Source organism: Micropterus dolomieu, linkage group LG11 (genome assembly GCF_021292245.1).
Source record: "Micropterus dolomieu isolate WLL.071019.BEF.003 ecotype Adirondacks linkage group LG11, ASM2129224v1, whole genome shotgun sequence".
NCBI lineage: Eukaryota > Metazoa > Chordata > Actinopteri > Centrarchiformes > Centrarchidae > Micropterus > Micropterus dolomieu.
In genome coordinates, this window is record NC_060160.1 from 7,557,895 (window position 1) to 7,688,509 (window position 130,615).

Here is a 130,615-nt window from a genome sequence, read left to right on the forward strand (position 1 = left end):
CGGGCCGACGCAGTGTCTCGTTCCCCTTCTCGGGGAACCAGGGTTACATACGTAACCCGAGACGTTCCCCTTCGAGGGAACTCGAACTGCGTCGGTTACGACACTATGGGAACGAGATACCCACTAAACCGTGCCGAAAACCCCGCCTGCCCCAGTGTGCAATAAAGTGGCACGACTAAGAGGAGAGCGCACGAGTGCCAGGTGCCGAAGGAAGGTCAAGACTGTAAAACCAAATGAATGTGTGCGGAGTGGCCCAGCCAGCCGCTACACAAACATCCTGCAAAGAGGCCCCGGAAAGGAGGGCTCGAGAGGCCGCCATGCCTCTGGTAGAATGAATCACAGCCACAGATGAAGGCAAACCGCGCACCTGATAGGCCAGGGAAATAGTCTGAACAATCCAGTTGCTAATAGTATGTTTGGTTTCAGGGAGCCCAGCCCTGGGGGACCCAAAACACACTAGCAGCTGGTCAGCCTTCCTTCAACGGGAGGACATCAGAGTGTAAATACTCAGTGCTCTGACAGGGCAGAGCAGATGAAGTCTCCCGTCCTCCGCCGTCACATGAGGTGGAGGATGAAATGCCTGCAGCACTGTGGACCCTGCCGCACAAGAAGGCACTTTAGGGATGTATCCTGAACGAGGGTGCAGGATAGCCCTAATATTCCCCGGGGCAAACTCCGGGCATGCGGGAAACCGAAAGCGCTTGGAGATCCCCCACCCTCCTCAGAGAGGTGATAGTAAGGTGAAAGGCCATCTTGAGGGTCAAGTGCTTAGCCTCAGCTGACTCCAGGGGTTCAAAGGGGGCCTCAGCCAACGCCCCAAGAACCACCGCCCGATCCCAAGTGGGAACCTTGGACCGAGTCGCAGGTCTCATCCTCTGGGCACCACGGAGGATCCGTGTGGACGGGGCCCTGGAGCTGAGGAGGGTCTCGACTGCTCCGGCTGTTAGACCCACCTCTAGGTACTGTGCCCCCTCAGGGGCCAGACCCACAGCCGGGGCAAGGGTGAAGAACCCGGCCCTGCGCCTGGGACAGCATGTCTCTCCTCAGAGGGACCTGCCACGGCGGGACGTCCAGGAGCGACATGATGTCCGAGAACCACACCCGGGTTGGCCAGAACGGGGCTACGAGCAGTAGGCCGACATTGTCCTAGCGGACCCGCTCCAGAACCCCCGAGCACTCTGACAGAAGCTGCATGTCTGACCCATAAAGGCTCATATCTGAGGCTCTTGACTCTAGGGTCTAGAGTAACAAGCCTGGCGTGCAGGTCAGGGTCAATGTTAATGTGTTTCCCTTTATGTTGAGTTTACATGCATCATGTATGTATGCATGTGTAAAACAGATCTACAGTCATTAAATGGAAATCAAAACAAAATTAGTTTAATTCACTGTAGCAGAAACAAAATGAGTATGGATTTTTGTTATTTATGAGCACTAGAGGGACCTCGGAAAATCTTTATTGACTGGGAAAGCACCTTTCATACCTTTCAGTAGCGGTCCACGTTCACACTTTATACTGTGGTTACATAACCAGTTGATGGCGATGCCCCAAAGCGCTTTGTGTAATCAGCATGCACGGTATTACGGTTGCACAGTCAGATGTGGCGTCAAAGTGTTTTAGAGGAAACACTTTGACCAGTAGTGACAGGTTGTTTTGGCCTTCAGCCCATAGCATTAGATTTACATCTGTGTCTGAGGGCAACAGTTTATGTCCACTGGAGACGTGAACACAACCCTGAAGTCTGACAACTTTTTAAACCTTTCTTGTGAAGTTTAAATTTAATGAACTGTCTTTAGTACTGGGCTTTAGTTAGAAGAGGGTCAGAACACACCTTTGGTTAGCATGAAGCTTTTGCTTTAGCAGTTACAGATGGATCTGGTACACTGTAGATGTGACATGTAAAAGAGATTAAATGTGAAAGTATTTGGTACACTAATTTAAGTTAAAAGCTCTTTCATATAGTAGCATAGACATTGTTAAACAATTTGATGTATTTTCATCAATGTAAAAACCCTTCGCTGCCAAGATCTTTCAACTTGCTCAGTATGTTCAAACTGGCAACCGTCCAGGCATAAAACGTCCTCTGTAACATGCTGCTGCACCAAATATCAATCAGGCAGATGCAGAGACCATTCTGCACTTTCGGTTTGCTTTTTCTAACAATCCATGTCTCTTTAGATAATAACTGATGTTCAAAGAATGAGAGAGCATAACAATATCTCTATTACCCACTTATCCACCATGTCGAACAGCCAGTCCTCTGATCCAAACCACTTCAAGGTGGCCTCGACATTTCTCTGACCCTTTCCAACACGCTTCCTGGCACAATTTCTGCCATAAAGCTCCTACTTCCTGTTTGTATTTGAAACAAAGTGTCAGGAAGAGGAGGAGGAGGAGGAGGAGGAGGCAGCAGAGAGACAGACTATTTCTGTACAGTCCTGACAGTCTCACAGAGAGAAGATGCCTTGATCTCCATGAGGTAATTACAAGGTTTATATATCAGGGGAACAATTACTGAACTTCATCAGCAGCAATCACTGTGTCTCAGAGGCAGCAGCCTTTTAATTGCAGAGCTCTGGTGTTTGTCAACATGTATTTTTAGGGGAAGACTCTGGAATAAAAGAAGGGTACATATGAGTTTATAGTATGTCTAAAATCCATAACTTGTTGTTCCTCCAATGCGTCAGAAGACACTGTTTGTGTCCTCTTGTGTCACTTGTGTCTTTACAGTGATGATGAATCAGAACTGAGGTCAGATAATTTAATTAACCGATGAGGCGCTCATGCATAAAGAGTCTTTCACTGCATGTGGACTAGAGACACTTGACATTGGGTCACTTGACAGCAACACACATTGCTGCTCATGGTTGGTGTGACTTATTTCAGTATATTATGGACTTTCACAGCTGTCGCTGTTATCCCTATATTTCCACATTCTGTCTCACCTATACCAGGCTGTGTGACCCTGTGGTGAGGAAAGGTCTACCTGTGGAGTGAAGACCCGCCTACTTCCTGGTTTCTGTGGAGCTCTGTCAGACTGACTTCAGTTCTACCCATTGGTCCACTCTGTTCCAGCTCGACCAATGGCTCGTCACCACCTCAGCATTACCTCCGGGTCGTAACATATATGGGGGCTCGTCTGGGATCTCTTTCTAGAAGAATCCCAATTGGCATAAATTGGTCTTTGTAACATATTTGTGAGACTAGCTTGACGGTAACCAGTTATGGCTTGCCTGATTCAGGGAATCATGGCCACTGCACGGTTTGAGTTAGAGGCCTTTCTAAAACAGCCCTCAGTAGAGCAATTTAATGTGTGCCGGAAAGACGATTTGCTGCAGTTAGCAGCCCACTTTGGCATCTTGGTTCCCAAAACAATTCTTAAGAAGGTGTTGAAACCTATGCTATTGTTAGCATTAGTTGTGAGAGGGATAATGGTAGTGCCAGAACCGCCAGAGAAAGAGCTCATGTTCCCAGTTGCTGGTTCAGCTGCCAAAGGGTAGGTCAGGCCTACCCCTGACCCTGCTACGGACGTAGCGGACTCAGACAAAGCAGGTGAAAGGCCTGCGACTCCATTCACGCTGCCCAGATTTGATCCTCGGTTAGCAGTGTTCGTTCGATAGGAAAGCGCTGCTAAAGGTACGCCCTGCCCGTCTCCAGTATGAAGCACAAGACAGAGAATGTCAGATGCAACTCCAACTCGAAGTAAGGAGAATGGAGATTGAGGCTGACCAGGTGGTGAGACTGTGAAAGTTAGAGCTAGAAAGCGCCAATGCAGCTATGGCTGGTGGGGCCGCAGGTTCCGGTGGTACAACTTCTCTCCCTTACTCATCCAAACTGGACTCGGTAAGTCCAGGATTTGATGTCGGCAAAAATATTGCCTTAGTACCTTTATTCCAAGAGGCTGAAGTGGACTTTTACTTTCAAGTTTTCGAGCGAATAGCCTAAGCATTAAAATGGCCACCTGAGGTCTGGTCATTATTGTTGCAGTGCAAGCTTCAAGGCAAAGCTCAGGAGGCTATAGCTGCCCTTTCTATAGAGGACAGTGCAAACTACTAGACAGTTAAGTCAGCAATCTTGCGAATTTATGAGCTTGTGCCCGAAGCCAGCAACGCAAAGTTACACAGAATTTGCTAGAGAGAAAGCCATTCATCGATGGCTTGCGTCAACTAGTGTAGCTGAGTTCAGTTCACTTAGGGAACTTTGTCTAGTAGAGGAGCTTAAACGCTCAGCCCTCAGTTAAACTGTGACAACCAAAGTGAGGTTGATGCCTGTTTTTGTCCATTCGTACTCAAAGCACTTATTTCACTTACGGGATTGCCAGCAGACCAGCAATCTGTTAAAGTGTTACAAGACACCGCCTGTTCCCAATCGGTTGTGTTAGCTTCCGTATTACCTTTTTCAGTTGAATCTGCCTGTGGATTCGGGTCCGTCTTAAGGGGCATTGAAATGGGATATGTGCCTCGGCCTGTGCATAAGGTGCACATTCAGTTGGATCTAGTCAGTGTTTTTTTCCCAGTAGCAGTGTGTGATGAGCTTCCCATACAGGGTGTTGTGTTGCTCATGGGAAATTACATAGCTGGGGTTAAAGTTACTCCAACTTTCGAAGTATTGGATGCACCAAGGGACTCTGACTGCAGCACAGAGTCACCCAAAGTATTTCCAGCCTGCATCATCACTCATGCGCGGGCACGCCAGATGACGTGTGACGATGAGTCAGATATTTCGCTAGCTGATACAGTGTTTTGTAAGCCTTTTCAGATAGCTGATTCAACTCCCGTGAAGGAACTAGCGTCAGTGGAGAGCGAGACGGAACCGTCCTCTTCCTCCCCACCACTGCCAGCTACGAGAGAACGCTTGGCTGTGGCTCAGAGAGAGGATCCAACCTTACGGCTTGCTTCGTGAATGTGGTGTGTGACAGCAATGCAGCATGTGGTGAAAAAGTAGTGTATTATCTAGACAATGGTGTGTTAATGCGGAGATGGTCTTCAGGTCTAGCTTCTGATGTGGATTGGCAAAGTGTGTATCAGATTGTAGTGCCTTCAGTCTACAGACAGCATGTCTTATCTATCGCACATGACAGTAAATGGTCAGCCCACTTAGGAGTCACTAAGACTTATCAGTCAGTGTTAAGACATTTCTTCTGGCCTGGGTTGAAGACAGATACAGCTACATTTTGTCCCTCTACATCCCCTACCTATGATTGAAGCACCTTTTGGCTGAGTGATTATCGACTGCGTGGGTCCGTTGTCATGCACTAAGAACAGTAACTGTAGAGGCCTACTAAATATAGACTGTTTCTTTACATGTGGGATCTTAATGGGAAAACTACACCTTCCATGATGCTTTGCTCTTTGTGAATTCCAGTGTCATGATAACTTTGTTTTGATTGATGTAAACTGAGCCAATTGGAGATCACTTGAGGGGAGGATAGAAAAAGATAGTTGGAAGAGAAGAACGAGAGAAGACGAAGCGGCAGTGTGTCAATGTGTGGAGAGAATTAATATTTGTAGACTTAAGTACACATGTATGGGCACAAATATTACCTTGCACTTAATTTATTTGTTGTAGCAGGCTCAGTCGTTTGTTTTTTTTTTCAGTGAAAGTGATAAGTGTAGCTCGGTCAGTCCCCGCTCGTGTTTGCAATTAACAGAGAAAAGTGTAAAAGTGTCGGACTTTTAAACTAGAGGGACATTGGCTTGAACTGTCGTGAGAGACAACCAGCTTAGACAACGAGCGCAGTTTTTTTTTTTACCGGAGAACTAGAGAGAAAGTGGAGCTGTGGGAGGTAGCCTGCTGAGTAGCACCTCTGTGAGGAGGGACCCCGCCCCCGGGAATTGCATCGCCACGTGGACATCTACCTACTGCACCTCGCCATTCTGCTGCATCGTCTACCAGCCGGTGGATTCTTTTGAACTGTCGGAGTGACGGAGCCACGTGAGTAACTTTAAGGGGAGACTTTTCATTCAACATTGAACTGTACTACCAGGGAGTTAAAGGATTACTCTTTCATATGTGCACCACGTATGGGCCCAAACGTTTACAAATCCAAGCGCTTGATAATAATTTGAACATTTTAAAGTTGAACTGTGATGGTACAGACGTGTGTACTTGGGACTTTATTATACTTAAGTGGTACCTTTTGTTATTGATACCTGTACAGGTTACATTTATTTTCATTCAGTTCACACACACACACACACACACACACAGTTTAATATTTTTTCTATTCCATCCTAAGAGAAACAAAACATGGAAGTGTTATTTTGAAGAGTACCAGAGTGGTTTGATAAATCATCTTCTGGCTATTTGTCAGTTTATTAAGGGTTCATTGTAAGGTTTAAACTTTGAACTTAAAACTTTAGTGGTTTGGGTTTGATACAAAACATTTGGTGTTGTAAAGGAAACCCTTGGTTTTGAAAGTACCAGGAAAGTATAAATAAATGTTTTTTCCTTTTTTCATACTATATATTGTTGTTCATATTTGAGTTACTTATAAATACTTACCATTATTCTGGGGAACTTCAGTACAGTTCTTAAGGTGAGCTTAGAAGTTCCACAGTGGAGGAACCGCGCTATTATTGTTCTTACACACATTGTTTATTTGTTGTCTATACTTACTTCTCCTGCCTGAAGTCACTGTGCCGAATATTAGTAAACAGGGAATATTTAGCCAGCTTGCCATCAACAGCTAAGAACCCAGGATCCTGTTTAACACACTTTTAATATAGTAGCCCGGTGTGATAATAAGGTACACCTTAGGTCTTGTTTGATCAGCTCTACCAAGGGTCTAATTTCCAGTCCAGGCTATTTAAACAGATACTAGGGACACTAAATGTATGCCATGTTGTTTTGTCTGCTTACCATCCTGAATCACAGGGTGCGCTAGAACGGTGCCACCAGACGTTAAAGTCTATGCTTAAGAAACATTGCAATGACAGTGGCACTGACTGGGATGAGAGCATCCCACTCTTTTTGTTCGCTGCACGCGACGCTGTACAGGAATCACTAGGATTCAGCCCTGCCCAGCTTGTGTTCGGTCCTCTGCAAACATTGCATGACCAGTTTCTGTCGTTGCAGTCCATTCCTGCACAAAACGTGCTCGAATATGTAAGTCAGTTCCGTGAGCGACTGCACAGAGCTAATGCCCTCACTAAGCACATGTTGACTACCGCACAAACCGTTATGAAACGAAATTACGATCGTTCCGCTGTAGAACATGACTTCAGTGTTGGAGACAAAGTCTTGCCGTTACTTCCGGTACCGCATTGTCAGCCAAATTTTCATATGAGGTTCACAAAAGACTCAGTGACACTGACTATGTGATAAGCACTCCTGATCGGCGTAGGAAAACCATTGTGTGTCACATTAATATGCTCATGTCAGGAAGAAGGGCTCAGACTCCAAGGTTACTGCTAGGGGGTTCAAACCAGACTCAGCTGTCGTGAAACCTCGGCCTGGAGTGGTAACTTTAGTAGCGACTGACCCTACGCCTTTACCAGACGTTGACGATCTGCGGCCGCGTTGTCCCATCTACCCAGGTTCTCGTCTCCCTAACTCGGAGGCGATTGAGGCATTACCTACCTGCTTACCACATCTCTCCCCAGCTCAAAGGCAGGATGTGATTGTTAGTTACTCAGTTTCCGAGTTTGTTCAGTGACGTTCCAGGTAGAACTAAAGTATTAAAACATGATGTTGAACTAACAAACCCGCGACCCAATAAGCAGCACCCATATCGCACAAATGTAAAGTGTGATGTAAAGAAAGGAGAAGTAGAGTACCTCCTTCAGCATGGCCTCGCCAAGCGAGCTCTAGTCCATGGAATTCACCATGTCTTGTGGAAAACAAGCCTTACGGTTCACCGAGATTTATCTCAGACTTTAGAAAAGTTAATGCTGTCACTGTGCGTGATTCGTATCCCTTGCCTCGGAGGGAAGATTGCGTTGATACACTCGGTACAGCCGTGTTTGTGAGCAAAGTAGAACTCTTAAAAGGGTACTGGCAAGTCCCTCTTACTGAGCGTGCATTGAAGATCTCAGCTTTTGTGACTCCAGATGACTTTTTGCAGTACACTGTAATGGCCTTTGGGATGTGTACCACTCCGGCTACCTTCCAGAGATTAATTAACAGTGTTAGAAATTGTAATGTCTACCTAGATGATCTTATTATCTACTCAGATACATGGGAGAGTCACATGCTCACCCTCTCTGAAGTGTTTTCCCGCCTTGCTCAAACCGACCTTACCATAAACCTTGCTAAATGAGAGTTTGGGAAGGCCAATTTGACCTATCTAGGCCGTCAAGTTGGTCAAGGTCAAGTTCGTCCAGTAGAAGCGAAAGTGGAAGCTATTGCTTCAAGTCCAGTTCCAACCACCCGTAAGGCGTTGCGCTCATTTCTCGGTCTGGCTGGTTACTATAGAGCTTTTTGTAGGAACTTCTTGCCTGTGGTCGAACCGTTAACTAAGTTGCTTAGCCCTAAAGTTAACTTTGTGTGGACCCCAGAATGTCAAGTCGCGAAAGTCTCTCCTCTGCCACGCTCCCGTCCTGGCTGCCCCAGACTTTTCCAAGTCATCTAAGCCGGAAGTGGACGCCAGTGCCGTGGGAGCTGGTGTTGTGCATTTGCAGGAAGATGTAGAGGGTATAGACCATCCTGTATGTTACTTCTCTAAGAAGTATAACCGCCATCAGCTTAACTATTCGACCATCGAAAAAGAGACCCCTGCTTTGTTGTTAGCCTTCCAGCATTTTGAGGTCTATGTTGGTTCCAGCTCTTTGCCTGTGGTAGTTTACACAGACCACAACCCACTCGTGTTCTTGGCTTGTATGTATAACCATAACCAGAGACTCATGAGGTGGGCCTTGATTGTACAAGAATACAATCTGGAGATACGGCATAAGAATGGTTCAGAGAACATTATTGCAGATGCCTTATCTAGACTGCACATATAATAGAGCAGAAATGTGGTTGGGTCTAGACTGTTAAATTCCCAGTTTGTTTATGGGGGGGGGGTGTCACGGCTGTCGCTGTTATCCCTGTATTTCCACATTCTGTCTCGCCTATACCAAGTAGGCAGTGAAGACCTGCCTACTTCCTGGTTTCTGTAGAGCTCTGTCAGACTGACTTCAGTCCCACCCATTGGTCCACTCTGTTCCAGCTCGACCAGTGTCTCGTCACCACTTCAGCATTATCTCCTGCTCTTAAAGCCCCCCTCCCGCCAGTTTTAACTGCTGTTTTTGGTGAATGTTCTTTCTCAAACAGAGAATGGGGGTGTGGTTAATAGTTGGACGTAATCAATTACCATGACAACATAAAACTGACTGTCTGGAGTGTTCGCTAATGATATGCTGTGTTAACATCACTACACTGTAATGTTTAGTACACTTTACTGCACTGGCAGGAGTATTACTTACCCACGATAGAAAATAATGTCCGAGTATCAGCTGCTGTTCAATCACACAGTCGACGGTCCTGTCACGCACTGGACATGATAACTCCCACTACGTTGCGCTTACTTTACCACGGGGGGGTGTTTTACTCTTTTGAACTGTGCTATTTTGTCTAAACTTACAATACAACCATATACTTGATCTTCTGCATGTAAAGCTGAGTTGTTATGAACATCCCTACTGTAGTTCTAAGTGAATGACATGATAAATTGGTTAGCTAGCTCACAACTATGTTTATCGGTTTGATGCTCTGACTAAACGAGCCGTGGCGGCGTGACAGTTTTTTAACGAGGCATGACAGTGTGCCTGCGCAAGCTTGGAGAATGACGTATGACTTATGGAATTGCTATAGTGATATGTCACCACCCCGTTTTAACTACTAAGCAACTTTTGCAACTTTCAGCACAAAATGAAGCTATTTGTCAAAAAATATTTGCCAAACTATGTGGGTAATCGACATTGTAAGGAAGTGACTCAGAAAAATGTAAAATATCATAGAAATGTCAAAATACACTGGAGGGGGGCTTTAGGGGTCACTTTAGGGGTCACAGCCAGTTGACTTGTGTGCCTTGTGTGTTGATTGTGTGCCATATTAGTGAAGTAAGTACTTTGTTAGTTAGCCTCTGCAGTTGTGTTTAGTGGTGCGATTCACTTGAGTTTGTCTTAGCCAGTTTGTGGTTATGTTTAGTAGCCAGTGTCACAGTACCTTTTGAGTGTTTGATTTTTATGTGCATTTACCAGTGTGTGTGGCTGGCAAAAGGGTGGAAATAGGGCTAGAGACCACACTGACCACCACACTTAGTATTTTTATGTTAGTTTCATTAGGTGTAGTGGGAATCTGACTTGTTTAAATATAGTCAGGCACAGTCCTCCTTTTGACAGTACCCTCATCCACCCTCCTTTTGGTTGTGTTTGTTACCTGTCTGCTCCTCTGGTTACCAATAAAAGTTACCTTTTAAGACAAACACCAGTTTTTATGCCCATATGTTTATGGCCCCCACACCCCTAGACAACAGGGGTTTGTAACAGTCTTTACAGTGATGATGAAGCAGAACTGAGGTGAGATAATTTAATTAACCGATGAGGCGCTCATGTATAAAGAGTCCTTCACTGCATGTGGACTAGAGACACTTGACATTGGGTCACTTGACAGCAACACACATTGCTGCTTATGGTTGGTGTGACTTATTTCAGTATATTATGGACTTTCACAGCTGTCGCTGTTATCCCTGTATTTCCACATTCTGTTGCCTGACTGGTCCACAAGTCAATCTGAATAATTTATAGCGTAACACACACTACACACAATCACTTATTGTGACTTATTTCAGTATATTATGGACTTCTGTCTTTGCTGCACTTTTCTAGCATATGCATAGGTATATATTTTATAGGATGATGCAGGTGAGCAAACATTTCTCAGGAGTAACAGGAGAAAATAGTGCATTTGTCAGGGACTATCTTCATTTGCGGATTAATACACACGTGCTCTATTGTATTTACAGCAGCAGGATGGTGTATGTAGAATGGATTCAAAAGAAAACATGTCATCATAATGAAGGAAGATATGACCCAGTGCAACAATGTGGCTCACTGATGTGTTTCCAATATGATAATTGGATGTCTGTTGGACATTTACATACACAAACATTTTGGTGACTAATTTAAAAGGTTTCTTAAGACCCACTTTTTCTCTCTCGCCTACCCATGTAATGTTTCATGACATGATTCTTCATGGATAGGCCTATACATGAACACCTGTATGTTTGTGTAAAGTCAATCTCATTCTGGATGCTTGAGCAAAATCCTAATGTTGATGAAGACAAGTTGATGTATCTGGGAAAAGCTGGTGAGCAGAGATGGGGACTCAAGTTTAAGACTCGGACTTGAGTCCGACTTAAGTCCGACTTAAGTCGCACACACAGTGACTTCAGACTCCACTTGAGACTCGTCCTCAAAAGACTTCGGACTTGAGGTGTGGGACGTGAACAATGTTTATTTTTAGGAAACGTCTGATGACCTTGCTCCTCTCCCTCCATTACTTATAACCTGCATACCGAACAGGTAGTATCAGCTGCACGCGCGCGGCCACACATGCCAGAGGACAACAAACAGGGGCAGCTGCTGTGCCATTCATCATAAACTTTGGCTGTAAAACTTCATACAACAAGGCCCAAACAAAGAAGCACTGATTAATAACCTGAGGTTAATAATCATGTTTAGCTCAGCATTGGCCATCTAACATTAGCTTGTTTCTTGCTTTAGCCGCGACCTACAGTAGGTTAAGTCTGTAAGTTATGAAAAGATGAATGAGCGTTTAACGTAATCCTTTACGGCCCCGCTGGCTGCAATCAAGTTAATTATTACCGTTGGCTGCAAACAGGTTACAGATTCATTGTTAATCATGTAACGTTACAGCTTTATTTAGTTAACATTAGGCCTACACTGGTGGTAGTCTGGTAGTGTGTTGACTTACAGTAGTTAATAAGCTGTCATTGATTGCATTGCGCATTACATGGTTGTGCTCTGTAAGTGAAAAACAAGCTACAGGTTCACTGTTGATCATGGAACCTTACAGTTTTATTTAGTTAACATTACACTGGTTTGAGAGTCTGGTTGTGTTTTGACTTTCAGGAGTTTAAGCTGTTATTGATTGCGCTGCAAATTACATGGGTGTGCTCTGTGAAAAACAGGTTACAGTGTATTGTTTTGAGAGTCTGGGACATGTGTTGACTTACAGTAGTTAATAAGCTGTCATTAATTGCATTGCACATTACATGGTTGTGCTCTGTAAGTAAGAAACAGGTTACAGTTACAGAATTCCTTTATAGCTATGCAGTTTTATAAGCAGCCTGGATTGAACACAGTTGGTGATACAACATTCGTTATAACCACGTGAGACTTGAGACTTGGACTCTTGCTCAGAGACTTGTGAGCATCTCTGCTGGTGGGTAATCAGATCATGAGTCAACATTATTTTGTCAAACTACTGCTCCCAAGGTCAAAATGAACACTAAACTAAATTACACACGTAATATAATAATAATAATATCTGATGTATCAGCTGCACAGAAGTCATGGTGAGTCTGGGCAATGAGGTGGTTAGACTACACAGGATGAAATATGATCGCGAGTAGAATAATATTAGAATAAAATGTCGACAAGCTGAGACTGTCTGACTTTGCATGGAGGTTGGAGTCCACAGAAGAAGAAAATGAAAACAGGAATCACTCATCCTGTGCCTGACCATGAGGGAGGACAGATTTTATGACCTGCTAATTAGAATTCAGAGGACAAACACGGGCCTTAACTCACCCCAGTAATGAACTGACTAGAGGCTAAGCTCATGTTTCATGTTGTCTGAACTCCTCCTCTGCTGCAAGCAGTTCGTGGTCAGCTGATGAATATTAAAATGAACTCATTCTGTCTTTTGACATGTTCATTACTTTCCATCCGTCCACCCGAGTATGGATTGAACCCTGTACGGACACAAGAATATATCACACTGACGTCTTTAAATCTTTCAAGTGGTGCTTGTCCCCTGAAGGACGTCGTGTCTCCCAGCTAATAAGTCAGTACATGTATCAAACTAAATGGTGATACACAGCCCAGTGTCTTCTTCTGAAGGATTCAGGTGGCAGTTACCAAGCTCTTCAATGATAATCTGAAAGTTATGACAAGCTGGAAGATACTTAAGCCATGCATTGTGAAGTGTATTACACTGTAAGGTACTGTAAAGAATGTGCTGTCTGAGGAAGGACACGGTGTTCCTACAGTAGAAAAAGACAAAAAAAAGTTTTATAACTAACTAAATTTATAATATATTCTGGATGAAATTAGAGTTTGGTCAAGTCCTTGACCAAAAATATGATGAGGTATAGGTCAATTGTTCAAGCAGCTTCTTAGGACCCACATTAAGATTTATTGTTAAGTGGCCGTAGTAAGTATGATGAGAGAATTTGAAGTTAGGTGACGTCATGTAAAGAGACGTGAAAGTCTTTTTCCTAGGTTGGCAAAGGCATGACTTGCCCTATTCTGCATCTGATTTGCTAGTACTCGTTGCCTTCATTGGTTTGGTTGGTTAGGTTTAGGCAAGAGGAGTATGAATGATTTTTCTATACAGTCTATGGAATGATTAGGATTTGGGCAAGCATATTAGGTTAAGCTTAATTTGGATATAAAGACACATTGGATGTGAAATTAAATAGCTTCTAAATGCACACACTCCCTTGGCTGTTTTCATCTCTCAGTTTCAGTAAAAGCTTTTTGGTGCACATTTTTCACTAAATTTAAACAACAAAGCTGAGGGGAAATGAATGATGACAATTCTCTCTTCTCTTTTTTACTTTATTATTTGTAGCTCCTATGTTTATTGCAGCAGTCAAAGACATAAAGAAATATGACTTTTGGAGACTTTTTACTTTGTACTTTATGTTACCTGATGGTGAAGGTGTTGATGAACAGATTTCACTTTAACACAAGATTCAGAATGTTTGAGTGCTATGAGAAGATTCTGCAGAGACTTTTTCTTTCTCCGTTGTTACTCATAAGCTGCAGCCATGCTGCGTCAAAGGTTTTTTACACACAGATTATGAAATTTGACACCAACACGTTGTCTGGGCTGCAGGCACAGTTGACACTTATTCAACTGTGCAGTTCATCAAAAGGGTCCAGTTCTGTCATCCTGTGAAGTTCACAGACTCTCCTCTTAAAATTCCAGCCACTGTTTCAGTGAAAACCAACCAAAACAGTCTCTGCTAGCAGTCCCCGGTAAGAATGATGTCTGAGGTAATTTATAAGTGCACTTAGTGTTTTGTAAATCCTGTGCCTTTTATTAATACTGTTGTCTTACATCTTCACTCATTTACTTACTGTTTTCTTTTAAAGTTCAATTTCTTCCCTTATTATTTCACAGCAGCTTAAAGATTGTTTAAGTGGTTTTTAGTCATGCTATCCTGGCATGGCTCTAGGGATGGCAATGTCGGTCAGTCCGTTAACCATTTTGCGCCAGACTGAAAAATCTCAACAATTATTTTATGTATTAGGAAATTCATATCCATTTTGAAGTGAAAGAGAAAACTACACAAAGATGGCAGAGGAAACACCCAACAAATGTGAAAAACCTTATTGCAGGTGATCAGTATAAGAGATGGACTCTCACTGGCATGAAAGACAAACGTAGCATCTTCCCATTCTCTAGTCAACGTGCCTGCAGATGCACTTAAGGTGGATTGACCCTGTTTCTCCCTAAAAGACTAAAGGGAATTTCACAGGTGTCCGAATTCCTGAACTCCCAGGGGGGAACTCCAGACTGTCTGGACCATGACATTCCTCCAGCAGCATGTGGAAGATTCATTTCTCCTGACTAAAGGGCTCGCCTCCAGCCCTCTCATAGCACAATCAACTCCGCAGCAGCGGGGAAGGGTCAGTCAGAAGGTGAAAGGGCGAGTCTCAGGCAGCTGAGGTCGAGAGGGCTCACACCACGATGATTGTGGTTCGTCTCCTTGAAGAATTCCCTTCCTGTCTGATGGAAAGAGAACCTCAATATCTTCTACACTTCTGATCATCTGTGTGTGTTTGGACTGGAAAACCAGAATCTGTGTATTTATTAAATATTTCTCATCATCCTGAAATATAAATATTGTCTTATGTGTTGAAGCAGCTACTGAAAGTATGTGAAAGATTTATGCTTCATACAAATTTTGAGGCTGTAAAAGGTTCATTTATATTCATTAATTGTAAAACTAAACATACTGCAGACCTATATTTCCTAAAGTAAGCTAAATATAGAATGAAGATACAGAAAAAACAGCAATAAGATAGCCAATTTAGACATTAAACATGGCAAATGTAAAGAAAAGTCTGACAAAAGACAAAAGAGTCTCCAACTGCAGAAGTCCTGCAAAGTGGAAATGATCTTGTAGACCTAAACTTAAATATGTTTGTAAGTGTTATACTTCTAAGTAGATAAGTATGTTATCCTATATTTTACCTCATTTGAATTATATTTTCAGATATAGATACAGTTTTAATAGCATTTTAAAGTGGCAAAAAATTCAGTACATTTGGTTTGGGGCTTGAAAGCTCTCCAGGATAGGAAGGATACTTCCAAAATTGAAAAGAAAAAACAGGCTGACCGTGTCTTTGACGTTATCCCCATAAACCAGTGATTCCCAACCAGGGGTACTTGTACCCCAGGGGGCACTTCTGCAGTTGTCAGGGGGTACAGGAAAAGATTGCAAATAAGCCCAACCAATAAGAAAAAACTATAATTTAAAAACAAATGGTTATCATGGTTGAAACATCAGCTTCTATGGCAGTAGCCTAGTGTAGGTGACCAAACCAACCTTTATACTGACACTTAAATTAAAAAAATTTAAAAAACAAAAAAAAACAACATCAACTTTTATATAATCAATGGTGTCATACATTTGGTACATAATAGGTGTGATCGACGAAGGGGTACGCAAGTTTACTTGACAGGGCTGTGGGGGTACCTTACACCAAAAAGGTTAGGAACCACTGTATTAAACAATACAAATTTACATTTCAAGACAAAACATTTTCTTTTTATGATCAATGAGAAAATCACAAGTCCTCTGCATACTAGTATAAATCAGTCAGATGCTGGTCTAGCGCAGGCAATATGAGACGAAAAATAAACCATTAATTATATATATGTGTGTATTTAGTTTGCTGAACCTTTTTTGTTTTTTGTGCTCTATCTTGGATGTTAAGGGGTTTCTCCTGACCTAGTTTAATTTGAGATCTAAGATTTTGTGGAATGTATTACAGTATTTTCATTCTTTGAGTGACCCTTACTACATATAACTTTTGTTGAGTTCTACTTCAGATTATGTTTCTTTTGTAATTATGTATTTATTGTAATCTTAATGTGGTAGCCTCCTCTCTACTTAGGTTTCTAATTAAGTGAAAATTTGATCTTTGATGTATAGAAGCATATGTAAAAAATTATACTCGCCTTTCTGCTCGCAGAAAATGTTTGAGTTTTAAGATGTGAAAGCTTCAGCAGAATCTTTGATATGCTTTATGTTTTATTGCATCTTAATTAAAACAAATGTAATCCAAGTGAAAGCATCAAATGAATAAATTAAACTCTCAAAGAACATAATGTCAAGACAACTGTCAAATTGAATCTTTGAGAAACATCTGTTCAAATTCTCACACTGCCGTTTGCTTATTGTTCTCTCGTTACAATATTATTACTTAAAACTTAAATTTGAGCTCTTCACGCAGCAAAAATCTGGACTTTTTTTCATTTTTGAGCATACAGAGCAGATTACGTTGCACAGATTTCACGCTCTATATGGAGACACATTCCTTCGTGTCAGCTTAGATCCAGCCCTGTAAGTGCAGGGCAGGCCTTAACGTGTTCACAGCTCCCCTGACATCCTGTTCCCTCCCTCACAGCAGGGTAACCCAATCACTCACCTATGCTCTTTTTTTACTGGTCACACTAAACTGGCCTTGTTCCACACACAAAAAAACCAAACAATTATGGTGTGCATTCATTCCTCTTTTGAGCTTTAACCTGTTTTCTTTTATTTTGACTAGCTCTTCTGCATACCAGTTTTTTAATGCTTGAAAAGAAGCACCAAAAGTATTTACAGGAGCTTTACTTGGACAAATCCCAAACTCAGTAGCTTACAAAGCAGATAAACAACACAGAAACAAAACATCAGACTACTTTGTAGGTTTGCCAGAGCGCCTGTGCTTGTGGAGGCGTTCACTTCTCCTCTAAAAGTCATCTGCAGGTCCAGACATGTCGAGCCAATATACAGGTTAAACAGAGCTGCATTTGAAAGATGCACTTTGACAATGGTAGAGTATGACAAATATCAGTCATATTGCATGTGTGTCCCTGGCCTTTTCTTCTATTTGAATCTCTCAGGTATTTGTACAGGCATTTACATGTTGCTTCTATTCATACCGCAAGCATGTTCTTCCAGTGTTAATTGGAAAGACCGAAAATGTTGAGAAGCTGTTTTGTTTTAGGAGGAGTGTACATTATGCATCACTAATAGCCATGCTCGTATTTTAATAATTTGGGCATCAATTCAGCAGATAATCTCAAAATAAGTAAAAATTCCAATTCCAGTTTTGTAAAACATCCCTTCAGAATAATGCACATGTACTAAAAATAAAAGAGAAATCTTACTTACTTACATACTGACTGATTTGTTTTGAACAATCTCATATGTGTATGTGCAATTTCCCTACATTCCCACATTAAACGACAAGTGGGAAATTCCCACTTCTGCGTCTCCTCAAAAGAGTACAAAGTTCGTCGTTTGCTTTAACAGCCAGCTATTTTCAGAAAAAGAAGTCTGGTTCTCTCTGTGGGCGACCCAGAAACTATCAAAGCCTCAGCATGCACGACAGATGCATGACATGTTTGTACGCCAAATGACTCGTGTTATTTTTGTTGTTCTGTGGTCCGTGCCAGTGCAGTGGAATGATAATAGAGGGTTATTTGAAGATTTTTACGCCAAACAGTCTGGGCTTTGGCAGAAGGCAGAGCTTTATCAGAGTTTCGATTTGTACAAGGCTAATTATTTGGCATCACATTGCATTTTGGCCATTTAGCTCATGGCTGTTGACAGACATAGTGGCTGTGGTGGGCAAACAAACTTGTGACCCCTCTTGATGTGGGACAATGAACAGTGTCAGCCCTGCCGCAGCTATATGAATTAACTTGAGGGTTGTTACTGGTGGTCTGTGTCTAACGATGAGGGGAGAACATGACGAGGACAAATGGAGGACAGGCAGGAAACCGAGGGAGGCTCGTGTTCCTTAACTGCACTTCCAACTCAGCTTATGGGACTCTCTGTTTGACACAAGATACACCATCAAAAGCTTATTTCCCACAGTAACCATCACCAAACTTTTTCCTTTATACGGTGTCAAACTTCTAACAGATTTCACACTTCTTGGAAACTTTAAAAGCTGCTGAATTGTCATATGTCATCCAGATGTCATCTCTACTTATGGAAATATCTGTACAATATACACAAGTTCAGTGAAGTCAGACTGTTTAATATTCTGTTTTGTGAAAACAAGCCTTGGTAACTTTGCTGAACGGCAGCCAATGTGGCTATAAATGGTACTTATTAGATTACTGCAACTTGAATTTTCCCTTGTTATTCTCAGTCAGTCACTTTACTGATATAATTTTTTAAAAAAAACCTAAATACAAGCACTCCAGTGAAAAAACATAAAAAAACATAGCCATTTGTTATTAAGAGTAGGAGATTTAACCTAAACTGTAATATAGTCGATATGTATTAAAGCAAACAAGGAAACGAAGTAACTTTTTGAGGTACTTGTACTAATACTTGAGAATTTTTATTTAATGCTATACTTAAATATATACTTATACTTTACACTCTACTTTTTACTTCTTCCACTATATTACAGAGGGAAATATTGTACGTTTTTACACCACTACATTTATTTGTCACAAGTTACTTTTTACATAAAAAGCGCATGATATACTTATATGATGACTTTGAGTACATTTTGCTGATAAAACTTCTGTACTTAAGTAACATTTTGAATTCAGGACTTCTGCTTGTCAGTTTTACTTGTAAACTACTTGTAGTATTTTTAGACCATGGTATTTCTACTTTTACTTAAGTAAAGGATCTGAATACTTCTTCCACCACGGCATTCAAATCTGGATGTGGATGTGAGCATGGCATAAATACACAAAACAGAAAACATACACAAACTCATCACAGACTTCAAGAGAGCAGACAGCTTGTGTATGTGATTGCTGCACAGCCACATGTACATCTGTTAGCGTGTATAATAAGTAGCCTATCAGCTTTACTTGTGAGTCACAAGGTTTGACCTCTTCTGATTCTTCATCATCTACTGTACCATGACAAAGCTAAAGTTTTTTTTTACTGTAACACAAATGGAATTCCATACCACAAGCACAAATGAACAGCTTCATTTTGAGTCTAATAGATAGTCTGTGGGTTTGGAGGCTGGGGTTTGACCTGCGGAAAGTGCTGCGCATGTAGTTAACATCAGCATGTGGGAATGCCACTGTCCAACCCACCAGTTGTATAACAGCATGCTCGAAGCTGCGGCTCTAATTCTCCATTTGGGGGAAATGGAAGCGGTTTCCTTCCAAAGAACTAGGGTGGATCCAGTCAAGTCCCTACAAATTGGATGCTCGCTTTATTTCAAAACTTCTTCTTGGGAGCGGAAAAAAAGCCAGATTCCACCCAAGAGGAAAATATCTGCATCATTTCATAAGGCAAGCCTGAGACCATAATGCTTGTCAGATGAATAAATGATGCTGCGGAATGTGAAAATCTGTTGTTTTCAGTGAAAATATACATGAGCCATGGAGACTAATCCCACAAAGTTGTTGCCTCTCCAAACTTCCCCAGCCCAAGTTTTGAGTTACAACAAAAGCATGTTTCCCCTGCCAAGACAGCCATTAAGGTTTTCATCTGAAAATGTATGGACTGTCATTACTGCCTGTTATGAAATATTAAGAGCCTTGTTGTGTCCTTTTGACAAGCAAAACTTCAAACTTCTACCAACCCCAGAAATTACATTTATATACTACTAAATAGTTTTACCAAGTATGTTGTGGAGGAAGCTTTAACTGCCTGGGTTTTTTTCATGAGCAAATCCAGAAAGTGTATTCATCTACCACACATAACTTATAGGGAAGTGGTAATGTAGTTCAGCCATGAGATAGCAAATTTAATGTTTAAGGCAGGTGGTTTAGCTCTGCATTTAGACAGGGAATTTCCTCATTCAGCCTAGCAATCAAGACCATTAAGCGGTAACACTACTATTTAAAAGCAAGCTTTTGTTTTATTAGGGAGATATAAATGCATTTTTTAAGAGACGGGGTGGCTTCTACTGTGCCCATTCTTCAGCTTCTGCTCTCTTGTAAAGGACAGCAAAAGGGCAACCATGGCCTCTCTCTCTTCCAGCCGTGATAGAGGTGTGGCTCTCTGTGGCAATGTCAGTCAGTCAGTCGCCACTTTGGTCTAGACTGAAATATCTCAACAACTATTTCGATGGATTGTCATGAAATTTTGTGCAGACATTCATGGTCCCCAGAGGATGAATTCTTCTGACTTTGGTGATCATCTCACTTTACTCTAGCGCCAACTTGAGGTTAAAATTTGTGGTTTTGAGTGAACTGTCTCAACAACTACTAAATGGTTTGCCATGAAATTGGGTAAAAACATTCATGTCCCCCTGAGGATGATCTTCGATGATCCCTCAATGCTTTCTCTTGCGCCACCTGCAGGTCACATCTTTAATATGTCCAATACTTTGATTTATAATAATAATAATAATAAGCTTTATTTATATAGCACTTTTCAAACAAAGTACAAAGTGCTTCACAACAAATCACACATTTCCTCTGGCTCCAGGAACAGACAGGAGGCCCTTGCCAGAAGATCTTAGGCCACGGGAGGGCTCATATGGAGTTAAAATATCTAAAATATAATCAGGAGCCAAGCCATGAATAGCCATGACCAACAACCTGTAAAACTAATGATCAGCCTCAGATGTAATATACTTTATGTTGGTGAATGTTGTGAATACCTGCTTAACATCAGCATGTTAGCATGTCAGCATGCTGACATTAGCATAACATTAGCATGATCTCATTTAGTTCAATGTACTGCTGTGTCTCAGTTGTGCCTCACAGAGCCACTAACATGACTGTAGACTCTCTTGTTTCTTTTATTTGTGCTTTCACTTTGGACGCAGGTTGTAATCTGAGTTTGTCACCCAGCAAATATCTGCAAAGGTCTGCATCAAAATAATATTGACCCTTCTGACTCATGCTATGTCAAGGCTAAAGCAAGCCTTGTTACGCACCTTTACTTAAGTAACAGATCTCATAGTCACTTGATCACTTTAAAGACACCACTTCAGTCCCTTATTGCATTAATATTTTCTAAATGAAAAGCACACATTGCAGAATAAAGGGCCTCAATATAGGAATAGTTGCTCCTGTGAGGCACAGGAAGAGACCTGTTTTGCTAAGGCCTAAAGCTGGAGTTGGTTTGCCTCAGTGACGCTGGTGATCAGCCCAACCCAGCACACGATCACAGCACTCTCCAGTCCATAGCTGGAGGAACATCTGGTTCTGTTTAGGCACAGTGTTTATTCCACGCGTCGTTCCAGGGGTTTGTAATGCGTTCCTGTGTCTGTAGAGTCGGCGAGGTCCCAAAGAAAGGAGTTCAGCCATGAGATAGCAAAGTTAATACTCCCCCTCATCTTCAGGATTGTCCCTGAGCCTGTGTTGAAATGGATTTAATCTTGTCCTTGATCGGCGGATACAATCTTGTCCCTCTTACCCTCAGTCTGCAGTTTCTTCTTATTGTCTTGTGGCAGTGTTTATCATAAAGGCAGGTGGTTTTGTTCTGCGTTTAGACAGGGAATTTCCTCATTCAGCCAAGCAATGGACCACTAACGGATAACATTACCATTTAAACGCAGGCTTTTGTTTTAGGAGAAGAAAATTGCAACGTTAACGCCCTGAAATAGAAAGCAGAGAGCATAACAAATACTCATTTCCGTTGCGCAAAGGCTATTTTGTGTTGCTCCAAAAAAAACTAATAAAGTTACACAGCCAAACAGAGCCCAAATCTGTACATTTTATTTTTAAGTGTTGTGACTGAAATGTGGTTAGAGAAACCAGCAACATTCCCATTCTTGCTCACATTCCCAATGCTATAACCAGCATCTCCACTGCCATGATCATTTCCAACTCCAACCTCCAGGCTGAACCATAATCCCAGTCCCCTTTGCCTCTTGCTCCACTCAGCACTCCCAGTCTACCAGTTTCCTTTCACAGTTTATCACGACTACCACGCTGATCTCCCTGACAATTAGCAGGATGTGGATGACCTCAACAAGCTTCAGATCAGGCATTGTGACCTGTGGGCTGATTATCAGGAGCAGCAGGGATACAATGAAGCATGTTTTTAGAGGAAAAGCTGTAAACATATCTACAGGCAAGGATTGTTTATAGAACCATGTGGCCTCCAGATTAGGTGCCAGACTAGCTGAAGGAATAAACAGGCAGACTTAGACTAGTGTGTTGACTCATGTAACCAAACAACTCTCTTCACCATATATTGAGTTGTAGTGACTGAATAGATCAATTACAGGCAACAGTAGCTGGGTCACACAGTTTTTAAACATATTGTTGTATGATTCACAGCTGAACTAACTATTCTACTTGCATAGTTTTTATGCACACTGTAACATTAGGAACTGTTTAACAGTAAGGTCTCATTGAAATGTATTTTTCCTCCTTCTTACAACTGTGATGATCTGAAGTAACACATGAAGTAAACCCTAATTATCTCAAACATACCAGTCCCTCTTGTAGCAGTTTGAATGGTTAATGTAGTTTTGGATCAAGTTAGGCACCGTTCACATCGAGGCCAGTGTCATGAGCAAAGGTGGAAAGCACTTAAGTGCCTGTACTGTAAAGGTTTGAAAGTACTGGTATTTTACCTAAGTATTTCTGTGTTGGACTTTGAGAGACTTTGTATCTTCAAAGGGAAATATTGTGCTTTTCTAGTTCGACACATTTGGAATAACACTTATTGGCTTTCTTGTCAATATTAGTATCAGAGAAGAAGACCGATGCCACTGTAATGTCTGTACAGTAAATATGAAGTCGCAGCGTACATGCCGAACTATTTCTTGGCCAGTTTTTTTGCAGACTCTAGTAGTTTTAAGCCTTATGATACACTGACCTTGTGCTTAAACTAAGCTATCCGGCTGCTGATGGCAGCTTCAGATTTACCATAGAGATGATGAAAGTGGTATTGACTTTCTAATTTCAGCAAGAAAGAAAATTGCTTTAAATATCATAACAATTTTATGGGTGTGTAATATTTCATAAATTTTCCAGGTACGTTTCCGGGACAGAACAGTGTAATTTGGTACCCTACTTTTAGGGAAAAGAGATACAGTGTTTAATTGGTAAACTTACAAGTAATCAATTCCAATTAACTGCTAGCATAACCGAAAGAGCCAATCAGCTAAACAAACAAAAAATCTAAATATCTTTCTACAGGCAAGCACTCAAATCAATAATATATCAGTATTAAATGAGTAACAAATTAATATTTAGTTAAATGTTATTTTAAGGAAATTCTTCAAGAAATGGAGTATCAAATCAAAATTATGAATCCATAAAATACGAACAAACATTACCTTTCATTTTGATTTATATCTTTCCTTCCTTCTGACCTTTCTTTTCATCCTCCTCCTTTCTGTTCCTTCTTTAAGTGATCTGAAAGCATGAAAATCTCCCAACTGTAGATACTAAGTTTTCATAGAACCTAAATGTCTCTTAACAATACTTTTATACTACAGTTCTAATTTGACTGACTTCTATTTGTAATGGAATACTTTGGAAAAGGTTAAATAGAACTGAAGAAAAACAGACTTTAGGAAAATATTAGCTGGTGTTCAGCAATGAGGTGTTAGTATACTATAGTAATCTCTCCTAGAAGCTCATCATTTGGGTTGTTTTTTTCAGACATCAAAGGCATTCATTAATACACATCCTGCACACTGTAGGAAAAAAAAGCCTGGCAGCCAGTAAGAATCAGTTTTTCAGTCAGGACAGACAGACTAATGTGGTCGTGGAGGGAGGAGTTGGTCTACAGGTGCTTTGAAGCCAAATGGCTGGCTGTTGATTACTGAAGTATTATATTGATGTGGGGTGGGAGAGGCTGGGCTAAGGGCACAGCACGAGATCACACAGTGAGAGCAGTGAGAGCCGGAGGTTAGGTGGCTCTCAGAGAGGAAACAAGGCACCAGTTAATCATTGCCTAACGTGTTTAAAGAGGAGAAAACTACAACAGGCCCTTGGATTTCTTTTTTAGTGTGTGTGTGTGTGTGTGTGTGTGTGTGTGTGTGTGTGTGTGTGTGTGTGTGTGTGTGTTTGAGGTTTCCATAAATAAGGGACCGGTAATAAGAGTGATGAATCACAAGTCAATATGGTGGCATCCTCCCATCTAATCACAGGGTGCTTTGTAAGTTAATTCAGGTGTTTAGATTCATTGTGTTCCTTCTGGTTAAATTTAACATGGAAAAGTTGAAATAATGTTTTTTTTAAAATGCCATTTTGGACAGGAATAAAGAGTAAAAAAAAAGTAAAATCTATGGGTAAATGGCAAATACAAAGAGAGATTCTGTTAATAAAATTAAACACTGTCACACAAATAACTGCAAAATAAATAATTTCTCCCAGTGAGAGATGACAGTGATGATACAGCTGCTGCTAATTGTCATTAATTAACCCATTTAAACAGAGATGTTTTTACCAACTAACATTACTTACTGGGGTGTTTAAGAGGGAAAGCGGAGTTTAAGACGTTTCAGTCATGACTTGCATCATTTAAAAATCAGGGAGCTGCTGCTGTTTCTTCAGAGACAAAACCTCTGGCTTGAAAATGTCTCTTTATACTGTTGTTATTGTGGACTGTTTAATAGCAGTAGGTTTCTGAAAATTCTCAGTTAAAATGGATTTAATTTCAACCTGTTTGTGAAATGAATAAATTATCCTATGTAAAGAGTGCAAACATCTCATCTCAAACTCATCTCAGAAGCTACTGGTTAGTTAGAGCTACTGGATGACGATACAAGAGTTTACAGTAATGCTCACTGCTCTGTGATGCTGTACTGAGGTGCAGGGCTGTGCTAATGTCCGGGTGGTAACATGCTCACAGAGACTATACCCAACATGTTCACCACCTTACAGTAGTCCTGTTCATCTAGCTCATTATCCCTGAACACTAAGTGCAGCTCAGGCTGATGGGAATGTCATAATTTGCCATAAACCAAACTTTCGACCTTATGATGGAGCTAGATTAGGGGAACATGAATGTCCAAAAGTCATGGCATCTGATATGTGTTGAGACAATTCAGTCAAAACTTCAAATGTCAATTAACATAAATTAAACATAATGGACAGTAGGTACTTCAAAAATAAAAGTTAATATGTCTGCTCATATAGTATGAAACAAGATTGCAGTGACATTCTTGCTGCAGCTGCTGCAAATGAACACTAATGAACCCAATTACACTGAGAGCATGTTTTCCTATTAGTTTGTTATGAAGCAAGATTGGAAACCTGGCCAGGAAGTTTTTGTCCATGTCATTGACATAAAGAAAAAGAAAAAAAAACGTCTTTGAACCAGACATCCTAATATAGTCAACAGGTATGGTTCACAGCACAGGGCACACAAGGTGGGTGGCACTCCCACGATTTACTGTTCTTCTTAAGTAGCCCATTACTAGATGACAGAGAAACAGTCTGACCTGCAGGGGATTAATAGCTCACAAAATTCCCTTTGTTGATGTTTGTGTCCCACCAACAACCATCCTGCCAGATATCGTAAAGCACATTTACAATGGAGGCAAAGTTGTAAAAAAAAAAGAAAGAAAAAAGCCTTTAAAAGAAAATAAGCAGTTACCAGGATTGTAATTACAGCCTGTCACAGGCTTATACTGAGGTCTGTACAGCATATTTCATATAACACCTAAACATAATATGAAATTTAATTGTTTAGCTGGCAAGCACAAACATGCACAAGGCATGTAAACAAGCGAACCATGAACTGCTTAATCATAAACTACTACGCAGGAGTAACTGAGTCAAGTTGAGGAGAAACAAGAACTTGCCGTCTCCTCACGTCTTTTCATGCTGATTTAAATCAGAGGAAGGACACTCAAAGCTGCGTCACCGGAACAAAAAACATGGAGAGCCAATCAAAAGCCAGGAACTCCAGCTTGGCACTGAGCACCTGATGAGCCTGCAGGGCTGACTCAACGCCAGGATGCTGTTTAATCATGCACGGGGAATGTACCTTCAGGTGTGTTTTTCTATTTTGAAACAGGAACCTTCCTCCTGTGTTTTGCTTCATCGTAAGTCAGTCGTGTGTCTGGGTTATCCAAAGTTTTAGACTTGTCATAATAGGAAAGACGGGGATTTATAACTGTATTTAACTCCATTTTTGGGACTCTTTGAAAGATTAGATTCAAACAGTTTCAAGACTGTGTTTCAACCTCTGCACTCCTGCTTTGTGTGGCCAAGCTTTGTTCAGAACACTTTATTTTAAATTCTAGTCAAGTTAGATTTTTCTGTGAAGTGACCAAATATGTCAGACTGAATCACAGGAAAAACTAAATTCTTCTGAAGGCATTTACTATTTGCTCATTTGCCCTACTGCTGCAGCTACAGAAAATCCAAATAGTTTCCTACATATTAGGTTGATATACCTTTAATAAATCACAGTAAGAACATGTAGAGAATATACTTTATATGTAGCATTGTTATAGTGGTACAGTTTGGTTTTGGGTAGACCCAGGATCAGACACACAACACAAGAGGTGTCGTTTAAAGTAAAAGTCTTTAATTAAAAAACAGTCAGTTGGTGAGGTGGCTGGTATAGGGCTGAAGAAGGCAGGGGGCAGGCACTTAGGAGTTGGCGTGGTCCGGGTAGTGTTTGCACAGACAGCTAAAAGGTGAACAAGAAAAGTTAAGTGTGAGCAAATCAGCATAAAACACTTAATAGTGATCACAAGAGGTTTTACTAGAGACTAGTTTGATTAAGAGTTATAGTTTTGGTCCTCTTGGACCTTTCATCTGCTTTTGACACTATTGATCACAATATTATGATAAATAGACTCCATGATCTTGTTGGGATGTCTGGATCAGTATTAAAATGGTTTTCATCCTACCTTTCTGGTAGAAGTTTTAGTGTTTATGTAAATCAGATCAGGTTGTCGTGTGGGGTACCTCAGGGTTCTGTCTTGGGACCCATTCTGTTCCTTTTGTATATATTTCCTTTAGGACAGATAATTAGTCAATTCAGTGACATATCTTACCATCTGTATGCGGATGATATTCAACTGTACTGCTTGTTTAGGAAACTGAGTTCCATGAATTGTTTATCTTAAATTAGCGTAATCTTAAATGAATCTATAATTGCTTGACCAGTATTAACAGTGGTTATGTAACAACGTCTTGCTTCTGTACTTTGAGAAAACAGAAACACTAATTATCGCCCCTGAAAGCAGCATCCCTAAGATAAAGCAGCATATTGGCGACTTAGACTCGTCTGTGCAGCCGAGCCTCAGGAGCTTAGGTGTTGTTTTTGATTCAGCGATGTCCTTAGAGTACCACTCTAAACAACTAGTCCGAAACTGTTCCAACTAAGGAATATTTCCAAATTAAGAACACTGGTGTCAAAGGGAGATGATCATTCATGCTTTTCCCCCTCTCATTTAGAGAACTATAAGTTTTTTTAGTTGTTTGAGCAAGAAGGAGCTTTACCGTGTCCAGGCTGCAGCAGAACTCTGCTGAAAGGCTTTTAACTCACATTAACAAAAGAGCCCACATCACACCTGTTTTAGTAGCACTTCACTGGTTACCAGTCCAGTATAGAATTCAGTTTAACTTTCCTCCCTACATCTCTGAGTTAATACAGCTTCATACTCCGACCTGTAGTTTGAGGTCATCAGGTCAGAGGTTGTTAGCAGTTCCCTACACTCATTTTAAAACCAGAGGGGATCGTTCATTCCAAGCAGTGGCACCTAGGCTGTGGAATGCTTTGCCTTCCTTTCTACGTTGTATGAATTCTGTCGATTCTTTTAAAAAGCAACTGAAGACTCTGCTATTCAAGCAGGCTTTTAGTTAGACGAGACAGTTTTATGGTTTTTGTTCTGTTTTCTATTTGCTTTTATATTTTCTTATGCATTGTATTTTACTTTGTTGCATTGTATTACATGTTATTGTGAATCACTTTGTGATTTTTATCTGTGAAAGGTGCTATACAAATAAACTTTACTTACTTACTTACTGTACCACTAGAGTGACAGACCATAGGTGTCATTTACACCGGGGACACCGGGTCCCCACCCCTTTTTGAAATGGCAGATGTTGTCCACATCACTTTTTGAAAGCATTTGTTAAAAGTGTTCTGAAAAATAGCAACCAGAAATGTTAAATAACAAATGAAAATGCTATGAGAAGCGTTTATTTGCACAATAAGAAAATTTGCAATAGTGTAAATACAGAAGAAACAGATCTGCCTTTTCAAAAAAAAAAAAACAATTACTTTAGCTACAAAAACAAGGTACTGATTACAGCATTATATTCATAAAATGGTGCAGAAAATGTCTCTAGAATGCAGGAAATATAGTTTTAATGTTCAAAATTTAATTCTAGCTACATCTGTTGGTAATCCTCAAAAATCAGCAACAGTTGTAGGCTATATTTCCAAATGTTTTCACATTTCGGGGCAATTTTAAAATTTCCTGAATAACTTTTGGGAAGAGAAGATGACTAAAAACATTGAAAAAGTATTTCTATATCAATTTACATGCAAAACAAGCTTCAAAAGAAGGAAATCTGACTTCAAGTTCCACAGTACTTTTTGTAGTTGGTGGTAGAAAATTTCCCAGTTCCGAGTTGCCTGGAATGTAGCATATCAAACAACTCTGCAGTTCCCCTCTGTCCTTTGAGGTGTCTTTTAACTCATTGTTTTGTTTTTGCTGTCTACACAGATTAGGTTAGTCCCACTGCTCTCATCACATGCAGCAGACAGCGGTTTTCAGTTAAAAAACAAACAAAAAAAACGAAACACTATTCTAACTGCCCAGCATCAGCAGAAAAATGGTTAGAAAAGTTAGAGCTTGTGCTGTAAATAGTACTGCATTTAACTGCATTAAAAGCCAGATATTTCCCATAGGAGTTGTTGGAGAGCAAAACAAAGGCAAAATGAGAGTAAATATTGGAATTATGTTGCCACGTGTCTGCTGGATGTGTCAATAGGCAACTGTTTGCTAGTTCGCTGTATCAACTTAATAGGTATCAAAGTTGTTTTTGCCCAAAAAACAATTCACGTAGGTTTAAAGTTACTGGGAAATTTGACATTTTGACCATGATTTGCATGATTTCAATATCAGGAGGCTGCTGTTTTTTTTTAAAGAGAAAATAACTCTCTGACTCTAGAGTAGGCTTGACTGTGAATTGCAGGAGGTTTCCCAAAATATTTGTAATATGAATATGTAAATTATGCTGTGAAAAGACTGCAAGGCAATTTCCTACTCCATGAAAGTTGGAGCTAATCTGCGGGATGACAATATGTCCTCCTGACAGATTTAGAAACATAAGCAGTTTGTGGTTGACATACACTCTCTTATGGATGTTGTTTAGTCAGAGACAAGCAGCTGTTGTGCGGGGCGAGCCTCCTGCTGGCTCCACTGAGGGAGGTAGAGCACAGCATGAATCACACAACGCTCGTTTCATTCACTTGAAGAATCATAATTCTTCACTTTGCTCATTACGTCTGACTAGCAGCCAGGAAACTTCCACTCATGAGTTTGTTAATGCGCTCTGTTGTAATGAATCTCTCTCTTCTTCTGAAGCCTGTTGCTCATTTGTATGAAGCACAAAATGTCTTAGATCAAGTCGATCAACGCAAAGGTCTTCAGATGTAACGCGACATTGACTTTCTTTCAAACAGGCCGTTTGGGAAATTTGAGTAAGCGTGGTAAAAATGAGGGTAAGATCTCATGCAATGCCATGGAAAATGAAGTCTAGTTGAAGCCGGATTTATTTCTGAGGCACTTTAAACAAACATCAAAAAGTGTTTTACAAAGAACAAAGGCTGCAAATAAAGATCAAAACCAGCGATAAATCCACAAGACAGAACAGACACATCATGAACTTTTAAGTATGAAGACCCAGAGTGTGTGGGTGAGGTCTAAATGAATGAAAAGCCAATCTTTTCCAATCATTAGCTCTATTTATTAATAGACACACCCGGTGATGGAAAATGCAGATTTAACAGGAATTTCTATTTGTGAGGGTAATGACAGGTGAAATTACATCATCCCACGTAGAAACACAATCCGTGTTGCTGTTTCTCTTCCTTTGTCTCCTAAATGTCTTCTCCATTTTGCTTTTCTAATAGGCTAAAGAAGCTTCTGAAAGCTGACTATGATTAATACAAAATAGGATTTCCTGATCCTAGTAATTTCATTGCCTGATGACATTTACTGCATCTGAACAGAATTATCTGTCTACACTGAACCGTATAAAACAAATTGAACGAAAAAAACAATGGTTATTTTTAAAGGCTCCTACTCAAAAATGTCAAGCCGAGGAACAGAGAATCATTGTGGCAGAAAATGAAAAGGTTATGCAGAAGAAGAAGTTCAGCAGCTCTCAAACATTCTCCCTTCTGCTCGAGCAGACAAAGTTGAACCGCTCAAAGCAGAATAACTTAACTCTGCAGTCTTGCAATTAGCAAGTGCAGCGTTTGGCTGCCGTGAACAGTAGATTGTTTCTAATCTGAGCCCCAGTCGGACTCGTTGCATACAAAGTGCCTGTTTATGCTACATTCTGTTCCTACAAAAATCCCCTGTTCACTGGTCTGATAATGTGTGCATTAGCTGTTGTGACAATAGCAGAAAAGCCATTAGCTTCTCTAATTAATATGAAAACTCATTATGCCTAGAGTGGGCAAACACTGGGATACAGCCTCATATCTTACCTCTACATTTCCATCCAAGAATGAATTTTTAGACCACTGGTGAAACAAACCTAAATGTTACAACATGACATGTGTTAGGTTTAGGTGATATGGTTGGTGTTATATTTTACCTGTTAACAAATCCCATAACAAGACCAAAACCAACAATGCAATACTACATCTCTCTCCAAGCCCATTTGTTCCTGCTAAAAACGTAAATCTCTAAATACAGGTCACAAATATGTAGTTTTAGGTAGGTTGTTTTGTAAAACAGCTGGGCACTATAGTTTTTAGAAGAGGTTACTCAAACATTTATAAATAGAGCATTTTCTGGGGACTATTTTCAGGTGTGCATTAATACACATTTGGTGAAATAGTGAGTATTTACCGAAGCACTACAGTGTAGGTGGGATTGACTCAAGATAAACTATAGCTCTGTTAATGGCAATGAAGGAGCATGTCACCTAGTGAGACGGTGTGGCTCCCTGAGGTATTTTTCGCCATGCAAGCGGCATGGTCCCGACTGAAATAGTCTATCTCAGCATCTATTGGATGGATTGCAACAAAATTTTGTACAGACATTCATGGTCTCCACAGGATGAATACTACTGACTTTGGTGATCCCCTGACTTTTAGCACACTAACACGCATTATATCAACATTATATCTGCTAAACATCTGAATGTTAACATTGCCTTATATTACATTTAAGGACCTTTCAAAACTAACAAGCACAAGGAAGTAAAACAGCACCTTTGATAATGATGTTAGTCAGGCTCAGATGACCTGTGCGCTGCCGCTGAGAAACACTATAGGGAATGATTTTAGCTTGTGTAAGTGAAACCTTACCTGAAGGGTATAAACAGGCTTAAGATTATGTGAGCAACACGATCAAAGCTGAGCTACTTTGGCCACACTTGTGTTTTATGGCCTTAGTCAATCTTGTGATTACTGCCTACTCTCAGGGCGGGGCAGGCAGCCACGGAGCAAAAGAAGCTGTTTACTTTGAGTGAACTCTCTTTTTAGTTATGCTGAATTATAACGGAGAGAGAAAGAGACACAGAAGGGCAGAGAGAGAGAGAGATGGCAGCTGAGGGTGAGGTCTTTGCCTTTTCACAATAGCTCTACAGTTCAGCTAACAGCATCTTGGGCTGTCATAGGTGCAGTACGTCGCTGCAGAGGAGACGCTGGGTTGTCTCACCAGTCCCAGTGAGAGATGATGTAATCAGATGGTGATGTAATTGACGGGTAGCAGAGGGGACCCACAGTGTAGACGTAAACCCCACCACCACTCCCTCGTGTCAGATATGACCCTGCACTCTGTCAATGTCAGGTCGCCCCACAATTACTGACTGTAATAAACCATCAAGTCTTTACATCTTTACCTCACTGTTTCTTTAGTGTACTGAGTAAGCGTAAGACTCAGCGTGATGACCTGGTGTCTAAAACAAGCAGTGGTTGGCCATCACAGTCACGGCTCCTTGTGAAATACAATGAACCCTACTTATTTATTCACTCAGTGTCACTTAGTCCAGATAAAATTCCTAGTGAAATGTAGAATCCACTAACTGTTTGATGGAAGAGATTCTTTAATAGACATACAACTTGGACATGTCACATAGCAGGTAAAGCACGTGTGTAATTAATCACATTCAGAGTGTCCCCATTCCATTTAAGTATAAGCAATGGACAATAACAGCAACCTGGAAGTGATAAAACTTAATGGACCACAACTTTTATTTAAATTTTTAAATTTTACTTTTTCTAGACACATCAATAACTTGAGGTAGGTGCTGTTCATTACATTGCTAGTCTACTAGCCTATGAGTTTGAGACCATTATTTAGTCATGGATGATTCTGTTCTTGTCATTGTGTTTTATGTATCACTGATGGCATTTTCTGCTATTTTCTATATTTACTTGTTTTGTGTATGTATTTGTATAAAAGGATAAACCTGTTCCCAGTTCCTGGGAATCAGCATCACAGAGGACCTGATATGGTCATCTCACATCTTCACGCTGGTGAAGAAAGCTCAAAAACGAGGAAGCTTAAAAAGGCCAAATTCCAGATGCCACAGAGGAGCAATCATCACAATCTAGCATGGGATGATCACGGCCCAGGATCGGAGGGCTCTGCACCAGGTGATTAAAACTGCTCAGAAGATCGTTGGTACCCATCTCCCAAGCACCAGTGATATCGGTGAGGTGAGGTGCCTATGCAGAGCCGTAAGGATACTAAAGGACAGTACCCACCCAGCCACAGCCTGTTCACCCTGCTGCCTTCTGGGAAGAGATATAGAAGTTCCAGCTGCCACACCACCAGACTGCAGAGCAGCTTTTCCCCCCAAGCTATCAGGCTCTTAAACTCTAATTCATCCTCAGCATTGCTCTATCAATTGTAGTTTATTCTGTTTACAATACAATATAATTGTTTTCATATTGATGTATATTGTCTGCTATGTAGCAGAAGGGAGTTACAAACTCCCTGTTGTACCTGTTGTATTGTGACAAATAAATCAACCTTCTACCTTGTCCCATGTACTTGGCATTGGTGAATATATCATTCACCAATATCATCCCTTACTAAAACAAATGATAAATTAAAGTACCACACTGTTAGCTTTGCATTAACTTGAAGTCACAATGTACTTTATATCACTGCCAACCATTCAGCTATTCAACACAGAATGAAAATAAACTTGTAGAGACTTTTAATTTCTTTGAGATATATATAGCAAGGATTTTAATAAATTACCTCACTTGATACATTTTCAAATGTAATTTCATGCTAAACTTACATTAATAGAAAAGAATGCCTGTCTGGAAGGATCCTTCCTTCCAGACAGGCATTATTCTATTAATCTATCTGAAAATTTAATTAGTTGTTAATTGAAAGTATGGAAAACCACCAGGATGACAGATGACTTGCTGGTTGGTTGTATCCCCTCCATGGTAAAGCTGTTCTTTTTTGTTTCATGTCCTACATAGTGTTTGTCACATTGTTGCTGTTACATGGGGGGGAAAAAAATCAAACCTTTAAACCTTTAACAGTGAGCGCACAGCAGGACCTCTCTCTTGTGTGCCTCTCTCACACAACCCCAAGGGCCTTGAAACATTTCATCTCGGCTGCTATTTTTAGCTTCTCTCTTGACAGTGTGGGACGCATTTAGAGGGATGCATAAGATGCAAACATTGAGCCTTTGTATGTGCACATGATGCTCTGCACTCCACAGAACAGGACTTCACTCAATATGTCCCTTGTAGACTTAAAGAGCCTGACCTTTCTGCTCCTGTCGCCCCAGCGCTAAATCAATGTCTCGATAGAGAACAAGCACACTATGTTCTTGTTCCATGAGAGAGGTGTACTCATTCTTTGCCTGTCAATATTTAAAACAGAGACCATGCACATTGGTCACTACATAATCATATAAAGTGCATGACCGCTTGTCAAGTACTCCAGATGTATGCAACGATCAGTTCAGATTTCTATTGTCCCACCAGATGAAATTCCCTTTGCAGCAAGGTACATAAACAATAAATAATAAAAAACAAATAAGACAGCTGACCATTGCTAAATCCCTCCATGAACAGCGATTGTCCACTCTTAGCTTAGCAAGGGGGTCGTGTAAGAGCAATACATGGCGTTCAGAGTGTTCGGAGGGAGGTGTCTTTTTTTTTTACCTTTCCAAAACCAAGAACACACGAGTAAAACTCTAGAAATGGATGAAACAGTATGTTTATCTTCTCTTCCCTAAGCCGCAGTTGTTAACATTGTCTAATCCAACTTCACACATCCACCATCCCGTCTCAGTAAACTTAATCCAGCGTCCTCCTCATTCCCCTCCCATCGCTGGCACCAGCGCTATCTCTGCCTGTGGAGACACAACACACAGGGAGTCAAACATGTGGGAGGACAGTGAGTACCTCTATATCGGTGTGTGTAGTATTTCTGACAGGGTGATGTGGGGAAGCTTTCCCAGCCTTGACAACATGTGTCAACAGGATTTATAATCCTCCGTGCAGACACTCAGAGCATCATATCTTTCTTCGTTCTAGCAACAAAAATACCATGCATGTAGAAATCCAAGGTCAAACAACACCTGCGGGGTCAGGCTCCTGAAATGGGATTTATGTTTGCATTCGCTGTTATTGCCTGTTTCGGTTTCGACTGGCATGCAGAGTTTGGGGAAGTGAAATGAACAGCTTTTTAGGGACAGTTTAAGTTTCTGGACTTTGCACAAGGTGCCCGAAACCCAAACACCTCTCCAGTGAGGTTAAATATTTGCTTTTGTCCCTTTCCTTTTCCTTTCTACAACACAGTATTCTCCCTATAGCCCCTTTGTCCTCTTTACCAGAGCTACATGTCCTCTATTTTATCCTGTTTTTTTTTGTAGCGTAGATTGTGTTGTTATACTAAAGGTTTAAGTTTACAGGATACAGCCAAGGTCTCTGATTTAGACTCAGCACAGATAATAAAAGGAAGGTTGCTTAAAAATGCTGTGAGACACTTGGCATCTTCTTGATAGTTGTACCCTCAGCCATGATCTGCACTCCCTCCTTGCTGTAAATGAGTTATGATATGAAGACAACATGCCAGAAATAAGCTTCTCTTTTGATGTTGTACATCATGTCAGCTTTTCTAGATGGTTTACTGTGGATAGTGACAGGCCAGATGGAAGCGAAAGGAAACGGAAAGAGACAGATTCACACCAGAGCTGGAAGGTTCAGATCTAATCTGATGGTTTGGGTGCAATGTGAACTGAAAAAGCACACAGTGTGTTCTTTTCATCTTTGATCCGACCACATTTGCTTCAGATCACTGTCATCTTAACTCCAGGAGATGACCAGGAAAAGTCATGACAAGCTTTGAAACAATCACTAAAGCAAACGTCAGCGATAGCTTCAATATTACAAGTCAAGTTTCCCCCAAGTGATCACTCTATTACTGCTTGACAACTTCATTTTGTCTCATGTTGTGAATTTTCGCAATGAGCAGAATAATAAAAATGCATCAGACTCAGTGTGCAAGATTTCTTTGCTTTGTCATTGTATGAGGGTTTTTAAAGAACGCATACAAGAAATGCAGACTTGGTGCACAAAGTTATTGCCACAGTGCTTGCATTTAGTTTGGGGCTTTGGATAAACCTGTCACCTGTAAAAAGTTTTGTCCTGATCACCCTCCCCACTCTTACTTGGCACTCAACCCCCACTCAGAGAATGTTTTTATTGCGGTAAAGGAGGAGGCAGTCGTAACAGGAGGGTGAGCTTCAATATCCTGCAAAAAACAAAGTGCCACGCTGACCTACCTGTTTTTCGGAACATTAACCTGCATGCATTGACATTTTTACTTTGGGATGATACATTAGTTAGTACAACATTTGTGATGCAGTTACTAAGAGTAGACAATGGGGATCAGCGCAAACTTATATGCACATTCCAGTGGGGGTGGGGAGGAGCTGAAGGAGGTGGGGTGTTTGTTTTGTTGTTGCAGCCTCCGACCTCCGGCTCTGTAACCTCTACTGCCAGGAAGAATCAGTGATTGCAATCAACACTAATCCCTGAGACACACTAACAACAGATTTTCTAATCCCCGTTGTGACAATCCTCCGTAAACCTGATGTGAATTGTTGGACAAGGTTAGCCCCAGTGATTTATGACTCAGGAACAACCAGTGACCTGTGATGGAACAGACAATAACACGCTGACTGACAGCTGCTGTTGAGATTTCACCAAAAGGTAAACATCTTAATTCATGTTAATGGACTTTGGATGTGCTTGGGAAGTAACAATAAACCCTGGTCTTTCAATGTGCAGCTAATCACTCGTAACTTGGGTAATGGTAGCTGATGGACTTTTTTAGGGGGAGGGGGTGTTTCAAGGTGTCCTGTGTTTGTGCACACAACATCAGTCACAGGGAAACTGCTTACTCAGGAGCTTTTCACTGACACACCATAACCTTGACTGCCAGACAACACATAATATTAATATATGGTAGTTATAAATAGCACAAGTCATGACATATACACCAGCCCCAGGTGGTGAGATCTCATAGTTCAATTGTATGCTAGTTTTATTACGCTGTATACATATTTACAAAAACAAGTCATATTGATATAAAAGAAAATTATTGTCAACCCAAGCAGAAGACAAATCTGGTTGTGACCTTAAAGGACAAAGCCTCTGATGAACTTGACTTGAATTTGGCAGACAACCATCTATGCATTCCTTCTTACTAACCTTGCTCAAAGGCACTAAAGCCAGCTGTGACTGACCAAGTTACACTGAACCCTTGATCTCTGGCTCTGGCCTATCACAGCAAAGTTAAAAAAGCATCGACAGGCAGAGAAAATCTATAATTGTTTACGATTGTTATAAAAAGGTCCATTAGCCATCTATCTCAACAGCATGTTCAAAATTCGTCTGAACAGATCTTTTATTGATCAGAGAGGCCACACATGGACACATACATTTTGTATCACGCAATCTCTCCGAATCGCATTCAGTACCTGCAATGAATAATTTAGCACATATATAGCCCATCAGTGATCTTTATGAAAGTGATGCCCAGGGCTAAGGGTAGTTACAATGAATGTTTGAGAGCTTCAAAGTGAGATATCCACCATTTGAGAACATGACACCCTGTCTAACAAAATGAACTGTGGACACAATAAAGGCAAATGCAACAAAATGCTGTCAAATGTACTAAATGTTTAAGTGAGCAACATAAGACCTTTCGTTGACAAAATCCTTCTTCCAACTACAGACTGGATCTGGACTTCAGCAACATCATATAAATAATCTATGAAAACTAGCAATTGTGCTATTGTGTCACCATACACCTTTCTGTTACCAGTTTCAACGATCAACAATTGGTGGTGGTCAAATACTTAGCAATGTGCCTGTGAAGGTAGTGAAGAAAGAAGACTACTAGCTTGACGAGTGTAACATGAATGCTGTGTGTGTGTGTGTGTATATATATATAAAATATTTAAAGAAAGTATTTTTGAATGCTTCATGAGGATAGGATAATGAGGACAAGGACACACACAATGCCAAACGCTGAATGTACCATATACATATTTGTTTACATTCAGCGCTATTCACCAGAACGCATTATATATCCTTGAGGTCTAACAAACATGTTGAATGTATTCCTCATAAAAGACTTGCATAGTATTTATCCTGCGTTGTTAACATCCATGTTTACTAACTTGCAGTCTTGTTCCTCACTGTCTTTGTTGTCGCATTGCTGCATTTCTTGTTGCATTACTGTAACCTGTAGATTATTGGAATGGGGGAAACCACTGGTAGAAATGTGTTATTTGACCTGTGTGCGTTGTCGTGCGCATGCACAAGACAAACTAAACACGGACCCAAAAATAGTCCCTAGTACTACTAGAGATATAAAAAAAAATCCACAGGGTACTTTAATTAATTTATCAAAACCATTTAAATTATTTTACACACACATTTTCCCTTAAACACAAGAAGCGGTAGAGAAAATACAAAATTTACATAGATTCTTAAAAAAGAAAGTTATGTTACTCAATTTGTAATTTGTCTCCGGGGAATGCAGTGCAGAAACACCACAGCAATTAATGCTTGTCAAGAAAGATGTCTTCCAAGTTGATAATTATTTTTCCTAGAGGAAGTACTGGTAGCATATGTGTAAGAGGAATGCAGTGCTTGCTGAGCCCTTGGAGAGCTGCCAGGTGGCCGTGTGAATGCACGGGGACAAGGCCAGGTATGACAGCTGGTGCTTAGCGCTGGCCGTATTGAGCCACAGCTACTAGCATGACCCCATGTTGCTATATTAGCCATGTGGATGCCATATCAAAACAAAACAACGTCCCTCTGCATCCAAAACACTCAGACAGACATAATGTATACTGTATCCAGGCTCATATTTCTGACTCTGATAAAACAAAGACTCATTAAAATCAGGGACCAACATGGAGCTACAATGAAATGGTTCTGTCTAGTATTAGTGTACAGGATGCTAACAAAATAAATTGTTGTTTTTCGCTGATGTATTTAGATTTTATCATCCAGTAAAGTGGTAGATGCCCTTTGAACTCAGAATATGGACAGAAACCCCAGTGTGATGTTTCTGCATTTTAGAAAGGCCAAAAAAAGATACCCACTAAGAGAAAACTCACTGTTTATATACATTTGGTTTTTTACCCCCAACTAAAAGTAATTTTGTGTATCTGCATTTGTGTATCTATATATATAAATAAACAGCAAAGGATGGCTTTCCCGACAATATCCCACATAACATATACATTCTGCATATGACCTGTGTATACTACTGCAGTATAGGCTAACATAAGCACACTGAATGAAGCCAGTGTGATGTTACCATTGTGTATTCTTTTCACTGTACCATCTGGTGACTCACACTCCTCCATCCCCTCTCCATTACTCTATCTTTCTTTCTTTGTTTATATTTCCCTCTGTCACTCTGTGCTGCACCGTCCGTTCTCCAGCGAGAAGCGCAGTGAGACACGAGCCGGTGACCGTGCAGATGTGAGAATGACTTGAATGTTTTAGCGGCAAATGCTTGGCCCTTTTGTGTCAGCAACACAGCATCAATTGTCTTTGCCAAACAATGAAAACATGCTGTTGGTGAATCACATTTTATTAACAAGGAACAGAAATAATGTTCAAATCTAGAGGGAAATGGGGAAAATTACTTGCATTTGCTATGAAAAGATGCACCACAGCAGTTTTGTGTGTACATTAAGTTGACAATATAACTGTCTTGCTGTCTAATCTCTGCTCCATTATTTCTACTTAGAATGCTATTACCGGTGCCACAGAGAAATTAATGGATTCTCAGACAGCATCTGAAGAGGGCTTTGGCACAATAACTTAGATCAATGCCCTCATTTATCTGCCTGCCTGCAGGGATCCCAGCTGGTTTCTACCATACTGTTCTTCAACTAACTTCATAGCGCACCAGGGCTTCAGAATTACAGCTGCACTTTCCTTACAATATTGCAAGATGAGGAAGTTCATTCTCAAAAAGTGGTCTGTTACAATATTGCTCTCCAATAGAATTACTGCACTCTGGAGTGTACCTTGTAGTCTTGCTTTCACCATAACACTTTGTAATTTATATTCTAAGCAGACACCCCTCCCTTATTTCCCTGAGGGGTTAGAATATTGAATCAAGGATCTCATGCAACTGACCAGCCAACTGCCTTATTGCCTGCACATTAAAAAAAAATACATAAAAATAAACTTGACCAGCAATATCATACAGATAGTATTGTTTTATGTAGCACTCAAAACCAGAAAGCTTCCACCTCTCTTGACCCAACATTGTTCAGTTAGATTGGTATGTATCCTTACGTAACAGGCCACCAGATGACCGCAATTAAACCACATCTGCTGCGCTTTGATTGAATGCACGGCTTCTTAGATTTCATGTCTGAGCTCCAATGAGATTCAAAAACACATGCTTGTTGTCAGATTTAAACTGCAGCAATTTACATGCATTCTTTTGAAGGCAAGTTCAATTATCAAGCATGCTTGATTGTTGTAGTGTGCAGATAAAACAAAGTTTCTGTAAATTTGGGAATAAATGTAATAAATAATGATAACTGCAATAAATGTGACCACACTACAATTATGCTTGAACAAATTCTCTCCAACCTGTAACCAAAAGGTGACAGGACAACCCTGTTCACAAACTATCAACGTTTGGGTAGCTTTTTATGTTTTTTTTGTTTTTTTTTATCTTTTAGGCCCCTTAAGTTGCCAGTATACTCCTTGTGCTCCTTGAACTACTTGTCAGACAGTCGATTCAGGAACAACCAGTGACCTCCTCTCCACACCTTTCCAACGTCAGATTAGGAGGAGGCTGCGTTCGACCACTTCTGTAACTTTCCGAAACCGACTATCCAACATTTACAACCACTGAGAAAGGAGCCTGTGTTTCAACTTCTCATATTTTACTTTTCATGTGAAGAACCGAGTGCAACACTATGAATGTCTACCAAGAGTGACTGAAAATGTGTTTTCAGTCACACATTTAAACAATATCCAAACTCCTCCCTCTCTATGATGGCTGTCTTTTTTGTTCAAGGGTGGACCTTCGTAACAACTATAAACATGTTTGAAACTTTGTATAAACTAGTTCTGTTCAAGCATAACCCAACCCTTAGTTCCAATGTAGGCTGTGGCTCAGGAAGTAGAGCGGATCATCCACTAACCAGAAAGTCAGTGGTTTGATCCCTAGCTCCTCCACCAGTTGAAGTGTCCTTGGGCTAGACACAGAGCCCCAAATTGCCCCTGATGGCTGTGCTGTGAGTGTGTGTGAATATATTAATTTCTATTTCTGCTGAGGAGTTGGCACCTTCTGTGGTATCCTCTGCCATCAGTGAATGAATGTGTGTGAACGGGCCAGTGGAAACATTTTGGTGAAGGCCATTTCCTGTTTGAACATGACAATCCCCGCTGTGCCTTTTGGACATCTGAGTTTGGTGTTGAAGAACTTGACTGGCACAGATTCCTGACCTCAATCCCATCCAAAACCTTTAGAATGAACTGAGTGCCAGGCTGCATCGCCCAACATCAGCGTCCGACGTTACTCCTGTGACTGAAATTTTTGACAACAACAATGCATGAGTGTAATGTTTGGGTGTTCACTTACTTTTGGCCATGTAGTTTTTATGTTTTAGTCACCAGGACCGGACCACACACTGAACCCCTATGTGCTTTGTCATCTGTAAGTAGCTTTGAATTATACGTAACATTTCTAAAGTGGTGATCCATAAAATTCTTGCTGTTGTGTATTATAGCATATGTTCTATTTTGCTTTACAGCTTTTGTAAATGGTTACAGTAGATGGCTAAAGGTTTAACCACTTCTGTGCTTCATCAATCTGCAAAACAGAAAAAGGTTTGCAACGATTTGTAGCTTTTACCTTGTTTGGGGGTTGGAGTAGCTGCATGTGTCACATTAGGCCAAGGGAAAGGCTAATGGCAAGGACTCTCCATGATGAATGAAGTCAAGGGGGGTGGGGGTGAGGGGGTGTACTCATCTTCCCTTGGGAAGACAGAAACACACAGAGGGTTACTTCAATTAGTCAGATACTGCCAAGACAAAAAGCCCAACCTGCTCCCCGCTGCATCTTCGCTCCAGCCAGAGTCAGCTAATCAAATGAAGACAGGGAGGATACAGACAAAGACTGGAAGCACTCTGCAGTTTAAGGAGGGAGAAAGATGGGGGGATATAAGCTTTACAAAATTTCAGGTGTTATATTTGCAGTGCATTCGTTACTGTGGTTTTGGTTTGTGTTCAGTAAAGTTTTTTTTTTGTTTGAGCAGACAAAGAGTCTTTATATGAGTAGTCCACAAGGAACTGGTGGGGAGAATAAGAGAGGGCAGAGAAAACTGCTTGGGTATAAACTGTTGCGTAACTCAATTGGCGGTAAAAGGTGCTGCCAGAGTTAAGAGGTGTTATTGGGGAATCACACACCACTCCAAATCATCAATCATCAAACCATCAAATGATATTAAGATATACATTTTCTTAGCTTCAAACATGACAGTAACCTGATCAGTTCTGTGTCTGATCCAGGGATTGAGGATTTGTGGTCTGCAGGTTTTTTTTCAAGATAATGGTGTCTGGGTAGCTTTGTTGTTCACAGGTCCCTTTCTGATCTCACTTCAAAGCCGTGTGCAATGTGGGCGCGGGGGTTTAGCCTGGCTTGACCAGGCACACTTCCGCGCCCCTTTTCATGTTTGGCACTCCATTTCTCTCTCTCTGACAAGTAGTAGCAGTAGAGTGTGGGCCCCCCGAACACTAATTACAGGTCACCATGTCAACTAACAGGGGCTCTCCCCACTTTTAAACCTACGGCTGACGTCTTGGAGGGGAGGATCCTGTATACAAGGAATTTATCTTAATAAACATGGAGATGAAGCATGTGATTTATAATCATGACACAGCCTGTGTACACTCAGAGATTTGCATTTTTCCTACTTATGTTAGGCTGGTGATGCTTTAATATCATAGCATTTTCTTGGCTCCCAACATTCCTTTTTCCCTTCCAACTACTACTACTAATTACTACTCTTTGGCTCCAGTTTTAATGATAAGTTAGAAGCACAAAAACATGACAGTCTGCAAGAGAGGTCTCCTTTATTGCTTGTTTATTTTAGGCCATCAATTATTCAAAAGCCTTGATTTTGTAATAGGCTATGCCAATCAGTAATTGTAAATATGATGCAAATTACTGTGAATGTTCAACTATTTAAAACATGACTTTTGGTTTAAAGTCTGTTTGACTTTGACAACTTGACTCTCCCAACAAAAGTCAACTACTCTGCTATAATAATTAAAATAAGTCATATAGGCTGCATTTTGATGATTGTATGCCCTATGATATCACAAAAATATTTTATAGCTGGCCCTTGGCATCCTTCCTTTATCCTTGTTAAAAGATTTATTACATGGTTACTACTGGTCAGAAAAGGGACATAAAAGATAACCAGCTGCAGATCGTCGTTGATCCGGACATAAAAAAAAGAAAAAAAGAAGATACATCACAAAAGTTTTTCTGGACGCGCTTTTAATACATACGTGCGGCGACGCCGTTACTATTTATCCCCGCGCCGACTTCCAAAATAAAATGAATGCGGCAGAGCTCCAGTCCTGCACAGTGGAGAGGAATGGAATGAGAGGCAGCCGTGGGCGATACCAAATCTGGCTTCCATAAGGGGGTGCACTGCAAGAGTCACGGCAACTCTCGAGATTAAAAGGCGTAAACACACACACTAATGAGGTGAAGTATATTACTGAGTACATATTTTATTCATTAAATTATATGTTTTACCTATGACTATTTGTGTAACGACACACTCTTCATCTTCATCCCGGTCCTCCCCCTCTTTTACGCGAACACCCACCGCACATGTCTTCCTATGTACTTGTGAGAGCTCCAGCGGGGGCAGAATGTGGTTCCAGTCGAGGGCGGCAGAACGAGGACTCTTCTCCGAAACTTATTCAAGTCGTCCCCAAACTGTGGATTTTCTTTTCCTTCTGTTTTTTTTTGTTTGTTTTTTGTAAGAACGCAGATTAAACCGTTCGGATTAATAATTTTATCAAAGGAATACCTTTGTTTTCTCAGCGAAAGGTGAGTTTTGCTGTGCTGGCTGGATGATTTGAATGCCTTTAACGTTAACCGTTTTAATTCGTTCAGAGTGGGAATCTTAACGGTTAACGTTACTGCTTAAGCTTGCAATTAACGTTAACTTCAAAGTCATTTCAGCAACTCGAACCCAGTCTTTTTATTTATTTGAACATGCGTATCAGTTTCTGGGGGTGTTTTTGATGTGTTTGAAGCTGTTACAAGTCGGGGCAGCTGAAGTTGTGTTGGTTGTTGCTTCGCCATCAGTGATGCTGCCAGGGGGACGTTAATGTTATTTTACAGAAAATTTAGCCACGAAATAAAACCGAGTCGAGTTTTTTTTTTACTGTTAGTTGAGGCAATTTACTTAATTTGATGCCGACTCTTTCAACCGGTTAAAGCACGACAGTTGGTTCATAGTGAATTAGAACTAATAAATGTTTGCTCACTTATTTAATCGTGCAAGTTGCCAACTTCATCACGTAACGTTACGTTACTCATCTTGTACAAACTTTGCCTGAAATCCAACCAAAGCGAAGATATGGTGTAAAATTAGTCTATTTCTCCATTGTATGGTAACGTTAAAGTCCCTTTTTTGAAGAGTAGTTAAAATTCCTTCCTTGTCGTGCCATTACCATGCCAGTAATTCCTCACACATCCACCGACGTCACCTCCAACAACACTGCAAAGTTAGTGTGTTGAACGGCACAAAATAATGGTTAATCCATGCTTATCAGTCCTGTTTGGAGCTGCAGACATCCCCTTCATTTCTTCTGACCAAACTGCAAGGTTGTTTTCCTAGTACCTTCTTAGGAATGTCAAAAGTCCCCCCTGTTTAATATTAGACCAGAGGGCAATCAGAAAAAAAGGTAATGGGAATCGTCACGTTGTCCTACAAAGTGTAAGCATTGTTTGTGTGCACCGTTTTTAAATAAATAAATTTAAATTTAATAATAATAGTTTGCCATGCTGTGGATTATCTTAATGGTTTTACTGTCAAGGCAAATTACCCTGTTTGCAGAGATGTCATAATCAGATGTTGAGTTCTCCCTGGAGCTATTGGGGACTCAATGGCCTGCTTATGGGCCCTTCAGCAGAGAGGATGCTTTGCCATCTGAACTTGTGTCCTGTTGGTGGTTGTTTTAACTACCCTGTCACTCATATACCCATTGCAAGTCATAATGAGGTTAGTAATGTAGTGTAATAAACAGTTGTTGCATACAATGTTGCACAATGGTGTTTGTTGCATTTCTGAAACTTTTTTCAGCAATTTTCAAATGATATAAAAACTACTGTCTTGCTCTGCAGACACCAGCATGGTCAGCCAGCGGGATCCCCTGTTGAAACTCATCCAACACACCTGATAGGTTAATCCCCAAGCATACAGTTTGTGACATGCCCAGGTCTCTCCTTTAGCTAAGGGGGAAGACGGAAGAAAAACATCCTGTGTTTTTTGTGACCATGACACTATTGGCTCAATGTTGTAACCGAGCAAAGTGAATGGTAGAGAGACACGGTGCAGGTGCTGTCTGGACAGGAAGAGCTCTGCTTGAGTAGGAAACAAAAAGGAAATGTGTGTACAAAGATGGTTGGTGTGTGTACCAGTGACTCATTCTGATGAATTCTTGTTGGAATGTGTGATGGGATGGCCCATAATTGCACAAGGCAATCCCCCCACCCATGTAACGGATATGTTTTGCTCTCTCATTTTGGAGCTTTTCGTCTTAATTTTACTGTGCTTGTGCTTTCATGAAACCACACGACATTGTTAGTTGTTATACACACGCTTCAGTGAATGCTGGATCTATTGTTTTTGTGACTTTATCAGTGATTTTCTCAGTTTTAAAGTCCGGATCAAAAGCTCAGCTAGATCCTCAGCCTCGGGGCTGGCTTCCTCTGAAGCTAAAACCTGCCTTGAATACAAAAACTGTTAGATACAGCACCTGAACTGAAGAAGAAAGTATCTGTGGTGCTATATATAGGTAACTGGAGATAACCTGTTACACGCTTTTTACATAATTGTCTACGAACAATGCAAATTTTCCCAGGGAAGTCTGTAACACGCTTGGAGGGGATTTTCATATCGTTCCAGAAGCTAGTTTATAAAATGCTCTCTCCTGAATTTATCACTCAATCTGCCTTCGGCCTTGTTGCTGGAAGATAAGACGTAAGAGGAACCACATTTTGAGTGTTGGGACAATGTAACTGAGGACTGAGAGTGCCACAGGTCCATGAGAAAGGATGAGATTACTGTTATTGCCATAAAGAAGGAGAAACCTTATCTGTTACTGTCCGACTGCATGTGTTATCTCCCCTGCTTCTAGAGTATGTGGGTGTGTATGCATTCAAATGTTATTGGTGTTAGTTATACAGGTGCCCTGAGCTCTCCACTCATATCAATTTACACTATCTCGTCCATGTTGCTGATCTTGGGTGCAACCCTTGTATCTCAGGAACATCAACGTTTAAAGAGTTGATAAAAACAGCCAGATTTCCAGAGGAGTGGACATGTGTTTTTAAAGATTAACCTTGTCGTATTTTTTTTTTTTTGACTGGATTTGTGTCCTTGTGTGTCCAGAAAATGCTCAACAGCAGACCGCACAAACCCCAATGTCAGCGTTGAATACCTTTTCTGCAACTGCAAGGATGTTGCATGAGTCCTCACATCCATGTCTCAAGTGCACCAAAGGGGACAGAAGAAAAAAATAGATCAGTTCTTCCTGCATTTGTCTCCATTTCTCCCCTTTTCCATGGATTGTGTTTTTGTTGCTCCTCTGCTTACTTGGCCTTCTTAGTGGAGATAGAGTCTTTTCAAGGAAGCGGACCAGAGAGAGTTAACCTGCCAGCATCCCCTGAGGATATTACCAGCTTATCTCACACGCTTCTCACTACACCATTCACTGTTTCCTGTAGTAAATTTTGTTGATTTGGGTAGGAATAGTAGAAGGTCGTCATGCATATGTTTATAAAAATAGTTTGTTAATAAACTATTTGTTTACCAAGTGACTGTGAAAAGTGAATTCATGCAGCTGCATGTTTTTATAAACTGTCAAGTTTCAAATATTACACACAATATTTTTCCCGAAGAAAAAGACGTGCCACGTTTAAGTCTTGCGATTCTCCTCAGGTGTGACAGTGTAAGTAATTGTAAACAATCCTGTTGCACACAGGATGCCAATGAAACAACCCTTTTCATTCTGTCAAAACGAAAGACGCATGAAACAAAACAACAGGGTTTGGTTTGTTATAATTGCAGCTCATTTTTAACCCTCTCCTTTAAGGCTGCTTGCCCTATTTTGAGTAACGTAATGGTCGGGTTGACATCTCCGCGGTGTGTTGCACTGCGATTGCTAGTTTGGAGGGGTTAGTCATGCACTGTCCAAGCCTGAATGCTGGGCGGGGAGGGAGCGACTGCTGACTCTGTTCTAACATGTCTGGCAGTACCGGCGGTTTGAGATGTGTGTGTGTGTGTGTGTGTGTGTGTGTGTGTGCTCTCACTCCTTGCTTAGAGCCACATGGAAGCCAGATGTTATGAATGTTGAAATAATTTTTTCCATATAGGTAACTTGCGTTGTACTTCACTGAGAACTAACTGAGTTTTGAACTTTTCTGCTTGAGCTCTTCTTTGTCATTGTTGACAAAGAACTGACATGTTAAAGGGTGTAAAAGGGGTTAGGGAAAACGCTGAATCCCATTAAAATTGTAATTCTACGATTCTTTATTAGTTCACAGATTTCAAAAATATTTTTTGTTAATGGTGGTTTGTTGACAGAGTGAAAAGGGCAGAACATCACAAGAGCATACAAAAGTCATTTGGTGGTTCATCTTCAAAAAAGACAATTACTGTCCTAATAATTAGCTTGATTATTTCATGAATGCTTCATATGAACTCCAGCCAACGCACATATCACAGTATATCACAATATAAAACTTTCGGCCAACTCTGATCAGGTGTAGAAAATAAACGGTTCCAAACTCTGTTTCATTTCCAAAGACCTCTAGCTGTACAGTGTTGTGGAGACCCATGGATTTCCCTGTTACTAACTCTGCAGCAGAAACATTAGTAGCAACACAGCAGCCATTACTCCAGAACAACTTGCTCGATCAGTATTCCCATACACACTGGAGACTGTGATTTGCTTCCAAATAATTTAAGCTTTCTTTAGTAAAAAAGCTGCATACTCCCACACTTTTCTCTGCCTTTTTTTGTTTGTCAGATGGTGAACTTATCAAGAGTTGTTAGTCTAACTGCCTGTTATAGTTCATATTGCAATACATCAGTTTAAAAACATGAGTGAGTGATTTTGCAATGGGGTAAGAGCCTGAAAATAGATGTATCAAAAAGTTTCCCATCCCTGATTTGAACCTTTATCTGACCATAAAGACTTTGCTAAGAAGGAGCAGTGATATTTCTTTCCACATCACATCTCATGGCACTGATAGCTGGTGCCACAAGTCTTACACTGTAAACCAACAACTGGGGCACTTGAGAAGCTGGTGTGTTGCCATTTTGAAGGTTGTGACTGAATGCAGCCACTGAGAAAGACATTCGCTGTCACTTTCATAATTATATCTCCATCAAGAAGGAGAATGAGTCACCAGGCAGGGAGGCGCTCCAGCTTCTTAATCTGCAGTATTTCCTGGACAAATGATGCAAGGATGATAGAAAAATCAAAAGCCAAATGAGTCTTTCCCACTGAATTCAGATCATGTATGGTAAATAGTGGAGCTGTATTTTCAGTGTCAGTTGTGGTTTAGGCTGAGGTCACCATCAAATTCCTTGGCTTTTCTTTGTGAATTATATAACAGCTTTACAATACCATGCTGTGTACAGGCCTTGTCCTTCAGTGGTTAATGAGCGTGACATTTGATGACGGAGGACACCCAGGCTTCTCAGATGCTGGATTTGTATGAGCAAACATATAGATATTTTACTTACCATGAAAGAAAATTGTTTTTACTGAGTCTGTCTGTGTTGTGTATAAATTACCATATTTGATCCTACTTTTATTGCTAAAATAAGGTTTAGGTTCTCAGACTTTCAGTTTGACTCTGGGACAGATTGTTTGTCCTCACTGCAAGCTCAGTGAAACTAGACATGCAGATGTCTGCTAGATGACCTTATGGGCAAGGGATCATGGGAATCAAGGTCTTAAATTGTGCAGTGTGTTGTCTCTCTGCCTGTGAGATTAGGCTTAAAGGCTAAAAACACACACAGAGAGCATCCAGGTATTTAGATGGGAGCAGCTAAACATGTCTCCAGGCTCTATTAATATCAGTGTCACAGTTATTTGTTTACACCGCCCATAGTCTGCTGAGAGCAGAGAAAGTCAAATATAAGACAACTTTATCAGAGTCAGAATAGCGTTATTTGCCAACTATAATACACATAAGAGCATGTTTCCGGCACATAAGGACAGGCGCTTCCCGACATCATGACATGCCAGCCAGAATCCAAAATAGATGTTTGGACGATCCAGAATTAGTGGTTTGGGTGGTCATGCGTGTCGCCCACTAGCGTGCTTCTTCCTGTTTATTTTTTTAACACTCAGCTCCTCCTCTTTTAGTGTATCAGTAGGTTAAACAGAGAAGCGGAGCAGGGATGTCACTCAATGAAGGCTAATGCCGTCTTGTGACCAATGTGATTTAGAGCTACTCGTCAGCTCAGCAACGTTTCTCATCAGCTGAATAAACACATCTCTTGGCAGGAAACCGAGGGAAAAAATGACCAGTTCCCACTCAGATCCAGCCGTGGGCAATATTTATAAAAGTCGTGTCCTTGGAAAGCGAGCTCTTTAAATATTTCAGCAAGGGCAGTTTGTGTCAACATCTGCAGCCAATGAAACATGCTTCCTCCCCTATGATTGGTTGCATAAAACTAGGATTTGCTTTTTGTTGCATACACCCAACCTATTGTAAAGTCTTTCTTTTGTTTTGCTCTTATATAAGTTCAAGAAATGTCCACAATATTGGATTCATTGTGGGAATGTAGTGTAATAGTAGCATAACTTGGTCTGACCATGTGGTGTCTGTCAGATGGAAGTTTTAAATGATTACAGGTATTATTTTGTGTGTTCTTTTAATGATCTAAACATAATTTGTTTAGTTTGCAGTTCCATGTTTATATCCCAATTCAGTCTCTTTCAACAATTATTTTCATTATTTTGTAATCTGCTGATTACCGGTATTTTCGTTATTAACAAATTATTATCCATTATCAAAATAGTTGCAGATTTACAGAAATGGTTTCAGCACAGGTGATTCAAAGTGCTTTATAGTGCAGAGAAGAATAGAAAAAAAAATTGGATGACAAATAAATATAAAACTTTTATTCTCATTAAAACTGTCACATGAGACAAAGAAAATCAGCCAGTGTTAACAAAAGAGAACCTTGAAAAATGGCTTAAACATGCTGATTTATCTTCTGTTAATCGACTAATCGATTAAGACTCGATCTTGTTACTCTCAAAGCACAAAACAAAATCCCTTCGTCAAACTGAATAGCATTGTTTAGCTCCATATCAGGGATTACAGTGCATGTGTGCTGTTGCAGGTTTTAGGATGCTGCTTGAGGATGATGTTTGCGGGCACATGGAGACGTTGTCGTTGCTGCCCGCCGCGTACATCAGGAATCAAAGGCCGCCATTGTTGGAATGAGAAGCAGATGTTTGTGAGGAATTCTCCTGACTGCAGCAGTTTTTTCTTTTTTCATGCCTAGGCTTTGAGCACTCCCTCCCTTCTGCTCTCTCTTTCTCTCTCTCTCTCTCTCTCTGCTGTATATATCCACCCTGCATTCTCTCTCTTTCTTTTTTGGCTTTGACACATACTGTTCCTGAAGCTATTCTTAAATCAGCGTGGTGACAGCCTCCTTCAGGTGGCCTGTTCCTTGGTCCCCAAGCAGTGTAAGTTTTTCTTTGGCTCCACCATCCCACAGTTGGACACAGAGACTCTCCACCCCTCTGATGTCAATGGAGGAGAGAAAGAATGAGAAAGAGAAAGGTATAGTTGGGACAGAGGCCCTTTCTCTACATCTCACTGTGGGGTTTGGTGTCATGCCTGACTCTGAGGTTTGCCACGTTGACAGAATCCCTGTTTGAAGCTGAAAGGCAGGAGGAAGCCCAGTTGGCTGCTCTTTGTGCGTGTGCTGCTTTAGCTGGACTTTCGTATTGCATCACACTTTGCCTGCCAGTGAAAGGGGGATGGAAAGCAGCAGTAATTTCATTATCCAGCACTCTCTTCCCTCACACAGTGCTCCCGGTACACAGTGTGTAAGCAAATCCACCCTTTAGTTTCACAGTGGACAATCCCCTTTGTGGTGATGTGTCATGTGTAGACCAGACATGACACAATACACCATTAAACCCATAAATAATGACTATACTCGGTTATGCCCTGTCTCTCCAAGATACCAACATACGCATCCACTTTCACCGTTCAACAGTGTAATAAACGAGTTGAAACTAGGATGTGGTTGTGGAATCAGGAGTCATATTTCTGGATGAAAATGTGATATGATATGACTACGACAGAACCCACTTCATGGGCCATTAACTTTTCTACTTGGAGACTAACTGGATGTGTGAATGTTTCCTCCTTGTACACAGATTTTAAACCCTGGCAAAAAACAAAACCCTAGGACAAATCGTTTTTAAAATGCTTCTTTAAGTTTTTAAAAAGGATTTGGAGTTGTAGTTGAATGGCATTTAACTACTTAAAGTCAGATACAGTAGCACCAGCTGAATGTTTCTAGGAAAGAAAAGCAAGCAACATTTTATGATATTCTAAGATGTCCAAACCAAGCTGCCTACATCAGGAAGATATCACATGGTGAACTGTGATTTCTGTGTGACTATTTTCGGACTGGCAGTAGTCTCCTACTTAAGCCAGATTTATAATTCTGTGTCAGGTCTACACCATAGCCTATGGCTAACGCTAGTTGGCTGTAGCGTTATAGCGTCCACTGTGTTGAGTTTTGCCGGCCGAAGAAGCTAACTTCCTGTTTAGCCCTCGGCTAACTTGAATGGGGGTTAAATGATATATGTGTGGCTCTTATAGACTTTTCAAATGTTAGAAGTAGATGTAAATCAAGCTTTAGTAATGAGACATGTGTCACAAAGTGAGTGAACGAATGTAAATGCACTCTTACTATGGGGAATATATTGTATAATTAAAGCATGATATGACCTAAACACATACAATACAGACGCCTAGTGTTGCAGCGGTGCTATCAACAGGTGAAATCCAATGCTAAGCTATACTGTAAAACAAAACCTTACACCTTATCCTAAGGCAGAGCTGCTGTTAACCCCCTGCATCAAGTACAAATCCAGTTTCAGCTGATATGGTGAAAGTTTTCCACTTTTTCTGTGTCTGACTAGGGGGTGCAGCAGTATACCCGTTTCAAGGTACATTATCTACGGTAAGGAATTTTGCCACATTACTGTTGTAAAAAAAATCAAGTTTATATCAAGTCCCTCAGGACATAATATTTTGATATATTTTATTATAATAAAGTGTTTGTTCAACCAAACAAAAATTCTGTTTTCATTCCTTTAAAGGGTACTTTTTGTATTTTTCAACCTGGACAATGTTTTCCCATGTTTTTGTGTCTATGTGACTAATTAGGACAAGATTTTATGAAATTGGTCCAGTATTGATGGAGCGCTGCATTCAGCAAATGAGGGCAAGTAAGGTTCAGGTTGAAAAATACACTTCTCTTGGCACCACTCTCGATCTCTGGAGGGGAAGCGAGTGGTGGCGGGAAGTGATCCAATTAGATGGATCTCACTTCTAATTAACCCCGCTGCTGTCACACAGCTCAGTTATTCTGTAGTAGCACCTGACATATGGTCGTGGCATGAGAGCAGGAACATACCCATTGTGTGTGTTACATTTGCGTGTGCATCTGATGTACATGTGTCTCTATTTTTGTCTGCATGTACGTACGTGTGTGTGTGTGCGCGCAGTAGTGATGTGTTTAGTCAGTGTCAGCAGCAGCGCAGGGAGCCGCCCCAGCCATAGCTCATCAGCAGACTTTGCTGAGTGGCTGGTTGCTCGCCACACTGCACATCCAATGACCAGCGTTAATGAGAACTGATGCTGTATGTCAACTGTATGTGTATTTATGGACACTCTACCCACAATGCTACTGGTCTCCGCTACAACAAAGCAGTGTTATATGTTGACAGCAGGCGTACTGAATGAGTACTTAGTCCGACAAGCACTTTTTGACTTTGCAGCAGAAGTCCAAGCCTGCAGTTAAAATTGTTGTTTATTGGTATCATTCTACTCATTCATTCTGGTGTTGTTTCTACCGCTGCTTGCTTTGTTGAAGTAAGAATTTACTGGTTTTAAGGCAGGGTTTTCACTTTTATATTCACTGCCCCAGCTTATAAAGGCAGTACTGGCTTAAATCCAGAACTTTTAATGTCTTTGAATAGCTGGAGGAGGCCGACTGCATTGAAACCTGAATTTTAGTATTTGTATGCAGGGATGATAGTTTACAAAAACTGACTCCTTTAATTTTCTATGTGGTGAATAAACCTTAAATTCTCTGATTGCATCTTTTTAAATGCTAATTGTTTTTCACTCTGGAATGTGATCCTACCCAGTATCCGTCCTATCTGTTTTTAATGACAACATGGCTTCAATGCGAATGACTTTCAACAGGATGGAGTGATAATCTGGATTGATTGTTCTTTAACATTCTTTTGTCTGGTCTGAGACTTTTCACACCCTCTGACGGTCTCACGCGTCCTCAGGGACAGTTCATGCTGTGAGCAGCTCACAGGACAACTGTTAATGTTGGAGGTGTGTGGATACACACTCTCTCTCTCTCTCTCTCTCTCTCTCTCTCTCTCTCTCTCTCTCTCTCTCTCTCTCTCTCTCTCTCTCCAGTGTGTGTGTGTGTGTGAGAGAGAGGTGTATAGTTGGAAGAAGACAAGGGAACGTCTTGGTGTTGTACAAAGATTGATAAGATCTAACTTGACTCGGACACAGGTGTAGGATTAAGTCAAAATTCCCAAACACATTGTCAAAACACTAGAACTTAATTCAGCCAGTAGATATTCTTTCACATTCCTGTTACACTTTTCCGTTGCCCTTTCATCCGTTTCCCTATTTAGTATAAAAGTAAGCATTTGGTGCAAAACAATACGGCAGCCAACCTCCAGGGCTGAACATGAAGCCAACGCGGTGGTGGTAGGTGGTTTCAGCAACCAGGTTGTTCATCCTGCCTCAGCTTCACCTCTTCACCCAATTTTTTGATTAGCCTGAGCCAAGCACTGCCAAGATGGCGGCTGCCAGTGTCTCGTGACACCTCCCACATTGACCCTCACAGCGGCTCTTCAGAAACCTATGGGCGACATTACGGAGACTACGTCCATGTTTTATATAGTTTTTGTATTTCCCAAAGACAAAGCTACTCTCTGACTCTTTTATGTGGATTGTAGCAAATAGTGCAAAATTCAACCAAGTCAAACAGCCAAAAGCATGTCAACAGAACTGAATGAGTTGACAAAACTGATGCCAGGAGGAATATGTGGAGCTGTTTGGCTTCCAGAGCCAACAAAGTCAGACACCCTGTCGACATCTAAACCCCATGCATAACTTTCCTAACAGCTGTTCAAGTCAAGCATGGTAATACATTATTGCTTTTTTGTGGCAGTGTTGTGGATCTGGTTTGTTAAAATGCCTTGAAGTTAAAGTTTACAACTGAGTTTGTTGTAATTTAAGTGATAAAGTGAAATCAGTTGGTTTTTGGGCGTGAGTCACACAGTCTTTGTATTTTGTTCATGCCATCATTACATATCATCAGTTCCTCTCCAGACAGATGTTCAAATGTTCCTCAGGAGTCACTGACATTCCCCTGCAATGATGTCACATAATCATGGAAACAAACAGGAACACTGACATCCTTTTTGTCGGCCTGTCTTTTATTTCTCCCGTCCTATTTTAGTGGGGAACATATTCTTCTGTAGATTTGCTATTTTTAAATGCTAATTTAGCTCTTCAAACAAATTAATCGTTTTCTATGTCAACCACGCAGCCATTTACCTCTTTCTCATAGTTCAGCACAGATCTACAATAATTCAGACAGAAAAATTTCATTCATTTCAGTCATTTAGAGTTTGCATCAAATCATTTATCTACTCTGATGTGTCTCCACAGTGGCTGATTGCACCTTGGGTCCCCATGCTCTGCCTTGTGAGTGCTGCCTGGCCTGCTGAGCCCGTAGGTGCTGGTGTGTCTGTACTGGGCTGCAGCTGAAGTAGGAATACTGTGACTGGTGGTGGTGTGCTCGATTCCTGCAGTGGTGGTGGAGGCGGGTCGTCAGAGGGCCCAGAGGCCCGGTAGCAGGCGGAGGGGCCTGTCCTGTCCCAGCCACACGAAGATGAACAAACTGAACTTCCACAACAACAAAACCATGCAGGACCGCCGCTGCGTCTGTGTCTTTTTGCCCAATGATGACACGCTCAATGTCATAGTCAATGTGAGTACAAATTTAAACAGTATTTTTTGTTTCCTTTGGACCGAGCCAGGCTAGCTGTTTTCCCTTTGTTTCCAGACATGGCAAGCTTGTCAAACTAGTCCTATAATAGCATACACTATTGACCTGTAAATAGAATAAGAAATTTCCCTAACATTTTATTGTTGTTTTTTTTTAATTTTTAATGGACACATTTCTGTGAGTTTGATATAATCCAATCTTATTTCCATATTGTATAGACACCTTATTTTGAAAACCTGACATTGTGACATTTGCATCCTCCTCGCGCTACATTCATTAAGTCCGACCCAATCTATGTTGTATGTGGTTCTCGTGTCGCATAACATGAAGACTTCACAGCGTCTCTTCAGGTAGGACTCTAACACTGCAACACTTGTCTTTGTAAAGAGAAACTGACAGGATAAAGTCACCTGCCTGTGAGCTCAGTCCGTTTCAGTGGATTTACCATAAAGGCTGGAATACGTGTGCACTCCGAATTTATGCGCGCCTAGATTAATCGCCTTCTCACAAACGAGTGACAGAAGCAGACCGTTAACATTACAGTAGTGGTTTTCTCAAGTCGGATGCCAAAGTGTATGAACGAGCGAGCTTACAGCAGCGCAGAGCAACGGCACAAAGCACAACATTAGAGGTCTGAAACATTATTATGAGATATGTAAAACTATTTTTGGTTCATTTTGAGACTATGGCAGAGCAAATTAGACTATGGCAGGCCACCATGGTCTCATTAATTATTGGGAAACACTGTGAAGCATGCACTGTGCTGCATACGCCAGATTACATAATCACATAAGCTAACTGCTTGTGCTGGTTCATAACAACATGATATAAACCAGATATTAGCAGTGGAGTAGTGTTCTTTATGTTTGTGTTATTTATATAATGGCTAACACATGATCTTACAAAGCTGAAAGTGAGCATCCTCCTTCTCTTCTCTCCTCCTCAGGTGAAGACCCTGTGCCAGGAACTGTTGGTCCAGGTGTGTGACCTCCTGAGACTGAAGGACTGTCACTTATTTGGACTCAGCGTCATTCAGAGTAAGACTTGTTTCAGGAATTAATTTGGTGGAAGCAACCAAATGCTCCCTGCCTATGTCTGTGAAGTTCCATATGTTGTTTTGTTGTGTGCGATACACGGTTAATCTATCTTTTAATTTTTTTTCCCGTCAGCTGAAGCAAACAGCCTTTGATTTCTGTAACTGTCCACTTTACATCTCCTCACATTTGTAAACCACTGGAGAGTGACTATTCAGTTGTGTGGACAAAACCTTGTTTTTATTGAAAAATATTTGATTTACAAGTTTACATCATGCATGATGAATGAATGCATTCACAAAGAGTACCTGAGCCAGATGAAAACAGTGAAACCAGGAAGTTTCTTTCCTCAGACCAATAACTTGGCTGAGAAACAGGAATCTGCCCTAAACATAGCATCTCTCACCTGTATGTCATGGTGGTCTCCCAGGAACCAGGGCCTCCTCGTCCTGACTGGCTCCCTTTGTGCAGTGAGGCTAAAGTTGTTTTTTACAGTGACGGTACAGCGAGGGTCGTACCTCTGGAATGAGTCACCGTGTCTGGACTGTGGCGAGGGAGACAGCGGGTGACAGTTGTAGGCAGCTGCAAAAGGAGAGTAAATTGCTAAGGCTGTGTTTTCAGACAGCTGGCCTCCAGATGAGCCAATGACGGCCCAGCAGGTCAATTGAGCAGGAGCCAATGGGTCTGATTGTGGGACATTCCTGAAGTTCTTGTCTGAACAGCGTGAAATCCCCACGGCAAACAGAGGCCACCCACTCCCTGTGTGTCACCCTCTGTCCCCCCTGACAAGAACGTCCACAGCGGATCTGCCACACCAGACACGGGTTCAATTATGTCTTTGTTTGCTCGCTGTTTATTTATTTCACATGAAAACAATATGTCCAGCATTGATGAGTGCAAGAATGTTTTTCTGTGACTGTCTGAATATTATGAAATCACAAGGAGCTGCTAATGCCCTGGCTGTTTTAAATGGCTAGTGGAAGCACCATGGATCTGAAAATATTTGTCAATTAGTCAGGCAATAGAAAAGTAATGCAACAATTTTGAAAACAAGTTAATCGTTAAAGTAATTCTTGAAGCAAAAGTGACAACATGTGAATGTTTGCTGTATTTTTAGCCCTCTATGAGAGTAAAATGAATATATTTGGGGTTTGCTCTGTTGGTCACACAAAACAAGCAGACGTCATCTTGGACTCATGGAACTTTTTTATTAACCGATAATGAAAATAATCGTTAGCTGTAGCCCTGTTTCTCCGTCTCTACCCAGCCATTGCTCCACATTTTTACATTCTCCTTTGTTGTACATACATATTAGCAACTACATTGATTATGAATAAGATGGTTTAGAGTAAGCTGTTTTAAATCTTTATTCAAACTGTCAGAAATTATTTTCCTACATCTACGTTAATTGGCAAAATATGCTATTCACAAATCACAAAAGTTAAGTTCAAGGTTCAGTTCCCTCAAATGTTAAAAACATAAATCAAAACTGCCACAAATATTTCTCAATGAAAACTTTCAACAGTGAGATCTGTGGATTAGCCTGAGCAGCAGGGACATTGTTGTTTTTTCAAATGAAATATTTTGATTCTTAAAGCACCACGAACAAAATGTTATTGACCTCAATTGTATCGGGATTGCGGCAGAAGTCAACGATGTGGAGATCTTAAATTGTCCACATATATGACCAAATCTAGCTTCATTGGAAGATACCACCATTTATTTCTTTTTATCAACGCTGTCAAATGTCTTTACATTGATCAGAATATTCAGAACATCATAATGTGTTACTCGTTAGAGTTTAAGCATGAGTCATAATTCAAATTTGATTTTTAAAAATGCATTGAAGTTCTGCCAGAGAGTTTCTGCTCCTGCTCTTTTTTTTATTTGCTTTTAAACGGGTTTTTATAGTATAGAAACTCAGAGTTGTCAGATCAGCAGGACTGCAGCTCATGAAAGGAATCACTTCAGAAGCAGATAAAGATGGGACAGAGTGAGGGGAAGAAATGAGAAGGAACACCAAAGGCTCTGAGTACAAAGGGAAGTGCAGAGGTTGTCTGATGTGATGGCTCGTAGGCAGTCTTTGAACAGGGCCATTCAGGGGGGATTTCTCTATGCATACACAAACATGAAGGCACCTATACATCCTCATGTACACACACCGATGACACAGAGAGTCTCTGAGCTAAACCTGTACCTCTCCTCCTCCCACAGATAATGAACACATCTATATGGAGCTGGATCAGAAGCTATCCAAATACTGCCCCAAAGAATGGAAGAGAGAAGCCAGCAAGGTATAAAATGATGTGCTGGATGATTGATTTTCATTCAAAAGTTTAACAGTGAGCAGAGAACGTTAAGTCTCCATTTTAAGGCTGCAGTAGGCAAGTTTGTAAAAATTCACAATATTTACCAGCCTAAAGGCCTTTGCACACCAAGTCTGTATTTTTCAGATGCACTTTTTAAAATTCATCATCTGATAAAAATCACAGAAACCTTGCACACTGAGTCTGATGCGTTTAATTATTATTATGAGAAAATATACAATACGAGACACAAGCAGTGACTGAGGATGATTTTGTGGATACCTCATCTGTCTGATGCTCCTGCAGCTCCTCACGCTGCTGTCTTTCTGTCTCCTGCTCCTTCACTTTCATCCTGAGGCTGTCACCTCTCTGCCTGGTCTTGTATTTGGCACCGTGGCTACCTAAAGGGGCTGAGCTGTCCTCCCTTTCTGTCTCCACACTGTCTCTGTCCCTTTCTGTCTGTGTGCTGTCCTCATCCTCTATTTCATCCCTCACCTTATCACCATCATCCACCTGAATATCTGACCTTTCAAAAGTATAGGCTATTTGCTGACAATGCTATTGTGATGTGGGAAAAAAAACATATAGATTGCAGGTGTATTTGCATATGTAACTGCGATATATGACTCATTAAAGAAAAGCCTATTCACAAGAGATGCAACAGACTAACCACAGTTAATAGATCTTTCCAGTACTTCTGTAGCACAGGCTTCAGTTGGTGAGCACATGTTTTAGTCTCTACAGTCATGATAGTATCAGAGCTGGGACCTCCAGGAAGTCACAGAGAAACAGTCTATAACCCCCCTTCAAACCACAAATTGTTGATTTTACGTTTTTGTTTATGTGTTAGATAAAGATAGTTTATGTGTTAGACAACTCAGCTTTAGAAGTGTTGGAAGACATATTTTTGAAGTAGCCAGGCTAGCTGTTTCCATCTGTTTCCATTCTTGTTGCTAAGATAGGCTAATTGCCTCAGGACTCCAGCTCCATACTTAATGTACAGACACAGGAGCTGTATCTTTTCAGGAAGCAAACAAGAGTATTTCCCAAAATGTTAAACTATTAGTTTACCATCCCATAATTTTCGATAATTGGCCTGTTTTATTTTGTTTCTAACTAGTTTGGTTACATTATGTAACCAAACTGATGTAAATAAAGCTCATCTAGAATCAGAAAACACAAATTCATATTGATATTGACTCAGCTGTTGTCTTGTATTATTCTGTGTAACGAAAAGTCATAGCCAGTTCCAATTATGTCATTTGTATATACAGTATAGTGAGACAACCTTTTTGTTTACAGATTGTTTACTGATTGTACCTGTAATCAAAATGTACTTTACATGTTGGAACAGCAGATGAAAATCAAGTAAACTGAACTCACCAGCATGAGATTTTTTTGCTCCTTTTAATGTCGGGATCACATAGATATAAATTGATGCCAGATCAGCCTAGTTGGTGAACTCTTGTGTGCTGTGTTTGCTTATATCATGTTATGTAACACCATCATACAGAGTTTCTTAGCTGTACTATTGAGGCTTATAAGTTATAAGCCTAAAGACTTTTGCCCTACTTTTGAGCCTCAATACACCTCACCTAACTTTTATTTGTGTAGGTTTTCAACTTGTTTCTTTTTCAGGGCATCGACCAGTTTGGGCCTCCAATGATCATTCACTTCAGGGCTCAGTATTACGTTGAGAACGGGAGATTGATCAGGCAAGTAAATCCCTTCAACTGACTGTACACAACTTAGAGCTACAGGTAACATTAAATACCTCTACAAACTGCTCTAACATCACTCAGTTTAACAACAGTTAACCTATAATCCGGTTAATTTTGCTGTTTTTGTCTGGCCTGCAGTGACCGGGCAGCCAGGTACTACTACTACTGGCACTTGAGGAAACAGGTGCTGCTCTCACAGTGTATCCAAAGGGAGGAGGCCTACTTCCTCCTGGCAGCCTTCGCCCTACAGGCTGACCTCGGCAACTTCAAACGTAACAAGCACTTTGGGAAGTACTTTGAACCTGAAGCCTACTTCCCTCCATGGGTGAGTACTGTATGTGGGCTCGCATGTAAACGTATCAGGGAAGAAGAGATGATTTAAGTTGACTGACTGCACATTCCTTTACCATCCTGTTCACACCAAATCACATCTGGCTCTCCTGTCCTTCTGCAACTGCACCTGATCACATCTTGTATTAATATCACAAATAACACCTCCTCGCTTTTGTTTTTTTAGTTTAATGTGTAGAACAGTTGTTTTCATCATTGATTAATCAGCCGATTATTTTCCTGATTAGCTGATACAATGAAATTTATGGTATTTTTGTTTACTATATTTTAATTGCCTTCTGGTGCAAGGCTGCGGCATGCACAAGAAGCTTAAACGTTATGTTAAATGTGAGTAATAAAGTAAACACATTACTGTATTAGACTGGTAAATCCCTCTGTGGTAAGTCTGTCTGATATTCTAGTGAGTCACAGTGAATGTGAAACATTAGTGACTGAAATAGGTCTCAGCAGAAAAAGACCAAAAAGAAATTGCTGTATCACTGACTGAGAAGCTGAAGGAAGGTGTGTTTCAGTGTCGTGGCTTGCTGTGTGTACAGTTTGTGGGTCTGTAGCCACCTTTCATTAATCACGCTGACCAAACACTTCTGAGCACGTGGGATAATGAGAACTGGGACACTACGTTTATTTTTGTCCCTGGAAGTAGCACACACACTGTTTTTTTGTTTTGTTTTTATTTATCTTGAGAAATGGTCCGGCTGACATGGCTGTTCTAGCCACACTGGCACCCATCACTACCATCCTCCACCTCACTGGCTATGACAGCCACACCTTGTCTGATTGCCCTTCACTTCCTGTAATTAGCCTCCTGCTTCCTTATCGCCACTCGAAACCAGCAGTGACAGGAAATTGTTTGATGATGAGCGTTAGCAACACAGTAAATCTCCCACAGATTTAGGTGCTTAGAAAGCTTACTTACAAAATCTTCAGAAGCCACATGCAAAGTTTAGCTAGTGTGTTTCCGGTGCCTCTGACATCTGTTTGCCCTGCAGCAGGGAGCTTCATTACCCTCACTGGCAACCTGTGCTGCCAATCTGCTGTAATGAGTCTGTACAACTTCAGGGCGGCCAAGCCTGACATTTCCCTCTTTCTCTCCCCGCTCAGGTGATAACCAAGCGTGGCCGTGAGTACATCCTGAGGCATATCCCGAACATGCACAAAGACCAGTTTGCTCTCACTGCTTCAGAGGCGCACCTCAAATACATTAAGGAGTGTGCCCAGCTTGATGACGTCACTGTCCACTACTACAGACTCTACAAGGTGAGACATGGGACTATTTCCAGGACACAGGATCGTACAGATGCTACAGTAGATGTCTTTTCCAAAACGCATGGTGTTATGCTGATAAATCTCTTTGTGCGGATACCAATACAAATTCTGTTGCTTTGCTGGTTTTGGATTTGACTAAGGAAGCATTTGATGTGAAACCAGATGTGACTTGGACTTCATCATATATATATATTTGATCTTTTTCAACAGGACAAGAAGGAAGTAGAGGCATCTCTTACGTTGGGACTGACTTTACGTGGTATCCAAATATTTCAGGTATTCCACATTTCTGATTGAAGGTTGCGGCTAATGTTTAAGATTTTCACATTGAAATTGATTGCTGATTAGATGTTGCTGTTTTGCTGTTTGTTTCCTGATTGATGTATTCCAAATTTCTGAAAATACTACAATATTTCATCTGTTGTATTTGAGTCTTAAAAGTTTTTTTTTATGTGAAAAAATCTGCCATTGTCAAATTATTTTAACCTCTTTTAAGAATCTTCTAGTCTCTGTTTTATTTTATTGTAATATCTTCATATATCTAAAAATTTACATATTTAAGATGTCAACATAGTCCCTGGATATTTTGACAAATTTAACATTTTACTCTGTAGTGAAAATAATCATTAGTTGCAGCTAGAAAGCATAGTGTTGCACGCTTGGCTCTTGATTCAGGATAATACCTAAAAGAAGTAGATAGTTGACATAAACAAGTAAAAAAAATCTTACCGCATTGGCAGATTGTACACAATCAATCGACTGACTTTAAGAGCTGAATAATAGATCAAAGTTACTTCTAAAGATGGAGATTTTTTTCAGTGTGGTGCAGCAGCTACTGTTTCTTTGTTGAATTTTAATCAGCTGAAAAGTATCCCCGTACCTGTAATTATTGACTTCATGTGTCTGTGCTTCTGTGTTGCAGAATGTCGGGTCCGTGAGGCAACTGTTGTACGACTTCCCCTGGACCAACGTGGGAAAACTTGTATTTGTGGTGAGTCAGATGCACCATCACAGCTTTTTTAGCTGTGATGGTGCATAGCCCAGAGAAATATTTTTCAAAGGTACCGTATTTTGTTATTTGTTTTTTTTCCCATTCATTCCAGCGATGACGAAACCCAAGCATCCCCTGGCTTATTGCAATGTTTTTGAAAGCCCAGCTCCAGCTCGGGGTCGTGGAAATTTTTACGCAAGGCTTCTTTTCTCCACACTGCTGTTTTATCTTAGCCCTGCAAGTCCTGGAACTAATCAGGGATTTAGACTTTTCTTGCAGTGTGCAGTGCACACACATAGACAAAGTATACTGTATACATATTTTCATCAGCAGCAGCAGCATGTTCTCTTATATGATATACATGATTCATTTTATTAATTATCACTAGTGTCCCTGTGCTTCTCATCTGTGCTCTGAGTCAGCCTGTCGTTAAGCTGATCACAGTTGTCGGTTAATTTGCTTCCATAGGGTTTCTGTTATCGCAGGAAGGCCAAGAAGCTTACTATATATCTGTTTGACTGTGACAGCTTCACGTTTCCCGCCAGTCGGCTATTACTCACAATTCAGACTGCTGTTGCACAAAAACGAAAACGACGACTCTAATTCTGGCTACTTCTTTATTTTTATACAATTGAAGGGACTTTATATGCAGGTTTCATGACTGTAAGGCCCCTGAGAAACTTGCTTTGTTGTCCCAAAAAGTTGATGGTTTTGTTCCAAGAGTAGTGAGTTTTTGCTTTGGCCTAATTTTGGTGCAAACATTCGCTGCATATGCAGCGAGACATCCTGTTTTCCTCAGTCCTGTCTGCAACGTCGTGAGAGTGGCGTGGCTGTGGTTTCACTGTGGACGTGAAGTGCCTCTTGTGGCCCTGTCCCACCCTTCTCCAGAATAACAGGCTTTCTCCTCCACCCCACCCACGAGTCACGTCATCCAACACTGCTGCCACCACGGCTGCAGCTAAGGCCAAACGAGCCAGAGTGCGGAGCAGGGCGGAGGGACGTGTGGGTCAATAAACACCAGATGTTGCAATGGTTTCGGGGGTATTTTCTGTTCAGGATATTGGCAAGGATGACTTTAGCTCGTCTTTTTATCAAGGTTTAAAGGAAGGACTAGCGTGTTTCTGTTCAATGTTAAAAAATAGTGTAATTCAATGTTTCTGACGCATTAATGCTTCTCCTGAGCCTATGAGAGTTTGATCTACTCCCCCTCAAAGCTGAAAAGAAGTTTTCACATCGTGTGCTGCAATGTGGGTTCTTAGGCTCTGTTCGACCTCCCAGCACTCTGGTTGATGCTGGTCGGGCCGAGGGATTGGGAGTTTTCGATGTGTGTGGCCTGATTGGGAGGAATTGTTGGAAGGGGGAGAAAGCTGTCCTAAGCAGAGAGTGTAGATGGACTGACCATGTGTACGGCATGAAACAAGAAACTTTTCTAAGTGGAGTCTGAATACCTTTTAAAAACTTGACACCAGGCTGCTGCTGTGTTTAGGTCTGGAATAGAGTTACCACCAGCAGGGAAGCCATTGATTCAATAGGTTTGGATTTTGCATTGTCTATTTTAAGTAATCCCCTCTCACACTCTTGATTGCTTTTCTCAGTATATGTAGCAGTCAGGTTCTTAGATGTAGGTATTGCAATGAACTAATATCATGTTTTACAGGTGTCTAATTGAACTTTTGGATTTGATAAGGTGGGAAAAAAGTTCATTAAAAAATTAAAAAACAACATTATTTCCTTACATTTCAGCTGTGTAAACAACCGCTGGCTTTGTAATCGCTGTACAGGACGGCAGTAGCTCAGTCCGTAAGGATTAGGCTAGTTCGGACCAGAGTTGCGGAGCATGGACTGGTAGCTGGAGAGCTGCCAGTTCACCTCCTGGGCACTGCTGAAGCAAGCCCCTGAATCCCCAGCTGCACCGCACTGAGTGGCAGCCCCCTCACTCTGACATCTCTCCGTGTGTTGCTATGGGTCCTGTTTGTGTCTTACGGGCCTGTGTGTAAAAATACTAACATAATAATGGTGTGAGAGTGAAAAACATTGAGTTTCCCCTTGCAGGATTAAATAAAGTATATCTTCTTCTTCTTCATTCAGTCACACATGTAGAGATGCATACAGCAGCATTTTCAAACACTGACAGAAATCCACAAAGTGCATTGCTTTCTAGAAATTAGTGTTTACCATGATGTCAGAGTTTTGTCAAGACTGAGGGTGAGACAAAATTTGACGGAGGAAGCTGCCTCGTAATTCCCTACCCTGTTCTAGTAACTAATGCAGCATGGTTTTCCAACGACTTTAGACAAAAAAAGAGATTGAGGTAATTGTAACATTCATGTCATGTGGGATGGATGGGAGAGATAGGAAAGGTTTCCATGTTTACGACTTACAAATGTTTACGATGTCTGTACAACTCAAGACGGTTGTATGACTGCAGAGTCAGTTGTGTGAAGGTTACAAATACTGTGCTTTGAATATAGCACTTTATCCATACAATGTGGGTGTAATTAGGGCTGGACAATGAAACAATGAAACAATAAATATAGCAATATAATTTTTTTCAATAACAATATAACAAATGTTCAATAAATGTTTGATTTTATTACATGAATTAGGACATTATGTTATTAAGATGTTTATTTTGTTGATGAAAAAAACAGACAAAAGCATTAAACTTAATTTGGCTTGTGCATATTTGTTGACAAAGATTTTATCATAATTGTTTTGAATGTTTTGCCTCAGATTTGTGAAGTGATCCAGTGTTTGGCATCAATAATAGTTTAAACCACAATTAACCATCAGGTTTCTTCAACTTTCACTCAGGAGCAAAAATCAGCCTTTAAACTCAAAAGAAATAACTATTTGATACTTATTGTGATAATTATCGATATCGAAAGAAGAAACTTTTTATTGTGATAAACTTTTTGGCCATATCGTCCAACCCTAGGTGTAATTAGCTTAAATGATTAACTGTGGTGCCAAAACTCATTTGATCCTATATGGAAATAAGAAACAGAGTATCTTCTCTTTTCATTTTGTAATATCAAAAATATGTTGTTTTAACAGTACTAAGGCTCCTCAACATCGGTCTTATATCCCTGGAACACAGACACTCTACTTTATTCTTTATGAGTAGATATTTGTATATATTAAACATGTATAGTACCACTTATAAAGTCAAATATAGTATGTCTGAACTCCTCCTGAAAGTAACAGCAACATCTACAGCATGCCTGACTAAGACATGTAGTAAATAAGCCTATAAATAAAAGAAACGAAAGCCAAGCAATAACAGCACAGGGTACAAACAGTTAAGATCACCAGGGAGATTTCATGCAACAGTAACCTGCTTTGCCTCACACAGTTTGGCTCATTCACACTTACTCGTTGCCCAGTACGATTTCAGTGTTTTACTGGTGGCCACTGGGAGCTGCAGAAGGGCAGTTTGAGGTTAAAGACAAATATTCAACTTGAAGAATGGAAGAGAATTTCTCCTTCATTTTCCCATCCAGAGTTTTCCTGCAGGTCCAGGGATTTGAACAGAAAGTCTTTCAGCCCTAAGGATACCTCTGCACAGAGAAAATGATCTTTTATAAGAAAGCCACTGTCAGTGAACTGTCATGGTATTTATGAATTCATATCCCTACAGTAATGTACTTCCCACCTTTAAGCATACTTAGATTTAGCTGGTTTCTTTTTTTAAAAAATCTGGAAAAATAAAAGTGAAAGCCTGTGGTCAGAAATGTGCGTCTCTTTTTCCAAGGCTTTAAATCCGCCCGTCGTCTTTGAAACCTAACCCTTGCAGAAATGTTTATAGGTCTGTATTGAAAACAACCCCGCTGACACTAACGACAGCTGTTATTGGGTCAAGCCTTCGCCAGAAGGCGCAGGAGAAAGCACAAACCCACCATTTTAGTTTTTCCGTGCATTCAGCCAACATGTCCCCTTCCTGGAAAATCATCAAAAATGCTCTAAAATGCTTTGTTTCAGTGTCTGAATGAAGAAATGAAGAACAGATACATGAACTGATTGTTGCATTGTGTTTAGCTAAAAAAATAAGAACAAGAACAGACCTCATTCCTCCTCTGCGGTTTGCCTTCAGGGCTTTCTGGCATCATAATTCCAAATCTACATTCCTACTTCATTATTTTATATTATTAACTGCCATAAATCACACTGTCCTGTAATCAATGTTCATGTGCTGTCTTCTTTTGTCCTTCTCCTTCCGCTCTCTCAGGGTAAGAAGTTTGAAATCCTTCCTGACGGTCTACCCTCGGCCCGTAAACTCATCTACTACACAGGTTGTCCCGTGCGCTCTCGCCACCTCCTGCAGCTGCTCAGCAACAGCCACAGGCTCTACATGAACCTGCAACCTGTTCTTAAACAAGTCCGTCGGTTGGAGGAAAATGAAGGTATTTTCCAACAATTGTGTATTGTTCTTTCACTTCTTTTGTGTGCAAAAACGCAATAACATGGAATTTGTAAACCTTAACCCTTTCAGTGATGGTTGAGCTTGAGCAGCTACTTTGTTAGAAATGCAACAGAGGGACCATTAACTTTCTGGCATCTCTGCAGATTTACTTATATAAATTTATATATACTTTACTTATATTTATTTATTTATATAACAAAACAAAAATTCAATAAATGTTCAAAAATAGTTTGATTTAATTCATTTGAATCACGAATGAATTAGCACTTCATTTTTCTATTATTGTTTCTTTTGTTGAGGAAAAGGGACTGAAAAAGATTTTACTTAATTTTACTACTGCATATTTTATCATACTTTTTTTTTTTATGTTCTGCCGCAGATTTGTTAAGTCATCCACTGCTGGCATCAAGTGTTTGTCATGCTCTGACCATAAAGAATAGTTTAATTTACCATCTGGTTTCTTCAGATTTCACCCAGGAGCAAAAATCAGCCTTTAAACTTGAAAGAAATAATGATTTGGAATTTATCTTGATAATTATCATTATAAAATATTTGGCCCTACTTTGGACAGAAACCAGTCTTTTTCCAGTCTTTGTGCTAAGCTAAGCTAACCAGCTCCTGGCTGTAGCGTCATATATTATAGACGGATATGAAAGTGGTATCCATCTTCTCATCCAACTATATGCCAATACTTTTGCTTAGAGGGTTATAAAAGTTATAATTTTATTTTAAGGATTTTAAGGATTTCAAGTTTTTGCACATACAAATAACATAACTAAATCCGTCTATGTTTGGCTGATTCCAGAGAAGAAGCAGTACAGGGAGTCGTACATCAGCGATGCTCTCGAACTGGACATGGAGCAGCTGGACAAACGTTCCCGAGCCAGCGGCAGCAGCGCAGGGAGCATGTCTCATCACAAACGTCTGTCCCGCCACTCCACGACCAGCCACGGCAGCTCACACACCTCTGGGATCGAGACGGACAGCTTCAGGGCCCCCGGTCAGGCCCCACACCGGGCCCTACGAACCTGCAGCTCATCCACAACCAGCCATGGGAGCTCACACACCTCTGGCATCGAGAGCAGCGGCAAGGAGCGCATACTAGATGATGATGGTAAAAGTGGAGAATTTGTTATATCCAAAACAATAGACATACACATTGAGAAGAATAATAGAATAGCAAAAATAAGACATCAGGGTGTTTTAACTGATTTTAAAATAGATATTAAGGACATCAACATTTCTTATGAGTAATAGTATAAATATGATAGTGATACTATGTTGTTCTCAATTCATTGTACTTAGTGTTTAATAACATTTCCCACATCAATGATACAACTTGCATCCATTTCATGATATTATTTCATTTGCATGTCTAAAAAAATCTACATGAAATGATGTATTTGACATTTGTGTCTGCATCTTCAGTAGTTTATTCAAATAAACACAATAAGAAGTGGCTGATTAGCGTCTGTAACAATAACCACAAAAGCTAATCAAAGAAAGTTACAGTAAGAAACTTACACTCACAGCTTGCCAAGTGAGTTCTGGGACTAGATTAAGAGTTAAAAGTTGCTTGTATCTTAGAGATTTTGTTATGAGTTGTAATAAATCTAGGCAACATTTGTTCCTTCAGAGATTGAGATGCTGGTGGACGACCCTAAAGACTATGAGGAGCTTCATGAGATGGCTCTGGACCAGGAGCTGTGTATCCACATCACTGAGGACATGTTGACCATGTCACCTGATCAGACCAACGGATACTCAGGTACAGATGCTGTCTCACTGTTTCTGCTCATTTTACAGAAACATGTAAACCCAGGGTGAATTATTTCTTTATCTGTGAAATCATTTTTACCACCAAACAAGTCCACACATTGAGCCGCAGAGGCTGATGAAGAGTTGTTTCATACTGTAGCTAAATTTTATCATTTGTTCTCTCCAGGACTGATAGTAAAAGACGTCAGCTCCTCCACGTCCAGCTCCTCTGAGACCGTCGTCAAGATGAGAGGACAGAGCATCGAGTCTCTGCCACAGGTAATTCAGATTTAATTCATGGGTTTCACAGCACTATGTGCACTTGCATTAGCACAATACACAATACATGACAACATCCAAAGGCACCAAGTAATGCTTAGAGAAATCCATTTAAGAAAATGCACTGTGGTAAAAAGAAAAAAAAATTGGGATCAGATAATCTAATTTGTAGTGATGTTAAACAGTTGTTTGAGAGATGCTTCTTAGGAAATGTATTGGAGCCATGGCTTACATCTTTTATATATTTTTCTCAACTGGAAGTTAAAAAAAAACCTTCCACACTGTCATTACTGCTTTGCATACATAAAAGAAAGGATTGGGGAGTCACAAAGTAACGCAGGATTTATACTTGACTCCTGCTATATAGTTACAGTGGATGAGGCATGTGTCAGCTGAGCTGTAACATGTTAATGCAGAGCTATAAATCCATCTTAAAGCACAACTACAATAGAGGACAGTATGACTTAAAAGGGACTCCTGGACAATATTAACCATCAGCGACTAATGATAATTAACTTAGTAAAATATTTTCACAGCTGACTTTTCCTTTTAAGTCGTTTGCGTTTTTGTTCGCTCATAGCTTTTTTTCCCATAATATTAGATGTGTTGCTTTCTACCTACAGACATCTGCATGCAGGAAGCCTCAGTCTTCGACTGACCGGCACAGCCAGTCTCTTGACGACATCCGGCTCTACCAGAAGGACTGCCTGCAGTGGGCGGAGCTCTGCCAGGACACCGCCCACAGCTACACATTCGGCTGTGCTCAGGAGCTGAGTGATGGCAGCGGAGGCTATCAGGGCCTCGCCGATCAGCGCACCAGCGTGCTCACCGAGCAGCACCCGTTTCCCATCAAGAGAACCAACAAGTACTTTTCCCTGGATCTGACCAGCGATGAGGTCCCCGAGTTTGTGGTGTGATGGACACGCAAACAAGGCAACCTCAGGGTGACCGTTTCGCTCCACCGTGTCAGATGTGGAGATGTTTCAGCCCTCAGGGAACGAGACAAGAGATGGATTGGAGGTGGATTCTATTCTTGGCAGCGAACAGCAGTGTTGAGTAAACTGGCAGCAAGTTGACTGTCCCTTCACTTACCACTTCAGATGAATTACACATAATAAACGAACAAACACAGGGGAATGTGGCTGAAAAGGGAACATCAAGACAAACACTTTGTTCAAGAGAACCTGTGTCTTTCAAAGATAACCCGAGCTGCTCCCCCTGTGTGAAAGGAAACAAAAGGGATCGTGTCTTCTTTTAAAAAACATTTTTATTCAAATCTGTCCCCTTCAAACTGGTTTCAAGAACCACATGTTGCGTTTGCCTGCTTTATAAAGTCATAAAAAGACTGTGTGTGCATGCACGTAGGCTTACAGCAGACAGAGACTCATGCAGACATGAAGAGCATATCAAAATTTTTCTCTGGAGGACACAGTGGATAAAATCACTCTGAGCTACGAACCAAAGACAAGAAATGGAAATAAACTGAAACGACATGTCCAACTTATTCTCAGTGTGCAGCCCTGACAAAAACATTAAAGTCATGGTGGGAGATTAACCCATAATCCTTTGAGAGAAAGCAGCCTTGTTTTTTCCCTCTGTCTTTTTCTATGCCACTTCATTTTACCTCAACAAGTGCAGTGTGCCAACCCGCCCCCTACCCAGACTGGATTCTTAATCATGTGAACACACACCCAATGTGCCTTCATCACACTATGCAGGAGTCAAACCCTCGCCTTGACAATCACACACTCTCACTTTAGTCATTTAGTCAAGCCCTCATAATTCAAAGCTCTACATTATTTTTAAACATTGTACACCCACTTCTTTATCAGACCAGGCCGGTTTTTCAGCATCTTAAACGTTAAAAAGACTCGATTTCAAACTGTTTTCATTTCCTGTGAAATCCGATCATGTTTCCTGGAAGGAATGAAGTCAAGTAGGTTACTACATGTCCTGACTTGCGTTGAGTTTGTGGCCACAAAAGCTTTCCAGTAATCTAAACCCAAAATGGAGCCCCGTTGGCAGTTGGCCAAAACAAACAGTACATTTTGATGCATACATGTACATCTCCCTTTCTGCTCAGTTTTATTTCATTCTTGTTTTTTCCTGTTTTGTTTCATCTATCGTTTTAAACTGGAATTTGTTAAATTTTTTTATTTTTCATCTTCTCGTTTTGCCTAAAATCACTTGTGTATTTTTGTATGAACTGTCCATATGTGTGTATGTTGAACAATTTATTCTGCGTGTGGTTGATTTAATTCAGTATTACAAGCAAATGTATGCGACAGTATTAAGGACGTGTGATGTTTGTAGCTCGGATCAAGAAAGACTGGTTTTCATCATCATTAGAATCTTGTGGTAAGATTCAAAGGACTGAAGCCTGTGGTAGCTGACATGATGTGTTATATGCTGTTATTTCTCATTAATCACATCTCAAATTTCAGCTGGTGTGAATGAGGACACAAGGTTGTTTTAAGTTATAACCACAAATAAGGTGTTTTTACTTGTAAATCATGCAGCTAAAATTCAAAGGGCCACAGTTACAGCTTTGTCTGAATTAAAATAGTACTGTAATGCTTTTTTAAAGATACGACCATAATATTTTTAGCTTCACTGTGGTGAAAACACTACTCACGTACTCATGTTTGAATTAGGTGGAAAAAACTGCCTCATAAACTTTATCATGACCACAGAATTACATTTTGGTTCAAGAGTAAACTCTTAAGATTATGAAATTTACATTAAACTTTCCAAGTGGTTGAAATGATCCTTTAAGCTATTGAAAAGCACCAATGAAAAAGACAGAAAAGAAAAGAAATATGCCAAATACTATTTGTTGCCAAGAGTTAGATGATGAAGTATGTATTTACACTAAATATGAGGCTACAGCCGAAAAACGATTATCTTAGCTTACCATAAAGAAATGGGAAAACAGCTCGCCTGGCTCAAACCGAAGGTAACAAAATGAGCCTACTAGCACATCTAAAAGTCACTAATTGCCACCTGATACCTTGTTATCTGTTATCTGTATAAAAACCAAGGTGTAGAAAATTATGGACTATTTATTGGCAATGACAAGTATTTCCCATCGTAAAAACACATGTCGTTTCCTCACTTTGGTGTTTGTACAGACAAACAAGACGTAACGTGTTAATAAGTGAAATTTTAAAAGTTGCTGGCAGGTGGATTTTGATTTCATTGGACAGAGCCAGACTAGCTGTTTTCTGCCATGCTAAGCTAACCGGCTGCTGGTGGTCAATCATCAAAAATTAACAACAAATCACGTGATAACAGTCAAAACTCCAGCTACTTTTGTTTATACGTAGCTGAGGCGAGCTGTATGATGTCTAATTGTGTGTCTGTGTGGCTGTAATCATTTCCAAACTCATACAAGACTTAGTTACATTCATTTTAGATCCCCGTTAGATTTTGTTTTTTGTGATCCCATTTCAAACCCACAGTTTTCACATACTGGCAATACAGCATCTGAACAAGGTTTTTATCAAATACATTTATGTAATACATAACAAATACATGAATATGATACTGCTATGTAATTAAAAACAATGTCTGTATTTCTTACAGTTTTTTTTCTTTCACTGTTTTAAGCTCATAAGTATTTCTTCTCATTAATGGAAAATGTCTAAAGTCGTATTTTGATGGACAATGATGTTTCTTATATTAAAACAGTATGTGTTAAGGTACATAGCCATACAGTCATAATCCATGTCCTTAAGCCCTTTAATTAGTTTGTTCTTCCTTTTCTGACTTCAATATATGGTCATACTTACACGTAAGAGTCTGTATGTCTGTGTCTATAGTCCTTTCTGTGAAAGGATCTCCAAAAAGGAAAGATTTCTTTTTTTTTTGTCACCCTGTAATTAAAAAAATTATGTTGTATGTTATGAAGTCTGGTCTGTGCCTTCTTGGTACTAATGCCCTCAATATCCAATAAAAAGGTACATTTATTTGCCAAAGTTTTGCTGTTTTATGGTGATTTCAAAGTGGTGCTAAGTTTCAGTTTATCATCTTTTTAAGTTTGCAAAAAGGCGATATAACAATAGAATATATAGAAAGTACTGTGAGTTATAGAGAAAACAAAAGGTTCAGTTTATTGGCCTCTACTGAGGAAGCTGTTTTCTCACCAACAACAAATATAAATTGATATCAATGAATTCATATTAAAACTACCATAAAAAAATATGGTAATGTGGGTTTCAGATAATATTTATATGTGGGTCCAAGAGTAGGTACTCTACCCAAAATGTTAGTTTGTGCTGCCCTCTGGTGTTAACACACTTTCATGTAATTATCGGTGTGGCCTCCTGCAGGTGGCGGTATTGTCTGACACATGAGACACCAGAAGGCCTGTCCGTTGTTCTCTTTTCTCCTAGACTCTGTGCCCTCTAAAATTCATGTATCAGCTCAGCCACATACACTTTGTCAAAAAGCAGAACATTAGTTATATGAATACACGTGTTTTAACTACTAGGACATTGGAAACAATGTGGTATAATAAATAATCCATTTCATTGTTATTTATAAAGCAGCAATTCATTACAGAAGTTATCTCATTGCAATTTTCATAGAGCAGGTCTCGACCATACTCTTTGTAACCATAAACATAATAACAACAAAGGACACGTCTGCGCTGTGGGAGCATTTTTTTTAACACAGAGTAACTGTTTTAAAATGTTATAACAGTTATAACAGCTTTCAGAAATCAAAAATACTTTATTGATCCCCGAGGTGAAATTCTTGTGTTACAGTTGCACACATTGGACATCAAGGCATAAGGAATATAAATATTAATAGAAAGAAGGTAGATAAAGAAATATATAAATATAAAGGCATAAATATAAAATATAAAGACAAATATAAGTGTGAATATGTACAATAGTTACATTATTAAAAACAGGGCTTAAAGTTCTCCCGCGCTGTGCCGGAATTCCGGCGCGAGGCGTTTTTGTATTCGACAATATATAAATATGTCAGTGGAAAATATATTTGCATATTTTTTAACTGTCGCGTGTTAGGTGTGCGAGTGCGAGCCAGTCTTCCTCTGCTCAATTGGTGGCTCGGGCCCAATCCTAATGTCCCCCCTAAGCCCTAAACCCTGAACCCTCACAGATTTTACTGACATCACTTGGAAAGTGATTGAGTTTAAGAGGCTACAAGGGCTAAAAATGCTGTAAACAGGAATGGGACAGCCCTTTGCCACTTTATCACGTTACCTTGGCTGAAACACGTTGCACACTTTTTATTTTATGTTTTTGCCTTATTTTTAAGTCCGGCAGGCTCTCGCCCTACAGAGTGGAGGAGAGGTAGTCTAAATGTCAATATATATTTGTAATTAATTAACACACTATTGTTGGTCAAATAGCATCATTAAGCAAAAACTAAAATAAATTGTTGAATAAACTAAGTGTGTAATAAGGTGATTGCATTCCTCTGACTTCATGTGTTCTATGCACCATCTTAAGTTAAGAAAACTTTCAACAATATTAACATCAGCGTAGGGGTCGATTCTTGTTTGTTTACTGTTTTATTCTTCTCTTATAATGCGGTTTTGCAGTGATACTTCTCTCTCTTCCAGGCTTCCCCTGGTAACCACAGGTAGAAGCTCGGTGCCTTTCATGCAGCCCTGTGCTCCCATGTGAATGGGGAGTACAAACAGGGCTGGGCAACAATCAAATACCATTTTAAATAGGCACAGTAAAAAAAAAAAAACAATGAAAATCAATATGTAGCGTCAGCATTGATATTGTGGCAGGCCGCCACAAATAAATTAAAGTATGGGAAACACTGGATCCACTGTTTGGCAAAAAGTAGTTTAAAACCACAATTAGGCCTAATCCATCTGGTTTCTTCAACTTTCACTCAGGAGCAAAAATCTGCCCTATAATGATTTGACATTAATCATAAGAATAATCGATATTGAATGATGTGAAATGTTTTATCAACATTTTCAGCCATATTGCCCAGCACCTATATTTTCCACTTCATGCACTGATTATAGGTGGTGGCAGAAAATGTTACCAGAATGCAGGAAATGAACTGTTTAATGCTCAATATTTTTCCACATTGAACGTTTTATCAAACCAGTGTACAATTATCTTTTTGGCTTTTTCTTGTAAACCCAGAATTGTGTTTCTTCATGTTTCCTGAGCCAAGTGTATATCAGAACCCTAATCTGAGTCCCTATGTCCCCTTCAGTTTTCAACACAAAGTTATGCTCTTGCCCCCCACCCTCCATCTTTTGTAAACCCCGAACACATTTCAGGTACAGAAATATTTCTTGCTTTAAGCCTTGTAAAGAATTGTAATGGAGAACAGTAACAGTGAATAAATAGCAGCAGAATAGCAGCAGAGAATATTGCACATACATTTTTAGACAGATAATACCGCACAAAAATAGATAATAATGTCCAGTAACTAGTGCGTTTGTCAGAGACTTAGAGGGAGGAGCTATAGAGCTTGATGGCCACAGGCAATTCTTACAACTTAATACTGGTAAACTGACAGAAGTTATCTGTTTCCTAGCTGGACCTTGCCCTGAGCTGAACTAAAAGCCTTCATCCATCCTCCTCATCATCTGTTAAATCTACTTCATAAATCCAATTTGGCACTTGACTCTTGAACAGCATGTGAAGCTCAGCAGAGGGACAAACTCAGACTCATTGTGTCTCAAACTGAGATGGAGATGATTATTTTGTGCTTTTATTTCATCCTGCCCCTACAGTTTATGACCGGCTATAGCAAGCTCATAGGTCTAATAAGACACTGATCTTTCTTTACAACACAAGAGCAGTTTCTTTCAACAGGCCAACACTATGATAAACAGCTGAATAAGTCATATAGTGTCAAAACAAACCCTGTAACATTAAAACATCCACTTGCAAACATATAATAAATTATTTATATACAGTTTAAAATACACAATGTGCATTAACATGTACCATCATCCCTGTCAAATATAAATCATCCACACCTCTGTATAAACATGTTTACATACTGTATGTAACCTATGACAACAAATATTTCTTTGCAGTATTTGTACTTGTTTAATTACAGAAATACTTGTACAGACAGATACATTTTAGTGTTGTTGGTCATTGTTGCTTTATATATATATGTTTATATGTATACACCTATTTTTCACATACTTGCATGTAGAATTGTTTGTATTTTATGTCCTATACTTGTTTTTGTTTTTTGGCTATGAGTCTATTTCCGAATTCCTTGTATGTATATACTTGGCCAATAAAGCTGGTTCTTCAAAATCAAAATCAAAATAAACTAGGCTTATCATCTAGGATGGATCCCAACTATTTATACCGATCTGTGAACAATTGATCGTAAGAGAAAGACAATAAAACTCCTGTGCCATTTAAATATTAGGGAAACAAATGGTAAAATAAATGTTAAGCTTATGTTAAGATTTACTATTTGGGGTCATTTACCAAAACAAGTAGCCATAGAAGTGTATAAATCAGTGAAAATATTATGGGAAATTTGTAAAAACTACAAAACAGAGACAGAAACCACTGTGTAACCAGGACAGTTAAAGCAAGAGAGCTATATGAAGTTAAAGTTAGCTAGCTGAGGATATAGCCACGGCTAGCTAAAATAATATATACTTATTGGGTTTCCCTTAGCTGTAATCTGTTATTTAACAATGCATTTTATTGCATTTTACTTATTATTCAATATAACTAAATGAAGTAGTAGCAAAGTCCAATCATGATCGTGGGGAAAAAAACACAACGTTAAACTCCTGCTAAAGCTAACTAGCTTAACGCTAGCAGAGTAACTGTGATCTCAGCTTTTAAGTCAAGTGGAATATATATGATCTGGTGGCAAAGCTGCCATTAAATTAATTAATTAAAATAATCTACAATTTAATACATTTAATCAATATAAATGCATTCAATTGTAGATTGATCTTTTATTTATGTCAGTGTTAATATTAATATAGGAGAGTGACAGTCAGCAAAGTACAAATTATAGTCAAATAACATTTATTTTCTCTAACAAACTTGTTTAAATGGAAAAGAAGGCCGAAAGAAAACAGTGTATTGGTAGATTTTGCATTTCCCTTTGCATTCTGTGAAAATTATTCAAAGTCACACTCTACAATAAGGCTAAAATGTACAGTTATAAATATAAAGTTTGCTGGCCAGCCTGCTCGCTGCCTTTGTTTAAATGGTTGGAGATCTGCTGAGGAATGCCAGATGTGGTTGAAAGCTTTGCAAACACCAAGTAAGTAGCCCTTGTGTTGGGATTTAATGGGATTGGGATTTCACTGCCCTCTACACACTCTGATCTTTTTACTATTTCAAAAAAAATCCAACGACACAAGACAAAAAGCCACTCATGCAACATCCAGGCAGAAAAGAAACATAATCACCACAGATAGCCTCATAGTTTAAGAGAAAAAATGGATGCTTTCCTCACTGAGCTCCACCTCCTTCCTCCACCACACAGATAACGCCGTGTCCCCCTCTCTCTCTCCCCTCCAAGCTCCACAGCTGTACAGGAAATCAGTCATCCACCATCCACTGCTGTCGCCATGGCAACACAGAGGGGGAAATCCATTCTCTGTCACCGCCACCGCCTCCCCCTGCACCCTCGCATCTCCTTTCTTTTGTCTTGTTGAATTATTAGGTGTAGGTCTGTTCACACCATGTTCATGCATTGTTTTTTTAAATTAAATACAGGCGAGGTCATCATGTGCTGACCTTGATCATGCTCCTTGTGTTTGATTGATGAGTGGGGGGGGGGGGGGGGGGGGGGGGGGGGATTTGATTGATTCCCCATCTTACAGTGTTCTTTCTAGAGGTTTCTCCCATTTACACACGTCTTATCGCCTCCTCTGTGTGTGTGTGTGTGTGTGCGTGTGTTTCTATGTGTGTGTGTGTGTGTTTGTGTTGACAATCATTTTAGCCGATTGTTTGAGAGTATTAGATGACAGTGTGTCTCAGCAGCAGTGCTGACCTCTCCGTAAATCCCATGGGGCATTGGGACAGAACAGGCTGGGCAGCTCTGCTCGGCTCGGGCCAGCAGCTGCCTGGAGGAGCCAGATGGTCGCAAATCAGAATTGAAATCCAGGCCCCTCCCCCCGCCAGTCGTGATAACCCCACCTCTCGTGCTCGCACTCACACACACACACACACACACACACACTAATATAAACACTGCTCGCACAGGATCATTCATGCATTCTTCGCCGTCCTCCCTCTCACCCAAAATCTTGTTTAATGTGGTAATTTTTTTACCTAAATTACAATCAGCCTTTTAGGTTAAGAAAATTTTACAATACAATTGGGCTCATACAACACATAAATTGCAGTCAATATGAATCCAAGGCAGGTTCTCCTAGTTACTGAAAATCTGACATGTAATTCAGCTTCACCCTTTTACAAAACAGTACTATTTATTGCAGTAGAAATGGCATATTAAGTCTGCAAGTCACCACATCGACATGGGCAGATGTAGTGACTTGCAGACTTAAAATGGATGGATTAACAGAACGTAATAAACCGGCCTATTAACCAAAACAGCTGCACTGACACTACAAGCTTCAGAGATGATCCCCAGAGCCGATAATAAAACATAGTAATCAGATTATAAATAAACAGATCTCTAGTTCTAGCTCTTCTCCTGTGATGGAGAGAGGAAGGGGTCCCACTGTCTCTGTCTCTGCTGAACAAGGCTATAATAAATTGGAGCTTCAATGACTCCCAACCAGGGGTACCTGGGGTGGGTGGGTGGGGGGGCTGAAAACTATTTAACAAGTGAGCAGAGAAGTTGAAATAGCTAAATGTTAAGGATAGCGGTTGAAATTGTTAACGAAGCCTAGGCTAATGGATAAACAGTTGAAATTGCTAAAAGTAGGCTAATGAACAAACTGTTGAAATAGTCAGCTAAAAGTATGCTAATAAAGGAACAGTGTAAATATTTAGCTACAATTCATGAATAAACCTTTGAAATATTAAAATTAATGGGTGAGCAGTTGAAAGAGTTAGTTAAAAGTGGCCTAATACACCAACTGTTGTCATTAACGTTAGTGAGCTAACGTAAGGGATAAATTGTCAAAATATTTAGCTTTAAGGATAAACAGATGACATAATTAACTCAAATTAATAGATAAACAGTAGAAATAGTAACCAAAATAAGGGCTAAATAATTAAAATAGTTATCTAAAAGTAATGATAAACTGTTAAAATGGCTGAAAGTAATGGATGAATGGTTTAAATAGTTAGCTTAAAGTGGGCTAATAGATGAACAGTGTAATTATTTAGCTTAATGTGATGAATAAACTGTTAAAATATTAAAACTAATGGGGACAGTTGAAATTGTTAGCTAAGAGTGGGCTAATGAACCTACTGTTTACATAGTTAGCTAAAAGCAATGGATAAAAGGTTAAATAGTTATCTCAAATTAATGGATAAACTGTTGAAAAAGAAGTCTAGAAGTAAGGGATAACATGTTGAAATAGTTATCTATAAGCAATTTAATAATTTTTTATTTTTTAGTTATCTAAAAGTAGCCTAATGATAAACTGTTTAAATAGCTAAAGCAATGGATAAATGGTTGAAACATCCAGCTTTTGCCACTCCAAGTAGTTTGAATGCAAGCTTGACCATAGCAATCTGAACAAACACTGATGATTCAACTGTATTAAACAATTACTGAAACAATAACCACTTTTATATAATTAACAATAGTGAATAAAATCCTGTTTATAACCCATTCATAAGAACAAATTTGGAACATGACTGATGGTGCCAATGAGTTCATCTGATCTGGGCTATGCGGGGGCGTCAGGCTAAAAAGGTTGGAAAGCACTGGTATAAGAGACCCAGGAAGGGCTTTAACAGATCATTGTGGTATCCTGGTAAAAGAGGCTTCCTGTGTTTGCCTCCACAGGAACCATGACTCAGTAATTCTCCATCTTTCTCCTCCTCCGCTCTCTCCATCTCTGTACTGTAAGTTTCACAGAAAATAACATCTGCATGAATGGAGCTGAAGAAAATGTGATTCACAGAAGACATGACATTCAGTTCAGACAGTAGGGCAAAGATGAGTAACGTTAGCTGAGTTTACCTGCAGGCAAAGCATGCGTGAAAGCAGATAGCTGTACAGTATACTCATACAACAAATGCATAGATGTGTGCATACATTTAATGACATGTACACAGTCATAAAAGCTAGGATGCGCTTCAATGCGCAATGTCCTTAATTTATCCAAAATGTAAAAAAAAAAAAAAAAAATACACATGGAGACCTGAAAGCATGCTGAGTGGCTGATAGCTGACATGTTTTGGAGAAACCAAATCCTATCCAGGACTGCTAGAGTTTTGTAAAGACCTTTAGATTTACCATGTGGCTGTAGCGCCACTTCTGTCATTGAATTTTTTCACAATGTGTTAGGGCAGTTTTTTGGAAATGTGACCATAGACAATAGTAAACTGTATGCCAATTAAAAATAATTTTTTAAGGCTCGTGCACCACATTTGGTGAAGTTCGGGTGAAATTTGGAGGAGTGTTAAAACAAGAGTCTGCAGCAATACCAGCAGTTCTGTGAAGCTGTATTTAGTCATACCAGTGATTAAAGCTAAATGCTAACTTCATCATGCCAATTTGGTCAATAATGCTAATATGCTGATGTTTACCAAGTATAGTGTTGACCTTGTTAACCATTTTAGTGTAGCGTGTTAGCATGCAAACAACTGCTTATTAGAACTTAACAACACAGCTGCGGATGAAATGAAATGTCATTCTATTTACAAATACTTGGTCATTAACCAAAGGATTGGCCTGATGATGGGGCTAGATGAAAAGTTAATGGATTGTTAAGGTTGTTGGAGTCCATCCTGAGGTGGCTGTGAATGTCTGTACCAAATTTCCTAATAATCCATCCAACAGTTTTTGAAATATTACACTAAAAACAACTGACGTTTCAACCTTGTGGTGGCGCTAGAAGTGAGGGGATCGCCAGGGTCTGTAGAGATATGACAATCTTGACCAAAGTGGACTGACTGACCAACATTGCCAGTTCTAGAGGCACACAGCACGCATGGCTTAACACATTCAAAGTGGTAGATAGTCTTTTCAGAGATAAGTTGGTATGGCCTGTTTCAACGGATTCATCTTGAACCAAGGAATCCAGAAAACATAATTTTCATTGGCTTACTAGTTATGAGCAGAAATGTTAAGTGTGTCAAGATGAAACGAGTGACACCAACAATAATAACGTTCCACCAGATATTTACTGAAATTACTTTTTGTTATACACTACTAACAAACAGACACTTAAATATACGTAGAAAAACATTTGTGACCAAAAACAACCTCCTTGGTTAAAGTAATAACACCCCTTCTCATGTACACACCAACTGCATGCATACACACTTAGTCTTGTTGATCTTGCCTTGAGTGTATCCTGTATATGCACAAAATCTAGTTCATAAACACTCAGCACTTTGTTCATACGTGTTGTTCCAACTTTGGTGTATAGTTGCCGGGACAGTCTCTCTTTTTTTTGTTGCTTTGATGGCTTCACTGTAATATACAAGCGGTCTAAAAATTAAAAGCCTCAACTCTGGCAGGGAATATGTCGCGTGTGCAATGCAGGATGTTGCTGTTGTTGTTGTTGTAAAAGGTTGAATGAATTTTTCTCATGCAGTGCCTGGATAGATCAAACACAGTAACATTCACTGGAAAAGCAAATGTATCTTAAATGTCAGTTAATCAGAGGGAAAAAAAGCAGCTGAAACATTTGCAGGGACCAGTATGAATATTTATCAAGACGGAAATCCAGCCAGTCCAGACTGTCAGCTTTCCTGGTATGCATTTGTTTACTGTAGGGGTTTAGAGAGACAGTCAAGGCTTTTCCTGTGGACCTCTGGGAGACAGAGGGAGGGTGTCCAGATAGCAAGAAAGAGAAGACAGAAAGAGGGAGGCAGGGAAGTGGAAGAGGGTAGTTTCTTGCAGCCTGAGCGTTTGGCTGAAGGGTGGAGACTCAGAGCAGCAGTGAGGAGGGAGGATCTCAGCTGGAGCAGAGAGAGAGAGAGAGAGAGAGAGAGGGGGAGAGGCATACAGAGAGAGGAGTGTGTGTGTTTGGATGTACTCGCCTGCCTCGCTAACGAACTGACTGACTGTGTGTGTGTGACAAAAAGACGAGAGAAAGACGCGTGGATACTACTCCACAGGACTGGAAGTGTTTGGCGTCACAAAAGGAGACCACACACACAAAAAGGTTGGCTTTTTTATTTATTTTCTGGGGGGCAGGTATTATTTATTTTATTTTTTGGTGCCATCTGGGATAATTGCATTCAAAACAGGGTGTGTTCTGGGAGGTGGGATGGTTCATATCCACGCTGTTGTTTTGTCAGCGCTGGAGGGGTGAGATTGATGCCGCTGGCTGGTTTACATCATGGAATCCCCTCCTCCCTCTAAAATCTCTAAAAACCTCCTCACTGCCAGGTGAGCTGATGATTTATTTCCCCCCATCTCGTACCTCCTTTCATACATGTGCATATGTATATGAGAGGGCTAAGAGAATAGATTCCCCTCCTCCCTTCTGTTCTTCGTCCCTCCTTCTTCTTCCCTCAGGATTGAGCAGATCTTATAATGTAGAGCCAGAGGAATTAAGGGCATCTGTTTCAGGGGATATTTGCATGAGCAGAGGGGATGAAAAAGGGGAAACAGAGGCAGCGGAGAATCCCAAAAGCCTCCTTTGAGGTTTTTTGCCATTCTGAACTCTTGCCCTCCATGCCGCGAGGAGAAATCAGTCGACCACACACAAGGTCCATGGAGTGGTTGTATCAGGCAGATGGCCGGGAGAGGAGGAGGAGGAGGAAGAAGAGGAGGTGGGGGGTTGGTGTTTTTATGTTGCTTATAGACAGATACAGTCGCTGACAACAGCATGCATTTGCAGGAAAACCGAGAAAACGAACACAGGCATGCTGTTTTCCCCACTCTTGGCTCGTCACACTAAGGCATCGTCATATACAACACACATTGAATCATCCATCCTTCATGTGTGTGTGATTGTGTGCGTTACATATCCAAGCCTGTTACAAACGCACACAACGTGTCAGAATTACGCAAGAGCTCACGTCCACGCGGCTCATACTGTATCTCAAAGACGAGCTGCTCCAAGGCCATGGTTTGTTTCACACATGTCGATGTTGAGACTAGAAGAGAAGATCATAAATGTATCCAACGATAAACAAGAAGCATCAAAAACCTTGACAGTTTTTCAGAGTGTTACAGATAGAAAGCAGAGAGCAGCATAAGGGAGGAATTATGTAAGAACAAGGAAAAGTGAGCAGCCATCCATGCCTTTATTGACCATTTTGACCTGTCCTTTCCCATCACTACCTTTAACCGAAGAAATCCTTCAAAGTCAGGGTTTTAGTTATCCAAACCCAGGGCTAAGCTTCCTAAAAGCATCATTCTTGTTGAAGTCATCTCTATGTGAACCTGCCTTTTCATACTTTAAAACTGACCAACTTCCGATGTACAAGGCTTCACAGGAAAGGTGACTTACACTTATTCATTTAGCTGATGCTTTTATCCAAAGCAACTCACAATTGCTATACATGTCAGAGGTCGCACGCCTCTGGAGCAACAAGGGGTTAAGCGTCTTGCTCAGAGACACAATGGTGGACAGAACCCAGGTCTCTCACACCAAAGGCATGGTCTTATCCATTGTGCCACTGCCACCCCTATTTAAGGTAGAAAGGATGCTGAGTCTTTTTTTTGGGAAAGCTCAAGTCAAGTCTCATATCTTGTCCAACTAAGACTGATGTCCTTGAAAGAAAGTCCAACTGAAGTCAAAAGTCTTCAGTCTGCCAGGTCAAAACATGAGCCTTGAATATACATCTTTAGGCAGTCAAGACTCAAGTAAGTTACATCTCTTGGCAGTCACATCCAAGTCAAGTCTTAAGCTCAAATTTTTGTGACTTGAGTGTCAAGCCTATGAGAGCTGTTTTCAGGTCTTTCAGGGAAAGTACAAGTCAACCCTTAACTCTTGTCCAACCAAGTCTCACCTAAAGTGTCACTGAAGGCCATGTCTTTAGGGAGTCAAGTCTCACAGCTGTTATATGCAAGAGACGTTCCAAGATCTAATTTTGTGTATGACTTACATAAGTCTGACATAAGTCCAAGTCTCCAGAGCTGTTTTTTATGGGACGTTTGAGTCAAGTCTCAAGTCTTGTTCAACCAAGTCTCAAGGTCAGGTTTCAAGTCTCTGGAGGCAAAAAATTTGATTTGAATGGTTTTTCCTACCTTTCAAGTCAAGTTAAGTGTTTTGGGTGTCAAGTCTTCCAAGTCCCAAGTCCCAAATTTTTGTGATTTTATTCTGATTTGAGTTGACGTCTCAAGTCTGCCAGAGGTTTATTGTTTGTCCTGTCCTAATAAGTCTCAAGCCCTTGAGGGTAGAGCGTGAGTTGTTGTTGTTGTTGTTTTTGTGTTTAAGGCTCAAATCAAGTCTTGAGTCCAGTCTCAAGTAAGACAAGTCTCACTTAAGTTGGACTCAAGTTCCAGTCAAGTTCCAGTCAAGTCCTTATTTTTTTTTACACATTTTAATGTATGCAAAAACATCTGCTATGATAAATATTTTATTTAACTTGATTTTAAGTTAAAAAAAAACTATGAAAAGGGCCTGGAAGTACATGTACTCTTTCTCCCTCATTAACAAATTCTGAATCTATGAATGCTCCACCCATCAAGGTGGCATTAGAGGAAACATTGGAGTGATTCAGCCATAGCCTACATGTTTGAGCCTCAGTCACAGGCAGACTCAGATGAGGAGTCTGTTGTGCACCAAAATTGGCGACTAGCAGATGTATCAGAATGGTAAGTGAGGTTAGCGTTTTTTATCTGTTTATGTTGTTTGTTAGCTTGTGACACAGTATTAGTGGTAGGGAAACATACAATATCTGCAATTATGTTACAGTATCACATTGTCACATTACGTCATAGTAGATAGTGGAAGGAAGCTCCAGGGTCCGGTTTTTATCCAAAAACTGCACACTCTGCACACTCACACTCTTGTTTGCTGTCAAAACTTTCAGTGCAAACTCTAGCTCTGTGTACTGACAAGTCTGCTCTGCCCTGGAAGTTTCAGGTTTCTTTGCCGGTGGCATTTGCTAGACAGCGATTGGCTTTCAAATTTGATACATACCAAATCAATCTTGCCCAGGGGTACGTTTGAATCTCAGATTTTAGGAAAGTGTACAGACATCTTTCCCTTCAGTAGAAAAATGTGAAAGTCCTCTGATAAACTTGGGACAGATACAAGTCAGTAAAGTCAATGTCGGACATTTTAGTGGACAAACATATATCTGAGTGGAGGGGATCTGTTACTCAAGTGCAATTCTCAAATCTATAGTCTGAAGTCTTTAGGAAGTCAAGTCTCCCAGTAGTCATGTCCATGTCTGACTCGAGTCTTCACCTATGGAAGCATCAGCTTAGATGATTTATGACAAGCACAATCCTCCCAAAGCTGATACACTTCCATTACTTTTCAGCAAAACATAAAGTTGGAGCAAGTCAGGGTCTGAAACGTTCCGAGCAGCTCACTCACACTCTCAGCAGAATCTAAACAAGTCCGGATGTTTGTAATATTGTTAACAGCCCAGGAGTCTGGTTGTGTTATTCTTGGCATGCTGATTGATTCCAGAGGAAAAGTGTGTTTAGGCCTCCTCACTCAAGGCAAAAGCAAAAAATCCTGCTCATTCCTCACAGTTAAAGCACACGGAAGAGATCTTAATTTAAACAAAAACCGGTAAAACCACAACGGCCACTTCCAAATATGATTTCCAGAGAGGAAAAGAAGCTCCACTCGATGGCTGGTTTCCCATCAAAGTGGCCCGGGGAATTCAAAACAACCCTCTCACTCAAAACCAAAATTTACCAGCATTGTTTGTTTGGTGCCTGGTGTTAATTTTCCGTCACACAAAAACGTGTGGTTTTCTCTTGCATGCTTCTAAAGTATGTGACATCAGTATCATGCATTGTTTCTGCCCCACTAATTTCACTGCTGTTACATAACACGCATATAAAAGGTTTTTGACACAACTCCTTAAACGTTTGAGGCAAAAAAAACACTTGGTCATTGCTTTAATCTAACAAAAAAGAAACGTGCCAGGCCTTCATCGTCTGATTTAATAAACATAATAGACCATATTTGTGATCCCTGTAGCAATAAGCCTCCTCCCTGCTGCCTCTTGACTCCCAAGGGATGCATCATTTCCTGGGCCAGTGCCTTCTCCCCTCCCCCCTCCCCCCTGGGACCTAGATTAACCCCCAACACACACACATATACTTGCATACGCACGTATCACAATCTCTAAGATGGCAGGATGGGCAGGGCATGCTGGTGGTGGCACAGATGTCCGGGCTAATCGAATATTCACGGGTGGTGGTGATCTGACCGAGAGGAAGGAAAGAGAAAGTTAGGATTAATTTACGATTTAAAAAAAGGATAATACATCAAATGTCAAATCTACTTTAGGAATATTACCTGATGGTCATTGCTCTATAATTAGGAAACAAGCATATGAATGAGATCTATATTTGTATTATGTTTAAAATAATGTCCCTGAAAATGTCTTACTATAAGCACTGTGGTCCAAAATTAGAAAGATACTGGGTAATTTCCATGAGACATTTCCGTCTTTTTGTATTTTCTGTCCTCTCATCACTGGCTTGAAGTGGGTGGGGTCTGTTGGAAAAAACAAAACTAGCCTAATAATTGGACTGAACTGCCATTCCGCTTCACTTCATTCAGTCTCACATTGTTTGCCTATTTCTTGTACGGAGACTGTGTTATTTTGGTTTGTTTTGCTCTGACCAGTCAGTAGCAAGTGACAAATCTGTCCCACTGATGTTATGTTCAGTTGACACAGAAATTGTAGTAGCGGTTGCTGGGAGCAGTTAACATTTTTCATGACTATTAAATAAGATAAAACAACTTGTACAGCTGCATCAAGCTCAGCTCATCCACACCTGATGCCTGGCAATTTTGTGGGGTTTTTTTTATCATGAATGTCGCTAGCTAGCTAGCTGTGCATGAAGATAATATACAAAACTGATTGGTTGACTGTTTGTGAAAATCATCAAGGAGCACAGATCGATTTGTAAAGTTGAAGCAGACTAGAAATGTATGCATCGGTTTAGGCTAGACTTTCCAATAATCACAATCTGAGGACAGTTGATGGCATGTTTTCTTAAATTGCCACAGAGACATCCCTATCAATCAAATTTATTGAAACATTGTCACAAATATGCAATATTATAATTTGAGTAAGTTTCATGAGCTTTAAAATGGCCAATAAATTTATTCATATGATATTCTGTAAATAGGCTTAGCATTTACCACAAGCCTAGCAAAGGAAAAAAAGGTAGTAGATGCACCATACTTATATTCACATACCATAAATAATAAATGTAAAGTGATGAAGTGAAAAGATTTTCTTCAGATATTCGTACACACAGGTTTAGTTTATTCCAGGGATAGGATGGTAATATATCTATCTCAAGAAGAAATGCAAATAGCTTTAGTAGAAAGAGTTTCTGACATAGAAGGATATTGAAACAAGACAAATAATTTGTTTTAGTGCACAGCATGAATTAAAATAACAAAAAAAGACAATAGAGTACAGATATCAAAAACCCAACTTAAAAAAATACAACTTTAATAGACAAGGATGCCGTGAGAAACAATGTACTTGCTAATAATATACATAATTTGTCACAATATTTTACAGCATGAAACAATGTCAGTTTTTCAGCTCTAGTTGTTAGTAGAGTATCAGTAAAAGTAGTAGTCACATTCTTGTAGAAATGAATACGCTAAAAAGTATACTTAAAGGTGCAAATAAGACAAAAAAAGTGTTCATATCAATCATTGCCTGACATCTCTGCTATCTGTATCCCATCACTTTCTCTGAGAGTTTGTGTGCACAGGTAGGGCTGTCCTTTCTCCCATTCAAGGGCAGAGATCCGTGCCATATTACATTCACTAGTCAATATCCTCTTGATTGTGTTCATTAATAACTCCGGATGTCAGTTTTATGTTACTTCTCCTTGCTTGCGGTCACTTAAAATGCCACCCTAGAAGAAGATATTACTATCACATCTCAGCCTCTTTTATCTTCCTGATAAACTCCATTCCTATTTCCTTTTATTTATTTATTTTCTCTCCTTGTGTGAAACCTCACCTATCTATTTAAAACTCTGCAAATCTTTGTTTGCTGAGTGTGCCCTTCAATGAAACTTGTTTCACGGTGACATCGCAGCCTGTATCTCATTGTCCTATGACACGCTGAGGATGATACAGTCATGCAGTCACACTGTGAGGGCTTTCTGCATGCGTGAGGGCTTTTGCCTGCTCATGCACCATTGCTGTTTTCTCTTTTAAGAAATAATAAAAAACAGGCTTGCATTTTTGAAAATCCGCAGTGGGGTTTTGGATTAATTTAGTGGGTTTTGTAGTAAAACACAAAAAGGAAATGACTCAGTCAGCGCAGAAAAGGTCTCGTGTCAGCTTTTACAGTAACAAAATTGAAGTCAGGAGGATTTTTTTGTGCGATAAACAAAGTAGGATCCTAGTTTTTCCTTAAGCATGACATGCATCAGCCTTATTTAAAGGGTCAGTTCACCCAAATATCAGCTTACTTACTAGCCTTGCATATATAACCAGCACTTGATTAGAAGAACTGAGATAAAGTCAAAGTTCTTGGTTTGATCTAACTCCTATAACTGATTGTTGAGACGTAATTCAATGTTCGCTAAACTCCTCCCCCCTAGCAGCGAATATCCAATCATTTGGATTTGATTTTTTTGGGGGTGGGGGCAGATTTTAACCTTTCAAAAAGTAAGAACACAGGCCTAAAAATGTGAGGAAAGGTTTAAACAGTGTGTTTATCTGTTCCATCTTGCTTGTATGGCTAATTAGCGAACAACTGAGTAATAATAGTAATAATGCGCCATGGCCAAGAAGTGTATTATTATCGGCATTGTTAGTGGGAGATCAGGTTATGTTAAAAAATCACTGTTCAGCACACCCACTGTGTAGTATTTCCTTGCTCTGTGGAATTCAGTCCTAGATGCTATCAGAGTTTAGGCTAACACTAGCTGCTCTTTAGTAGATTTTTAGCTTGGAACATAAGCTAAATGAGCTAGCGACAGCCTATAATATCCGCCAATTACTTTTGTTAAAATCAACGGTCGCTGGCTAGAGATGAAAACCCTGCTTTTGTCCACCTCCGTCTGAAGATAACTACCACTAATAAGATTTTGGAGAGGAAAATCGTCCACTGCTGTCACTGAAAACTACATATGTGTTGTGTGAGAACATAAAACTTGACATTCATAGCAACAGTAACAAATGGGGGAGTGACTTAGTGGCCCTCAAAACATAGCTTCGGTTAACTCTAAGCAGGGGTCCCATCCTGCCTCCTTGCCTCCCTACAGACTCTCGCAGGTTAATCATGGGCTCTCCAGGGTCCAGATGGCTGGACTAGGGACAGATTTTTAATTACCACGCTCTGATTTCACACCCTGGGCATCACAGAGGACAGAACACTCCCTGCCTGGCCGCCTTAATTTCACTCTTTGGATGGTGTAAAAAAAGAAAAAAAGGCAGCATAATAAGGTGTGCACTTCAGAAAGAGTAAGGGGGAGGGAGAACCGAGCTGAGAGTCAGTGTGTGTGGGAGTGTGTGAGAGATCATCACTCTCGACAGGCCAGGAATTATATTTTCCTCACCAGGATGTTTCCTGTGGCGCTAAATCACCCTTTAAGTCAGCGACACCCAGAGTCAAGCAGCAGCTATAATCACATCTGTGGAGGGCCTCGTCATGAACACAGACCCCCCCGAAAACCAGGAAGATGAGGTTCAAAACAGCTCCAAATGGCAGGGGAAGGATGGCGGAGGGTGTCTGATTGATTCAGTGGTGTTAGCAGCAGGATGGAGCGTGCTGGGGGTGTTTCAATCCCATCACTGAACACCTGTCTGCCACAGAGGGAGGGATGGGAAGCAGAAGGCTAGAACACAGGAGAGAAATGGGTCAGCAGTCACGTCCCATAATACATTTTCTGTTTTTTTTCTCCTTCAGTACAGTTCAGTTCAAGATGCTTTACTGGCATAAAAGTAGAGAACAACATTGCCACAGTATTAAAATAAAAAACTAATAAAACCCTCTGTCTCTCATCCTCTGATATTGCTGCTGCCCTGCAACTTAAATATGATGACACGAACAGTTCACAGGAAAATCTAATTCAGCTTTTTCCTTTTTTAAGAACAGTCTGCTTTCTTGCCTGTTTTGCAGCATACAGTAAACTGATCAAAGAGTGGAGAAAAAATTGAAAGTGAAAGTGTAAGATGTAAGTGCAGTCAGGACGTGAATTCGAAAGTACACTGACACTTTGGCAATGCTTTAGTATACACTTTTTGAAATATCACAATACTATCTTGATCTCAGATCAATCAAAAGAAAAGATCTATCATAATACATTAAATATAAGGACATTCTTACAAATCCTTAAGGGACTGGGTCTGACAAGTAAAGCCAATGCGGATGTGCCTTAAACTTGCATTCTTTCTAATGGCCAGCAAGGGTCAACTCGAAAAGAAGTATGATTGCTTTGAAGTCTATGAGAAAATGACCTTACTTCTCATTTGATTTATTACCTCTGTTAACACTTTCCCCATTTAGAGTAAAATAGACAATAAAGCAGGGTATGCTCAACTAGCTGTGAACCGGTTTCTGAGTGCTGTCTGTGTTTTCATCTAAGAACTTTAATGCTTTCAGTGTGTTTTCATTGCATGAACATTAATTTAGTTGCCTTAAAATGTTTCAATGTTCAGCGAGCTGTTCGGTTTTTTGCTAGCCAAATTAGCATCCACATTGATATTGCAGTTAATGTGAGTTACGGATGCACCTGACTAACCATGCTGACAAGCTCCGCCCTCTTGTCTGAATATTGTCACTTCACGTTCCAAAAAACCAAGATGGCGAAGGCCAAAATGCCAAACTCAATGTTTCAAAACGGTAGTCCACAAACCAGTGGGTGACGTCACGGTGGCTACCTCCAATTCTTATATAGGTGTATGGACTGAACCAAAAGAGTAAAGTAAATCAATGAGCTGAAAGATGCTAAAATACCCCGTCTAGCTGAGGGGAACTGGAGAGTTGGGTGATAATTCTCTGTTGGGTCAAAACTACAAGTGACACTTTTCACATACATGTAGTCATTTAACCCACTGTTAATAGAAAAATATTGATTATAGCAGCTGTAAATACAAATCATGTTTACTAAACATTATTTACTTTTTTTTAGATTATTTGACATATTATTCCTGCTGTTACAGGCAGTTAGCAGATTCTTGAAAGTGAATTACCTCTTAATAATTTTACTGTGACAAAAAGGAATGCCGACTTGATGTCCAAAATGGTGGATAACACGATTCAAACAAGTTTCAAAAGTGTACTTATAGAATTTTATATTGTATAGAAATAATTAGAAACCAGTGATTGGCGGATAGGGTAGACAACATACACTGAAGCTTCTAAAACACAGCAGCATTGTTTGCAAAATTGTAAATATAGGTATAAGTGATTTTCAGTAAATAGCTTAAACATAAAAAACAGGCGTAATAGTTAAAAAAATTGATAAGACAATCAGTTCATTAACAGATAATTCAGCAGAAACCCAAACAATCCAATAGTATAAAACATTTGCCTTTACTTTAATATCTCAAGTACCTCCAAACGAGCAGCACACACAACAACATCCATGATTGTACAGTTTGCCGGGGAGACTGATGTGTAATGTAAATGTAAATGTGAGTTTGTTGAGTGACGAGCCATGCGAACACGTGCTTTGAGCAAATAAAACTCATCATGTCATGGTCACAAGTTACAGGTCAACTGAGCCCACGTTTCAGCAGCAAAGCTAATGTCAATAAAGGTGATTAGTCACAACTGGGTCATACTGTGTTCTACATATTCATTTACTATAAGACTCCTGACATTCTGCTAAAAGCTTAACAAAGTCATGCAGGAATATGTGAGTTGATTACAAAAATGTAAATGATAAAAGTGGAGCCTTTCATTTCTTTTCCATTTGGAAACCTAATATATTATTTTCTAACAACATGATTGATCAAGTCATTGTATTCTTTTATAGTTTCTCTGACAAAAGTGTTTGTCAACCTTTTCATTCTGGTACCAAATGCGGGGTATCTAGCCTCAATGCATTTTTAGTATTGATCAAATTGTGCCCTAAGCACCATTTATTGAAAATTGTCAGGCGCATCAAACATCTGGACAGATTCCAAATCTTCTTTACTTATTTTTTTGATCAGGTAGTTACTGATTTAAATCAAAATATTGTGATTTTATTTAATGCATGCAAAATGCTTCTATGGCTGCTTATTTTTAGACACATAACATTTGAGAACATTTAAAAAAAATAATTAGCATTAGCAATTAACAAGTTTCTCAAAGTAAAATATTATTGTTTAGTGTTAGTACCAAAACTTAATTTAATTTCCCTTTCCAGGATTTGAAGAACTTGTAAAGACCCCCTGCTACACACTGAAGCACCGCAGATAATAGTTTAGGAGTCAATGCACTGATAAAAGTGATTATACTGCTTGCATAACACAGAGTAACAGTGTTGATAAATGGCTCCAGCGAATCAGGAGAGGTGACAATGCAGTACAGTGAAATCTCCTGCTCTTTTTTTGTTTGGTTTTTAAACTCTAAGCAGTTTCAACATTGCTAGAATAGTCTGGCTCAGGGGTTCGGCCGCCGTTGGCGAGGTTTTTGTTAATGGGTGTCGTTACTTTAACATTGCATGCTGCCATGATTTATAATGGGGTGGAATTCCCTTCTTCTGCAGATCTGCTCATGCAGGGTAATTGGCCCATTTATCAGAAGCAGCAGAAAACCGAGCTGCAGAGTCACAGATGCATTAAGAATGAATCAGTTGAACCAGAGAAAGAGAGGATGAGGGCGAGAGGTGAATGGGTCAGCACAAACAGAAGTTCAACTCAAAGCAATAGCTCAACATCCAGTAGTTGGGAAATACACTTGTGTGCTATTTTAAGCATTGACAACTCTCTCATGTCAGTTCAATATGAAGATAAAACCAGCAACCAGTTAGTATAAAGACTGGAAACAGCCTAGCCTGACAAAGATAGTACAATATAATAACACAAGAATAACTGATCTTAACATTTCAAGGATACAACATGTTAAGTATCGAGCTTTAGAGGTGCTGGTAGGTGGACTTCGTAACCTTCAGATAGAGCCAGACCAGATATTTTCCTGTTTCCAGTCTATATGCTAAGCTAAGCTAACCAGCTGCTGACTGTAGCTTCATTTTAAGTGGACAGATATGAGAGTGGTATCAATATTATCATCTCACTCTCTGCAAAGAAAAGAAAATGAGTGCATTTCCCAAAATGTTGGAATTAGTCCTTTAAAATCATAAATTCATTTGTCCCCTCAGTTATGTTTTGCTTACATCTCCTCCCCCTGTAGTTTGTTGTGGTGTTTCTCCTCCAAACCCCCTCAGTGGAGTTTGTAAGAGCGTGCTGTGACATTCTGACACACAGTGATCAGAGGACAGCGGCTGCACACACAAGCCTCAGCATAATTTATCTGGAATGTGCAGAGCTTCTGTCTCTGATCACCCCCTGATTCTCACTCTCTTTATCTGTTTTCCCCGATTTGCAGAGATTGGGACGGACACAAACTGCTGACTGAACTGCAGGCAGACACCGGGGCAGAGTGAGGAGGAGTAAGAAGACAAGGTAAGTCGAGAAAAGAGGAGAAGGTACTGCAGCATGTTCAGGAAAGGGAAGCAGCCAGGTTCATAATATTATAGTACAAGTGGTCAGTAATGTCAAAGCCCTCAGTCCGCTTGGAAACTGGTGTGCAAAGAGTTTTTGTATTACAGCGTCCACAAAGTTGTCGACAGCTGACACAGTTGAGGCCTGTGTCCAGTTGAATGCGTTATTAATCAGCTCCTGATAAGTGTGGTGTCATAGTTATCAGCATGTTGACACCATGGGCGACATCTCAGGATGGTATTTTGGTCAGCTGACAGATAGGAAGGAAGGACAGGAGGTTTCATGATAAACAGATGAGCAAAGTACAGTAGAAGCAGTGATATTATATTGTAAAAGAACACAAGACAATCAGAAAAGCATCTGCTAAAGCTAAAAAAAACAAGACAGGAAACAACTCTGTTTAATGTTCATGAAACCCTTTTAGTTACCTTCAGGGTGCCAGCTATTTCTGGAGTCGACACATAAATGGGCATCCTCTACATGCCACCATCTCCTCACCCCACCCTCTCTGGATATGAAAATGTCAGGGTGGCATTTTTGCACGCTCCACCGACAATAAGCAGGAAAATGACTTTGTATACACAGTGGCTAGCAACTCTGGGGGAGGCAATGTCAGTCGGTTAGCATGCTAACATTATAAACGCAGATGGTGAACAGGGTAAACATCAAACCTGCTAAACATCAACATGTCTCCATCATCGTGTTATGTTAGCATGTTGACATTAGCATTTAGCTCAAAGCAACGCTGTGTCAAAGTACAGCCTCACAAGTCTTTAATTTCCATGGAGCTGGAATTGTCTTGCGTCCCCAAGTATTTGGCAAAAGCTCCAACGGCACAAGAGGTTCTTTCCTTTGTCTTCCTGACACAGTTTTCCATTTGCTTTTGTGGTATTTATTTAAAAATTCATCTCTCCCTGTCAATTCCACTCAAACTAGGCTATTGTGTCACAGCATCTGATTATTTTCTGTAAAGAACAGGGCTATACTTTCCCGTAGACATCCCAGAAACTTAAGGAGTGACATCTCTCACTATCAATAGTCTGCTGATACGCTGGCCTATTTTGACATCTCCCCTGTGTGTTGAAACAATATTATGGCCTCAATACGAAAGAAATCAAAGGCTAATTTTTGCTGTCAATCACACCTTTGTAGTAATTCTCTGGCCTCTTCATATTTTAGCAAGGGACAAAACTGAGGTTGGTGTTTACATAATTCTCACTTAAATTACCTGATGTATAATACAGAACACAGTGGACAACTGTCCTTCCACAGAGGGACACCAGATTTTAGTATTTTAACCCCACAAAAATACCAAAAAGCTGAATTTCTGCAAAAAGAACAGCTAAAGCTAAGCTATGTATATAATAAATATTTTAAAAAACAACCTATGGGGTTTTTGTTTTTGACACTCACCTGAGTTTAAATTAAAACACTATGACCCTAAAAGGTGAAGCACTTGTCGAGAACAGAGAGTGAGAACATCCAGGATCCCTCAGCTGCAGTGACTATAAAACATCATGTTTATGTTACTCTGTTAATACTAGGTAGTCTGCTGCAGGTTGTGCTCATAAATCCTCTTCAGACTGTCACTTGGTTTGCACTGACAGTGGTTCAAGATTTTCCAGCCTGGTTTAGAGGAAATGTGTCAGTCCAAAAACTGTATTGATGATTGATCTTTAAGATTAAATTAAATTAGTCTAAATTAGTCATTTATCAAGTAAAAATTACAAAAATGATTGTGTTCTAGCTTCTAAAATGTGATTAATTTCCTGCTTTTCTCTCTTAAATTAAAATTAAGACCTTTGGTTAGAAAAAAATAAATAATTTGAACGTGTCACCTTGGCCTCTGAAAACTTGATTGGCTTTTAAAAAAAATAATAACACAATTAATTAACTAATGGGAATAACATAAAATTACCGACATAATCATTAATTGTAAATGGAGTCACTTTCAAAATATTAATAACATTTAATCAACTGTAATATGCATCAATGTAGTAGGAAATGAACGGATTGCATCACTGCATCTGAAAGTAAGGATACTAGTAAAGAAAGCAAAGGAAACAAAGATTGAAAACCTGGTATATGATCAAAATGTGTCAGATGTAGCTGGTACATTTGTTTACAACCACTGTGGTAGGGTGTTAAACACTAATAAATCTAATTATCATTTGAAACATAAGAGCTGGAACTGTTGACCCTGTACAGGTTTTAATTAATGGGGTCATTGGGGTTTTGGGTCGGTGTGACAGCGGAGATCTATGCAGCAGTATCCTGGCCTGGTGAGCAGGTGTGCCACCATCAATATTCATGCTCAGCTCCAGCACCTCACTGAGATCAGTCTGAACCCCACACCGAGTTGTACCACAGTGTATACAGACAGATGACGAGGGGGTGGGGGCAGGGAAGACTGATCATACACCAGGGATGATACTGTTTTGAAGCACCTGCAGCTTTATCCGTTTAATCAAAGGGGTTATAAAAGACAGAGGAGCAACTGTGCAACAGTACAGACAACAGGAATCATTTGGCCTTTACATTTAACAGATCATGGTCAAAACGCCAAGTAAGGGAATATCTTTTGGAAAATGGTTGTTCATGCCTCCAGAGATTTGTAGAATCAACACCAAGGGGCACTGAAGCTCTTCTAAATGCTTCATTATTTCGGTATGACATATACACAGTGCTTTTATCTGCATAATATACTGTTTTGGCAGTTAGTGTACAGTTACTTAATGTACATACTATGTCAGACAAAGACATGCAGCCATCATGAATCATACTACCGCAACCTTGTCGGTTTCAAATTTAGGAAGAGAAGCTTAAAGATGCAGTATTTCTTATTTGTTTTCCAAGAGGTTCCTGGAGTTGTCTCAACATCTTCCACAAACATTTAAAATGTGTAACTACAGATTATGATCCACTAACTGCGTAAGCATAGATATTGATTAATTAATGGTTACATTCAAACCTTTAGAATTAAAAAGTTGGCTTATGTTGCTGTTTTTTTAAATAATGAGTAAGCTACTCTCCACAAATGAGTCTGGAACACCAAAGTGAATGCTCACTCAGTATGATGATGAATAAGCTTGGTTTCAGAAATATTAGTAATTGTAAAAGCTATACAGCAGTAGTCTTTTGATGGAAGCTATTGACTATGTGTGGCCACCAGTGATAAAACAGACAGTTTTACAGTGCCAGACATGCAAATAAAGCGTTGCTGGAGCTTTGTAAAATCTGATGTCTGCGAGGCAACCCGTATTACCTGTTTGCATAGACAAAGGACATAAATGTATTGATTTTTTCTCCTTCACACGAAGCAGAGGGTGAATACCGTGCCCCTGTGTGACACTGGGCCTAAGAAGTGTTGATGGCGTGAAGAAAACCGCTATTATCTGTGCAAAATTAGATATTTTCATAAACCAGTTATCTGTTTATCTATTTTAAATATAGTGCTGGACAAACCACTGCCCCCTCTCTCTCCTCCCACCTTCCCCTCCTACCCCTCACTGTCATGGGCTGCCTAGCAACAGACACCATAAATAATATGCCTGTGGATGTGGTATGTGTGTGTGTGTGTGTGTGTTCATAGGCATGTGATAATAAACAGGGTATCTGTTACTAGTGCTCCTCTTTGCATGCCTGCTATATTATAGTGCCTATCTTCATCAGCGGCACACTGTGGGTGAACTGCAATGTTGGGGTGTTTGAATCTCGTTCTCTTCTACGTAGGCAGTGCACACGAGACCTGACTGATCGTGCCAATGGCGAGCAATAATACGGCCAGCATCGCACAAGCCAGGAAGCTGGTGGAACAGCTGAAGATGGAAGCCAACATCGACAGGATAAAGGTGAGCATGTCCACAATGATAATTTACTTTAAGGAAACTTCTGGTGCTTTTGTAGGTTTAGGTTTTAAAACTGATTTGAGTTAAAGGAACAGTTTGACACTTTTGAAATATTTTAGTGGCTTTCTTTCCCAGTGTCAGAAGAGAAAATTAAGTCTCACATGTGTAGCTGGAGCCAGCAGCTGGTTAACGTAGTTAGTACTTCTAAATTTATGGTAAATATAAAAGTGGTGCCACCAGCAATTACAAAAACCTTCAAAAGGATAAAACACAATAAAGCCAAACAGCTTATTTCCATTGTGGTCCTTTTTACGAAGGTAGGGGCAACATGAAAAGGCAGCTAGTAGGTTACTAGCGGCATCCAAGCATACATCATTTCTTTTAGAAATGAAGTTCAGTGACAAAATAATATATAATAATATTAATCCATAAACATTCCTATATACAATTCAACTATTTCAGTCACAACATTACTTTACAATATATAACAAAGTTCACTACATTTTATTAAATTATACAATGCAGGTAAAACTAAAACAACAGCATATTGACCACAGTTCATGCTGCTAATTTATGAGCAGAAGATGGCCACTCAGCCATTTTTTTAGTGAGGACTTAACGCTAACTAAAGAGTTGATTACCTTAATGTTCATCGGTAGCCCTAGCTTTGCACAAAGACTGGAAACAGAGGGAAACAACTATAGCCTGACTCTGTCCGATGATTACAAAAATCGGCCTATCAGTATATCACTAATTAACATGTTATATCTTGTTTTTTTAAGCTGTACAAAAAAAAAGTGCAGAACCAACTATCCACTGACATATGTATTCCTTTAAGTGTAAAGCTACAGCCAGAAGGGGAGTAGCTTAAAAACTGGAAGCGGGGGGAAACTTGGCTGTGTCCAAAATACAGAAATACACCTACACACTAATCAACATGTTGTATCTTTGTTTGTTCAGTAAACAAGCAACACATGCAAATGTTAAAACAGGTTTCTGTATAGGGGAAATTACCTGCTATATCTGTTTCCCCTTGCTTCCAGTCTTTATGCTAAAAGCTAGACTTATCACCCTCCAGCTCTAGCTCCAGGTTGACATATTGCGAAATGTTAATTTACACACTTTCTTTTTTAAGAAAGAGGTAGGTCACAAGATTGAGACCACTCTTGTTTCTGTACGTTAAATATGTCTTTAACTGTATCTCTGTATGATGTATGTCAGCGTATACTGACCTGTGTATATGCATGTGTGTGTTTAATTCCAGGTGTCAAAAGCAGCGGCAGATTTAATGTCATACTGCGAAGCCCATGCCAAAGAGGACCCTCTGTTATCACCAGTGCCAGCATCAGAGAACCCGTTCAGGGAGAAGAAGTTCTTCTGTGCCATCCTGTAAACTTGGCATGGCCCTTCAGCAATCTGCTCAGTGTGGGACTTTGAACGTGGACGTTCAAAATACATAGAAATCTTCTAGTAGGAGGGCACGGTGATTATTGCCCCTTTTCTTGAACGGCACCTAAAGAGTGCAAAAATTAAAACCCACAGAGTTTACGTGTAACCATTAAAAGGGTTGTGATTGCTTTTTTTGTGGGGTGCAGCATGTTGAAGGGTTCTGTGCGATTAGATGACACAAAAGGGATGATGATGATGATGATGATGATGATGATGATGGTGATGATGATGATGATGATGATGATGATGATGATGATGATGATGGGGATGAGGATGAGTATGGGGATAACCCAGAGACGTGACGGACAAACAGTCAACCTACCAAGTCTTCAGGTTGTGATGTGTACAAAACAAAACAAAAAAAAAGATAAAATGTGAATAAAATTTTTTGTGGTTCTTTTGGAACTTCCAAATGTTTTGTTAAATGATTTGTGGGTGGGTCAGGCACCGTAGGACGGCAAACAAATATACTCCTACCACTAGACAACACCTGACTATTGGAATGTTTTTTTTTTTTAAAGTTATTGTTTATTTTACATTTATTTCAACTTTACTTATCACCTAGATATCTTTCTATAACTGTATGTGATTACTGAAACTGCTCTGTTAACTTTTTTTCTTACACCAACAGGTTAGTGAAGGCTTTTTTAATGGGATGTTTGAAACATTCAATTCTGTGAGTCTCCATATAAATAGCTGTCTGAAAATCAGTCTCTGTGTATCAACATCTATCTGGCAAATGTGATGCAGTTTGTCTCCTTCAGATAAAAACCCTCTTTGTACTATTTGTATAAAATGACTAGCAAGTAAACTGTGCTGTGCTGTGAGTTCTGAATGTTTGTGTTTGTATCATTAACTATTGCATGAAATGGACAAACAGTCTTCTCTATTTCCTTTCGTGTGGAGATTGTATGAAGCGGGGGCAGCCTCCATCTGGAAGTGCCAAAACATATTAAAACCAGAATGATTCAATATGGACTCAACAAGGACATCTCTCACATATAAATAAAACCGGTGATAATTTGGAACATTGCATTGCAGGCTGAAAAATAACTTGAAGCAGCATTTTCACAATCTTCAGATACTAATTAGATAATTAACTGCAAAGGCATCAGATTTTTGGGGCTGATTTGGTTCAGATTGGTTTATATATTTCAGATATATTTTTATGCAAACCAAAAAACAACAGTTTATCCTCTAAATAAATATTCCCTTCGGTTTCTTTTCATTTGGGAAAAATAAATTTGTTATTGAAATTGTATGACAGTATCACATACATAGTCTCTAAATGCACGTTCCAACTCTTAATTGGAGCTTTATTATACGTACACCAAGATACAATGTTTTATGGTTGCAACATTGCAACCGTACCTCAAATAGAAATATAACTTCTTTGTTATTCAACCTGACATACAGTCTTTGGCCTTGAAAAGGTTGCACTCTCATTTAGAATTAAAGTAAAAAGTAAAGTTCTCTAGCTTTGATTAGTGCTTGGTTGCACAATACAAGTCTGCAAAAATGGACCCAACAGTGGGTCTGGAGAGCGTAACCATTTTGCTGCAGGAGAGGATACGCCCTCTACAGGTATTACAAGTGAAATTGCATGTATGATACATGTTTATCTGTAAGTGTAAACATATAAGAAGAGATTTTAGACAGATTAAAGTTACAGATTTGCAAAGGGAGGTGTGTGTTTGTCTGTATCATAGCTATATCCTAGGGTAAAATAAGGTTACTGAAAGCAAAATTGGTGCATTAGCTGGTGGACAATTATTGTTGATTGACAGCATAAACATACAATTGCACTATAACAATCATAAGCATAAGTAGAAAATGCATTTCCTGTAGAAAATGCAGTGTGAATGTTGACAACAGAAATGCAGAAATGAATTGCCTTGCACTGCAGAACAGTCTAACAAGGTGTTTTTATATACAGTCTATGGTGTGGACATGTACTATGTACTATGCCACTGAGCAGCAAAGCATTCATTGTTACTGTTGAATTGATATTGTAAGAGATGCACCAGTTAGAAACTGCTGCAGGTGTAATCAATCACAATAGTGAAATAAATAGCTGAATGCACAAATGTGTTGCACTGCTGAACAGTCAGGACTCGAACCGCCGACCTCGCAGTCCAAACAAGGTGTAGGGAATAATGCTTACAAAAACTACTCAGCTGATGAGCAGTATTACAGGCTGCAATTATTAGAAGACAAAAACGAAAAAGCGCCATACCTGTTAAATAGATACACTAATTAGAAAATGCTGCAGGTACAATCAATCAAATCAATGTTAGCTGATAATTTGAAATGCATCCTGCTCTACTAAAGTTAGTCTGCGCCACTGAACACATACTAGCCCATTCTTGTAAAGGCTATCGTAGTAGTGGGGGTATTATTAAAGGCTGTAGTGATTGTTGTAAAAAAAAAAAAAAAACTACTAGCCGCAGTATTCTCAGTATTAGTAGCCGTAGTCCGGACTCGAACCCCCAACCCTGGGGTCGTGTGCGTGTGGGCCACAAGTGATTGTTTAAACACTTTCCCCCGACTCTCATTTTTAAAGTGAGTTTTAGTTATTTGTGCCACCGGAAAACCCAAAGGCTATTAGGCTATTATATATGACTATATGTAGGCCTATATGTCTAGGATATTAAAAGGGCAACAGAGGGCGCTCTGAGTTTATAATTTACATCATGGCCAGCGTCGTTAGCGGCAGGGAAGTTCAGAGGCCAGAGCTGTTTTTTAATGGCAGAAGACTTTATTGCTGACCTCCATGATTTGTACAGGTAAGAACTGCTATTGTGGAAAAACGTAAAAAGCTTTATGGGCATTGGTTTGGGGTCGGGTACAATGAACATTACAGGTGGGGCCGGGATGTGGGTTTGTGCTCAAGTGAAAATCGAATTGCGCTAGCGATTAGCATTAGCAACTCGCCGGCTACTATTAGCATTAGCGATTAGCATAGGCACACCTAGCGGCCATTTTGATTTAGTAAAGTCCTTGAAATGTTTAGATAATTTATTTTTTGTCACAGTACTTTTTAAGTATTGTTAATACCATTTTACTATGTTTTTCGATTAAGCTATCTGTTCAGCGTTTTAAAGTAAGAATATTGCTAGAAAACAGGCAGTTAGCCAGCTAACTTAAGTCCGACCTGCTAGCCCGTAGAAACACAAGCTAGAAATCTAGGTTTGCTGTACAGTTAACTTATGACAGGGTTAACTAGGGCTAGGTTATCCTGTAAATAGAGTTTAGTCTGTAATGTGATGTTTTGAATTTGTTATCTGAGCAAGAGACATTTATGGAACTTAAACTATGTTGCTATAACGTTATATGTTCAGTGTTGTTTCTGTGTTGTGCAGAAGATGTCTAGGTGCAGCTTTAGACATGTAAATGTTGGTAGCATGGTTTAAGCTAACTTAATTAGATGGCTAAAATAAGTGAAGGCCATTGAGTGTATTTGTACACTGAACTTGTAAGGCAGGGCTCTTAGCGCAGGCAGACACGAAAGTTAAGAGGCCAGGACACTAACTTAAATATTTTGCACAGGCGCATAATAACGTTAAACGCTTCATTAAGGACTTATAACATGCGTTTCAATACAGCACACATGCCCTTAAAGCGCTAAACATTTTAACATTTGACTGGTTTACTTACAACAGGATCATAAAGGTAACAGCTTATAAAGGTGTGCGTACGAACGAAGAAAAAAAAAAATTGTTGTCAGAAGTGGGATTCGAACCCACGCCTCCAGAGGAGACTGCGACCTGAACGCAGCGCCTTAGACCGCTCGGCCATCCTGACTTATAAAGCGTATAAGCTAGGCCCTCTTTATAATGTTGAATATACTGATACTTTGTTCTCACAATGAAGTGATTGCTATATGTTCGTGTAATGGTTGTAAAATGTCTAAAATTAGAACAGTCAAAGTGCTGCTGAAACAAGGATTCCTCCTCATGACGCTGCTGTTGTCAGGTCAAAACGATCTCATAATTCTTATAAATCTTTTCAGAGATTTACTTTTCAGAAGTGATTTATAATGACAGCTGCACTGCCCCACCTAGCATTGCAACATCTATCGTTGGTTATATAACGTTTTTGTACTCTTCAGCTACTGTATTAGTTGGCGTGCAGCAGTAAACACGGTTGGTCTCAATCAACGTCGCAAGTAGCTCAACGGTTAGCTAGTTAGCATCAGCTTGACAAGAAGCGGACCGTTCATTCGTCTGAAACGTCTCAAAGGAAAACTGTAAGTACTTGTCCAGGTATTTCGCTGGTGGGAAGGGATATGGATGTGTTCACGGGTAATGAATGGGTTCACTATAGCTAATGTTAGGATGGGCCGCACGATTACACACAGCGAGGTAGGTAGCTGGTGAATATTCTGCTCCAAGTTTCTTGATACAGCTAACATAAGTTAGCTGATCAGCTAGCGTTAAACTAAATGGGACACTCTGTTCTTATTTTATTAATCTGTCTGTAAAGCTAGGTGGAGTCTGGTGAGGCATACACTGGTTGTTTTCACATCAGGTCTTTGGCTTATTATGTTGAAATTTGTACCATTGTGAAACAGTAATCCTCCTCTCAGACACTGCACTATCTAGCCTAGCCAGTTTGCTGACGTTGGCTAGACAAGTAGTCTGGCGCTGTCAAACACCTATTTCTCTCCTGTATTGAGTATTTACTTTTTGCACTTTCACAGTCAATTCTCACAGTCAAGTTGTTGGGAAGGCAATACTCACTGAAATGCCTGCTACATAATGCCACAGGTTAAATAATTAGCAGTCTTCCCTAGCTCCAGCTGTATTATTAGCTTTATGGTATGCTCTTTTGTTTGTTTTTTTTATGCCCCTGTCCCTTGTTTTTATATCCATGTGTCAAAGAGTGATTTTTAGCCATATAGAGAATATTTTTAGTACAGATTTTCATGGTAAAGCGTAGCAAGTAATAAAGTGGTGTATGTAAATAAACTGGCTTGAGTTGACTCTGTCATTGTCTCCTCTTCTCAGTTTCAAAAGCATGGCCTCTACTCCTCCACACAATTTCTCCTGGGTCGAACCAGGCAAAGTGGCTGGACTGGCACTGCCCAGGATGACATCTGAATACCAGTACTTGCTGGACAATGGTGTCAAACACCTGGTTTGCCTGTGTGAGAGAAAACCACCTTATTATGATTCGTGCCCGGAGTTACAGCTGCACCACATCAAGATAGCAGACTTCACTCCTCCTTCACCTAGTCAGATTGATAGATTCCTGTCTATTGTGGAAGAGGCCAACTCCAAGGGGGAGGTAAGAGCTCATATATTTAATAGACTGCGCTTGATGGATAGTTATACTTTTAAAGTACTTTCAGTACTCCATACAGGCTCACAAGCAAAGTACTGTAACCGAATACATTTGGCATCACGTTTACTCCTGGAACAGTGGAAAGGAAAAACTGTCTTGGACAATCTTGCAGCTTCTCCAAAGGGCATGAATCAAAAAGCAAAAGGGGGGAAAAACTTTGAAAGCCTTTGTCAGTGTATTGGATTGCATACTATGCATTTATTTTTATTGTCACAGACTATCAGCACCAAGGTGTTTACTAAAACTTTGTGGGTTGTTGGGAGGATCTGATTTTCTTCTTCCAGTAGTCAGACAGAGTCAGTATTCTCGTTTTCTTCAGCGGCACTTGCAAAGAGGGATGCAAATAATGATCATTTTCAGTATGGATTACTCTGCCAGTAAATTTATCAATTAAATCGTTCTATAAAATGAAAATTGCACTTGTCGTAATTTCATAAAAGTCTGAAAGCCAAAACTTTAATAGGGATGCACTGAAATGTAAATTATTGGCCAAAGTCAAAACCGAATATAATTAAACAATTTGCTGAATGCCGAATTTACATTTTTTCCATTTATTTTCCCAGTTTTGTTTACCATTGCAAAATGTGCTTTTACTTAGTGTTTCCCATAGGATTTGGAGAGACTATGGGGGGGGTCTGAGGCCCGAGAGGGTCCAGTAAATAAATTACATGTGTTCATTTACTTTTAATGGACACATGTAATATAGTTTTATACTTTAATTGGATTATATTCACAGATCTTATTTCCATCCTGTATAGACACCTTATTTTGACAACCAGACATTGTCACATGTGTATCCTCGCGCTAAATTCATCAAGTCTGAACCAATTTGATAATGTTGTACACTGCTCAAAAAAAATGAAGGGAACACTGAAATAACACATCCTAGAGCTGAATGAATGAAATAATCTCATTAAATACTCCTTTCTCTACGTAGTTGAATGTGCTGACAACAAAATCACACAAGAATTATCAATGGAAATCAAATTTATCAACCCATGGAGGTCTGGATTTGGAGTCACACTCAAAATCAAAGTGGAAAACCACACTACAGGCCGATCCAATTTTGATGTAATGTCCTTAAAACAAGTCAAAATGAGGCTCAGTAGTGTGTGTGGCCTCCACGTGCCTGTATGACCTCCCTACAACGCCTGGGCATGCTCCTGATGAGGTGGCGGATGGTCTCCTGAGGGATCTCCTCCCAGACCTGGACTAAAGCATCCGCCAACTCCTGGACTGTCTGTGGTGCAACGTGGCGTTGGTGGATGGAGCGAGACATGATGTCCCAAATGTGCTCAGTTGGATTCAGGTCTGGGGAACGGGCGGGCCGGTCCATAGCATCAATGCCTTCCTCTTGCAGGAACTGCTGACACACTCGAGCCACATGAGGTCTAGCATTGTCTTGCGTTAGGAGGAACCCAGGGCCAACCGCACCAGCATATGGTCTCACAAGGGGTCTGAGGATCTCATCTCGGTACCTAATGGCAGTCAGGCTACCTCTGGCGAGCACATGGAGGGCTGTGCGTTCCCCCAAAGAAATGCCATCCCACACAATTACTGACCAATTTGGCAATCTTGGTGTTCTCTGGCAAATGGCAAACGTCCTGCACGGTGTTGGGCTGAAAGCGCAACCCCCATCTGTGGACGTCAGGCCCTCATGCCACCCTCATGGATTCTGTTTCTGACCGTTTGAGCAGACACATACACATTTGTGGCCTGCTGGAGGTCATTTTGCAGGGCTCTGGCAGTGCTCCTCCTGCTCCTCCTTGCACAAAGGCGGAGGTAGCGGTCCTGGTTGTTGCCCTCCTACGGCCTCCTCCACGTCTCCTCATGTACTGGCCTGTCTCCTGGTAGCACCTCCGTGCTCTGGAAACTACGCTGACAGACACAGCAAACCTTCTTGCCACAGCTCGCATTGATGTGCCATCCTGGATGAGCTGCACTACCTGATCCACTTGTGGGTTGTAGACTCCGTCTCATGCTACCGTTAGAGTGAAAGCACCGCCAGCATTCAGAAGTGACCAAAACATCAGCCAGGAAGCATAGGAACTGAGAAATGGTCTGTGGTCACCACCTGCAGAACCACTCCTTTATTGGGGGTGTCTTGCTAATTGCCTATAATTTCCACCTGTTGTCTATTCCATTTGCACAACAGCATGTGAAATTGATTGTCAATCAGTGTTGCTTCCTAAGTGGACAGTTTGATTTCACAGGAGTGTGATTGACTTGGTGTTATATTGTTTTATTTAAGTGTTCCCTTTATTTTTTTTGAGCAGTGTATGTGGTTCTCATAGCGTACAACATGAAGACTCGATAGCCTCTGTTCAGGTACTGCAACACTTGTCTTTGTAAAGAGAGAAAATGACAGGATAAAGTCGCTAATGCTGCCAGTCAGCTCGCACAGATCCGTTTCAATAGATTTACCATAAAGGCTTGAATACATGTCACTCCTAATGTAGGTGCGGCTAGCTTAATCGCCTTCTCACAAACAAGTGACAGAAACATTCAAAGTCGGTCAGACCGTTTGTTGCCTTTTCTAAGAAGTCAGCCACAGAACAGTGTCTGCAAACGATTTCCATTGTAGAAAACAATTTAATCGGTCTTTTGACTTATTAGGCTGAACACCGAAAGTGCTTTTTTTTTTGCTATTTTTGGCCAATTAATTTCGGTGGCCGAACATTCGGTGCATCCCTAATATGTAACATCACGTAAGAGAAAGAAGCGCAGCAAGTCCTCACAATTGAGAAGCTAAAACAAATGAATGTTTGACATTGTTTGCCACAAATACTACCTCAAAGAGTGATTTAATAATCAAAATAGTTAGCATTTAATTGCCAATTCCTGTCTCAATACAATGACTAATGCAGGGTGTGTGCTGTGTTACGGATGATTGAACAAAATAAAGATTGCATTATTCCTCTTCAGGGTGTGGGAGTTCACTGCATGCACGGTCATGGGAGAACAGGGACCATGCTGGCCTGCTACCTGGTGAAGACGAGGCAGATGTCGGGGATCGACGCCATCAATGAGATTCGCAGACTGCGGCGAGGCTCTATCGAAACTCACGAACAAGAGAAAGCCGTGGTACAGTTTTATCAGCGCACAAAGTAGCTTTTATAGGAGGAACAGTTTTTAATTAATTAATAAGCATAAAAAAAGTGGAAGAAGTGCCTTGGTTATATTGCTAAATGAATACTTTATTATCTAGGAATTGAAAAATACAACAATTTATGTTTAAAGAGGTGATAAATCAAAAGATTGAATGTCCTGGATGACAACATTGAACCCAATATTGACATTACCCACAGTATGCCCATGGACATTTCACTAAGGCAAACATTTCTACAGTAAATACTTAGTTACTTACGCACACTGCCTTTTCAATGGTACTGTAAACTGTCATTTTGCTGCACATCTTTACATTTGTTTATATAGACATGCTCCTTCTCTGAGGTCTCTGTTTACGAGGTTTCAACCTTCATTCGTGCACTGGAAGCCAATGAAAAGAGACGCTGGCGCTCCTTAAATGTGAGCTTTTCAGGAGCCAACACTCCGTTGATTTTTTCCTCTTGGTTTCTGTGAATAAACAACAATATTAGTAGGAATACTTGAATTTTATTACTGTATGGGGACACAAACAGCAGCCTGTGCTATTTTTAAAATGTATTTATAGAATGTAGTCTGCAGATTTATTTTTCTCAGGGATCTCTCTTAAACAGTTTTTGAAAGAATTAAATTGCAATAACTGTTTTATTAGTACAATCTGACTAAACAAAGCTTTTTGTGATAGTACACAACGCATGAACATTTCTGTGTCATTAAGTTATCATGAGTAGAACTGCTGCTTAAATAGCTGCTTGTTAAATCTGGTTGAATTACATTGTTTTGATTCAACAGCCAAAAAGTTTAAACTCACTCTTTTGATGCCATGTTAATGTCTCGACTCTGTCCGCTTGGTCTTTGATCTGCCAGAAACATGGAAATGTTGAAATGTATAATACAATAAGATGTCTGATGAGCACAGACTTTTAAATAAATGAAACTGGCATAAAACATTGCATTTTCTTTAATGTATTAACAAACAATTACCTGTGTTTGCCTTGACTTCCTTTTGGGAGGAATGAGTACCTGTCTGCTTTTCCAACTCTGTGTAATCAGTGATGTTCCCAGCAGAGCTTCTCTTGTTCTTAAGGTGGGAAAAATTAATTAGATTGAGGATATTGTGGCTTTATTATTCAAATCCCTCTAAAGTTAACACAGAAGAATTCGTTTGTTGATAAAACTTTAAACAATTATAACATGATTTGGGTATCTTTCTGATAAATTTTCAGTATTTTCATCCAATGTAAACTTGTGTAATATGTTTATAAAACAGTACACCTCATTTAGGTTGGGGAAAGCTTCTCATTTATCACTTCATTTTAAGCAGACAAACTTCGACCGTGTAACTGTTTCACGTTACCATTGTGTGTATTATTGTGTTTTGCTAGTAAATCAAAATATATTTACTAGTAAAAATATAAATATATATATTACTTACTTACTAATACACCCATGGAGTGATAATTTAAGAACTGTTTTAGTATAACTCGTATGATATGAACCATTATCAGTGTCCCAATACATTATAAACATGTTTTGTTTGTTTTAGGTAAGGTCATAATGTCCCATAATCATATCATTATTTAATAAGTGGTAGAAATGTTAAAAAGAAAATTCTCATCTTTTGTGTACTTTTATTCTGTTATGTCATTAATATGTGATGGTGTACCTTGCAGTACTCGCTTTCCTTTAACCCACTTAATCTACTTTAATTAGTGGCTTCCTACATTCCCCAGACTGCCTTTTGATAGCGTCAGAACTTGTAGTATTTTAGGGTGGATCTTCCTTTTAACTGATGCCTGTGTCGGGCTTCACCTGTGTTCTCATCTCTAGCTGTTGTATCGTCACCATCATGTCCAAATCCTCATCTTCCTCCTCATCCTCTCCTCTCTGCTGAATCTCCTGCAGCCTCTTCTGAAACTGCCACTCCAGGCTGAGCTTTCGGAGCCGGTTGTTTTCCTCTGCTGTGCACTTCGCTTTAGCCTGGAGCTCCTGCACCTCCTGCTCCAGGAGCTCCACTACATGAAGCTTCTGCTGCTTCTCCAGCACCTCCCTCCTCGGATCAGACAGCTCCTGAGGGTCTTTTTGGACCCTTATAGGACCTGCACCCTGCTTCTGCTGAGTGGGAGGTTCTTGGAAGGAGACGTGTTTTGTTGGAGTGATGCTCACTTGGGGTTTTGCTGCTTGATCCCTGTGTGTGGTGGATCTTTGCTGCTGTGGTAGAAGTGAGGGCTGAGGTAGCTTCTTGGTTGGAGGAATGGGACACGCATAAATCTGATTTGCTTGGTTTTGAGGACTTCCATTTACTTTAAGGGTTTGGCTCATTTTCACTGCCAACAAAGAGGAGCTCTGGAAGGTGGTGAGCGGAGCATGTGTCTGTGTGTTCACTGCCCTGGTTACAGGGATGTCTATACGTATTGGCTGGATAGAAGGCGTAGGTGTTGGATGTTGTGAAAAAGGAGTTCTCCAGACACCAGCGCCACTTGTACAGCTGCCCTGCTGTCTGTCTGTAGGAGAACAATAATCTGAGAAGATGTCATGAGTAGAAACACTTGAGCGAATTGGGAAAGATGAATAGTGGCTCATGGTTTGCTTGGCACGCTGGTCCTTCTGCTGCCACAAAGTCTGCCTTTTGTCCAGCAGGGGGCCTCCACTGTCCACACACAAATTCTCCTGCGACAGGGCTTGACGCTAGAAGGAGGAAATACAGAGATTTTTGTAGCATTTACTTACTTGTAAGTACTCAGATCTTTTACTAAAAATAAAAGCAGAACAATGTACTCTGTTACAAGCAAAAGTCTTCTACCTAAAAACTTAATTAAGCAAAAGTACAATCTGTAAAATGTCCTTAAAGTATCAAAAGTACTACAACAGTTAAGTAGTTTGATTTTTTTTTTAAATGTAAAATCTTTATCGGAGTATCTTATGTCACCTTGTCCTTTGTTTACTGCTTACTAAATAGTAAATAAAAAAATTTTTTTGGTGCCAGATGGACAACATTGTCTAGCATTTTAAAAAGACTTACCATGAAGGCCCTCTGTCCATCTAAAGGCCTCAAAGACACTTTGAATGTTTGCTGTGGTCGACTAGATTCAGATGGGCTTTTGTCCTGGGATTTAGGAGTCGGAAGTGTCAAGTATTGCCTATGAAATGTCTGAATACGGACATAAGAAGAAATATTGTGACATAAATTAAGTTAAAAACTGTACATATGTGTAAATATATAGCATTTCCTTCCAGTTTGGGTATTTAGCGATTCTCTTCTTTATAGGGAATGTGAAGGTACATCATGCTGTGTTGCCTATTGGGAAAGGGGCGCAATCTTGTGAAGAACGCGTTCTGTTTACCTGTGAACCTCCCGGTTGTTCTGTCAATTACCTGATTACCTTTTGTTTAGTTTGGCCACAAAGTTGTTTAAATTGGTAAAATCTAATGGAGAAGAAAAAGACCTTACTGTGAGGAATTTAATGTCACTGCCTAGAAATTATATTTGGATATACTAATAACCATAAACAATGTAGATCCAAGACTGATTTACAGACCCAGATGCTCTGCCTCCACTCAAATACTTGGTAATTGTGAATTACCTTGTTTTTGAGTGTGTGCACTTTGCTTGGGTTTAAAAGTTATAAATCACTAGAAGCTCACAGTTTTGCAGTAGCTGGGTGCAAAATCTGCTCATTTGCAAACTGCGAGAGCACAGACATACTCGCAAAGGTAAGGTGACACTCCTCTTTTTGACCCAATTATTAAACTAAACGCGAGGCAAACCTTTCAAAAACATTCAGCTATACTATTTTATTGAGTCATAGGCAGTGGGTTTGATCGACCACATTATTAATAAAAAGATTTGCTATAATATAGGGACTTGTGTGCATAAAAAGCAGGCAGCAGGAACCTCACAACATAGTAGTGTAAACAAAATGTTACCCATAATTTTAACACAGTGTGACGTCACATTCACATTCCCTGTAGTGACTGAACATTTTACAAATGTGACAAGGAATTAGATGGAGCCCTTTAGAAAAATCTCACATCAGTGCAAAGACTGATACTTGAGACAGCCGCGATGTTGTTCCTTCTCAGAACAGGGTCAACAGGTTCATCCACATCCTCAGGGGAAAAATCTGCTGAAATAAGAAGAAAATAAATATGCTGGACATGTTCTTATGACTCAAGCATAAAGCATATTGCACAATAAGTCATTCACTCTATGTGCCCAGCAGCTGTAAGTGATCCAAATATAAGTGCACCCACTGATCATGTTGGGGTTGGAGCGATAAAGCTGCCTGTTTCTCTGCATTATCTGGTCTTTCTTTCTCCTGCTGCTTCCATGGAGCTGTTGTGAGGGACCAGGATCCACAACGCTGTACAGCATGGCTGCGTTACCGTTTGGCTTAGCATGGATTTTATCACCTTGTGAAGCAAGAAAATGTCTTAGGTCCTGAAGTGCAGGAAGTGAAACATAATTGAGTTAACTTTTATTGTGTGTGTTCACCTGCAGTCCTTTTTGAGGGTGGTTCGCTCAGCAGAGCCCCCAGGCCATGGTAGCTCGCTCCAAACTTTGCAACCTGTAAGGTCACAACGGGGCCAGTTTGCATCATGATAGCTGCTGCCCTAAATCAAGATTTAATACAGTTATTTCTCCATTTCATTGCTTCATTAAACTCTAAAGCTAACTTGTCATTAATTTTGAAACAGTGAGAAGATTGTCTATGTTTCATACTTTTTATTAGATTACCTACCTCTTGATGTGAGAGTAAAACACATAAGTCTTTCATGTAGAATGAGTAATCTTTGTCTCTTTGTTAACCTTTTAAGAGTTGATTCATGACATTATCTTTGTACCGCTCAGTATTTGGATATCTAGACAATATTGTCCAATCAAACACACTGCTGTGTATAACTCTGTCATCATTTATAAGATTTTGAGACTTTCATGACTTTATCTGCAGTGCTTTGAGCAGTAAGTATTAACTTCAGAATGCTAACTTGCTGTTGTTTAGTAGTTATGATATTTACCATGTTCACCATCTTAGTTTAGCATGTGTTAGCATTCTAGCATTTGCTAACTAGCACTTAACACAAAGTACAGCCAAGTGTGATGGAAATGTCATTAGTTTTGCAGGTATTTGGTCATAAACCAAAGTGCTATACAAAGATGAAAAGTTAAGGGGTCACCAAAGTTATTACTTATCAGGTCATCCTGAGAGGGACATGAGTGTCTGTACCAAATTTCATAATTTATACAAAAGTTAAGACATTTCGAAACCAAGAAAAGTCATGAATGTCAGTAGACAACATCCTCAGGGGGCAATGAACACATGTAAATGCTTTGTATTTGTATAGCGCCTTTCTAATCTTTGCGACCACTCAAAGTGCTTTTACACCACATAGCATTCATACACTGAGCCTAAGTGCTCAAACAGAAACTAACATTCACATACTGGTGGATCAGCCACCAGGGGCAATTCGGGGTTCAGTATCTTGCCAAAGGCCGGGGGATTGAACCACCGTGCTTTCAATTAACAGGCAACCCGCACTCCCTCCTGAGCCACGGCTGCCCCGGCTGTACAAACTTTCATGGCAACCTATCTGTGACATATTTCAGGCTGGACCAAAGTGGTTGAGAGTCTGACCAACAAAGTGACAATGCCGCTGCTACCATTGCTAAACCTTAAAAACAACAACATAAAAACACGTAAAATTTCTCCAGCCAGTTGTATAACAGGCTGTTATGTGGCTACCTTTCTTGGCTGAAGCCGACCAGGCTTTGACCATCCACACTCAGCAGCTGATCCCCAGCTGTTAGCCTGCCATTCTGCATAGAGTAGAGGCACACAAGATGTATTTATTATTACATTTTTTCCTTGTGTAATTCCTGTAAAATTATTCTTTACCCTACACATCTCAAGTTCAGCTGTGTCCAAAATGTGTGTGATCTCACCCTTTCAGCCGGCCCACCCTTAACAATAGATTTGATATAAATTCCGAGGTTTTCTTGCCCTGCTCCCTGTGGCAAAATGAGAGGGAAGTTAATTAGTTGTGAAGTTTAGCAGATAGTTTTGGTATTTTTATAGCTTCATATCATTAGTTCTGCCAAAACCATTTTGGCAGAACAGAGACAGTCACCTTGGCAGCCACAATGCTGACCCCCATCCCGCTGTTCAGAGGTTTGTTCAGTGTGATCGTCACAATATCTGGCTCTCTGTGTACTGTCTATTGAAGAGAATGGAAGTAAAACAGACCATAAATACTTTTTTATGGCAAAATTAAATTATATATCTTCTTAATCAACATCTTATTTTGCTTACCAAATATGTGTTTGGTCCTTGCTCTGCTGAGGAAGTAGAGGAAGGTTTGCTGAAGTACACTGTCCAGTCACATTTGGAGTTCGGCTGGGATGTTAAAGAGCAGAGACCTGGAAGAAAAGGTCATACAATACAAACATCAAACAAAACCATTTTAGGTGTTTTTATCTTAGATACAATACATTTCTAGTATTTTAGCTTCACATTTTTGACTTTTTGCAAATCTGACTATCTTCAGAATCTCATACCTTTTTGGCAAATTGGCTCTAAAAATTCCCTAAACCCTGGAGGGATTCCTCTCACAGTGTCACAGGAGTATCCTCCCTCCGGCAGCAGGAAGGGCAGGTGGAGGTCAAGGCTCTCCTCCAGCTGGATGTCCCGTCCTTCACTCCGAATTAGGTTATCTGCCGAGGCCTCCGCAGCCATCACTACAGCATCAATCAAATCCTGCGAGTGTGACAAGTGGATAATGCAGCAGAAATATTTCAGGAAATGGTTGTTCTAGTTTATAGATTAGCATTTATCATTCAGTGGACATCCAATCTGCCTGCTGTGATCCTGATCAAAATACTGAAGACCTTCCTGCAGGTGACCCTGACCGCTGATCTCCCTGGAGAGGTAGAAAAGTACAACATTAAAGTAATGTTGCGTACAGGGTCGTTGGGCATACAAACCCATCTCATGGAATATAATGCATTGTTATGAAAGACCATAACATTAATATATAATATAAATTATTTAAACATATTATGAAAAGTATTTAATGTAGTTAAATGTTCCACCACTAAACATTACATAACATGATATGTTCAGTTGTTTGGCTAAGCTAACATTAACAAGGCTACTAGCTAAAATGATCCCTAATATAATAATGATATTTAAACATTCTGTTTGACCTTTCGCTGGCTCCTTCATCTACAGTTCTAATGTTTGTTTGGTTGTTTCTTTAGCATTACATAAGCATGGATCTGACAATGCAAGTCAGACGTAGCATCTGGCAATCTTTATTTTTACTTTAACTTATTTCTCAAGTCCTCAGAAACTCTTTCAACTGACTGTATATAATAGAGTGACATAGAGGTTAAAAAGTGGCTGATGGTATGCCACTAGTGGTTCTACGGCATATAAAGATCCCTAGAGCGCTAACTTTATGCCACTTGTGTTCTAAAGTGCTTTAAAGTGGCTGGCCACTGTCACACCGCTACCACCCCCTGATTTGCAAATGTAATGCTAATGGACTAGTTTTACAACAATGCCTGTCATAAATTTATATATTTTCTGTTTTTCTGTAGCAATGTAGTGTAACATAGCGGCATAAATAAAGGGATATTAAGTTCCACTAGTTTGTTTTGTTATTGGGATGCCGATGTACCCAAAGCTTATTATTAGAGCTAGCCTTTGCTAACATAGCTATTGTTAGCTTGCACACTGTGGACTGTCTAACAAATCCAGCAGAGAAATTTAGACCAAACCAACCAAATAATACTTACATAATTACACAATAAATACTTTGAATAAATACTGATTGCTATCATCGTGGCATAAGTCGTTTTCTACGGGCATACCACTCCTGATCCAGCGGCATTACACAGTTTTTTTTAATAGTAAGTTATTCTTTGGTTAGTTGCTCTAAATTTCTCTGCTGGATTATTCAGACTGAAGTCATGTTGGGTAGACTAACAATAACCATGTCACCTAAGGCTAGCTAAAATAATATTATATTTTGAGTATATAGACAAGGATATATTAAATTACTTAGTGTCATTTCAGAAGCGTCGCACATATCCCAACAACAGAATGGAATAGAAACGTATATATTCCCCTTTTTATATACAGTCTCTGATATTCCATTATTTACGGTGCTATGTTGAGCTACATTGTCAATAAAGACATAAAAATCATTTAACTTAATTTATGTCACATTATTATACCATTTGAAAATGGTATGTGCTGCTGGAACACGTGCAGCACTTTTCATTCTTGGCGCATCTGCAATAGAAATACTTTTATAATTTATTTTCTTTTAAAAGAATCATGTTTTTTGACCTGTTTCCCAAACACCTAACACAAGTAGGGAGTGGAAAATAAAACAGCTAAGATCTTCTTGTTCGCTTTGTATAATTCAAGAAAAATACAAAGCATTATTGTGTATGAAAGAAAAATGAATATAATATATAGTTTGAGAGGCACAAACTGGGGCTAATTTGGCATGTGCACAATAATGCTCTCATTCAGTGAATGTTCATAGTTGTGAACTATAAATTCAGATGTTTGTTTGAGTATAAATGTTGGCTAAATTGGGTTTGTGGAATATCTCCTACTAGATTTGGTTGTTCAGATGGAAAACTTGCAAAAGAGGCCAATACTGTATGTGACTTCACATTCACTAAATTATTTCCACTTTAATATTGGCTTAATGGAAAACTTGACGTATGAATGTGACATTGTCACATTCATATTTTTTTTCACACACCTCATATTCAGCAAGATATTAGAGAAATATTTCACTCAAAAGCAATGGGCTTATGTGACAACTCGCTTTACTATTCTTCATATATAATTCATCATCATATTCATCATCGTTAATTATTTATTATAATAAATCTATACTGCTGAGCTCCTGTTCTGTGGTTGAGGCTACATTCAACCACACTCACTGCAAACCTTAAGCCTATATCTCTGTGTCATCAATGCTAAATATCCCAAATATCAACTCTGTACATAAAAAAGCTAGGATATTCCTCTTGATATTAAACATTTCTGACAAGGATTTGTCCCAAAAAGCTGCATCAGTGGTGAAGTTTCAAACAGGAAGAACAAGAGAAGCATGAGAGGACTGGAAGAAAATACGAAATGTACTCACAGGGGGTATGTGAGGCTCATTGGTTGCATAGAGGTAGCCTGCTAGCAACGTCTGCAACTGCAGTGAGTTCAACTTGAAACACGTTTTCTGGATGTCCTTCGCGTCTTGCTTTGAGTATTTATTCATGGTCAGAAGCATCGTTGCCTAGAAACAGCCGGGCAATGCTATTTTAACATCTTGTACCAACTGAAATATGTGCTCTGTCTCTGACATGTAAATGAAAACTGCAAAGCATTAACACATTCACGTGTTGTCTTACAAAAAAACATATAATAAATACCAATATTCAGGCTGTAATATGTAGCGCAGGGAGGGACCGACCTGGATAATGTGTCCGAGGTGGCAGTCAGCAGCCAGCTCCAGGCCCTGCCTCTCCGCCCAGGCTTCCATGGCCGTGAGCCTCTGGCGGAGAGCTGCTCCCCAGTAGTGGGAGCGCAGGCCTGGGGTGTCGGCCTCTGGCCTCATCAGCTGGTTGAAGAGCCAGACACTGATGAAATGGAAGAGTTGGGAGAAGAGCTGGATGGTGAAGGCAGGGTTGGCCCGACAGCGGCGTAAAAGAGACATGGTGTTCATCAAGGTGTTCAGCACCATCTCTGTGACAGACAAGACAAAAGTTTGTATTTGAACAGTGAGCCAAATGTCGGGCAACATCACTGTACATCCAAGAGTCTTAAATTATATGGTGTAATGAGTAAGGTAATTACGCTTGTAGAAGTAAACAAGCATTTACCTATACCAGCGGGCAGTGGGCCATGTTGCTCCGGATCAATCAGAAACGTTGGCAAGTACTTCCTTAACTCATTCTGTAGACACTGTAGCAGACAACTTTGGGGAATAAAACACACATAAAACCATGATTTATTATCTATAATATGCATCAGCAAAAGTATTTCATGCCTGGATGCCTTTAGCTGATAAGCTACATAATTCTATTCATTTTATTTTTACATAAATAACATTATGATAATGATCCATTATATATCCTTTAAACATCTGTGGGAGTTCAGGGTTGCCATTGCAGTGGGAACGAACCTATTATAAGAGTGGTTTGTTTTGGTGGCCAGAGATTTAAAGTTCCTCTGAGAGGGCAAAGGCTTGAATAATATGTACTGCAGTTTCAGTTCGCGTTCAAAACCACTGAACCTCTAAGGGCACGTCTATACCTGTAAGCTTTGTGCACCAGGCGGGACAGATCTAGCTGACTTTGCCGTGTGAGCGAGCTGAGGTCTTTGTCATGCTTGAGGAAGTTTAGCAGCTCAGAGGAGTTGGCCATCCAGAAGGCGAGAGCCCCAGCGATGGCCTGCTGCCTCTGCATGGCAAACATAGCAGCAGCAGTGTCATGTAAACTCTCAATACATCTGGCAAACGTGACTTTGGTTTCTCTGTTTGCTCATAAACTGTCATTTATTCAATGTGTGTAAATGTAACAAAAGTAGGACTTGCCTGGATGACCTTCCCTGTCATGGCCACCATTTTGTTTGCAATTGAGGTTACAATGTGCGTCTGCCCCGAGGGTGGAGAGCCTCGCCTGTAATGGCGTTGCAGAGCAAAGCGTCCCACAGCATAGAGGATGTATGCAGGTGAGAGCTTGAAATGAACTGTGGAGCTGTTGGTGTAATTTATGACTGCAGACAGGAGGGCTTCCTCAGCTGAAATGTAAAAGCCACCGACAGGGGGCAGGAGGACATCATGAGAAGGAAAGCACAGAGCTTAAAACTGTCAAGTATCAAACTACAAAATAACACTGTAGACAAAAACCTTTTTTGATTCATACTCACAGTTATCACTGAATTTAATTCCAATTGGTAATCCAGGTTGATCTGAAAAGTCAGGATACAGACTTCCTGTGTGTTTTACTCCTGTATTTTAGCAAAGAGAAGTCATCAGCCATCCTCTTTATATTAGATAACACAGTCCTTATTGATTGCAAGTTAAATCTACCTGTACTGAATGCATGGATGGTGTTGCTTACTCACTAGACTGTTCATTATCATCTCTGTTTTTCTACAGTGTGCAGATTTCTCACCCGGGGCAGCCTGCCTCTGTTGTTTTTCTGTCTCATGGTTAGACACACAAATGCTGTTGTTGTTCAGTAGCTTTTCAGTTGACCTGCATATTTGTTTAAAAGGGTGGATGTTATTCTAACAATTAGGGAGGCCTGAAGCTAACAGTGTGGAAAATTGATAGTGAACAAAAAAACATTTTACCCATTTTCATTCTCTGAAACTTTGTCCGTTGCTTTAGTTTGGTCATTCTCTTTCTTCTTATCTTTTCTTGACAGTGTCCTCTTGAAGCTTTGTATCACACCTCCTTTTTCTTTCTCGTGACTGTTTCCCTTTATTGTTCAATACGCACAGAAAGAATATAGATATGAGATTATGTGTGAGCAAAGATAGAGTGAAACTGCAGATTAAATTGTTGGTTTGTATAGTACCTTCACGCTCTCCTTGTCTTTCTTGAGCACAAAACGACCTTCTCTGTTGTCTGTGTTCCACTTTAATTGTACAACCACAGGTCTCTCATCCAGATCCAGTTTACGTTCTTATTCCACATACAAAACACAGGAAAATCAGAGCATATTCTTAAATCTACCGAACTACAACACCACGCATTGTAGCTCTGAACACTGAATAGTAAATAGAACAGCTGGACTAAATGAAATCACATAAACCGTTATAGGTACACTTAATTATGTGTGGCTATACTGCTTTATGTTACACACATTGTTTTAAAGAAACAAACAAGGGATGCAACTAACATTTTATCTTCAGAATATTCATTGTTTGGTCTAGTTCAAAATTCCCCAAATCTTAATTTTAATATCAAATGTCATGGTAAAGCAGGACATCTTCATATTTAAAAGACTGAAACAGCACATTTTTGGATAAAAAAATAACTTAAATGATTAATTGATCAATTTTCTGTTGACTAATTGACTTGTTGTTTCAGCTCTAGAAATACAATAATGACTTGCCTTTGTTAACAATTTAGAGTGTGATTAGCCTAATTTAATAACCCTATGTCCCATCAAAGAAGCAAAGAAACCAGACTTTTTTTCACCTTGAGTCATCCGAGTTGAGTGATTACCTTTATTGCCATGGATCTCATATAGGGAATAACTAGTGGTCAGCATTTTCATATCGGGTCTGAATTTCTCGGAAAGAGTTTCGATAACCTCTTGAGTTGAAGAGTTGCTGCAAACATGCAGGCACTTTGTGGCCACATTTCCTCCAACATGGTCCTCAAAGTAGAAGCGCATCACACCATGAAACTCCAAGTTCTGCCAGAAAACAGAAAGCTGTTCAAGTTTATTTTCTAAACTTTTCTTTAGACTTTTCTCCATTGTCCAGTCCATTGTTTTCTGTTCCTTTTTTTTCTCTCAAAAAATTACAATTTTCCTTTCAATTTACCTTACGTAAAGTGCGCTGAAACTATATTTATGAATCAGCTTTGAGAATGAAAAGGTCAATATCCTCTTGTAAAAAATTCTGCTTTGGATGTAGAAATTGCAAAATCTTTCAAGATGTCCCTGAGAGATGTGACCAAAATACATAAAAAGCCAAAGCTTAATGCAGGTTTTATTTCCAGGGGCAGCTTCAATATTTTTAGGGCCTTATGTACCAACACCAACTCCCAACACATATAAACACTGTAAAAATGTATGGTCACAACACAATCAGAGTGGTAAGGAAGATGTAAATTGCACCTAACACTGTAACAATGAGATGACAATGCTGTGAACTACTAGCTTAATCAGTGTTTGGAGTAGGGCTGCAACTAATGACTATTTTCGTAGTCGACTAATCTGTTAATTATTTATTTGATTAGTCGACTAGTCACGATTATTTTTGTCACCCCATAAACCTAACCCTAATTAAACCATTTAACTAATTAAATATCTTTCAAGTGAATTACTGATCTCCAACACACAGCCTATCTAGCTTAAAGCTGGGTCTCCGACATTGCCATCGTTGTGTTGGACAGATTTGTGCTGCGGTGTTTCTGAGAGAGAGAGAGAGAGAGACACGAGCGAGAGGATGTGCTGCGAGAAATGCACTACGTCACTGATCTGCAATCAAATAAGATTTTAAATAGGCCTATTTAAAAAAAAAAAAAAAAACTAAAATCAGCAGCCTATGTGGCGGTCAGCGTTGATATTGTGGTGGGCCGCCACAAATAAATGAACGAATAGGAAACACTGCCATTGCTGTGTTGTTGCTGCTGTAGTGGTCTGTGTAACTGTGACCAGGGCGCTGTGTGGGCGTGAATAGTACCAGCCGGCTGGCGCCGCTAACATCGCGGGTACTTGTGGAGCTTCTCAACCCTGAAAACGTTTGGGCACATTTTCGATTCGCCATCAACTTTGGTAAAACTGCCAATATTCAAGTTCTAAACAGTTGATTTGTCGACTCAAAGCCGCTGAAAAGTGTATGACTAAATTGTGTCCAAAACTTTTAAACACAAAAGCCGCTCTGGTGTTTGCCTCTTTCTCCGCTTCTTTCCGCTCCTCGCATGAATGCTTCTTCATCTTGAGTAGTCTCACAGTCAAGCAGTCATGGTAGACAGTGGAAGCATACTGCCCCCAGCACTTCCTGTAGTGCTTTGCAGTTAGAAATAAACAGCCAGAAATGTTCATAATATGAAGTTTGCTATCTCTCCCTTAAACGGCATCTATGTAACGATGCATCAACAATGAAATCTCACGTCGACAAATTTTTATAGTCGGCGTCGTCGATTACGTCGACTAATCGTTGCAGCCCTAGTTTGGAGTAGTAGTATAGTTATATTACTGCTCTCGGATGCACATTTCCAATCTGTCAATGTCTTTGCATAATTACAACTCCATACTGTAGCAGAGGACTTTTGAACAGTGAATGTTTGTTTGGTGGCTCAATCAGGACAAGACGCGTGTTCGTATTTGTGAGTTGCAAATGTGGGTTGTTGTGTAATGTCTGTGGCTGTTGTGTTGTGTAGCAGGCTATGATCGGCCCACTTCCACCAAACCCCTGATGTATAAATACAGAAATCTAATGCTGCTGCAACAAGACAGTTAACGGAATAGTTAATTAATCTTTTAAGTCCTTTTTTAAAGCAACAATGTTGAATGTTTGCTGGTTCTGCTACTCAAATGTCAGTTTTTGACGCTTTGTTGTCCATTGTAGTTAACTGAAAATATTTAGGTTTTGGACAGTTCTAAACAACTGTACAAAACCTGTCCTTTGGCTGTGAGAAATGACTTTCTCATTACATCTTTTAGACAAAACCATGAATTGAGAATTTTTATTATATAGATTAATCAATAATAAAAAAATAATGCTTAGTTGCAGCCCTACAGAAATCAACTAGGCAAGATAGCTAATTAGCTGCTCACCTGCAATACATTTAACAGCATGTAAAAAAAGTGTCTTTTCATAGTACAGAATATAAAAGTATATGAATCAAAAAGGCACTTGGTTGTTATACAATTATAAAATGTATATCAGATAAGAAATACAATGCAATATTAAATCACTTAAGGACTACACTACTGTATAGAACAGTATTTAAATGTACTTGGGTGAGTAGGTGGTAATAAACTTTACACCTATAAGGCACATCTAAAACTGTGAAAAACAGTGACAGTCGTACAGAGAATAAAGGTTAACCTAAACATTAAAACATATGCATGGTGTATGAACCCTGTCTGATGTCTGCAGACGACTCACCTCATCAGGTTGGCTTATTTCAAACAAATCCAATCTGTTGTTGTTCCACTGTCTGATGACTTCGGCTAATTTCTCTCGTTCTTCCTCCTCCGGCATTTTTCACCAATTAACCTCTTTCTTTGTTTCTATCTGACTGGCTGCTGTAGATTTCCTCCAGAAAAAGACGAGAGGAATATCCTGTGACAGAAAAGCTCTCATCTGTCCTAGGTATTGTATCTGTTAGGACCCCAGCCCTTCTTCAATCCATTCCCCATTAGTTATAAACTCATTGTACTGCGCAGTAAGTTCTTTAACATAATTGCCTACTTAATCCCCACATCCACGTCCCCTCTCCAAGCCCCCACACCCCTCTGCCCTCATTTAACGGGTCAGTGGAGCTTTGTTATGTGAGGCAAACTGTTTCCTAATCATATATCTGTCACAGGAAAATGATCCCAGTCTTTACAGTCCACCACCAAATTTAATCTGTCATTTTCTCTTTAATCATTTCCATGAGCAAATAGTGCAGATTTTTATTTATCACTAGGATTTGCTGGTGCAACTACTTACATGTATTCAACTATTTACTATACATTTTAACCATGCTGCCGAAGTCATTATAGGATGCTGACATTGTTCAGGAGTCACAGAGACATTTTCACTGTTACCATGAGAGATTTCCATCCTCCTTTTCGCAGCGACACGGATATTTACGCTCGAGGGAATCCCACTTCTCATGCATACCAAAAGATTTACAACACTATTTATGGTCTTCCCATTCAATCAGCACTATGTATGTAGGGCAGCTTTTGTTGGCTGCTCTGAAGCTTTCTGGGTAAACCTACAATGGAACAAAAGCCTTAACAAAACCAACCCTCAATTAGATATACAGTTTAGCATTTTTAAAAAACTGAACAATCAAGGGTATTGTTGTCTGGATGTTGAAAAATCTAGAGAAGACGCCTTTCAGTATAAATATCTATAGTTTCTGCCTTAATGATCCATTTGAGAAACAGGCACAAGGCCCATCAAAGAATATTTGATTTTGTTTTTATTAAGTAGAAAGAACTCAAATGCATAACTCTGATAATGTTCAACATGTACACTCTTTTATAACATAAATTCATAATTTTAAAATTGCATCTGGATCTGCAGCTGCATTAAACTGACTGTCTTGGCCATGAATTCTGCAGGATCCCTAAATCCTTCCTGGGACCACTGAGTTATGGCCATTTTCAGCATGTTGCTGTAGCGCCATTCTACCAAAGTGTACAGTTTGTTTGACTATTTTCAGCCCCAGATTTGATGTGCTAGTGAGTAATTCCGGCAGTTTGTGGGCTTGCCTGAAAATAGAATACAGTTCCTATGTTCATCTTATTGAAGAAACGTCTCGGGTTACGTATGTAACCCTTGTTCCCCGAGAAGGGGAATGAGACACTGTGTCGGTGACGACACTAGGGGAACACCTCTGGGCGTGGCAGGGCTGGACTATGAATGAAACTACTCCAATCCTATTGGTGTTGCTAGAACGGTAGTGTGTGACGGCGTAACCGGAGGGGTATATAAGCACGCCGGACACACTAGCCCTTTTCTATGAAGCAAGGCATTCCAGGCGGGGTGAGGTGTGGCGGACTGACGCAGTGTCTCGTTTCCCTTCTCGGGGAACAAGGGTTACATACATAACCCGAGACGTTCCCCTTCGAGGGAACTCTTACTGCGTCAGTGATGACACTATGGGAACAAGATACCCACAAAGGCCACGCCGAAACCCCGCCTGCCCCAGCGTGCAGAACCTTACAGCACGACTAGGAGGAGAGCGCACGGGTGCCGGGTGCAGAAGGAAGGTCCAGACTGTAAAACCGGATGAAAGTGTGAGGGGTGGCCCATCCAGCCACGTAACACAAATCCTGGAGTGACGCCCCTGCAAGGAGGGCCCTAGAAGCCGCCATGCCTCGAGTAGAGTGCACCCTTACGGCCATAGGTGAAGGCAAACCGCGCACCTGATAGGCCAGGGAAATAGTCTGAACGATCCAGTTGCTGATGGTGTGTTTAGAAGCGGGGAGCCCAGCCTTGGGGGACCCAAAACACACCAGCAACTGGTCTGCTTTCCTCCACCTGGAAGACCTCAGAGTGTAAATACTCAAATGAAGTCTCCCGTCCTTCGCCGTCACATGAGGTGGGGGATGAAACGCCTGCAGCACCATGGACCCTGCCAGTCTGGCCGGAACCTTAGGGACATAACCTGGACAAGGGTGCAGGATGGCCCTGACCCTCTCCAGGCATCGGGGAGAAATCGAAAGTGCCTGGAGATCCCCCACCCTCTTCAGAGAGGTGATAGCGAGGAGAAAGGTCATCTTAAGGGCTAGGTGCTTGGCCTCAGCGGACTCCAGGGGTTCGAAGGGGGCCTCGGCCAGCGCTTCAAGAACCACTGCCAGGACGTACATCGCTCAGAGGGACAGCAGTCTCTGCTGGGACCACAGGAGGATCTGATGTGCCAGTTTGCATAACGGGCACGAGCGCAGACCCCCCTGGTAATTCAAATAGGCCACCACTGCCGTATTGTCAGTTCTGACAAGGATGTGGCGACCGCGGAGAGCGGGCAGAAAACTCCTCAGAGCTCTGAATACCGCCAACATTTCCAGGCAATTTATGTGCCAGGAGAAATGATGCTCCTCACAGGAGCCTCTCGCAAAGCGGCCGTCCATGATTGTGCCCCATCCCGTGAGTGAGGCGTCTGTTGAAATAGTTGTTCGGCGAGAGATCGCTCCCAACACGGGACCTTGGGACAGGAACCAAGATTTCCTCCATACAGCAAGGGAACGAAGGCACCTGCTCATAACCCGTATCAGACGGAGCGGATTTCCCCTCTGGGAGAATCCCTTGGATTTTAGCCACCACTGCAGGGCTCTCATGTGCAGTAGTCCGGAAGGTATTATACTGGACGCTGCTGCCAGGAGACCCAACACCCTCTGAAAGTGTTTTACAGTGATGGCGCGGCCTAACTACACTCTGGTCACTGAGGATAAAATGGATTCGACACGTGCGGGAGACAAGTGGGCCCACATCGTCGTTGAGTCCCATACCACCCCTAGGAACGTAGTCCGTTGGGCGGACGTCAGCACGCTCTTCTTCGCGTTGAGCCGCAGCCCCAAACACTGAAGGTGGGCGAGGACGACATCTCGATGCCGAACCGCTAACTCTCGAGACTGGGCCAGGACGAGCCAGTCGTCGATGTAGTTCAGTATGCGGATGCCCTGGAGCCTCAACGGGGCCAGAGCTGCATCCATGCATTTGGTGAACGTGCGGGGAGAGAGTGCTAGGCCGAACGGAAGAACCCGATACTAGTAAGCCGTGCCCCCGAAGGCGAACCTCAGGAACTTCCTGTGAGAAGGATGTATGGAGATGTGGAAATAAGCGTCTTGCAGATCTATCGTGACAAACCAATCCTCGGATTGGATGTGACTGATGATGGCGGGGATGGTGAGCATCCTGAACCTGAATCTCAGAGATTGGTTCAGGGACCGCAGACCCAAAATCGGACGCAACCCTCTGTCCTTCTTGGGAACTAGGAAGTATCGGCTGTAGAACCCGGCCTCTCTGACCGGCGGGGAAATGAGTTCTATGGCCCCTTTCCCTAGCAGAGAGCGGACTTCCTGTCCCAACACCTGGCTCTGTTCTGCGTGTACTGCAGTCCCGACCATCCCGCAGAATCTGGGGGGTCGAACCTGGAACTGCAGCCCCCTACTCAAAGTCACAGTCCCGAAGGAGATCGGCCTGGTATGCCTGCAAGACAGCAATCGTGTGCAGGCTAGCACCAGCTCGATCCGCTGCCATGTAGGCCTTGCCCACCAAATCGGACGTCATCGGACACGGCTTGGTGGGGAGCGCCGGTGTCCGGAGGGATGAGGCGAGGTTGGGAGAGAGGTAGCTAGCCAGCGCTTCCTCCACCCGTGGCATCGCTCCGTAGCCGTGCTGTCTGACATCCGTCATGTTGCCGTAGTCCAGCCAGGGGGACGTAGACACAACTCGTTGTGTAGATCCGGAAAAAATGGTAAGGGCAGACGCGGGGGTGGCGCTCGGTGTTGCAGAAACCGCTCGTCTAGTTTACTGCCAGCCGAAGGCTGCTGCACCGCCTGTAGCCAATCAATATGCAGCTTGGCCACAGCCCGCGTCACCACTTCCAACAACTCCTCGTATCCTGGCGAGGGCTGATGACTCCGCGATGCTAAGCACATCTAGCTCTTCAGAGCCAGATTGTGCAAGCCTCTCCGGACTCATACCTCGAGTGGGAGAAGCCGAGAAACAGGCTCCCGATCGGGGACGAGGGCAGGAGGATTCCGCAGACGAGGACCGGAAAAAGGCCTCAGCCGTCCCGGCACCCTTGGCAATCTCACGTTGTGATCCCCAGGATCGGAGCCGCCGTGACGCCTCAGCGACCGCGGGGCCTGAGCCACGGGGGGAGCGCATCCGACCATCCTCTAGGAAGAGAGCCGCTCGAGACCTCAGCACCCTCAGGGGCAGCCCCCTCGAGAGCTGCCTGGGCGTGCAACATCCCCAGGCATGAGACGTACATTTCGTGGGTATCACCTTCCGTGATGAAGCGCTGACAAGGGAAGACACACTGTCGGAATCGTTTCGACATGATCTGCTGCTTCGTCTCGACTTCAGGTAAGATGATGGAGCTTCCAAACATAGCCAGAGTGCCTGCTGAATAGAAAGAAGCTAATGTGTCCTGTCTGCCGGCGTGCTTATATACCCCTCCGGTTAAGCCGTCACACACTACCGTTCTAGCAACACCAATAGGATTGGAGTAGTTTCATTCCTAGTTCAGCCCTGCCACACCCAGAGGTGTTCCCATAGTGTCTTCACCGACGCAGTTCGAGTTCCCTCGAAGGGGAACAAGTCAGCATCATAGACTGAATGAAACATTGATGTAGTTTCTGTGACGTCAGCCATAGGTTTCTGAACAGCGATTGTGAAGCTCAATGTGGGTGGCTACAGCCACTGCCATCTTGGTAGTGTCCTGCCTAACTCCCAGCTAATCCAAAAATGGGAAGTACATTTTTTTAAAGATAGTAATATTCCAGATCTTCAGGGTTAACAAAGTTAAGATCTGTTGTTGTGTTCCTGATAGTTTGTCTACCCCTTCTATATATGGCACTCAAGATAGAACATAAGATGAAGCTGGAAGGTTATACAGGTGCTGGTCATATAATTAGAATCATCAAAAAGTTTATTAGAATTATGTTATAGCCACTCTTCAAAGAACACACACAAGAACTTGAGCATCACTTGTATTTTACTCTTTTTAATACATACTTGTTTAGTGTAGGTATTAGATATCATATAAATTGTTTTGACTGTTTGAAAATAGTAGCTTCCCATAAAGCCATATTGTTGATTTCCTATTTCTTTTTGTGACAAGATTAAACAAACTACATGCAGTGTGTTAATTGCTGAGCTTTAGAGGTGCTGGTAGGCAAGTTTAGCTTTACCAGGCAAGCTGTTGGTCCTACTTCCAGTCTACAGGTGCATCTCAGAAAATTAGAATATTGTGGAAAAGTTCATTTTTCCCCGTAATTTAATTCAAAAAGTGAAACTTTCATATATCCTAAATTCATCACACAAAGTTAAATGTCAGGCCTTTTTTTGTTTTAATCTTGGTGATTACGGCTTACAGCTCATGAAAATCGAAAGTCCATTTCTCAAAATAATAATAAATTACATTTATATAGCGCTTTTCTAAATACCCAAAAGCTTGTCAGCATTAAGGGCTCTAAAATCTCCTAGTAGACGCTGCTTTGACTCTGGTCTTGAAAAAACCCAGTGGATCAACACCAGCAGATGACATGGCACCCCCAACCATCACAGACTGTGGAAACTCCACTGAATGTCAAACAACTTTGATTCTGAGCCTCTCCAGACTCTGGGATCTTGATTTCCAAATGAAATAGAGAATTTACTTTCATCTGAAAAGAAGATTAGACCACTGACCAACGTTCCAGTTTTTGTCCTTAGCTGCTAAGACGCTTCTGACACTGTCTCTGGTTCAAGAGTGGCTTGATACTAGCACCGGGACACTTGTAGCTCATTTCCTGGGCACGTCTGTGCCTGGTGGCTCTTGATGCTCTGACTCCAGCCTCAGTCCACTCCTTGGGAAGCTCCACCAAATTCTTGAATCGGCTTTTCTTGACAATCCTCTCAAGGCTGCGGCCATCCCTGTTGCTTGTGCACCTTTTCCTACCACTTTAACCTTCCGGTCAACTTTCCATGAATATGCTTTGATACAGCACTCTGTGAACAGCCAGCCCTTTCAGCAATGACCTTCTGTGGCTTATCCTCTTTGTGGTGGGGGTCATTGAGTGTCTTCCCCATGATTGTGGTTGTGTGTACTGAACCGGACAGAGATTAAAGGCTCTTCTCAGGTCAACATTTTTGTAATATACATTCTATATTGTTATATTCTGAGACATGGACTTTTGATTTCCATGAGCTGTGAGCTATAATAATCAAGATTAAGGCCTGAAATATGTCACTTTATCTGTAATAAATCTAGAATATATGACAGTTTCACTTTATTACGGAAGAGAATGAACTTTTTCATGATATTCTAATTTTTTGAGATGCACCTCTATATGCTAAGCTCGGCTTATTGCCTCCTGGCTCCAGGACTACACCTATAGCACAGACATGAGACGATCTTCTCATCTTAGCAAAACTCTTGAAAACAAAGTGAATATGCGTATTTTCCATAATTTTGAATTATTCCTATAAGCTTAAAATACAGCAGAACAAATTCAGTTCAGTTCCTCTAGAACCACTCTTGGAGCAAACTTTATACAGGTGCTGGTCATATAATTAGAATATCATCAAAAAGTTGATTTATTTCAGTAATTCCATTCAAAAAGTGAAACTTGGATATTATATTCATTCATTACACACAGACTGATATATTTCAAGTGTTCATTCCTTTTAATTTTGATGATTATAACTGACAACTAATGAAAACCCCAAAATCAGTATCTCAGAAAATTAGAATATTGTGAAAAGGTTCAATACTGAAGACACCTGGTGCCACACTCTAATCAGCTAATTAACTCAAAACACCTGCAAAGGCCTTTAAATGGTCTCTCAGTCTAGTTCTGTAGGCTACACAATCATGGGGAAGACTGCTGACTTGACAGCTGTCCAAAAGACGACCATTGACACCTTGCACAAGGAGGGCAAGATACAACAGGTCATTGCTAAAGAGGCTGGCTGTTCACAGAGCTCTGTGTCCAAGCACATTAATAGAGAGGCGAAGGGAAGGAAAAGATGTGGTAGAAAAA

At 40.4% G+C, this 130,615-nt stretch overlaps 4 protein-coding genes, 1 long non-coding RNA gene and 1 other non-coding gene across 11 annotated transcripts; 3 read left to right on the forward strand and 3 right to left on the reverse strand.

The window, feature by feature from the left end:
* Window positions 1-26,915: 26,915 nt before the first annotated feature.
* On the reverse strand, window positions 26,916-44,702 carry LOC123978854. Of its 2 annotated transcripts, none has more exons than XR_006827066.1 (3): window positions 44,613-44,702; window positions 41,956-42,077; window positions 26,916-26,999 (listed from the first exon to the last, which is right to left on the reverse strand). It is a non-coding gene; the product is annotated as an uncharacterized LOC123978854 (long non-coding RNA). The 2 variants fall into 2 exon arrangements; XR_006827067.1 differs by lacking the exon at window positions 26,916-26,999 and adding an exon at window positions 34,780-34,894.
* Window positions 43,996-73,778, forward strand: frmd6 (FERM domain containing 6). Of its 3 annotated transcripts, none has more exons than XM_046062312.1 (15): window positions 43,996-44,169; window positions 50,717-50,833; window positions 55,333-55,654; window positions 56,619-56,709; window positions 58,921-59,000; window positions 60,651-60,727; window positions 60,872-61,058; window positions 62,186-62,341; window positions 62,561-62,626; window positions 63,273-63,341; window positions 67,570-67,744; window positions 68,570-68,878; window positions 69,401-69,532; window positions 69,710-69,801; window positions 70,425-73,778. In XM_046062312.1, exons 3-15 carry the CDS (start codon window positions 55,556-55,558, stop codon window positions 70,716-70,718), a joined length of 1,827 nt encoding a protein of 608 aa, XP_045918268.1. In that variant the 5' UTR covers window positions 43,996-44,169; window positions 50,717-50,833; window positions 55,333-55,555; the 3' UTR covers window positions 70,719-73,778. The 3 variants fall into 3 exon arrangements, with proteins under 3 accessions (XP_045918268.1, XP_045918267.1, XP_045918266.1); XM_046062311.1 differs by lacking the exon at window positions 50,717-50,833 and adding an exon at window positions 52,542-52,582; XM_046062310.1 differs by lacking the exon at window positions 50,717-50,833.
* A 9,128-nt stretch (window positions 73,779-82,906) lies between these two features.
* Window positions 82,907-100,808, forward strand: LOC123978848 (guanine nucleotide-binding protein G(I)/G(S)/G(O) subunit gamma-2). Of its 2 annotated transcripts, none has more exons than XM_046062375.1 (4): window positions 82,907-83,065; window positions 94,569-94,645; window positions 98,417-98,535; window positions 99,797-100,808. In XM_046062375.1, the coding sequence occupies exons 3-4, from the start codon at window positions 98,449-98,451 to the stop codon at window positions 99,923-99,925; spliced, it is 216 nt and encodes a 71-aa protein (XP_045918331.1). In that variant the 5' UTR covers window positions 82,907-83,065; window positions 94,569-94,645; window positions 98,417-98,448; the 3' UTR covers window positions 99,926-100,808. The 2 variants fall into 2 exon arrangements, with proteins under 2 accessions (XP_045918331.1, XP_045918332.1); XM_046062376.1 differs by lacking the exon at window positions 82,907-83,065 and adding an exon at window positions 83,272-83,292.
* Window positions 100,809-102,116: 1,308 nt separating this feature from the next.
* dusp23b (dual specificity phosphatase 23b) lies at window positions 102,117-109,380 on the forward strand. 2 transcript variants are annotated; one of them, XM_046062368.1, is made up of 4 exons: window positions 102,117-102,767; window positions 104,093-104,230; window positions 104,991-105,270; window positions 108,253-109,380. In XM_046062368.1, exons 3-4 carry the CDS (start codon window positions 105,001-105,003, stop codon window positions 108,436-108,438), a joined length of 456 nt encoding a protein of 151 aa, XP_045918324.1. In that variant the 5' UTR covers window positions 102,117-102,767; window positions 104,093-104,230; window positions 104,991-105,000; the 3' UTR covers window positions 108,439-109,380. The 2 variants fall into 2 exon arrangements, with proteins under 2 accessions (XP_045918324.1, XP_045918323.1); XM_046062367.1 differs by lacking the exon at window positions 104,093-104,230 and having other exon boundaries at window positions 102,118-102,767.
* Window positions 103,703-103,785, reverse strand: trnal-cag. Its single transcript has one exon. It is a non-coding gene; the product is annotated as a tRNA-Leu (tRNA).
* LOC123979372 (afadin) lies at window positions 109,240-123,404 on the reverse strand. Its single transcript, XM_046063278.1, is given in 23 exon segments — window positions 109,240-109,292; window positions 109,417-109,513; window positions 110,245-111,120; window positions 111,455-111,583; window positions 112,465-112,559; window positions 112,687-112,809; window positions 112,895-113,046; window positions 114,177-114,250; window positions 114,377-114,442; window positions 114,562-114,648; window positions 114,744-114,850; window positions 114,989-115,187; window positions 117,604-117,747; window positions 117,925-118,196; window positions 118,334-118,428; window positions 118,767-118,912; window positions 119,047-119,252; window positions 119,382-119,423; window positions 119,630-119,712; window positions 119,811-119,938; window positions 120,038-120,144; window positions 120,691-120,883; window positions 123,309-123,404. Coding segments are annotated over 23 exon segments (3,570 nt in total).
* Window positions 123,405-130,615: the final 7,211 nt, after the last annotated feature.

Coding starts and splice junctions, on each gene's coding strand:
- LOC123978848 (XM_046062375.1), top strand. CDS start 98,449: ATGGCGAGCAATAATACGGCCAGCATCGCACAAGCCAGGAAGCTGGTG. Junction 98,536..99,796: donor CCAACATCGACAGGATAAAG/GTGAGCATGTCC, acceptor GTTTAATTCCAG/GTGTCAAAAGCAGCGGCAGA.
- dusp23b (XM_046062367.1), top strand. CDS start 102,727: ATGGCAGAAGACTTTATTGCTGACCTCCATGATTTGTACAG. Junction 102,768..104,990: donor GACCTCCATGATTTGTACAG/GTAAGAACTGCT, acceptor TCCTCTTCTCAG/TTTCAAAAGCATGGCCTCTA. Junction 105,271..108,252: donor AGGCCAACTCCAAGGGGGAG/GTAAGAGCTCAT, acceptor ATTCCTCTTCAG/GGTGTGGGAGTTCACTGCAT.
- frmd6 (XM_046062312.1), top strand. CDS start 55,556: ATGAACAAACTGAACTTCCACAACAACAAAACCATGCAGGACCGCCGC. Junction 55,655..56,618: donor CGCTCAATGTCATAGTCAAT/GTGAGTACAAAT, acceptor TCTCCTCCTCAG/GTGAAGACCCTGTGCCAGGA. Junction 68,879..69,400: donor GCGCATACTAGATGATGATG/GTAAAAGTGGAG, acceptor TTGTTCCTTCAG/AGATTGAGATGCTGGTGGAC.